This window comes from Chanodichthys erythropterus, chromosome 2 (assembly GCF_024489055.1).
Source record: "Chanodichthys erythropterus isolate Z2021 chromosome 2, ASM2448905v1, whole genome shotgun sequence".
Lineage (NCBI taxonomy): Eukaryota > Metazoa > Chordata > Actinopteri > Cypriniformes > Xenocyprididae > Chanodichthys > Chanodichthys erythropterus.
Window position 1 is genome coordinate 17,607,174 of NC_090222.1, and position 130,327 is coordinate 17,737,500.

The 130,327-nt window shown below is 37.8% G+C and overlaps 2 protein-coding genes across 2 annotated transcripts; one reads left to right on the plus strand and one right to left on the minus strand.

Moving 5' to 3' along the window:
- Positions 1–3,429: 3,429 nt before the first annotated feature.
- On the minus strand, positions 3,430–24,412 carry pitpnc1b (phosphatidylinositol transfer protein cytoplasmic 1b). Its single transcript, XM_067403062.1, has 10 exons — positions 23,957–24,412; positions 21,484–21,632; positions 17,896–17,984; positions 17,712–17,719; positions 17,511–17,582; positions 12,117–12,209; positions 8,567–8,722; positions 8,410–8,473; positions 8,158–8,244; positions 3,430–7,779 (listed from the first exon to the last, which is right to left on the minus strand). The coding sequence occupies exons 1-10, from the start codon at positions 24,002–24,004 to the stop codon at positions 7,619–7,621; spliced, it is 927 nt and encodes a 308-aa protein (XP_067259163.1). The 5' UTR covers positions 24,005–24,412; the 3' UTR covers positions 3,430–7,618.
- A 2,584-nt stretch (positions 24,413–26,996) lies between these two features.
- Positions 26,997–110,781, plus strand: LOC137029197 (glutamate receptor ionotropic, NMDA 2D). The gene is made up of 15 exons (XM_067398750.1): positions 26,997–27,027; positions 72,018–72,350; positions 72,595–72,801; positions 74,492–74,758; positions 77,268–77,596; positions 80,344–80,458; positions 86,817–87,022; positions 89,506–89,674; positions 96,017–96,170; positions 96,655–96,780; positions 97,215–97,444; positions 98,799–98,959; positions 102,021–102,208; positions 107,122–107,363; positions 107,590–110,781. The coding sequence occupies exons 1-15, from the start codon at positions 27,025–27,027 to the stop codon at positions 110,779–110,781; spliced, it is 5,922 nt and encodes a 1,973-aa protein (XP_067254851.1). The 5' UTR covers positions 26,997–27,024.
- The last annotated feature ends 19,546 nt before the right edge of the window (positions 110,782–130,327 follow it).

Sequence of the window (130,327 nt, forward strand, 5' to 3'; positions counted from 1 at the left end):
TTGCCAATTTAAATTTGCAACCAGGTTTACTCAATATTCGATAAAGTGTGTGCTCCATATTTTGAATTTTTTGGAAAATGGAATTTTGTTGTTGTTGTAATTAATGATGTAACTGAATTAATGAACTATAGACTAATTATTGAACAATTATTTAATAATTCATTCAATAATTAAGCTGTTGTAAGCCATTTTTTTATGTAAATGTGTCACTTTTTATGGAAAACTGTCATGCAATATCACACCTCTCTAGGTGTGTAAGGTTCTGTATATGGAGGACCAAACCTACAGGAAAACAAACAAATAAATAAAAATTTATTATTCCCACATGTTTTTATTTCCAGATTTATTTGTTTATACATTTTCTTTTTTCTCTTCGTGTGCAACATGTAAATGAGGTAGGCGGTCCTTTCATAGCTCCAGTGCATCATTGGTTGAGCACTCACGAGGAATCTAATCCATAGAGATCGGAATTTGATTTATTTTCCTATTATTGTATTTATTTATTTAGTTAGTTATCTGTAAACAACAAAATAAAATAAAATAAATATTCATATAATTCGCATGATACCAATGGCCGCGCCACCTGTCAATCATTTTGTACGCCCACGGTCACCCCAGAGCCGTTAAGTATGGGAGCAGAAAGCTAAGAGCGTGTCAGTTCACTCTGACAGTGATTTGCACTGACATGTCAATTGGACATTGTTCATTTTCGATGAGAGTTAACGATTCCCCGCGGCCTCCAGCGGTTTTAATCGGTTTAATCGCTGTCAACGATTTCACAGGTATTTTTTAAGGGCGGGGTCTTGGAAACAGTGGGCGTGTCTAATAATTGATATTGATTGTAGTTATGTCAAACCTCTTAAACACTTCTTCAACAAATCACCCATAAAGGTACGTCCTGGTCATGGAGTAGGAAAAAGCTTCGACAGCATGCCTAAGGCAGGTCCATCTATCTATCTATCTATCTATCATCTATCACAACATTTGCTGGTGGCTATCTGATGTTTTAATAGAAGCTGATTTCATGAAAATTGTGGAGATTCCCTGGTTTCCTGATTAGGATCTCATTACTATTATGGCCATGTTTAGGGTGGAGAGGCTTTTTGGCTGCTTGTTGGTGAAGCTTCATTACGTAATGGCATATGATGACCCTTGTATGTCACGCCCTGTGTGTTTTTGTGTGTGCACTCACATAATGTCCATATAATGACCATACTAACAATTCATTTTCTACCCTTGTTTGTGTCCATGACAACACTCAAGGCTATGTGTGTGCAAGCTTATGTTAATATGTGTGTGTGAGTATATAATTATCGCATTGTATGCTTTTAGGTTCTCTGCTTGTATGGAAAAGTGTAATTCCACCTTTGCGAATCAATAATACATCTCTATTAAGATCCATTGGGCTTTATTAGGCAACATATGCTGCGTTGTAGTGCAGTTCTGGCTATGTAATTAATGGGCTGGGTGGGCCAATTAAATTTGGGTCCTTTATGGTTGTGCTGATTGCTATGTTTAGGGCCTGAATTTCAATGAATGCCTCCCAAACATTCCCACCCTCTTGGGGGAGTATGTGCGTGCATGTGTAACTCTCTACATTTGCTTGCATGAGAGGATGCTTGTGCGTGTACCCGTGTGTGTCGGCTAGGGGTGGCTCCAGCAATATAATTACTGCTCATAAATTACCCTTGAGATCTTTTTAACCCACCTATACTTTTTTATGATGATAATAATGATTAGAGACAGGCAATAAAGGCATCGGTATCTGGGTTAGTTTGCAAGGCTTGGGTCAGTCTGTCTTTTAAGCAGCTGGTACAAGATTAACAGATCTGCTCTATTGATCTAGTTCGCAGTTACAGCGAATTCTATGAGAAAATGAGTGATGTTATCTTTGTCAGTTAAGTCTGACATTTAAAGGATTAGTTCCCTTTTAAATGAAAATTACCCCAAGCTTTACTCACCCTCAAGCCATCCTAGGTGCATATGACTTTCTTCTTTCTGATGAACACAATCAGAGTTATATTAATAAACATCCTGACGCATCCAAGCTTTATAATGGCAGTGAACGACTGGACCAACGAGTTCAAGAAAGTGCATCCATCCATCATAAACGTACTCCACTCCAGGCTATAATAAAGGCCTTCTGTGATGTGTTTGTGTAAGAAAAATATCCATATTTAACAAGTTATAAAGTAAAATATCTAGATTCTGCCAGACCGCCTTTTTTCGTAAGTTGAATACAGAAGTCTGTCAGAGGCTAGATATTTTACTTTATAACTTGTTAAATATGGATATTTTTCAGACAATTTGAATACGGAAGGCGTAGGGCATTGCATAAGCGTTTTGAACTGCAAGATTTTTACACTTTCTCTGTAAGTTGAATATGGAAGGCGGTCTGGCGGAAGCTAGTTATTTTGCTTTATAACTTGTAAATATGGATATTTTTTCCATAAAAAAAACGCTTCACTTCGCTTCGCTTCTGAAGGCCTTTATTAACCCCCCGGATCCGTGTGGAGTACGTTTATGATGGACAGATGCACATTCTTGAGCTTCATACTCGTTGGTCCCGTTCACTGCCAATATAAAACTTAGATGGGTCAGGATATTTATTAATATAATAATCATATATTAATATTAATATAATATACTCGGATTGTGATCGTCAGAAAGAAGAAAGTCATTGGGCCCTATGAAATCCGTTTTATTTTTTCCCAAATTCCGTTTTTTCCCTTTTAATTTTTCTGGATTCCGCTTTTTTCCATTTTATTTATTTTTTGACTCCATTTTAATGGTTAAATTAAATTTTAGTAATCAAAAAGCATGTCTAATTAATTGAAATAATGAATCTTGTCCAATTTACCAACAATTTAATAAAAGTTTAACAAAAAAAAAAAAAAAAATTACATTTTTTTTTAGGGCCCTATGATAAATGTTTTATTCTTTCCCCTCAAATTTTATTTTTACCAAATTCTGTTTTCTGGATTCCATTTTAATGGTTTAATTCCATTTTAATAATCAAAAAGCATGTCTAATTAATTGAATTCTTAAAAACAACAATATTTATTAATTAAAAAAATATATTTTTATGATTTTTTTTTTTTTTCTGAAGTTCTGTTGTGTATTTACATTTTTCTGGCAATCAAATGAACGCATACCATTTAATTGATCTTTTAATCATGAAATTAAACTTTTTTTTGTCAAACAATGTGCTGCACACCAGGGGTCTCATTTATAAAGCTTGCGTACGCACAAAACAAGGCTGGAAACGTGCGTACGCCAGTTCCCACGCAAAGGTTGTGATCTATAAAAACAAACTTGACGGGAGAATGTGCGCACCTTTAAAAAAAAAAAAAAAAACACTTTAAAACCAAACTTTGAGCCGTGCGTACGCACATTCTGGAGACAAAACTGATATGAATTGAGATAACAGATGTGCTACTTTCGATCACTTTTCCAGTGACACTGTTTTAATGACAGCGAGGAGCGCTGGGAGCACAATAATTCCTCTTTAAACTAAACTGCAGATGTTATGACAAAATATTTTTTCGAGAATGACGATCAGTGACGCACACTTAACTTAGATATTATGGAAGACACTGCTGGATTCAGTGGTCAAACGGTCCGTTGTCCAGTTTGAATAGGTCAAATGATAATATCTTACTGTATAACCGCAGCTGCAGGAGGTGTTGATGTCATGTGAAGGATCTTCAAACAGTTACCACTGTATTTGAAGGATATAATTTGAGGAAAATGGTAAGATTTGCATGTTTTCTTTTTAAAATACTCTGTCAGTGACGCGCCGAGTCAGACAATTGTATTTACACTGCAATAAATAAGTAGTCCGATCTGTTTCCACTAAAAATAGCCTATAAACTTCCTAAAAGATATGTTCACCTCATCAGCAAAACTGCATACATTTGATTTGAATGGTTTAAAACTATTACAATACTATCTGGCCAATGGAAATGAATGAATCAACTCTATCCTAAAACCTTTATCTGAAGTATTTTATACAATTTTGATATATTTATTCTAAAACATAAAGAGGATATTGGATGATCTTTATCAATATAATGTGCGGCACAAATGGCATTTATAGTCCATATCTAATATTTTCCAATGTCTTGTACCTTTGACGGTGTTAACCGTGGTGTCACGTGGATGGGAATATGTATGGAAATGATATGCAGATGAGGTTATGCATATTAAAACTAGGCGACATAAGCTCCATATATGGTGATGTCGGGGAGGAGAAAGGGTGGAGATGGACGTACACACAATCTTCCGCTGACTGGGATTTATAAAGGGATTTGTGTGCAGGTTCTGGTGTACACATGGTTTTATAAATCAGATTTTTTTTGTTTGTACGCTGAATCTAGCTTTTGCGTGTACGTACACTTTTAGTAGAGATCCTACGCACAGTTTTATAAATGAGACCCCAGAGCTTTACTGTTAAAATCAAAACATGGAAGAAACAGATAAATTATTAAAATATATTTTTAAACAATTATTGTTAAATTAATTTATCTAAATTCTACTGTACAACAGTAATATGTTTCTGTCAAGTTAAATCAAACTTTTATTTTGACGGTTTGCCTAGAGTTTTGAGTTTCTCTGTGTTTATGACGGTGGTTTTTCTCAAACGAAGCGGTTAAATGCTGATGAAGTGACTTTCAGAGTAGCTCTGGAGATGAATTCCTGCGTTCATATAGTGAGGCGACAGAGGACGAAAACACCGGGAGCGTCGCATGTGCTTCAGCGTGCGTGCGCTCCCGAGCGAGTGTGTGTGAGGTAAATGAAACCGCGCTTCCGCATCATTCATTTCAGAGTCACACAGGCATGCAGGATTCATGTTTAAATAGTCTTTTTGCAGTTTAATATTCACAGACACTAGTCTATATCACAATTTAATTTAAGTGTACTGACCTGCTTTTAATTCATTCATCAAAAATTTGACAAATTCTGTGACATTCTGTGTTATATAGTAAATTCGGTTTTTATGAATGGATTCCGCGATTCTATGATTGTGTAAATTATAGGGCCCTACATATACACCTAGGATGGCTTGAGGGTGAGTAAAGCTTGGGGAAATTTTTATTTTAAAGTGAACTAATCCTTTAATGGTTGTGAAACCGATGCAGATGGATATTCTGTATTTCAACGCAGTTTATCACTTTGAGATAATATGGGCTGTCAGATTCATGCTAGATATGATGTTGATACTTTTACTTTGTGAAATGCAAAATGTAAATTTTTGACATCAAATAGCTACTATTTTCAATATAATGAAATAAAATGAATGAGTATTGGAGGCTATCCGGCTTTAAAATGATGGAAACCCCCCATAATAATATAATAAAAAAGAAGTCCATACAAATCGAATCATGCACAATATTACTAGCATTTACATGACATGATTATTGTGTAGGTTCTATGATTTAAAGCATTTTATTCCATTGTGCTGTTTATTCTATTCTGATAGAGAGAACTGATCTTTTAATCTGTCTGCACTAGTGGTACTGCCTTAGAAGCTTTCTTCTAATGAAATTTATACATCAGAAATGTTCTCCTGAGAGCAGTAGAAATTGGGATGTGAAGGAGGGGCAGTAAGGAAAGGATGAGAGAGAATGCAGATACTGAGAAATTGAAAGAAAGAGAGAGTCAGAGCTGTAGCAGAACAGCCTGGAGTCCTTTGAGCTCTACTAGAGGACTTCAGGAACCATGGATTCAATCTTTGCCTTCCACATCCCTTCGTCAGAGAGATAAAAAGAAGAAGAAAAAAAAGCTAGTAATGAATGAATATGGCAATTGGAGGAAAAGGAGGAAGCAGCAGCAAGGATCTTTGCAATTATATGTGATGAGAAAAGGTGAATGTACTGATGACAGCAAAAATGCAGTTCTTCGAAACGCTTAAAGCTTACAACATGCTTGCTCTCAGACTTTTGTTTATAAAGTCACTTTTTATTGATGCTTTTTTGGGTCTTTTACCTCATACCTCATCAAGATGTGAGGAATTATAAGCAAGTAGAGATGCAGTGTTAAACCTGGCTAATACAAATAAACCTATTTATTTATTTATTTTTAATAAAACAATATACCATTCAAATGTTTGGGGTCAGTATTTTTTTTTTTTTTTCTTTTCAAGAAATTGATAGTGTTATTCCGCAAGAATGTATTAAATTGATCAAAAGTGACAGACTTTTATAATATTACAAAAGATTTCTATTTAAAATAAATGCTGTTCTTTTGAACTTTCTATGTATCAAAGAACCCTGAAAAAATGTATCACGGAAATATTAAGCATGTTTTTAACATTGATAATAATAAGAAATGTGTCTTGAGCAGCAAATCAGCATATTAAAAAGATTTCTGAACGATCGTTTGACACTGAAGACTGGAGCAATGACTGTTTTGCCATTGCATTATTTTTAAAATATAATAAAATAAAAAAAACAGTAATTTTAAATTTTAATAAATATTACTGTTTTACTATATTATTATTATTATTTGAATGGTGGCAGTATGTACAGTATAACAACTGAAATTGTTTTAAATGCTACAAGTGAATTTAGTGATTATGTACAATATTAAAGATGGATATTACTTTTGAGTTTTGCCATAGTTGCTAACTTACATTTAACAGTGTTATTAAATTACTTTATCTTTAAAAGAGCTATAGATGGCAAAGATGATCTGAATGTAAAAATTAATAAAATATATCTGCAGATACTGAGTGATAAGTTAAAAGAAAACTGTAATATTGGCCCTACCCAGTGTGGTATAGATGTATCATGCATCCCTTAGTTTATTATAAAAGTTTAATTAAAAAAATGTATTATAAAAAATGTTACGATGTGACCTTTTCAGCTTTTCTCTGTTAGTTTGAGCTGCTTGACATAGCAACATTGGCTTAAACAATGATGTGAGTTTGGGGTGTGGCTACTTGTTTGTTCAACAAATGCCAAAAATTACAAACACAGAATATCACCAGTGGCATGTATCCAATGACAGGTGTGATATCCGTGTCAAATAATGGATAATGTTGCATTGTAGTCTTTAATCTTCTCACCAAAAGTACTATTGATAATGTTCCATGTGCTGTGCAACTAAAAAATCAATAAGGTTCCTTCAATGTATTGATACAGGGTCAATAACCCATAACCCACTAGAAATTTCGGCTAGTTGCTCACAATCACCAGAATCCATATGATTGGGTTTCACTGAACCGGTCTACTGATTTCATCCATATGTCAATAGAGGCTTTTTATATCCATTGTGTGCTCAGGTTGGTCTGTGGTCCCCTTCATGTTCATTGGCTGTGGAATAGACAGTGTGTTCAATCCATTTTGGTGATGTGGGCTAGTCCGTGAGGAAAAGCGAATTAAGGCACTACAGTTTCACTCCATGGAGTCTTTTACATATAAAATTCTTTAGTAAAATGTTTTTTTTAATGTCAACCTTCACATGAACACAAGCATGCAAGTCCAGTGGGAATGGAGAGCTGAGAGTGACAACGTGGAATGTCTTTCTATCAGTTTTGGAAAGAAGAGGAAGTCCAAGTCGAGAGAATTGTGGCAAATTTTTCAAGAAGTGGTACTGGCAGTGGTCCTTGTGGGTCTTATTCCGGGGTAGAGTTTAATCTCAAGGGACTTTTGAGGGAGGAAGGGCTGGAGGAAGAGTCTGGCATGGCTACAGTCTTTACCCCCATCTTTTTCAGTGACGATTCATCCGTAACAGAGATGGAACGAGTGAAACTGGGTCGCACTGGAGGAGCAGAGTCTGAAAAGCAGACAAAAGAATCAGTTTTTACCACAAATGCTTCTGATTTAGCGTATCATGTTGCAACAGTTTTGTTAGATGAGTCATGATGACTTCCATATTATAGTGAAGTTGCATCACAGTGCTGACTAAACTGTAACAGCTGTTATGCAGTGTAAGACATTCACCAATAGAGGGCAGTGAGAGATGACAGAGTTCACATTGAAAATCTAGAAATCTAGAAATGTTATAATGAAAATTAATTTAAAAAAGTATGGTTCAGCACTATTTGTAGGTCACGATTCAATAAGCAAATTTGTGATTTTGATGGATATTCTCATTCTTATGCTATGCTGATAAATATAATTTCAGCATTTTGCTTCTTCTCTGAGATGTTACCTGTTAAGGTAATGTCACTCTTGAGTTGGCAGTTGGTTTCCTCCTGCTGTTTTCTCTCATACTCTCTCACCTGCTCGATTGTCATTCCTGCAAGCACAAATATTTGTTGTACGTTTGCTGTGTATTTGCGAAGAATTAAGACCGATGACTTACAGCATTCGAGTCTCAAGTGAAGGATCAGGATTCTCATGTGTACTTAACAGAGCATGTGATGAATTATGGTAATGAAGCATAACTATACGTCTCATTTACCATGCCACTCGTCAATCCATGCCACCGCCTGTCTGTGTCCCACCAACAGAATGTCACGAATGTTCTATGATGAATCATAACATGCCGTAATATGACACATGATGGGAATACATGAATAAAAAGCTTGATGTAATGCATGGGATGTTATGGTCAGTACCCTGTGAATGAAGTCCTCTGTTCTTCCCTGGAAGCCGTAGACCTCAAAGCTACAGGTGACTCTCTTGTAGGAGCACATGATGGGTTTAGTGGTGTTCCTCCAGCCATCCACTAGGGGTCCCCGGCCTGTTTTCTCTGACACCCAGTGTCTCAGATCCTGTTTGTTTTTAAGTAGATACACATTACCTGCTGAGTGAGCAGATCATTGCTTGTTCTTGTGTGTATGTATGTGTGTGTGTGTGTTGCATGCTGTGCATGAATCACTGTGCAGGGGTGACATTACTTTTCACAGCTGGTCATGTGGTGTCCCATTTTTAAAGCGTTAGAGGCACAAATTCCATGCTTTTTGTTGTGTGACCTATCAGATGCGCTTGATAAATGATTATCTAACATAAAATTAACCTAGCGTGAAAAGTAGCTAATATTAAACACATACATTTTGGTATCAGCCTTGCGTAAAATGAATGATTTATCTAACAAATCAAATCTTTAATATTTTAACATAATCAGCTTAATCGATGTTCAGTTAATTAAATGAGCAAAAATGTAATATTTAGCTGTGTCCCACATATTTTTTGCTTAAAGGGGTCATGAATTGTGTTGTTTTATTGTTTTATAATGTTTTCTGGGGGCACGTATAATGTTAGTGTTCTTTTTACATCAAAAATTGTCATAATGTAGAAATATAAGGCATTTTTCCTACCATTATTTTAGCCCTCTGATTTAAGGGACGTCTGCTGTGAGACTTCAGTGTAAAGGCCCACTGCTGTGATTGGCTAACATCTTTACATACGAAATAGCCAAGTATTACTCTCTCGAAAACTTTTAGCACGTTTTTACTATTACCGCTCTCAAGGTTAAAGGGATAGTTCACCCAAAAATGAAAATTTGATGTTTATCTGCTTACCCCCAGGGCATCCAAGATGTAGAGGACTTTTTTTCTTCAGTCGAACGCAAATTATGATTTTTAACTGCAACCGCCTGTCAGTCTGTCAGTCAAACAATAGCAGTGATTGGGAACTTGAACAATAAGAGTCAAAAAAACTTCCATAGACAAATCCAAATTAAACCCTGCGGCTCGTGACGACACATTGATGTCCTAAGACACGAAACAATCGGTTTGTGTGGGAAACCGAACAGTATTTATATAATTTTTTACCTCTAATACACCACTATGCCCAACTGCGTTCAGCTTCCGGCTAGTGAGGTCGGATCGCGCTCTGACAGCGGCAGTGATGTCTCGCGCTCATTGAAGTATATGGGCGAGACATCACTTCCGTCATCACAACGCGTTTTTTGACCTCACTAACAGGAAGCTGAACGAAGTTGGACATAGTGGTGTATTAGAGGTAAAAATTATATAAATAATGTTCGGTTTCTCGCACAAACCGATCGTTTCGTGTCAATCAAAGCTTTTATTTGACTAATGAGGAAGTTTTCAGTTTTGAAACTTAAAGGATATTCTTATAGTACAATGACCTCTTATAAATTAAAAGCTCACAGAAAAAATGATTTCTCAATTCATGACCCCTTTAATAATGTTACTGCACCCCAAAAAGTGTAACCTTTTGTTTCAATTGTGATACCCAAGAAGTAACATTATTTGGACCCTTTTTAAAGCGTAAAGTCATCTTATTCCATTTTCAGTTTCCACAAGTTGTATTGTTGATTGCATTTATCAAGCTCAACCAATCAATTCTGTTACTGTTATATTGTAAAAATTATCAAACAAATAATTTACTTTAACGGAAAAACCTAGCTCCTATTTTCCATATTTAGCATTCATTTTCATTTAATGCTAATGGTATGTTAATATAATTTTAATTTCTGAAGATTGTCAGGCCCTATTTTGTACCGTTATTTTAGCACGTTTATTTTAGCACTGTGATTATCAGGCTCTGTTTTTGTTCATTTATTACAGTAATTGACAATTACAGAACATAATTAGTCTTTACTATATTATTTGAAGTATTTATTCACCCGTCTGTTGTTTTGGTCCCTTTTGTCTGTCTGTATGATATAATAGTTTGCCTTATGTCAACAAGTCTGAGTTTGTCTTTGTATCTCAGCTGTTTAGTTTTTTTTATTTCTCATTGAAAGAACTGTAATCCTTGGATTTGTCCTATTCCTAACTCGGCATATGACAGCTATGGATTTGAGGTCGCACATGACTGAATCAGAGTGTAAAACATGCTTTCCTCTGATGTATTATTTGTCCACTGAAAAAGCAGCAGATTCAGATGAACTGTCTCTCTAAGAGGAGCACACAGAGAAATGTGGTTTTTATGTAATGTTTGTCTTGTGGTTTTTGTTTCTGCACTTGTGTGCACACATACTTATGTAGAGCTATGCAAGTCTCTGTTGTGTCATTTAAATGCTAGCTTTGAAGACCTTTGCACTGCTGTAAGGGTGCAAAGACCTAGAGAACACAGTAGACTGGATGGTTATTTATTTGTGAGTCAAATTTGTTCACCGTTCAGAATTGAACTGAGAATTTAATTCCAATTAAATTTGATGAACATGATACATAAGATTCAATTTTAAGGAAGAACAAGCAATTTACTCAATAAATTAAGTGGATTTAAATAGTTTTTTTTTATAAAGTTATCTGAAAACATTGTTGCTTAAAAATTGTGGTGCTGTATTATTTTCAAACAAAAAATAAACTTAAAAAATAAAAAAAATCTGCCTTTTGTTTCTGATTAAATCAGATAAATCATTACCAATTTGTTCTTTTCTGTTAATTTTTAATACACTGACTATATAAATCCACTAAATTAATTTATTTATGAAATCATCTTTAATACTTTGCTCACATAGTATACATATAATTGCTTTATATTTGAGGAAGGGGGTCTCTCTCAAGAGGATTATATTTGGGGGTCCTTTACATCAAAAAAGAAAAAAATGTTTTGAAAATTCTGTCATCATTTACTCACCCTCAAGTTGTTCCAAACCTGTATACATTTCTTTCTTCTGCTGAACACAACAGAAGATATTTTGAAGGATGTCGGTAACCAAAGTGTTGATGGGCCCCGTTGATTTCCATAGTAATTTTTCCCCCATATATAGAAGTCATTGGGGTCTATCGACTGTTTGGTTATTCATATTCTTCAAAATATCTTCTTTTGTGTTCAGCAGAAGAAAGAAATTCACACAGGTTCCCTTGAGGATGAGTAAATTATGACAGAATTTTCATTTTTGGTTGAACTATCCCTTTAACTTGACAGCACTCAGTTTAGTCTAATGAGCTGAGATTTTCTTTTAGCCTACATATCAGTAGATAAATAGGCATAATTAGTCAAAATGAATGATTTATGTTTTGACAAAACTTGTGTTAGAGTAATGAAATTCCTCTTATGTAGACTGCTGTTCCATACATTCCTCTTCCTGACGTTCCCGATTCAAATGCCAATTTAGCATCCGGTGGCGTGTGGCCAATTCAATTCACATTCCAACTCATGAATTGAAAATGAGCCCACTCATAAATTCAGAATTTTACCCACCCCTGATTTAGTTTTGTCATGCATTTATGCCGAATGTATATGTACCTCCGACTTCTTGTAATGCTTATCAGGGATCGGATCGCACAAAATATCCAAAAAGCAGACACTGTCTTTTGGAGTTGGGTCATCGCCGAACATCTGCACAGGAGACATCAGACAGCATGGTCAGACAAATCATATCAAAGAAAACACTGCTTTCTTATTCCAGCTAGTCTATAATGCCCAAGTAAAATATGACACTGTAACTTAAAGTTTTGTAAACATAGAAGAATAAAAATGCACCAACTTCTGCATCTGATTGAAGACAAAGGGAAGCTGTTTCAGTGCTCAGCATAGCTCAGAGCAATCTTAATATAAAATGCCACACAATGCAACCGGTTAAACATTCTGTAGCCCATTACAGAACCTTGACACACTACATAACAGAAAGACCGTAGGGCGTAGGCAGAGACTGTGAATTAATGCAAAAAACATGGAAACAAAGAGTGCAAAATCAAGCCTACTATAGGCAGAAGTACTGAATTATGCAAACTACTGCAGGCCAATGGAGAAAGAAACCAGATAACAAGTCTTAACTTAAAGGAGACTGTGCAGCATTGCAGGTGCTTTTTGCACCCGCTGGAATCTAAGAGAAGAGAATGAATGAAAAATAAGCAATTGAGAAAATAAGTGGTGTTCTGTTCTCTCTTTTGTGGTCTCTCTCTGTTTCAAAAACTTTGCAGTCTTTTTATGTTGTTTATGGGTTAAAAACAATGCAAGTGTTTTAACAAACCCCTGCTCTTTTCCCTCTCCTGTTCTTTCCTCTGTGTTTGTCTTTTTATCTCTGTCTCCTCATGAGAAAAGCTGTTTGCTGCCTCTTGTCTGATGTGTTGACACTTTCACCAGTATTATTTTGATTTGTTTGGCTGTGCTGGAGTTGTGAAACTTGTATGCAGTGCCTGTATGTTGATGTTCATTTGGAGGTTAAGTGCATATGTAATATACACAGTGCTGGATAGATTACTTACAAATTGTACTCTGTTACTGATTCCAAATTACATGACAAAAATTGAAATTAGTAATGTAATCCATTACATTACACATTTTATTTGATTACTTTTAGATTACTTTTGGCAACATGAACTGGATAATATTGTACCATACTGATATTAAAGGTGGCCAAGAATGCTTTTTCACAAGATGTAATATAAGTCTAAGGTGTCCCCTGAATATGTCTGTGAAGTTTCAGCTCAAAATACCCCATTGATTTTTTTTAAATACATTTTTTTAACTGCCTATTTTGGGGCATAATTAACAATGCACTGATTTAGCAACCAAACGAGTTGTCGACTATATTACAGCCTGATTACAGCGCATTTACAAAGTTCACACAGCTAATATAACCCTCAAGTGGATCTTTACAAGATGTTCATCATGCATGCTGTATGCATGCTTCGAATTATGTGAGTAAAGTATTTATTTGGATGTTAACGTTTTATTCTGAGTGAATTTGAGGCTGTCCTCTGTGGCTAACGGCTAATGCTACACTGTTGGAGAGATTTATAAAGAATGAAGTTGTGTTTATGAATTATACAGACTGCAAGTTTTTAAAAATGAAAATAGCGATGGCTTTTGTCTTCGTTAATACAGTAAGAAACAATGGGAACTTTAACCACATTTAACAGTACATTAGCAACATGCTAACGAAACATTTAGAAAGACAATTTACAAATATCAGTAAAAATATCATGCTGTCATGGATCATGTCAGTTATTATTGCTCCATCTGCCATTTTCGCTGTTGTCCTTGCTTGCTTACCTAGTCTGATGCTTCATCTGTGCAGATCCAGATATTAATACTGGCTTGTGTAATCCCTTGAACATGGGCTAGCGTCATGCAAATATTGGGGGCGTACACCCCGACTGTTACGTAACAGTCGGTGTTATGTTGAGATTCGCCTGTTCTTCGGAGATCATTTAAACAAATATTTATAGCCCTAGATAGAAAAATTGAATTTACCTCGGCATAGTTAAATAACAAGAGTTCAGTACATGGAAATGACATACAGTGAGACTCAAACTCCATTGTTTCCTCCTTCTTTTATAAATCTCATTTGTTTAAAAGACCTCCGAAGAACAGGCGAATCTCAACATAACACCGACTGTTACGTAACAGTTGGGATCATTAATATGTACGCCCCCAATATTTGCATATGCCAGCCCATGTTCCCAACATTATGAAAGGCATTAGACAAGGGCAGAATGTCTGGATCTGTGCAGAGCTGAATCAACAGACTAGGTAAAATGTCAGATGGAGCAATAATAACTGACATGATTCATGATATCATGATATTTTTAGTGATATTTGTAAATTGTCTTTCTAAATGTTTCGCTAGCATGTTGCTAATGTACTGTTAAATGTGGTTAAAGTTACCATCGTTTCTTACTGTATTCATGGAGACAAGAGCCGTCGCTATTTTCATTTTTAAACACTTGCAGTCTGTATAATTCATAAACAACTTCATTCTTTATAAATCTCTCCAACAGTATAGAATTAACCGTTAGCCACAGAGCACTATCAAACTCATTCAGAATCAAATGTAAACATCAAAATAAACACTGTACTAATGCGATTAGACATGCTGCATGATGATCACTTTGTAAAGATCCATTTTGAGGGTTATATTAGCTGTTTGAACTTTTTTTATGGGCATGGAGCACGAGAATTAAAGGGCCACACACCCTGAATCGGCTCATTTCTAATTATGCCTCAAAATAGGCAGTTAAAAAAATTAATTAAAAAAATCTATGGGGTATTTTGAGCTGAAACTTCACAGACACATTCAGGGGACACCTTAGACTTATATTACATCTTTTAAAAAAAGTTCTAGGGCACCTTTAAACACCGCATTATGTCAGGGCTTCCCAAACTGGGGTTTGCGAAGGAACTGCACGGGGTTTGTTAGTTTATTGAAAAGCTAATAATTAGATAAAAATTAAAGGTGTCATCTTAAACTACTTTTACAAGATGTAAAATAAGTCTCTGATGTCCCCAGAGTGTGTATGTGAAGTTTTAGCTCAAAATAGCATGTTAAATTTGTCACTTTTTGAGGGTGAGCAAAAACTTTTTGTGTGTGTCCCTTTAAATGCAAATGAGCTGCAGCTCTTATGTAGAGGGCGGAGTTTCAAGAGCTTGTGTTAGCAGCTCCGATTGCCTCATGCAGACTCACTGAAAATGTCTCTGGGGCAGGATTTATGTAAATTTTAGGGTTAGTGATGTCACCAACTTGGGAAGAAGTTCATTGTAGTTCCTACCAGCCGTTTGTTGTAGTCCTTAAACAGAGAGTTCTTTAAAAGAAAATATCTCCCTTTGCATTGAACTTTGAGCGTCGTAACTTTGCAGATACTGTTTATGCTCTAACAGCAACATTACACACTAACTAAAGTTAAAAAAGTGAAATCGCAATGAACCACCCCTTTAAAATAAATAATACAAATTATAATTAAATATGTTTGAAAGAAAAAAGCCTTTCAAAGACATGGCAATGATTAATGACTTATTAATAATTCAAATAATAATTAATGTGTATGTCAGGAGATGATTCAATATGCAATGTTGCAATGTTAAGAAAACACTCCTTAAAAGTGAGATGATTTCTGTAAATCCAGTGATCAAATGCTTTATGGTGTCTCAATATTCCATGCAATTATAGCCACCTGACTAGTGGCTTGTCTCTGTGTGCAATTTCACAGAACTTGAATACTTGAATGTAAGGGATATGCTTTTTTAGAAAGGAAAAAGAAGAATTGGGGAGAATCAATAAAATAATAATTGATTTAGTGCCATTCTGTGAATAATATGTAATCATGTAATCAGTAAAGTAACTGTAGTCCGATTACAAGTTTTTTTTTTTTTTTTTAGATTAAATGTAATATAATCTAATTACAAGTATTTAACTTTTTGAATTTGAATAACCAGGGTAACCAGTTTATGGGCCCCATTGACTTCCATAGTATGGAAAACAATTATTATGGAAATCAATGGGACTGTTCAATTGTTGGAAGTGACGAAAGTGATGTGACATGAAGGCCAAGTATGGTAACATTCTTCTACATTCTTCAAAATATCTTTTAGCAGAAGAAAAAAATTCATACGGGTTTGGAACAACTTGATGTTGAGTAAGTGATGACAGAATTTTCATTTATGTGTGAACTATCCCTTTAAGTCATGTGTATGCGAATGTGGGAGTTTGTCTGCTGGTATGTGGAGAGAAAGTTGGATGAGTTGGAGGAAATTGTATCATTTACAAAGTATCAATAACAAAACTTCCCCTGCCATCTCCCTCGCACTTTCTTTCTCACAGGCAGACTTGCTCATAAATCTCTGAGCTGCTTTGTGGCAGGTTGGATCTTGTTTAAGTCTTATTTTTCATTTCTTAATAACAGAGAGCACTCCGGGGCACAACGGCCCCTCTCTCTCTCGGTCGCTGTATGCAAACAAACACACAGCAAACCAGTAATAACTCAACTCATCTCAATAACTACTAAGTAAAAAGTCTAAATGACAACACAGCTAAATGAATTGTTTGTTTGCAGCTATACTGTCTGTTTGTTCACTTTATTAAGCAGGAGTCTCAAATTACCTGAAGGCCAGTTAAAAAAAAAAAAATGTTTTTACAACCTAAAACTTTAACTGTCTACAGTTATTTGTGCAGTTGTATGGTTATTGATGCATAGAATGACCTCAGAGTGACTCATGATATTGTGTTTTCTGAGAACAGAAATTTTGTCCTTGCAGGTATTATCCCATTAAAGGATTAGTTCACTTTAAAATGAAAATTACCCCATGATTTACTCACCCTCAAGCTATCTTATGTGTGTATGACTTTCTTCTTTCAGACGAATACAGTCTGAGTTATATTAATAATCACCCCGATGCTCCCAAACTTTATAATGGCAATACACGGAAGCTACCTGTTTGAAGCTCAAAAAAGTGCATCAATCCATCATAAACATATTCCACATGGCTCCAGGGGGTTAATAAAGGCCTTCTGAAGTGAAGCGATGCATTTGTGCAAGAAAAATATCCATATTTAACAAGTTATACCAGTAGTACTTTGCGTAAGTTACAAATAAACAGCCCTGTTGATTTGAATAAGAGCATTATCAATTTGCTACACATGTACACAGCTGCTACACTCCACCTCAGGACAACAGTGCCTTTAAAGGTGTCCTGTGTCACAGGAGTGAGGAGGAGTGTTTGGATCTGCTTACCTGACTATTACTACTGCTTCCGAGACAGACACAGGCACAATGGCCTTTACAAGGACGCGGCAGCTACGTGTGCCTCTGATGAATCGTCCTCCTTTAAGAGGATTATCTCCTGTAAGAACACACACTATGCATCTGTGTGTGTGTGTATGTGTGTGTGTATGCATGTGTGTTGCCATCTCTCACTCACATTTTCACTGCAACCGTTGTCATTCTCAAAGTGCGTCTCAATCTTGACATGGAACCTCGGTAGGAAGGAACACTTTTGAAACGAGAGAGAGAGAGAAAAACTATAAGGCGGGAGAGTGAGGTGATTATGTTGTATGCTCAGTGGGGTCAGTGAGCACAGAGCAAACTGCATGAGTTTGAGCTGACATGTGAGAATACTTACAGTGTACTCTGTGGTAAAACACCAATGGACGGAGAAAAAGAAAAGTATGCAGAAGAGAAACAGAGTGTTAGGTTACAGTTGGTTACTAGTGCATTAAAAACACAAGTTGGATGTATGTGCCATGAGACGGCACATTAATATTCAAAAACTGGTGTATTTATTGTAACAAAATCCTTGAACTGACCTGTAATGGTGTAAGGGTAGAAGTTCCAGGCAGTTTCTGTTATATAAAAAGCCATGGGAACAAACTTTCTCATCCAGGTTGGCAGTTTGCTGAACACAGACAAAAAGGGAAATGAGAAGATGTTATGATCAGGGGGTGATGCATTACAAGTAATTTGAGTTATGTAATCAGATTATTTTTTTCAAGTAACTAGTAAAGTAATGAATTACTTTTAATTTACAACAAAATGTCTAAGTTACTTTGTTTTTCCCATTTTTCCCAGGCGTTGTGTGCGGTGTATAAACATGATGGTTATTGTAGTCCAAGACTAAATGTGAGCAGGCATTTACTCATCTCACTTGCACAAGAACAGAGTCAGTAATCCTCAAAATGAATAAAAACAGTGAAATGCAATCTCAGGATACTGCAAAACCTGCAATAATTAAATGAAACAAATATACTTTGTGTATTTAATCTCACTTTATTAACCAATGTTAATGCTGCTGACCTTCGATGATGCAATTAAATCATACTAGTAAGCAAAAATGACTTTAGATAAACTTTAGATTCTTCTTCAATCAGCACATCTGAAAGGTTTGTACGAGTTGCGCTCTCAAATATACAGGCGTGAATTTGCATTTCCTGCAGCCTGAGGCTTGGCTTAGTCATTTCACTTTTGGTGTGAAAGGGCCTTCACAATTGCCAAAAATAGAACTTGTTTGTTTTTTAATAACAACAAAAAAAGCAAGCCCAGACCAGTTGAGAAAAAGTAACGCAGAAGTAATGGAACACATTACTTTTCATAAAAAGTAACTAACGCAATTAGTTACTTTTTAGGAAGTGATGCAATATTGTAATGAATTACGTTTAAAAGTAGCTTTTCTCAACACTGGTTATGATGATGCAACAGACGCATTCTACAAAGATATAAACAACCCTCTGTTTAATCCTGCAAGAAGTTTGGAGTCAGTAAGATTTTAATGCTTTTATTCAGCAAGGATGCAGTAAATTGATCAAAAGCGACAGACATGTAATGTAATGTTATATTTCAAATAAATCTGTTCTTTTAAACTTTACATTCATCAAAGAATCCTGTAAAAATATTAGCAGCACACCATATTAAGCAGCACAACTGTTTTCAACTTTGATAATAATAAAAAATGTTTCTTGATTACCAAATCAGCATATTAGAATGATATCAGAAGGATCATGTGACACTGATGACTGGAAATTCAGCTTTGCCATCAATATAAATTACTAAATAAATTACATTTTAAAATATATTAAAATAGAAACCTTATTTTAAATTGCATAATATTTTACAATATTAGTGTTTTTACTGTATTTTTAATCTTACTGACCCCAGACTTTTGAACGGAAGTGTACATTGTTCAATGGTTGGCTAAAATTATTTGAAAAAAAGATAATTCTGAGAAAATGTCTTGCATTGTTTGTTTACAGTTGCCCTTTGTTTTGATATTTTGTGTCTTATTTAATCATTATTTAAAGGGGACCTATAATGCCCCTTTTCACAAGACGTAATAGAAGTCTCTGGTGTCCCCAGAATGTGTCTGTGAAATTTCAGCTAAAAATACCCCACAGATAATTTATTATAGCTTGTCAAAAACATGCAATATGCAAAGGAGCTGCTGCTTTTTCCAAAAGAGGGTGAAGCTTTAACAGCTCATGCTCTGGTTAATCAACAACAACAAAGCTGGAGAATCTCACGCAGCCAAAATGAGGATTTTCAGTAGCGGTGTTCAGCCTTAAATTGTTCAAACCGTAGTCAGACACTGATGGAGAGACTCAGTAAGAAGTTACAACTTTTAAAATGCAACTGAGCGTTTCTGAATGGTTAGTGGATACTTTTTTGTAGTTGCTGTGGAGTTGATTCAACTAGCATGTACCATCATGTTAATCTTTTGTGCAAAACCCGTATGGTCGCCCACTATCCATAACGTACCTGTTTGCCAAACAGAGCCATACACACCAGGCTAATGTTTATGATTGCTATCAAATGCTGTGAATGGTCTAATATTTTTTCCAAAAGTATCACTCGGACAGAAACGCTAATTTTTTTGGCAGTCGAGCTTGCCAGGGTCAACTTGCAGGCTATCCAAGCTAACGTGACTCTAAATAGTGTTCTTTGCTCAAACTTTCACCTTGGCCTTAGAACTGGTACACTGTTCTAAGTACACTGTTCTCAGTGTACACTGTGTGCACTGAAAACAAAATGGCGGCGCCGTGGGTGGAAACGTGCAGATTAAGGGGCAGTAAGATTATAATAAGATCCCCTTCCTATGTCACAAGGGGAACAAAATCTGAACAGCTCGTTTTTTCACATGCTTGCAGAGAAAGGCTTGCCAAAACAAAGTTACTGGGTTGTCCTTTTTTATGTTTTCTGTGTTGGTAGATGCACTGGGGAACTGATTATACCACTTAAACACGGAAAAAGTCATATTTTCATGATATGTCCCCTTCAATCATGTAAAGTTTGTGCCCAGATACTTTTTAGGGCCGCTGTAGATGTGTATGTGTGCTGGGGTAAGAGGTCAGGCATCTGTCACAATAGCTATAAGTCTCACTTCCAGAGGTGTCTGGTGCCATCTGTCCCTCACAAAAAATGCAGTCAGAGTCCAAGAAACCCCAATACAGAGAGAGAGAGAGAGGGAGAACAGGCGAAAGAGATAATGAACTCAGCACTGTAAGATAAGGCAGCACAGACAGCGGTTGAGATTTACAGCCTGAGGACTGGAGTGATGGATGGATGGACAGAGGATGAGAAAAGAGGGGTGGAGAAGAGATGTAGATCATTCACGGTCAGCCAGCTGTGTCGAGTGCCACGGATGTGGCTGTGCGTTCTCACACTCTCTCTTTCCCATTCCTGAAGTGACAGACATTTCCACAGTGTGTCCTGCGGAACAGCACAATCCCACCAAACAACTACCAATACATTACAATCCTTTGACGCTCGTATCTTGACGATACAAGTTAAATTATTCATAATTACAATGCAGTGCTTCAGCATGATGTACTTGTAAACAGCATATAATGATCTCATCTGCGGTAATATCAGCATTTGAATTAGACTCACATGCTTCACGATAAGATTTATTTGACCATTAGGAACTTAATGCTCTGCCCTTTTGGTCTTTGCTAACACATTAATGGCTTGAAAAATTTGTTTTACTGCTAGAGGTGCAGTAATTCATATTCACCACAGCATCTAATGACTGAGTGTGTGTGTGTGGGGGGGGGGGGGTGTTTTGTCCTTGTAGGGCTAGAGTGTAAAGAATGTAAGAAAACAGGCAATTACAATAAGTGTGTATGCATGTTCACAGCGTGGGATGATATCAGACTGAATGTCTACGTGATCTTCCTCAGGATGGTTATGTTGCTGTGCAATTCTGCTTAAACCCGAAAGGGAGAGAAAAGGTATTTTTGGAGGGAAAGTGAGCGATGGACGGAGCTCTGCTGCATGCATAAAGGTGTTAGCTGCAGTCATCAATAATAGCTGATCGCAGGCACGTTGGCAGGTGGGTGATGTAAACCGTGAACGAAACAGGATCGCTTATGCGTGCGTGCGCGCGTGTGTGTGTGTGCTCTCACCTGTTGAGGTAGATGCGTTTCTCTGTGATCTGACCGTCTCCGTGTTTGTGGTCTGTGCAAGGTTCATTACGGACAACCTCCACCCCTTCGCCTCCCCCGCTCTGCTCTCTGCTGTGCTTGCTGATCATGTATAACTGGCCGATCTTGTACTGAGGAAGAAAGAGAAAAATTGCTGACCTCTGTTTGTGACCTCATATGTTTCATTTCTCTTTTTTTGGCCTTGTTTTTTAGATGTAGGTTGAGCAAAATTCTGGGTTTTAGAAATGGCTCCCTTTCAGCTCATGATTTGGAATGTGAATTTTATTGGCCACGTTCCACATGGATGTTGAATTGGAATTTAAATTGGAATGACAGGAAGTTAATTAAAATAGAGAGGTTTCTTTAGTCTTGCGTAAGACAACATAAATATTTACCTTACTGATCTGGACTATTTCGGCTAATTTAATCTCTGATATGTACGCTTCATCTCAACTGATTTAAGTTTAATAATGCCAAATTACATAGCAATCAAGATTTTAATTTTGCCATGCAGCAATTAAAAAAAGATCACATTGTTTTCAGGAAATATTGGAGTCTATTGAATATATATTACCATTTCTTATTATCATTTTATTTACTTATAATATATTGTGTAAGTTAGGGCATTTTGGAAAAATATGTGTTCTGCCATAATGATGAAACAAAATTTAATTTGTTAAATATAATAAAACATCTATAAATTGAAAATTTAAATTAATTATATTACATTTCTCTAGGTATATTGCAATCAGAAATTGATTTTTAATAATGTATTTTTTTGGAATACATTTTGTGGTATGTGCTATTACGATAAAGTAGCAATTTAAATGTTATTAACAAAATGATAAATTTCATGAGCTTATTTTATTTTTATTTATTTATTTTTTATTTTTTTTGATAATGCCTTGTCCCATAATCTATTAAATAAAATTTGACAAGGCCTAATGAATCACCTATAAATTAAATATTTTTCTTAAATTATATTACATTTCTATAGGTGCCTTTTTGCGATCAAACATTGATTATTAATATTTTTTGATAATATATGTGCTTTTATGATAGCATATAACAGTTTTTATTCTGAGAAATGTAAAGAAGTGTAAACAAAATGAGTTTAAAAAAAAAAATACTAAACACTTACTTAAACATTTTACGTTTCCATAAAATTTACCCTATACACAAAATTGGAATGTCACATAAAACATTTGCAAATAAAGCAGTATTTCCATCCCATGTGTTCAAGAGAACAAAATCATCACTTCCTATTGGGATATTGGGATATTCCGATGCCTGCTGTTTAGGAAGTCAGTCGTGTGAGACACTTCTCGGAGGGAATTAAACCAAATCATTTTAATGACAGACTTTGGCTCGAGCATTTCAGAATGATCAAAACCAATATTTGAGATGCTGTGCAATGAAATTGGTCCACTGGTTAGTCCAGTTATCCAATCACATCCACTTTTGAGACAACATTTTTGTTGCGCATTGGGAGATTTATTCAGTAAATGTGTTTCCATTATTGTGCATGTCTTCTTACCAATTAAAAAAATGATCCTCCTCAATTGAGCTCATACGTTTCTCATGCGCATTTTTAGAATTTATGAGCAGATTGGCGCTTCCATCCAAGGTTTTTTTTTATGTGATATCCCAAATTGCACATAAAAATAGGTGGATGGAAACATAGCTATTGTCTTTGTCATAGTGTGCTTGATCTCTCATCTGACATATGTTTTTTTTTTTTTTTTTTGTCTAAGGTTTGATGTTCTCCGAAGAGCACAAATTTTTTTCAGGATAATTATTTTTCCGTGTCGGCTGCACTGACAATGTTCCTGCTTTTGTCTGAGGACTAATTGTTTTGAAATCTGTTTACGTGAATAATCATTGTCACTGATGATGACGACAAAGACCTTGTGAGGCTTGAAGCATAAAAACGCTGTGTGCACGCACAACAGAGCTTCTCCAGAAAAAGGGGGTGGTGCTCCTGTCTGGAAACTATGCGGTCTAGTGCTGATGTAGTCCATAGACGAATTCTAAGTCAGACATTTAGGCCAGGTGTGCTTGTGTGGGCTTGCCTGAACGAGCACAAGTTGGCTACTTGAAGGTGAAACATAGACAGACTAAATAATCCCTGACCCTCGTGTAGAAAGCCGAAGCTGTTTGTGGGAAAGACCTTTGTGTTTTGTTTCTAGCCTGAAGGTGAATCACTCACTCCTGCCTTCAATTGAAAGCACGTAACTGGTCAGACCCGTTTTTGGTAAAGAAACTGAAATGGGGAGATTATGAAATACAACCCACAGACATACACAGAACTAGATTAAGGATTCATCTGCATAAACAGAGTGGGATAAACATCTCAATAGTGTTTACTTTCATGCACACTAATCATGTGGACAGCTGCAGTACACACAAACATATGGAAGCAAACCCAAACACATGTAAAAAGTTACAAACTTACCTCATCGACAGTGAGCGGCATGCATATCCGGTATTCTTTTATCAACATGGTTTGGTTTAAATGAGGTTTGCTTTATCCTTTTGCCTTTCTTTTTTTCTCTCTCTGTTTCTCTTAAGCGTCTGTTTCCTATACTTTCAAACTGTGTCAGCGCATGAAACTGTCAAGCGGTTTCCGTAAAGCAATGTTGCACCCCTCTTCCTCTCTCACTTCACTGATGTCAGAGCTGCTCCTGTAAACTCTGCCAATGTGTATCCGCCGTGTTTATTTTATTGTTCTCATAGTCTCTCTGTCTTTTGTCTGTCTTTCTCTTTCAGTGTCCCTCTTTCCTGGCTCTCTGTGTCATGAATGTACTCACTCCCTTCGCATTTAGTTCTTCCGTTCTGTTTTTAATTTATGGTTTAGTGAGATATTGCAGAGATAAGAGCAAAACCGAAGCTTCCTCTCTCTACTTCTCTCTTTCTGTGTCTGTCAAAGAAGAAAACAGACTGCAGTTCATGTGTAACCTTGCCATGTTCTTTGCCCCTCCCTCTTCCCTCCCCTTGTCTCCGTTGTGTGTGCATTCTTTTCTTCTGTGCTTATCTTTATTCTCTTTCCTCCTTTACTCATTCCTCCCCTTCCCTCCTCCACCTGGCTTTACTTTCCTCCGCTGATTTCCCACACAATACCAGCTCTCCATCTTATTCATCTCTCATAACTACAGTCCTACTTTCACTTTCTCCCTCTTTCCTGCTTTGTCCCGCTCTCTAATATATCAATATAACTTCACTTTGCCCCAGATCAAACATTCACACTCTGTTTACAATACAAAATGCACTTGCTCAGCCTGTAGAATCCTTTCTGCCAGATTGTGTGTGTGTGTGTGTGAGAGAGGGAGAGAGAGGTTTACACTATTGTTCAAAAGTGTCAGTAAGATTGGGGTCAGTAAGATTTTTTTTTAACAGAAATTAATGCTTTTATTCAGCAAGGACACATTAAATTGATCAAAAGTAGCTGTAAGACATTTAAAATGCAAAAAAGATGATTGCTTTCAATTAAATGCTGTTCGTTTTTACTTTATATTTATCAGAGAATCTTGAAAAAAAATGTATCATGGTTTTCACAAAAAATATCAGGAGCACAACTGTTTTCAACCTTGATAATAATATGAAATGTTTATTGAGCACCATATCAGCATATCAGAATGATTTATGAAGGATAAAATTCAGCTTTGTCATCACATTGAAATAGAAAACATTTACTTTAAACTGTACTATTTCACAATATTAATTGTTAATATTAAGTTTTTAATGTATTTTTGATCAAATAAATGTAGTCGTCTTTTCAAAAACATTAAAAATGTATTTAATAAATACATAAATAAATGTAATAAAATTTAGTAAATACATTTAAAAAAAGTTATTTTGATATTTTTGGGGTGAAAATTCAATAATGTTAGTGTGGTACAACTGTCATGGTATTGTAAAGAAGAAAAAAACTTTATTAAAAGAAAAGAAGAAACTTGCAGGGGGGAAACGATGTTAACAAGTCTCTTAAAATAGCAGATTTGACATTGAAATGACAAGAGAAGGTAGTTCAGGTTGCAATATGTAATTTTACAGATATTCATGAATGAATAATTCATGACATTTGTAAAGATACATTCTTGAAAATATATTTAAAAACATTTTTTTGTGTACAGTGACATATATTGAAGACATACGGGAAAAAGTTGTGCTACTATTTGCTTGATGGTTATCCCACATGAAATTTTTAGATTCATTGTAATTTTTCTTGAAAATGGTATATAAAGTTAAGGATGGGATTTATATATATATAGCTGTGGTTTACAGTGAATTTATAACAGCTAAGGCCCCTTGTTGTTAGGCACAACGTTGAGCAGAGTGCCTAAAACCCCCTTAGCTGTTATATATTCACTGTAAACCACAGCTTCACAGAGCTTATTGCTTTTATAAAACGAATACTACGCAATACAAATATTAAAGCCAAAAAATATCTATGCAACTTTCATGAAGTAAAATCATTAAAAGGCTTCCTTCCTCTGGAAAAAAAATAGTCCCTGACTGTGAACAGCAACAGAAGTTACGTTTATTACGCCAATCTTTGTTGTCTTTATGAGCGAATCACTCAGTCGCAAAGACTTTTATATTGAAACTTGTTGTGAACACGGAACAAGATGCAAATGACGAATGCTTTGACTAGTGCTGTCAGTGTCAGCAGGGCATGGGAAATCCCATTAAATGTTAAAAGGACAAGATCGCAGCTGACATTCAAATGGATTTTTTATTATGAACATGCTAAATCTGAATGCAGGTAGACACTCAGTCACTCGATATATTTCTCACAATACTCTTCTACATAATGCATAATACAGCAGCCACGTGATACACTTGGGAGCTTTCAGAAAACTCCCAGCCTACAAGCTGTAATTACGAGCTCTACGAGGACGAGAACACTTTTTACAAGCTAGAATCTCTTAATTACAGGAATTACGAGGTGGCGTGAACACACCTTTATGTAATGCTGTCAGCTATATGTTTTAAGCTATATATTTTACAATGTCTTTGAATGCGACTCAACCAATCAGAATCAAGGGCCGGAACTATCCGTTTTATATAATATAATTGATATAGGGAATCAAAATATCATTAGCTCAGAATAAAAACAATAGAAGTCTATGGATATTCCCCACTATGATTTGAAAAACAAAGCTGTGTGTGCGTGAATTTGATCAGAGGCGGCTGCAGGGCACTCACGCACCCCCTTAGAGTCCATGGTGCTCATCTGATTAAAGATTACCTCAAGTACAGGAGAGAGGTAATTAAGCATTACAGGAGGAAGTCTATGAAATTTTTCATCTCCTCCACCATACCCTTTCTCAGCAGATCCAGCCCCCATTTGCAATTTGAACGCCCCCAGCAAAGCATAATAGTTTTCTGCTCTGGTGATTTTGGTTTCACTGTAAACTGCCCTGTTTTCTTTACTTAGCATAACTATGTTGTCTTCTCAAAGCACAGTAGTTTTACACCTTCAATCTCCAAACAAAAGAAACCGGCTCAGCTTCTGAGTAAATGGTAATGTCTTTCGGTTTCTGTTGTGTTCAATTGTTTTATCAGCTTAACCGGATCAGGCTAAACTAAACCCTGTCATCTTGCAGGCAGCGACAGACTCAATATCTTATTTTGGCTAGCGATACCAGTTGCCTGTGTGCAGTAGTTTGTATTAGTGTACAGTGGAAACCATGAAAAAGAGGGGGGACGAGGGAGAACTGAACACAAACTAGCCTGCTGTGCTCTGAATGAATCTGTGAGAGCTGGTTGAGCGACTGTGTCCGTGGAGTGTGCAGACATTTTTGATCTTTATTTATAATGTATTTTTTACACCTATGACACTACATCATCTCTACATCTGCTGCTCTCGTTCCTGGGGTTTTGTAGGGCAGAGGATAGATTAATAGTGGATACCAAGATCAGCAGGACAAAGTCAGTATGGGTGTAATGGTCTACTTTTAATTTTATTTATTTATTTATTTATTTTTTACTTGCTGTAAAATATCAAAATTGCAGTGGATGTTATGGTTCATGCTCAGGCATGTGCACACATAGACAAAAAAGGGGCTTGAGCACCTGCCCTTTTTCTTCCTTGAGAGAAAGTGCCCTTTTTTCTGTGGTGCCTTTTATTTTATTTTATTTTATTTTATTTTATTTTATTTTATTTTATTTTATTTTATTTTATTTTATTTTATTTTATTTTATTTTATTTTATTTTATTTTTTAATAAATGAATATATATTCCTGTTTGCGCTCAGCTTCCCTGTCAAACAAATATATTTACTGAATAAAACAAATTAAAAAAAAATACCATATCAGGTCGGCTTTGTCGAGTTCAGATGCCCTCACTCCGTGCGTGTGCGCCCGCCCCGCCCCACCTAACCTCGAGTTTGCTGCTGGCTGAAAACTTCTGACAACCATTCCCGCAAAAATGCCACTGCTGTCTGGCGATAAGAAGCGAAAAAGAAAAAAACCCTAGATGGATATCTACCCATTGCTTTCAGGTAGGCTAGCTTTTTTTCACAAACCTGAAAGATTTGGCTATTTAAGGGTTATTTATACATTTAACGCTGCATTAATAGTTTGTCCAGCATCAATACTTCTCCCTGATTTGATACTTTTGAAATTTATGTCATATTATAATTTAAATTATTTTATTGTGCTATGCATTGCGTTTTAAGCCATGGTAAAGATATCGGTTGGGCTGCCAATACCAGAAGAGGAGCATCCTTGAACCGCATTATTAGACAGTTTTCTAAGGATGCATGGTTTGTTAAAACTATTTAAAAATCATAATACAGCATTACATAATGCTATTCTTAAATCTATGCTTACATAGGATAATACTTAAATAAAAATTTAAACCCTCGCGCTGTTTTTGCATGTTTGATGTCCACATATTCTTGTTGAAGAAATTACAGTGGCTGTAGCATTTTTATCACAAAGAAGTGGCCAAATATTATTATTTAACTAATAATATAGTTTTAATCATGCGTAGTTTTAATCATGGTGGCTTTGATCGTGGATTTGATCGTGCTGTGCTGTGTAACAACAAAAATCAGCAGGCTTTTGGCACCCTCTGCAGGCATTTGTTATAATATATAATGTATTAATAACAGTTCAGGAAAAAAATTATTGATGTGTTTAAATATGCAGATTAGCTTCTTTTGAATTTAATTTAGAAGAAATCTACAGCAGTAGGCTTAAAACAAACATCATCTAAATGTGTAGGGTTAGGGTTAAATGTTTTCTTTCCATTAGAGTAAAAGACATGGCAGAAAAAAATAGACCAAAATCTTAAAATTGTCCACTTCGTGAAAGAAATATTCCAATAACACCCAAAAAATTAAAACGATTTATTGATTTGTGCAAAATAAACAAATTATTAGTGAAACTATGTCCCTCTCCTTGGTTCAGTCATTTATTCTAAATATATAGCTACCTTAAAATAGTTGCTGTTGACTTCTCTTGTGATAAACTTAGTGAATAATAAAGACCATGGTCTCTGTGTGAAATGATTATTTTGTAGAAATCTGTGGAGTATAAAACAATTGCGTGAGTGTAAGGGAAGTCAGAGTTGTCTTAATATATTTAAGGGTTTATTATTATTATTTTAAAATAAATAATTATGAGAAGTGCCCTTTTTTCCACTTGAGCCCCTGCCCCCAAAATGTCTGTGCACGTCCCTGGTCATGCTTGTTTGCATTCCAGCATTACCATTATAATACACAATAATGAAATGAAACCTGTTTGACAATTGACATGAAACCTGTTTACACTTTCTCTGTATTACTTACACCCCTGGAAAAATTCAAGTGACTCTCCCGAACTGTCAGTTCTTGACAATGCTCTCCTTTCCAATATACTGTAACCAAGCAGGTTATATGTGTTTTTTTCTTTTCTTTTCTTTTCTTTTCTTTTCTTTTCTTTTCTTTTCTTTTCTTTTCTTTCTTTCTTTTTTTTTTTTCCAAGATTGCCAATAGTTTAAAACTTTGGTGTGGCACTCAGAGTGGCCTTTTTTTATATTTTATATTTTTACTTTATTTTATAGGCATATTTTGTACAAATTTTGTGTTTTCAGTTTGTACAGCATTTTAGCACCATACGTTTACAAAATTATTTAATTGAAACGATCTAATTTCTTGGTAGATGAACTAGATTACACGTAAGTAGCGACAGATCTTTTCTTTTGTGTTTTGACGTTCATCTGAGTGTAACAGCTTATCAAAGAGGAAAAAATGCATGGCGGAGACTTGGTTCTTGTCTTGGTTCACTTGATGAAGGAATTTTGAGATATGTACATTTGAAAAAAAAATGCATTGATGTAGCTTGTCAATTTTGAGTCTTAAAAGGAATTTTCTGGGTTCAAGGTTAAGTTCTATCAGTCAACTAATCTCTTGTTTTCTTAAAAAAAAAAAAAAAAAAATCAAGGTTACATTGAGGCGCTTACAATAGGAGTAAATGATTTAAAAAACAGAAATGTGAAGTCTATCATTTTATAAAAGCATGTACAATAATTCTTCTGTGATGACATGTGCATTTATTTATTTATTTTTGAGCTGTAAAGGTGTTAAAATAATAATTTTACAGCTGTTTCAGGGTTTTTGAAAAAAACTTCACACAAAAAATGATCACCCCTCCACAAACACAGTAATGTTAACACATATTGTTCTGTTGCTATATTTTTGAAACGGTTAGTATTTTAATGTTTACGGATTGGTCCTGTTCACTTCCATTGTAAGTTTCCCCAACTGGAATTATGCCACAAATGCTGTCGATTGAGCTTTAAGGATAAGTTCAATTTAAAATGAAAATGACTCCAAGCTTTACTTACTTGCAAGCCATCCTAGGTGTATATGACTTTTTTCTTTCTGATGAACACAATCGGAGTTCTATTAATAAATATCCTGACGCATCCAAGCTTTATAATGGCAGTGAACTGGACCAACGAGTATGAAGCTCAACAAAATGCATCCATCCATCATAAACGCACTCCACACGGCTCCGGGGTTAATAAAGGTCTTCTGAAGTGAAGCAATGCGTTTGTATAAGATAAATATCCCTATTTAACAAGTTATAAAGTAAAATATCTAGCTTCTGCCAGACCGCCTTCCGTATTTAAGAAAGTGTAGCGCCTATCGCAGTTTAAAAAGCTTATGCTACGTCCTACGTCTTCCGTATTCAAATTACGAAAAAAGCTTAACTGACGCGACGTCAGGTACGCATTTTCCGTAAGTTGAATACAGAAGGTTGTCTGGTGGAAGCTATATATTTTACTTAACTTGTTAAATATGGGTATTTTTACACAAATGCATTGCTTCGCTTCAGAAGGCCTTAATTAACCTCCGGGAGCCGTGTGGAGTAAGTTTATGATGGATGGATGCACTTTCTTGAGCTTCATACGCATTGGTCCCTTTCACTGCAATTATAAAGCTTGGATGTATCAGGATATTTATTAATATAACTCTGAATGTATTGGTCAGAAACAAGAAAGTCGTATACACCTAGGATGGCTTGAGGGTGAGTAAAGCTTGGGGTGATTTTCATTTTAAAGTGAACTAATCCTTTAACTAGTACTGAACTCAGAATATTCCTTAAACATGAGCGAATAGAACAATGTACACTGGGGTTCTGCATCTTTAGACAGCTTCGAGCACTGATTGGTTGGGGCTTTTAACCGATATATCTGAGAACTTGGCACACACTGGGATAAAGCCCAAACCCCCAGTGCTCTGGATGATGAAGGGCTTTCCAATCTTCTCATCGAATCTCTGTCCGACCCCGTCAAATACCTCTCGAGAAAGAGAAAGAAGGATCTTGAAACATGCGGCATCATGCCATCATTAGCTGTGGATGAAGCTGTTCGTTGAGAGTAATACTGTTTAAATGGAATTATAAGTGATCAGAGAAATAACTTCGGGGACTGAAGGCTCTCGTGGCTTCCATCAACTCCTTCTGAACCCTCCAACTATACCGTACCAACACAAGCAAGGAGTCTTAAAGAATTATTCATACAAAGTCTTTAGATATTCACAAATGTGGATACTTGAAAAACGGAGATGTACATTTGCGCTTGTTGCGATAATTAGCTCGGGATTACAAAGCCTATCATTTACCGCCTGTGAAAATGAATGTGACGTTCTGTAGCTTTTTCTTTCTTTGCTGAAAGCCTAATTTCGAGTCTACGTTTAACACAGGCCCAGTCAAAGACAGGGTTCAGTCTCACTGTGAGGGGGGAAAAAATTATCTTTAAGAAGAAGAAAATTTATTCAAGAAATGAAATGTAGCGGATTTGAACAGAGCCGTTCTGCGAGGGCACCGTAAAGGATTAGCCCTATTCTTCTCAGAAGGTCGCTGACAGCTATTGCGCAAAAGTACTTGGTTATTTTCTATTACAGCTCGGACCGAGAAAAAATTCAATCGTCGTCGAGGTCTCCCAGTGTGAAAGGAAAGTCTGTGTGGCACTGCTGAATAGGGCTCTCACTCTCTCCATCTTCCCTCAGGCAGTCACTCTCTTTAGTTCTCCTATTAGCTTCTTCTGCACTTCTCCCTCACGTCTGGTTGTTTTATCCGACACTAATGCCAGATGCCATGTCGTAGTCCATATTATTATCCCAAGGCCTGTACGAACCTTCAATATGATTCCTATAAGGCCCTGCTTGTGCCTCTGGGACTGCCGCTCAATTCCTCCATCTACTATTTACTTGATTAAATGGGATTTTTCTTTATCAACTCTAATCAGACTCTGCGAGTAGTCAAAGAGAGAATGAAAGAAATGCCAACAGAGAGAGAAAAAGAGGAACTGAGAGCTAGGGCAGGAGGGAGCGTAGCCTTTGCATTCCCCAATCTGATTTGATGGGATTTACTTGTGACTATCAATGTTTACTCATCTGTTGTGCTCTGAGCTGTAACTCAAACAACAGGACACATATACAAAGAGTCCGAGAGAGAGAAAAAGGGTGAAAAGGGTGTGAACATAAATTCCACTGAATGAAACTTGTTAACATGCCCTCACTTCAAAACCACCCTCATTCGCTGTGACAGTTTATGTTGCGAACCATTCAACTGACATCTGTCGCTGGCCAATGGGAATCAAACTGATGATTGATGTATGGGTATGTGCAACCTGACAACTAGAGCACTGGTTCCCTTGTTCTCTCACACAAATCATTGTGATGACCCGGGTAGGTTGAACTAGTCCATTTGTATGGTCTTACTTTAATTAAGGGATAGTTCACCCAAAAATAATTTCTGTCATGATTTACGTGTGTTGTTTCAGCTGAATTTTCAATGATGTCTAATACAACATTGGTCACCTTGACTTTAATTGGCATTTTTCCTCCCTTTAAATTGGGATGTAAAGTTTACACTAGGGGCTTAGTAACTGCTGGTAAGAACTAAGCCTGTACCTTATTTGGTTGCACCATTTAGTCTTACAGTCAGCATGAAATTAAAATTCACCCTATCTATTTTCTAAATACATGTTATAGATCTTAACGTGAACAATTAATTTGTGCATATGTTTAGTTTTGTTTTAACTTTTACTTTGTAATGTTTAATCAAAATGTTATAACCGAAACTTGAAAATGACAGAATTCTCTCTAAAGTGAAAGTGATGTGCCGTGTCTCCAAGTATGTCCTATACTCACAATTCGTGCTCTGCATTTCACCCAAGTGCACTGTTGAGTGTGTGATTATTGAACACACACACACGTGAACACACACCTTCATTATATTAACTCAAATTATATTCAAATTATATTATGTTCATAAATTTAACTTTAATGAACTCAAAATTTTAAGGCAACCAGGTAACTTTTAACTAAGATAAACCAACAATTATTTTTTACAGTGTGCCGGTACCGAGACTCAAACCCACGACCTTCGGGTTACAAGTCCGACTCTCTAGAACTAAGTCCTCTTTTTTTCGATAATCTGTACTCTCAGATGTATCTCATACAGAAGAAAAGATCTGTCACTACTTCCATTTTATCATGACTTTAAAGAGATAAGACAATAAGGTTCATTAGTTAACTACATTAGTTAACATGAACTAATAATGAACTGCACTTATACAGCATTTATTAATCTTTGTTAATGTTAATTTCAACATTTACTAATACATTATTAAAATCTGGTTAACATTAGTTAATGCACTTTGAACTAACATGAACAAACAATGAACAACTATTTTCATTAACTAATGCTAACGAAGATTAGTAAATACAGTAACAAATGTATTGTTCATGGTTAGTTCATGTTAGTTAATACATAATGTTTAACTAATGAACCTCATTGTAAAATGTTTCCGAGATAGTTCTCCCAAAAATGGAAAATTCTGTCATCATCTAAACTCACCAGCTCTCATGTTGTTCCAAACCTGACATTATTTTCATTTTTGGTTGAACTATAACTTTAAAGGAAGGCTTAGCTACTGGGTTGTAAGCTGCCCATGAAGTAACGTTTCATAATATGACATTTACGTTTATTTGTCTAATAGGCACCTTAAGATTTTTGTGTTAAACAATTTATTCGTTTTAATTAATTAATTAATTTTTGCATTGTGATGCAAATAACATAGGGAAATGCACATTGGAAAATTATAGAACTTCAATTTCATGCTGAAGATGAATCAAATTGTTTTTGCTTTAAAAATATATAGTTTAAATATGTACTGTATGTAGTGATGTCTGTCAGGTAATATAATGTGAGCTCTGCCATTTTATTCCAACCATCTTGGTCAGAGGCTTTCATAAATATTTAGATATTATATGGTTAGGTTTCAAATACCTTTAGTGCATTGCTCAAATATTCAGTGTGTAAGTTAAAGTTGTGACCTAGTGCTAATTTATCCTATAACTTACAAGTGGTCCCCGTTCTATTGAGGGCCTGATAATAATAACAACTAATAATATAATTATGGAGCCAATATGAATGAACTTGCATTACATTGCACTCAAGCATTGAATGAGTGAGTGTTTTGACTGTTATATTCAGTACATTTTCTAGCACAGACATGATGCTGATACATTTCCTCAGATGAGGAGATGAGGAAACTGATCAGTATATGTTTTAAAAGGCTGGTTCCCATTCTTGTTCCTGGAGGGCCCCCAACAGTACTCACTTTGGATGTCTCCCAAATCAAACACACCTGATTAAACTCGTCAGCTCATTAGTAGAGTACTCCAAGACTTTAAATGGGTATGTTAAATGAGGGTGACATCCAAAATGTGTAGCTCCTGGAACAGGGTTGGAAACGACTGCGCTTTAAATGGCTGAACGGTATTTCATCAATAGCGCTGCGTCACGCTGGGATTCAGTAAGGAGTGACCTTCTGAAAAAAAACATTGACCATTTATCATTCGAGCTCACTAAATGAAACACAGAGTGTCAGTATTAATCACGGGCTATTGAGTTAGTGGTTTATTAATCGATTGACAAGTGACCACATCCGACCACATATAAAAAGAGAATTAGATTCAGTGAAATAATATAAAAGCGCTTATCGAAAAAATATTTATTATAAAATAAGCATGTATTAACACGTTGATACTCCATTAATAGGCTACTGCAGTTCAAGCTACTTACTCCATCCATTTTCCCGGCATAAGCAACGGTAACTCACTCTCTAGAACACGCGCGCGCGCGCACACGGTCGGTGCGTATTTTTCCCAGTCTTTGCTGTATGGATACACGCGTGTCCAGTGAAACGGATGGACAGCGTGATGGACGCACACCTCTCCGTTTTGCTCGGAGAAGCAGAAGTGGCGATACGGCACCATTGATTCGCAGTACGGGATGATGGGAGGGGAGAGAGAAACGGAGGGGGGCTGCGGGGGGCATGCAACAGAGGACTGAGTGGCTCTAGTAAATATTTATATTGCATGATGATATGCGCGAGCGAAAGGAGGAGGTGTGTGCGCGCGGTAGAATGAGTGTGTGTGTGTGAGTGTGTGTGTGTGTGTGGAGTGGGAGAGAGAGAGGCAGAGGCAGAGGAAGAGACCTCGAGCCACCCAGTTATTAATATTATTCCACACCGCTAAGTTTAGCATTCAACACGTGTCGCTAGTGATGGAGAGAGAGAGGGAGAGAGAGAGGCGGGAGGCGCGCGCGCGCTAGAGAGGGAGGTTGACGGTTGACGGTTGCTAGGTGACGAGGCGCATATACTGAATTTTAACAAAAGAGCGGAGATAGAGGGAGAGGGAGAGAGAGAGTGGGAGAGAGGAGCGAGAGAGAGAGAGAGAGAGAGGAGGGAGCGGGAGATAGGTGGAGAGAGAGAGAGCTCGCGAAAATTGAATACATGTAGAATATATATATTTCTAGGTGTATTTTCCCCGGAGAAGCCGCAAAAAGGATACCTCGAGGGGAATGATGTGAAGAGAATGGAGGGCCGAAAGGAGAGAGGGGGGACAGGCGCGTGAAAACACAGTAAGTAACAGTTTAATGAATACTGCTGTGTTTCTGCACGGACTTGACTGCGTGGAGCGAGGAGACATAGCACTGACAGTGCACCGGTGGCTCCGGGTGAGGGTACTGGAAAAGATGGATGGCACGCGAAAGAGAGATGGATACGGCCGGCGCGCGCGGGGGTTTGACCCTTCTGTCATTGCTGCACGCGCGCACATATGCCAGTGCTTATAAGCCCACTTGTTCCTCAGTGAAACGGCACATACTTAGACTTTTCTTGCACTCTCACTGCACAGATACGCGCAGAGGTTACAGCAACACGCGAAAACGCACGCGCGCACTGTCGCACGCGCCTGGAAACGGCACTGAGACACGCGCAGTCTGCGGGCACAATTAGTGATTTTCATAAAAACAACAACTGTGAAGCAACTGAATATTAAAACGTATTTAAAATGCTGTTTCGGTGCGGCTAATGATCGTGCCGATGTGCCGCGCTGTCAGGCTGCTCGTCTCCAGTTGTGTATGTAAACTGCGGATTTGTCAATTTTACTGAGCAGTTTTCAGTGTCTCATAGTGTATGTGTGTTTGATACTCTTGGTGTTTCAGTGCCATGCGAGCTTATTTACATAGCATAGCCTATTCATTTTCGACTATTTTTTATTTTGGTTTTTTTAATAATCATTTAAATGGGGAGACTGAGAATTAAAATATCTCAATACACCAATTGCTGTCGCTTTTCCAAGTCTGGCCATTTGCTTTTTAATAGTTGGGTAAGAAATCAGTGAGATTTATGAGCAGCGCTCATTATGTTAATTTCATATGAGCCCATCATAGGCCCACAGTTTTCCTCCTGCGATATGAATCAAACCGTTGGCGTTTAGATGAAGTAAAATCATTTATGTGGGGCTTCTGCTTCATATTCTGTAATAAGTTTTACTCCCTCCTTGCGCCAAACTTATTAAAGCTGTTACGATGGAGCCTGGAGTCCTGCAGAGGGAATGTGAGGTCTTAATATACACCAAGACAGGCCTGAGATCAGTGCTGGCATACATCATACACAGAAAACACTTTAGTCCAATTATATGTTTAGTGTACTAGCAGCATGTTGTGCAACGTGACCTTTCGTAAGCTTCACGCTGTACTGATTTGCTGTCTTGAGACTCTTTTCATGTACATACAGTATCTGGTCCTGCAGGTAAAAAAGGGTGAGAAAAGATTATGGCCTATGACAAAAAAAAAGCACATTTATTGAACAAGGCATGTTGTGGATACTGGGCACACAAATCACCAAGGACTGCACACACACACTGCAGTACTGTAATGCGCACAGTAATGTTAATGTGTTGCCTTCAGTGTCAATATAGCTTCACTCCAGCGGTCTGTCTTACAGCTGCTTTCCAGGCTTTACTGTAGAGGGAGGGGGAGTGCACTTATAAAGAAGGAGGGTGAGTGAAAGAATGAAAGAGTATAGAATGAAAGAAGGTGAGAGACTATAATGCATTGAAAAGGAGGATGTAGCTGGGGTGTGGATACAGATGAAGCTGATGGGGAGGAGAAGACTCATAGACATAGAAATACAGTGAAGGATGGGGAAAAGAGAAATACAGTGCAAACAGAACGAGGGAGTGAGAGGAGGAAATGAAGGAGAGGAAGAAAGCGAGAAGAGGAATTGAATATCTGAGACTGAACATGGTTGGAGGGCTCAGACAGAAAGATGAGAGCAGCTTGCCTTGAATCAACGTTTGCATTTCTCTTCCTCTTTCTCCTTTTCTGTTTCAGTGCATTGATTCTTTATCTTCTCCTTTACCTTTGCTCTCTATCCTCTCTATCGTTCCGTCTCTTGGGCTTTCAGGCTCTAGAGTATTGCTGGTTTTTTAACATCTCTTTTTTTTCTGCTGGATCCCTCTCTTCAGCGTTTCTCTATCAGTCTCTCCATCTGATTACTTTTTTTTTTCGCTCGCATAGCTGTGTTGATGAGTCCAGCATGCCCCAAACTGCATCCAACTCCCTCTCAGTATCCCCCGTTCACTTAAATGTGACTAATTAAGGTAAAGCTCGTTAACACAGAACATCAATTAGTCTTTAACGAGATCATAGGCTGGTGTTTGGAAGAGATTACATTGCTCCCCTCTCCCCCGACTCCCCAGAGGTTAGACTGGCTCGCTATTGATAAAGGCCATCCTAATTTACATTAGACCTCAGACACAGTTTGGGTGCTCGGGGTCAGATGGGGAAAGCACGTGGGACCCCACAGTTGCTCAGACTTTGTAGACTCATTTAAAGCAGCCCCCACCATGTCTCACACATACAGAGTTACTGCTGCTTTAGGGGCCGTTCACACTGAATGCATTTGAAACTTCTTTTAACTTATGGAAGTCGTGTGTGTGTATTCGTCACTGGTTTCTTCTAATTTATAAGTTACTAGGTCAAGTTGTTGCTGTTATTTTTTGCATTTTTTTCAATAATAAAAAAAAAAAAACTTATGGAAGCCATTTTCCACCACATAAAAAAAAAAAAAAAATCATGCTTTGATAAATCCTAATTGAGATGAAAAGTCAAAATTGTATACTAAGAGATAAGTCAAATTATGACAAAATCATAATTGACATAAATAGTAAAAAAATGATTACATTGAACAAGTATGAGATAAAAAGTCAAAATGATGAGATGCTAAGAGATGAGTCAAAATTAATGTCAATATTATGAGATATGTCACAATTATGACATAAAAAGTAAAATTATCTGCAATGTCATCATTTTAGATAAATAGTCGAAATTGACACTAAGTTGTAAGTATGAGATACAATTCATAATTATGACATTTAAAGTCAATTATAACAAAAAGACTGACTTTTCTTTTCAGAATGATTTTTTAATTCTATTATAATGTCTTTTTAGGATGTCTTAGGATGAAATAATTCAGGCTTTTTATTTCAGAACTATGATTTTTCATGTCTTAATTATGATTTACTAAAACATTTTTTATGTTGCTGAAATGTGATTCCATATTAAATTAAGTGTCGTTTTTAAAATGACGTGTCATTTGCAAGACGCTGCAAAAGTCATGAGCGCAACAGTCAAACATGTCTGTCTAGCGCATGTTTACATAAAAAAAAAACATTTTTAAAAGCATTTTGTGAAAACAGCGCCTTATAGTGTATACAGCTGAGGCCAAGTGGTAGTAAAGGAGCAATGGAAGGAGGAGGAGGAGGAGGAGAATAAAAAGGAAGAGCGTGTTTCTATGATCCATTGTGGTGATGAAGAAGCTCTGAAAAGGGAAACAGAAACGACTTTTAACAAGGAGCCGGAAATGTTAGCATATTAAGAGGAAACGTTAACACACAAAGTATAGCACTCTGTGGCATCCTGTTCTAATCAGCCATGAGTTTCCACAGGAAGCTGAGTCCTCCCTTTCACCCATCTCCACGGTTACCGTAACCACAGATATTTCGGTCTAACTACAACTGCGGTCCTGTACAGTTACCACGGAAATCCCTGCAAGACTTCCCTCACTTCCATAGGCAGTTCACCTGACAGCTTCCCACGGCATCTCTTGATTCATTCATCTCCGATATCCAATCAAAGACAAGTCCATAAAACGCTATTGACAGATGTAAACTAACAATGGCTGAAAATCAAGCCAGTGAGGCCGTGCTTTTCCCCTTGGGGAGGTCTCTAGTGATAAGACAGGTATTGTGAGGCTGTTTCTGTGAAGTGGAGAGGTGCAGAGATGTGTACAGCAGCTGTTGGATGAAACAAGATGAGATCCAGGGGCAGTGAAATGACACGGATAATGGTGGACCCGACTGAGGAGACATTTTAGGCTGTATGTATTCAAGGTGCTGATTGATCGTACTGACAGTTCAGTATGTTAATGGAGAAAAATGATGACAAGAAAGACGGCATGCTTTTACCTGACACAGATCTAGAAAAGATAAAGCCGAATTATTTTTGTTTAGATCAAAGCAAGAACAGAAATTGTTCATTGATAACTTTTAATATCGCAGATGTTTTTGAAATGGAGTACATAATGTTTTTTTCTCAGTATGCCTAATAGAGTGCACAGTCCAGTTTTTCAGCAGCCCTGGTTCCAGAAGTGTTTTTACTTGAGATTTTTAAAGTCTTCTTTCAAAGAGTTATAAGCCAATAATGTATGTTTCTAATAAGTACTAAAAATGTAAAAAATCACATTCTGGGGAGTAAACTCCACTTCTTTGGCGGTGTTCCACTCCAGGGGCTAAATATCATGTTATTTGGGGTCGCTTCAACCCGCGGACATGAAAAACACCCGCGGCAATGGTGTTAAAGTAGCCCAATTCTGCGAGAAAACTGCGGACTTGGCAACTCTGATTCCAAGGGAATCACTGGCGAATTAGTATTACATTACTCCTGTGCCACTCTATTGTCATAGTTACTTACTAATGCTAGAATAAAATTGTTAACAACAAATTACATTTACACATTTTGTTACAGTGAATTACAGTTGCATAATATCTTGTGCCTATTGGCCATGTACTTGTTTTTATGCCTTGCAGACTGAAACATTTGTATACTGTGATGGTGTTACAAATTCTGCTGATTTTAATATATCAAAATAACTAAAAATGATTAATAGGATAGTAAAAAGGAAAAAAAAAAAGAAAAAGATTCATGTACCCTTCATGCCGTTCCAAACCTGTATAACTTCTGCAGAACCTACACAAAACATATTTTGAAGAAAGCTGGTAACCAAAACAGTTTTGATGACCATTGACTCCCATTTTATGTACAAATAAAAAATGTATGCTCCAAAGAAGAAAAAGTCAAACAGGTTTGGAATGACTGACATGAGGGTGAGTAAATCATGACAGAATATTCTCTTGTTTTGAGTATCCTTTCCGTAGAAAGTATGAACATATTATGTTTTCTGACACATATCAAATACGTTTCTAAAAATAAAATGTATTACTATATGTGATGAAGTAAAAATTTGAAACAGCTGGACCAGCAATAATTACTAATTTTTGAACTCTGCAAAATACATTTTGTTATTGCTACACTCATACATGTTTTAATCCTCCTCACTTCTAGTTTTGTGTTGTTTTTGAAATGTGAAAAATGTAGGTATGAAGTACAAATATCCATGTAGTGTAGATTGTTTGTTCAAATTACTTGTTGTTCAAAGTATTCACCATCAGTCCAGTTGTGTGTGTGTGTGTGTGTGTGTGTGTGTGAGAGAGAGAGAGAGAGAGAAGGAGAGATAGGCAAGGACAGAGAGTGAGATTGTAAGTGTAATCAAGCATGTGATGCACAGGTGTGCATGTTGGTGCGTCTGTAATCTAATGTTGCTGTAGGCCTATATGAGCAGTGCTGTTACATCCGTGCATCGCCGTCTGACTGTAACAACTGTTTGCCATGTAGTTTAAATCTCATAAATTATTAATATCTTTAATATGGTATGTGGCTTTAGGGTCTAGCATTTACTATTTTGAGTTATGTTTACCTATCCCGTTTGTCCTTTGTACATGTGTGTTTAGGACTGCTGACTGCATTTAGTTTTTAAATATCTATAGATACACTGTCTCAATGATTGAAGAGAGGAGGGTGTTCTTGCGTTATTACAGCCATAATTTGCTGGTTAACTCACAGCATGGTGTGCTGAGCATGAGAGAAACTGTCTCATTGGGCAACAACTGTCATCTGTTTCAAAGAAATAGGACAACGCAAGGCTGCATTTATGAAATGATGCATTAATTTAAACTCTGTGCGACTCTGACACAGAGTATTTTTTAATTTTATTTTTGTTTGCTTAGTTGCCTCAGTGAAGCTTTCTTAACAACTTTCATTAAAAGTACAGGAATTATGAGCTCCCCCTCATCGCTTTGTCAGACACCTCTCTCTCTCTCTCTCTCTCTCTCTCTCTCTCTCTCTCTCTCTTTCATCATCTCTTTCTTCCTACCGCACGTGGTAATTAGGGGCAACTGCACAAAAGCTACCTAGAGAGATTACCTTGAGTCTAATATACATACTAATAGCATAGTACTTTACATGCTTAATAAGCTCATCCGAAGAGCTCAATACACAATCTTCAAAAAACTGTAAAATGATGGGTGTGGCCTCACTCTGGATTCTGACCAGTCAGCATTAAACAGGGAATTGAATTTGATTAATGTTCTTTAAGATGCTGTTGCCTTTAAAGGGGTAGCTTAATGAAATAAAATGAATTAAAATGAGAATTCTGTCGTTTCATGTTGTTCCAAACCCTAAAGATTTTCACTCATCTTTGAAATACAAATGAAGGGATTTGTATGATACCAGAGGAATTTCTGTCCCTCACAAACTTTCAAGCTACAAAAAGTTCATAAAGACAGAAATCAGTTTAAGTTGAGTGGCTTAATCCAAGTATCTGAAGAGACACTATCACTTTATATGATGAACATATTTAATTTATGCTTTTATTCACATATAAGCAATGATACTGATTACAGAAAAAAATACACTTTTTAAAGAATATACTTAAGTGCAAACTGATTGTAATGTTTTTGGATGCTTAATTTGTTGCAATTGAATGAAAATGCATTTTAAAATTTATATTAAATGGAATTTGTTAAAATTAAGATGTTTTGATCCACTTAAGTAGGACTGAAGTACATCTTTTGATGTGATTTCATAAATAAAACTTTGAAATATGGATAAAATTCACTACCAAATGTACTGACAAGCATTTATGGTAAAATAGTGTGGGAGTGGCATAGGTTAGTTGTCTAATAAGGTTTACTCGGAGCACATTATACCTCCGGAGAATCACCCATTTGGAAATGGCAAGAACTAGAGCTGCATGATTCTGGATAAATTGAGAATCACAATTTTTTGTTTCAGATAGAGATCATGTTTCTCCCACGATTCTACATTTTGTTTTGTTTAGTTGAAAAGACAACTAAACAAAATAACACATAATTTACTAGAGGTTCTGACAAAATATTAATTGTAGCAGTCTATTTAAAAAAATGTTTAATTAATACAAAATGGATTTTTTTTATGGTTTTGAATGAATAATACAATGACTCACAAATACTTGTTTCATTCCTGGATGATAGGGCTGTGCAATTAATCGTAACTTTAAACAAGATAATCAAGGTAAAATGATTATTGTGCTACTGCCGCATTCAATCCACACACCTTCCTTTCCTTCACTGGACGATATGACCTCAAATCAATGGATGCTTTTTTTGCCCTCAGAGTTCACTGAGAAGGTTTGTACTGTAAATATGCATGACTATTAAAGGTGTGCTAATGAAAGAGTGCTCCGACACAACAGCTCAATCTCAGCAGTTATTTTATCTATGGTTCGTAACATTTCTTACAGATTTCAGTTCTTTGTAAATCAGATACATATAAATTAGCACAGTACCAGTACATTTATTTGAATGCGTTAATGAGAGAGCGATTGCGTGTGTGAATTAGTCATCCCATTTCTCTGTTAATTGTGAAGCTGTGGGTTGTAAGTAGTTACTTAAAAAGTAGAAAAATATATGCTATAACTTTATAAGTTTCTAAGCTACTTTAGTGACAATAAGTTTCTGGACTCCTTTCTGTTTGTGCAATCTTAACGTGATGTGCAGCTACTGTCTGTATGAGTGTTTGTGTGCCACAAAGCATCAGCGCAGTAGCTCAGTATAATAATACACATGCGATAGTCTAAAATCGCTTGGATGTCTAAACTGGCAAGCCTTAAAATACATAGAGTTGACAAAGTTTAGTGAAGACGCAAATGAAAGTGATCTCACTTTGGGGCTCGCTGCTCGCACACTATCTGTGTGTGTGTTGACTTGGCGTTTGAGTTCGCCTTGTTGCTTACATGAGTTTCCCAAAAATCCCAAACTTAGCATCCAAATCAGCCAAGTGAGTTTGTAAAATGCAGTCTATTGTTGCTAAACTGTGGGATGTGTTTGATATTAAACAATGTTATTAAAGGCTTATTTAAGAAGGATCCCCAGGCAGAGTCGGAGTCGAACACGGATAAGCAAATGGGATTCGGATATTCACCTAAACATGTACCCACAAAAATTTCAAAATGCCTTTTTGGAGAATATTCACATAAACACAGTGGGTTTTGTTTTAAATAAACGTACACAGTTGAGAAAAAAAGCGTGTAACAGTATATTGGGTCAGTGCATTAGCTCTTAAAATGATAGCAGCCTAATATACCTGCTGCATTCTGTCATTAATGATAATTAAACAACAAATGTCAAAGGAAAAACACTCACTGATCTTAACTGAATAACTTAAGTAGCTTTAATAAGGATTCATTTATATTCAGTGTGTACAGTAAGACTATGTAGTGTTTACAAATGTAGTTTACATTTGATTATTCAATTACTTATCTGAATACGACTGTTAGTACATCTTCCTGAAAAAACAACCAAAACAATGTTCTTCTGCAAAATGCATGCAGTTTTGTTTTAAAACTTATTTAACTTACATTAACTTAAAGTTAATATTGAATAACACACATAAACTTAACTATAATGAAGTGCTTTACATGCGCTTTAGTATTTTAATCAATACAGTAAAATAAGAACAAACAATAAGGTTTGTTCTCGCATGTCAAGAAAGTATGGTTGCACTTCCATGTTTACTATATTTGATGTGCTCTATGTGCGTTGTTCAATATGTAAATAAAAGCCTAAATTATATCTGTTCATATAGGTTAAAGCAATTCTGTCTCCTCAAAAGACTAGGATTAAAAGATTTGATTCATATGGATTACTTTTGCGATGTCATTATGAACTATTTGAAGTGTCAAATTTTTGGTGTAATGGTCCTTCAGTGGAGGGGCAGAAAGATTTCATTAAAAATATTGGTAACACTTTACAATAAGGTTCATAAAATATTAGTTGATGTATTAACTAACATGAGCTAACCATGAGTAAATTTTCCCTTGTGAAGTTGATTTTTAATTCTGCTCATGTCTCCGTTTCTTCATTAACGATTCATGACACCTCGTAACATGCAAGCAAACAGACATTTCCATAACGCCCAAATGACCCATGAAAGCCACATGGCGGGAGTCGGTGATACCTGTAAAACAATCCAAACCGTGCATGTTTCATAGCAGTCGTGTCAAAGATTGAAAGTCCACAACAGGCTTTTTGTCATGTTAACAACATTCCCATTGACCTTTAATAATGACCATGTCAAACAAAGAGTCACGGCGCTTGCACAGCGGAGGGCAGATGAGGCCAATAACGCGACCATTTCCGATTACATTTACATTTATTTTCTTGGCAGACGCTCTTCTACTAAAGTGATTTGCAAGAGGCTCCGTGCGTTGCATCGGTGCAAACCGCAGCATGCTTGTGTGTCGTCTGTGCAGTGGAGTTCTGGGGTGCACATGAGTGTAAGTGTCATTATGCCATTTGAGCGCATGTGCTCCCTATCACCAATTTTATAGTGTATGTCTGTGTGCGAGCGTGCGTGTGTGTGGTCACCCTGCGCATCTGTGCCTGAAATTACATGTTAGTGGGTAAAGCCAAGTGTCTTCTTGCAAATGTGTGTGTGTGTTTGTGTGTTTTGAGGCGGGCACAGGAGGAAGCTGACAGCTGTGAGAGTGTATCAGTGTCCATGAAGATTGTGTTGATGTGCACAGTGTGTATCCGGCTTCTTTTCTGGCACCCGGTGTGTGTGAGGACTGGCCAGATGTGGTGTGAAAGCATGTGTGTGTGACTGATTGAGAGAGTGTAATTTGATGCGTGTCCTTATTTCCAATCCAAGTTGTCTGTGCGGATATAGACGAAAGTTCACAAACAAATTGGTCTGTTTTAACAGTGAAGGTTAGTTCCAGAAAGTTTCTGTTTGTGGATCAGTCCACACTGAAAAAAGTTAAAAGACTGTTTCATTTATTTAAAGAGTATTTTTATATTGGTCTAATCGAAAATTAGCATTTTTGGTTTAAACTTGTTTTGTTCATTTTGTGTAAAAGCAAATAACACTCCCCATAGAAAAACTATTTTGTTTTTGTTTAGCTATATAAATATAAAATATAATATGTAATCGAAAAATATTATAGCTATATAAATATAAAATATAATAAATACAAATGTTTTTGTCCTTGGGAAAATATATTTTTTTTATTTGTATTGTATTGTATTTAAGATTTGAAACGAAATAATAAGTATAATTTGAGAAAAAAACTAATACATTTTGCTGTAACATATGAGTTTTTTTTTTTTTTTATTTGCTATAAAGTATCATTTTCTCAGTGCACACAATTGTGTTACTATGCCTGTGTTGAGTGTTATTATTCAGCTCTTGTCAGTGAAGCTCCCTCCTCACAGCGGTGTGTGTCTGAGAGGTGTGAGGAGGGATGCTGTAAGACTGCTGGCTTTTCAGCTCTATCTCTCCTCCTCCTTCATCTCCTCTCATCAGCACCTCCCACTCATCCTGTGCCACTCCACTGGCTCCCAATCCATTCTCTCCCCACCGCACTGAACAGATAGGAGCACTACATTCACTTTGGCTCATGTAGAACTGTAACCGCCTTTCATTTTTGGATGCTCATCAGATGCTTCATTAGGTTTTTTGAAAGACTTCATTCGAGATTTGCCAAAAATGTAAAACAATACGCTTGTTTGGGCTGCCCACTAAATAAAACCACATAGCAAAATGTGACAATCATTCCTTCATCCAAAAAAAAAAAAAAAATCAGAGAAAAAAAAAAATGGGTCAATGATATATACTGTAAGAGTGTCTGTGATAAATATAAGAAATAATCTTTTAAAAATGTAGCTTGATGCACGTGCCAAGTTCATATTGTTGTGAAAAACATTTCAATTTTCAAGAAAAGTTTCAATTTATTTACTCTAAAAAAGAGACCACTGTAAAATTAGCAGTGTATGTATGGTTTTATTTTATTTATGTATTTTACAAATATCATGAATTATTCATTCATAGTTTTTGGGAAGTCGCACTTTGTGACATTTTACAACTTGAACTTGCCTACCTTGTCATAAAAAGGTCAAATAATCTGATATTTTAATATACTTATTGACAATCATGAGGGTCTTCAGGGGTCCATATCATTTTTACTGAAATAACGCATTGCCTGCATCAGTGGCAAAGCTACGGGTGGGTATGGGCTAACTTACTTTGAATTGTGGCCCACCCAATAAATAGTTGGTAATTTTCCATAAGATGTCTGAAATAATAATAATAATAAGCAATTAATAAGAAATAATTATCATAATAAACGTCTTATCACACCTATATAGCCTAACAAAAACTAAAATGGCCACCGGCGGCCAAAAAGAAGTAACGTTCTAAAATGTTTTAATAACTTTTGAATCGCTAATCCAATCTGTATGCTTTATGCTGTATGCTAAATGTACCGTAAAGAGGAGATTCTTGGCTATCCAGTGATTTATCTTATTCTGACATTCAGAGGCTCCGTGGTGAGTCATCAAAATCTGCAGCATTGATTCGTTAAGGCAAAGCATGTGGTTTGTTCCTCTAAGCAAAACAGGAACGATTGTTGATGCCTAGTTCCACCTCCTATGCCCAGATTGGTTCAAACCATCATCATCTCAACCAATAAACATAGGTTTTGGTCATCGTGTTTCTTTGGAAGTACGAATAAGTGCAAAGTGAAAGTATTTGCGTGCGCGTGTATGAAAACAAACACAAAAATTGCAGATTTGAATGAGAACAGTCATGTTACAAAGCATGACTTTGACATAATATGAAACAAAAATGAGGATAAAACAGTTTCACATCGGATAAGTTATTGCAATTTATGTTTTTAAATGTGTCTATCTCTACGCAATCAAATGCAACGCGTTCAGTGAGGAGTACAGCCACAGGACTGCTCATTAAAATTAGAAGTTCAGTTCTCTCTCATTTTGTGTGTATTTTGTGAAAAAACCTTTGCATTTGTGCAATTGCATTTTCAGTGCACAAGACAATTTTCATAATTGTTTTTCATTACTTGCAACACTATTTGTTTTTATTCATGTTCAGATTGAAAATATATTTCTCTAATAAGTCACTTTTGCTTTAGTGTTCTGTTGTATAACATTTTTGTTGTATTTATTTTACTCCCTGGTCTTTTTTGGACACACATTATAAGTAAATAAAGTACACCTGTTTATCCGTAAAGATTTTGTGTGAGTTTACAGTGAAAAACACTAGATTTTTGTTGCTGTTTTTTTTTTTTTTTTTTTGGAATTCTGGGAATTTGATCCATTCTCAGACAAAATAAATGTCAAATTGGCACTTTAAATGAGCTAAACTGAAACTTCAAGGTGTCCTGTTTAAAATGATATATGGCATTTGAGGCTGACTGCTAGAATGGGTTAGAAAACCAGAGAAAAGTGCAGGCGAGTCAGGAGCCCCAAAAATGCTCTAGGTCTTTATGGGTTAAAATGTTTAGAATGTTTAAATGCAGGTTTCCATGGTCAATTTTGTTGTCGTCCCTCTTCCTAAAGGTGCATTTCACGCATTTGTTAAAATTAAAAGGTTGATTTGTCATTTTGTATGTCTGTCTGTGGGTTTTGCAAATATTTAACCAATGATAAGTATTAAAAAGAGCCATTGGCTCCTCAAACTGTCATTCAAACCTCCACCTGCCTCTGTCGTGGATTATTACGTACTATCAGAAATTTGATAATTCCCACTTCTGAAGTCGTGATTATGAGCTCATCACGCTCCAGTTTCGAAATAGGAGGGCTTCGTGTGCAATATTTACCTAAGATACTCTTTATTATTCTGAGAGCATGTAAGTATTACATGCATTTTGGAGCTTCTCTGCTTGTTTGCAATATATGGGTAAATGAACTGTTTCTTTGAATAAGTACAGCGTTTTCTTTAAAGGTGCCCTAGAATCAGAATTTGAATTTACCTCGGCATAGTTGAATAACAAGAGGTCAGTACATGGAAAAGACATACATTGAGTTTCAAACCCCATTGTTTCCTCCTCCTAATATAAATCTCATTTGTTTAAAAGACTTCCGGAAAACACTCGGATCTCAACATAACACCGACTGTTATGTAACAGTCGGGATCATTAAGGTATGACCCCAATATTTGCATAATGCCAGCCCATTCGACGCATTCGACAAGGAAAGGCAGTATTAAAGGCTGGATCTGTGCACAGACAAGGTAAGCAAGCAAGAACAACAGCGAAAAATGGCAGATGGAGCGATAAGAACTGACATGATCCATTATATCATGATATTTTTAGTGATATTTGTAAATTGCCTTTCTAAATGTTTCATTAGCATGTTGCTAATATACTGTTAAATGTGGTTAAAGTTACCATCGTTTCTTACTGTATTCACAGAGACGAGAGTCCTTGCTATTTTCATTTTTAAATACGTGCAGTCTGTATAATGCATAAACACAACTTACACAACTTTTTTCACCACATTCTTTATAAATCTCTCCAACAGTGTGTAATGTTAGCTTTAGCCACAGAGCACAGCCTCAAACTCATTCAGAATAAAACGTAAACATCTAAATAAATACTTTACTCACATAATTCGAAGCATGCATACAGCATGCATGACGAACATCTTGTAAAGATCCATTTGAGGGTTATACTAGCTGTGTGAACTTTGTTTATGCGATGTATATATAGTCGAGAGCTCGTGGGGCAGAGGGAGTGCATCTCTTAAAGGGGCCGTGCTGATAAAATCAGTGCATAGTTAATGATGCCCCAAAATAGGCAGCTAAAAAAATTTATAAAAAAAAATCTTTGGGGTATTTTGAGCTGAAACTTCACAGACACATTCAGGGGACACCTAGGACTTATATTACATCTTGTGAAAAAACAATCTAGGGCACCTTTAATCAAGAAACACTATATATAGTGTTTTATGTATTTGAAGTATTTATGTATTTGAGGAGCAGAGAAGAGTGTCTTAGTCTAGCATTCGTTGTCGAGTCATAGCCAGAAAAGTCTTAAATAGCCTGTGCAAAGCACTTCTTCTTTTATGAGATTTTGCCCAAATGACAGAAAAAAATGAGCACCCACATACAGTAAACTTCATAACCTGTAAGCTGATGAAAATATAATACGATGCACTTACTGCCTCAGATGCAGATGTTATATGACTGACAAAAATGCATCTCTTCGTAATTCGCTAGTCAAAAACCTCTTAAATCCAATTTGAGCTTGATTTTGGTAAGATGTTAATATAATGACAAATATCTGACCATATTCTTCAAACATTGACAATATAATGTTTTGTACTGTCGTTACTGTCATATTCTGTCATTCATTCATTCATTCATTCATTTCGGTTGTTTCTTATTTGCTGTTTTGTAAATTTGAGTTATTATATAACTCTGCATTATTATTTTGATTATAAATTGGCTTGCAGTTTTCATACTCTTACGATTTGTCCCACCCTCTTGAACATTTCTGGCTTTGCCCCTGGCTTGCATCATATGTAGCTTGGTTGCACTACAGTGAGGGACTTTGATTTGGGGGACAAAAATTTTTCGAATACAGTACTAAGCACTGAAGAGGCTTTGTTAAAATATTTTTTTCTAAGAAATAACAATAAAAAAAGTACAAAACTACATAAGGTTTTAATATTAAGAATTTTATTGTTTCAGTGAGTGTTTTTTTAAATTTTTATTAAAGCTGTAGTCCGTAACTTTTTTGGGTAAAAATGATCAAAATAAATTTTTGAGCAAGTACATAACCAGCCAGTGTGCTAAACTATCTCCTTACCTTAGCTTGATTCACATCATTAAGCTTGTAATAATGTTTTATGATAAATCAATACTGGTGGATTTCCGTGGGAAATTCGAACATTCAGCAGTTCATCTTTGCGTCATTACGTCACGTCTGTAAACAGAAAGAAAGGAGTCCCAGCTAGACTATGCATATAGGATGCTACTGGTAGTGGATCATTTATAGCCTTTTCTCACAGCAGCTGCAATAATTAAACTTATCATTTTGATGGCAGATTGTAATCCAGAAAGGTTCAAATGACAGTCATCAGTGACAACTGGAGATTCACCCGTAGTCAAAAGCAAAAGTCTTCGGACTGCGGATTGGCTGCAAAAATTGAAATCTACAGGTAAAGCTAATACACACTAAATACGCGGTCACGCAATGCTGATGTTGTTAACATTTAAAGGGGACATCGAATGCCGATTTTCCACAAGTTAGTATGATTCTTTAGGGTCTTCATGAAAAGTCTATAACATACTTTGATTAAAATTTCTGAATGGTTGTGTAAAAAAACACCCTTTTTACCTTGTCAAAAACAGCTCTGTTCACAGCGAGCTGTTTCGATGCATGTCCCTTTAAATGATAATGAGCTACTGTTCACCCCACTCCTATCTTCCGTGTAAACACTATTTGGCAGATATTGCATTGAATTCACCATTCTTATTTATGCAGTTATGCTCAAAAACGATTAAAATACATTTAAAAATTACTTGTAAGTCATTAACTAACACCTTTATAAACCTTACTGTAGTGTTACCATGTTATCTTTACATAAAATGTACTCGGTTTGTAATAAAACAATCACTTTATTGCATTGTTTACTATAAACGGGCAGTTATGAATTACAGTGAGAAGGTTCTAAATAGAAATGACAATGTATGTTTGTTCGACTGTATTATTTTGATTATGAATAAGCTGCAATGTCACATTTGCAGTGCTTTGTTGTGTGTGCGTGAGGCGCCGGCGCGATCAAACAGCAGTCTTTGCAAGGGACTTGCCTCATCGTCATGGCAACGGTTCGTGGCTTCGTCAGTTTACATCAGAGTTTGTTGGAAAATCATACCTCACTGCTCAGACAATCCACGAGCTAACAAACGCCGATTAAACGTGTTCACTCGAGTGATGACAAACTACAGGGGTATCACATGCATATCACACTAGCTCATTTCAGAGGCTGCGTCCTGATCCAACAAACTCCAACAGAGGTGTTGGTGTTTATCTGTGCGGTGTGAACTGCCTTTAACTTTAGCCACATTTGTTGTGGAACTTGCTAACCAACAAGCACATTATTAGTAAAGGCAATTTGCAAAGATTCATAAAAAATCCATAAGGTTACTCACGTCTTCTGGAGGTACTGATCCATCCTTCAGGAACTTTTTAACAAAACAAACTTTTAGTGCAGATATGAACACATATAGGTAGATCCGGGGGCGTTTTCCCTTCAAAAACACAATGAATCCATTGCGTCTTCAGCGGCTCGGATGTCGGGAGTAAATGATGACTGTTATGTTCATTCTTATATCCAACAACAAAACGCCTCAGTCGCTTAGGAGACATTCTTGTCTACACCTTCGCGGCATCGAAACAATGGTGGACTGTCTGTTTACAGCTCACTCAGGGCAGGTCTAAGCTAAAACGGCATTGTCCGTCAAGAGTCATGGGAGGGCTTGTGCAAAATGACATCACTTTGCCGTGAATCTGAGAACGGCTTGATCTGACAAAGTGCTTATGGTTTGAGCACTGGGTGGATTTTTATGATTATAGGGTGGTTGTGTAGCCACACTGCCAACACACATTTATGTCCACACCTTGTAAAAGTGAATTTTGCATCCGATGTCCCCTTTAACAATTTGAGAACAAAGTATAACAACAATAATAATTTAAACGGTTTGATGCGATATGAGCTAAGCGATCGTTAGATTTAATCACCATTGACAGTGTGATGGACCCTTTTCACATATATCAATATTGTAAATCTTGCAAAGTTTTTTATATTTTCATTTTTTTTTTTTATGTAGGTACATATATAACGCTATACTTAGTATTATATTACCTTTGCATCAAATTACAAAAATCTAGTTAATGCTGCTGTGAGGGTGTTTCTAATACAGCAGCTATAGGAGTGACAGTAAAAATGACATCTTTCTCTCTTCTGACTGCCGTCATCAATCGATTTCTTTTTTTTCCTCTTTTTGAAAGTTGTGAAAACACTATTGTGGAGTTTTTCTTTTTCTATTTGAGCAAATGGAAACACAAAAAATATATTTAATGTATTCTCTCATTCACCACTAGAGAATTTTACCCAACTATGATGACTTCCGCTTCTGAGAAACCCGGAAATGTGAAAAGGGTCAATTTATTGTAGGCTAATCCTTTTCCCCTCAGTTGGTCAGAACAAAAGTGGCAGACATGTTACTTACTTGTTCAGATGTCATTTTCCAGTGAAAATTCCTACTTTGGTCATACTTCAAGACTACAATCTGTGATTCCGAAGTACAGTATCCACACCGGTGTGGTGACTGACAGCAAACATTAGATTCATCCACGCTGAGGAGCCGTGCTGATGCACAATGCACGTAAAGATAATAACTGTGCATGTAACTGCAATTGCAGGTTTCAAACAGAGATGGCAACTAAGAGGCAAATCTTACGGACAGCAGCTTTAAGACAGGAGATATATCGCCCTGACATTTTTGACTTTTTGCAGTTATGAAATTGCAAACATGCTTATCATAGACAATGTATATTTTAGTCATTGCAATTGCATTTTTAATGAGTAGTATTTGAGGTAGTTTAAAGATCCAAACAAAAAAAAGTATTGTGTCGTTGACCCGACTATTATGATATCATTTCATCTAAATCTGTGTGTTTTTGCTGGATAATGGTCTTTTTGCACTGTAGCGATCAGCGAAGAGGCCACTCTCCCTGATGGATTGCATCTCCTGGCTTGCTTATTTCCCCTGCTCTCAGGAAGTCGGGTCTCTTTCTCCAGGGCAATTTCCACTTTAAATCTCAATCATATTCAAATGGTAGAGTGGCACAACACAGGGCAACTGTTTTTTTTTTTTTTTTTTTTTTTTTATTAAACCCCAAACCAAGTTGATGAGGTTTTTCAGGTTTTTTAAAATGAAGCTGTGCGATTAATCTAGGCAACCAATGAATACCTAATGCTCATGGTGGGTAGTCAATTATCTGTGGACAGAGGCAGGAGGAGGCCATTCCTGGTCATTTATAATTAAATTTTAGTTAAGAGTCCGTTTGAGCGCTCCTTTGGAGGAGCTTTGATTCAACAGCTGAAGCTTGACTTACATGCTTCATTTACCACTGTTGTTTAGTGCTAACAATCTTTTAAAGCTGCAATAAATTAGCTTCTCTAGTTAAATCCACCTGTACAAGGAAAAAGGAAATTCAACGACCAACACTTGTTAAAGAAATCCATATCCAGCCTTAAGTTGCTCAGATTCTTTGTGGGTTATAAAAAGCTAGGATCTTCTGAGGACTGGTGGTGTTATTAAGGGTGAAGTCGGATCTTAGGGCAGACACTGCCCAAGGGCTCATAGATTTTGGATGGTTTATGATCCAAGTTGACTCACGGCATTTCCCCTGGTATGTCCTTAGAATGACTCTAATCCTTAAAACACTCCATTGTGCTTGACAGAAAGGAAGGATGCAGGATCTCAGTGGGGCTTGGAAGCTTAAGGGATGTGCTGGTTGAGCCAACCCCAGGCAGGGCATCATGTAGAGACCGCCACAGAGGTTTGTGGCGCTGAACTCCTACTCGAGGGTCCTCGGAGCCAGCTGCCGGCTGGTAGCAGTTTCCAGGAGCCCATTCATCAATACAGAGCCTCTGAATAGCAGCCAAATATTCAACCTAGGCTCAGTGGAAAAATGTGCCTCTACCTACATTTTTCAACATACCATCTGAAATGCCCATGAGTGGCAGTAAAACACCAGCAACTTTTATTCCTTTTCACACAAATTATCATTACATGAGCAGATTATAAATTAATAAAGACTTATTTTCACAGTTAATTGTACAATACTATTTTATGACCTCAAAACACTTTTACCACACTGCATGATTTGTAAACTAATACATTTTGACATTGGCATCACATAACCAGTTCCATATGTACGGCTTTTCCGCATACAATGGACACTTTACTATCCCATGAGGCCATGGGAGAGGATTTGTGAATGGAGTTGAAGGGACGTAACTGATGCTGGTAGGTCATGTGACAGTAACAACATGGCGGATGTAGTAGGTCTGAATTCATTAATGCTACATGCATTCATACTATATAGAACATACTTTTTCAACAGTCGTGAAGTAAATTTAAATTCAAATGTAGTACCTTCTCAACAGTACATGATTTTGGACACAGCTTTAGTAAATTGCTGTAGCTTACCTGGTACAGATTTGCACTTGCGACATGGAGCTTTTGGGTATGGGTCCTGTGAAACACGAGTCGCAATAAAAGGTTTGTGGAAGCAAGCTAAAATGGCATGGTTTCTTTAGTTAAGTTTAGGTTAGGGCTTAGCTTTCTCAAACCTGTCCTGGGGACCCCCAGCCACCGCACATATTGTATGTCTTCCTGATGTAACATGTCTGATTCAACTCATCAGCTCATTAGTAGAGACTGTAAGACTTGAATTGGGTGTGTCTGATGAGGGAGACATGCAAAATGTGCATTTGCGAGGGGTCCTCAGGACGCTAAAGGGTTAATGCTTTATTGCAGCACATTAACCCTTTAGTGCTACTCAATAAAATTTAATAGAGGGTATGCATTGACATCACTTTCCTGCCAGAACACACCCCCCCAGCTGGACTGAGTGGCAAAAGAGCCTGCTGCATAATTGGATTTAATAGGAGAAACTGCAAAAATGTGAGTGAAACAAATAATTATCAGAAAACTAAAGGTTGGACTCGACTTCGATGCCGGGGAAATACATAAGGCAAATTTGCCTGCGAACACTTTATATAAATACAATATAAGTAAGTCTAAATCAGGGTGATCAATTATATCAATGTGATATATATATATCGTCATATCATCTAGCCCTAAAACTTGTATAGTGTCTGTGAATTGCAGCGATCAATTAGCTTCCCATTTTCTGTAGCTTTCGGAACACACATTTAGTTTAAACTGATAATCGTTTGATTTACTCTCATTTTCGCAGTTTGCCCTAAAAACATCCAATTATGCAGAATATAAGATGCTGAAATATTTAATTGATGAGTTGTCAGTACAATATATATTTGTATAGATTTATAGATATTATAGATTATATAGATTTTACCTCAAAATTGTTTCTGTGAATTGCAGTGATCCATTTGCTTCTCTCTTCCGTCTGTAAAAAATATACCGCAGATTTTTTTGTCAAATCTATCTGTACAGTCAATTGCACAGCTCATTCCTGTTGTGTTTTGTGTTTTATGTTTTTTGCAGATTCTCGTTCATCTATTTAAAATAAAACTGAACACACTTTTAGTGCCACTCGTCACTTCGAAAGAGTTGCAAAATGTGCAGGAAGCAATGTAATATAATTTTGCAGAAATGTTGCTACAGGCATGTTTTTTCAATGAGCCTGGGCTGGAAAATGTTGGATACCGTAGTTGGTGACAGTAAGCGGATACATGGCATGATGTTGCTTGAGGGGCTGTTTTTAAATCGGGCTCAAGGAAGTCCTATGATTTCATAAGGTAAAGAAAGCAAGATGAATTAGGAGCACCATTCTATTGTAAATGCAGTGAATGAATTGCGAGGGATCTATTTTATTAGAATGGCTTGTGAAATTGTTCTGTCCTTATGGACGGGAAACTTGTTTTCTCAGCATGGATAAATTGGGTGAATTAATGTCTTTGGCTTAGCTTGTTATGTTAATTGAGGCCATGGGGGTTGTTTTTAGTGAATGGAAGTTATTAGGGTGCTGATTTATGAATGGAAGGATTCATAGGTGTTTCTTTGTTTTGTGAATGGGGACAGAGGAGCCTGTTGGATTGAATCGACTCAGCATAACCATGAAAATGTGCACGTTTGAGGCAGAGGCACGGTGTGATCGGCTGGCACGCTACACAAGAACATAGTGTTCTTCAACCTTTAAAGCAGTTCAGGGTCTCCAAACAGAAGGCAATAGGAGAGTGGGAAAAATCTGAGTGAGTATGAGAGAGAAAGTGAGCAAAAATGCTGCATAGAGGGTTGTGTGGAAAGGCCAGCTCTCAAATTTCTCATTTCAGCTCTCAGGTTTTCCAGAATGAATTGAGAAAAATGATTCACACTAAGAGTTTTTTTTTCTGTAATGTTGTTCTTGTTTATTTGTTCAGATGTGGCTGCTATTTCAAACATCTCTGCTTCCTGCCTTCATCAGTGAAATAAATTACGAGATAATGAGAAAGAGGCTGCCATCGAGGACCTGCTATTTCTGACAGTAAATGTTGTGCTGGTTTTAAGTCACAGTGAAGGCAAGTGGAATGGTTATTATTTAAGACCAATATCAACATTCGCAAGATTTCTCGTTTCCAGGACTCAAAAAAAAAAAGGTCTGTGTCAACTGGCTTTTCATTTTTCATCTATTTATATTGAATTTATTTGAATTTATTTGACGTAGACTCAAATGCTGTTCCAAAACCTACTCTGTCCAAAATCGCATACTGAGTAGGTTCATTTGAAGAACTTACTGCATCTATTAAAAACTTTTGATTTATATATTATGAATGTGTGTATGAATGAAATCCAGACCTGTCATGTTGGCTTTGTCATGTACAATACTATTTTATGACCTCAAAACAGAAAGGAAGGATGGAACTATGAACTAAGAACTATGGTGTTGCTTCCCTGCAGTTCTTGACTCTTCTCCGGTGGCCTCATAGGATAGTAAAATGTCTATCAAATGTGCGCTCCAGAATCTTGTTGAAATTAGTAGGTCACCTGGGTACTTTTCACCTACTGTTTTTTGAATACTATATAGTAGGGAATGGGGTTACCGGTACCAGTTGGTGCTAAAAAAAAAAGTTGATGGTAACAACATTTCTGCAGTACTGGGTATATTCGGTACCCGCTGATAGACGCTACTTCGTGTTTGTTTGAATGCTCTCTGTCTGAGTCATAGATTTCTGTTTACAGAGTGTTTTTACCAGTGTTGAGAATTGTAGCTAATCACAATCATATCTGTTGAGCATGTGAATGCAATGGACTATCAGAGATGCTAGTCAGTAAGTTAGAATCTGCTTACATTGCTGTTCAATCAAATTTATAATCGCGATTATGATTATGTATGCCTCGATTTTACAATCAAAGCCGCGATTACAACAAAAAATATCCACTTAGATTATTCTGCATGCTTAAGAGGTGTGTTTAGAGCATGTTACATTGTGAGAGGTGAATCACGACTATTTCAGAGTGTAAAAGATCTAACCCAGCACAAAAGGAACTACCAGTGAGGCAAATGTACGCTGATTGGTTGAAAGAATGTGAAACACCAGCACCTGCCTTTTTTAAAAAGCTATGTACACAGCCTATATATTTACTCCATGAATTAACTCTACAAACATGGAAAAAAGTGATTGATGGACCACTCAACAATACGCTAAGCAGAAAACCCAGCGTGACTTTAAGCGGACCCAGAAAACATGATTATGTATTTCTGCTATTTTTATTTTTACATAAAAATATGGCATGCAGTTGCTTCAAACAATGGTATAAAGCAAGGGTGCCCAACCCAGTTCCTGGAGATCTGGAAAGCTGTTCAAAACATCATTCAATTTTTATTTTGATAATCTTAATTAATAATCGTAATTACAGTTTAAAGGGAATAATCGTCAATTATGATTTTGTCATAATTGTGCAGCCCTACTTCTAGGTGCACTGCAAAGTTTCTGGATTGACAACCGCATTTAAATACGCAAATGAATTGGAAAAATGCGGTGATTAACAGTGACATTTTTTACAAAATTCAACAGTTTTTGCTCTGGTACCGAAATTGGTACATAGAACTGCAAAATTGTATTGGTATTGGTACGGACTACTGACATTTTGGTACTATGACAACCCTAGTAGGGAAATGTTCATTGGCTAGTGAGCTGCCTATGTAGCATTTGATGGCATCATAGGTTGTTGCTGTTTTAAGGCTGTTCCAAAAAGCATTTACATTTCACTGCCTTCTAAGATACCTTCTTTTGGCTAAATTCTATGGCAGCATTTCATGCATTCTTTGTGGAGAAATCAATCCCATAATGCACTGATATGAGCTCAGTGAAATAAATTTAAGATGGCAGAGAAATAAGAGAAATGTTAACTAATTTATACATGTTATAAATTTAAATATTATAATTTAATACTGAACAATATAGGCTGAACATATAGATTGTATGTAATAGTCCATTACATACAATCTAGAAGCTATCTCACCATTACCACATGACACAAGCTGACTGGCCTTTGCTGATTCTGCAACCAACAAGATTGCTTTCTCAGCATATAAATAGTCTGGTTCATTAGTCCTGTAGCTGAAACCCTCCACCTCCCCCACCTCCACCTGCCTAGATCTGCTACAGGATGTATGTGTCTATTCATGCAGCAGCATATCTTAAATGCTCAAAGCAGCATGTCTGTGCATCTAATGGAAGTAGCAAGCAGCATGCGTAGCAAACTAGACCAAATACATCAACATTGCAATATTCATTAACCTGCCAAAACTACTTCAAGAGTTGTCATGATTGAACTATATTTAACCTTATTGAGTGGTTGATGCATAATATGTCAAATGTGAAATTATTATTTTTTTTTTTATCAATATCAAGATTTTAGGTTAAAATTTGTGTTGTTCTAGGAGCTTAGTTATAGGAACTAACCACCAGGGAGCATTCGCACCGCCAGTAGGAACTCTGAAGTGACGTAAACTGTGCTAGTTGTTGTGACTTTTATTTTGCCGGCGCAGCAGATATTTATTTTGATGGCACTGAGAAAAGCTAAGCCAGAGCCTGAGCACACAGTGCTCCCATTATCCATCTTCATTAGTTTACGATCTGTTTATTTTCATTATGAAATACTTGCAGACTGTATAATCATAAACACAACTTCATTCTTTATAAATCTCTCCAACAGTGTAATGTTAACTTTAACCCGTTAGCCACGGAGCATAGCCTCAAACTCATTCAGAATCAAATGTAAACATCCAAATAAATACTATACTCACAGGAATCGATGCATGCATGCAGCAAGAATGAAGAACACTTTGTAAAGATCCATTTTGAGGGTTATATTAGCTGTGTGAACTTTGTTTATGCTGGTTAAGGCAGTCGAGAGCTCGGGGGCGGGGGAGCGTGCGATTTAAAGGGGCCACGCACTGAAACGGTGCATATATAATTATGGTTCAAAATAGGCAGTTAAAAAAATTAATAAAAAAAATTCTATGGGGTATTTTGAGCTGAAACTTCACAGACACGTTCAGGGGACACCTTAGACTTATATTACATCTTGTTAAAACTGGTTATAGGGCACCTTTAAGTGTAAACGCCTACTACTGTGATTGGCTAACATCTTTCCATTTGAAATAGCCTTAAATAGCCTTAAGTATTACTCTCTCTTTTAGCACATTTTTACTACTACAGCTCTCAAGGTTAACTAATCGTGAAAAGTGTTACATTACATTTAAATCTATAGCATTATATTTAGATTGTGGCATGAAAGGATGCATAGATTAACACTGTGTAGCCGATCACAGACATGTTGAGCGCATGAAAGCAGTGATCTCGTCATTGCAACTTAATTTCTGTACACTAACAAATGCTTTCATCTTCACTAACAGTGCAAACGCGATATACAGTAACTAAGAGATTCATTGAATAAAACGGGAGTTTTGTGCGTGTAGTCACAATAAACTCGCGGTTTTATTGATAGCTTCAGCGCATGCTGCTCCAACGATTGCAAAGGGAGCTTTCTTTGATCGCTTTCTTTATACAATTTAATCACCATTAAATTACAGATTATTTTCATCCTACTAAGAGAAACAATGCAAGTTGATGTTTAGTCAAGGGTTTGATTTACTGACACACAAAGAACTGTAGCCTGAATCATTACATATCAGATCAGGCATTATAATTAACACAGTTACTTACTTGTTGCATTACTGTCGAGTCCAGGCACTGCACAATATTTTGTAATCCTCAACAGCATGTTTATTGCTTGGTAGCTTGATCTGGTTTAACACCACGTAGGCCTATGTTACCTAGACTACCTATACTATTGCATGTCATGTGCGAATTGGTGGGCGGGGCTTAACAGGCAGGGATGAAGTAGGCATTGATCTACTTCTGCAGAGGCAGTGCTTGCTGCCCTTTGATGTCATAGATCCCCACTTTGAAAATCCTGTCGTTTGCTGGGTCTGGTGTCAATAAAGCTTTTATTGGACTAACAAGGAAGTTTTCAGCTCTAAAACTTACAGGATATTCTTATAGTATGATGACCTCTTATATGTCAAAAGCTCAAGGAAAATTTGATTTCTCAGTTCATCACCCCTTTAAGGTTTATTGTAATGTTTTTATCACTTAATCACTTTTTTGCTTATACTGCTTCATTTTAAATGGTCTTAATTTTTTTTTAAATACAAACATGTAGCCTTTTAAATAATAAACGTCATTAAAGCTGCACATATAACAATTATAAAATAATTAGCTTGTTCTGTTTTAAATGCTTTCAGATGGAGTACAGCATGTCATATCAAAGGTCAACAGCCCTATTAGATTATTCAATCACTCCACTCGTGCTGCCCGAATCTCCCATGCACTGTGTGTGAGGAATGCTATTTGTATACGGTGCACAGAGGTGCCTATGTAGACAGCAAGGCAGCTCACCAGGTTTGGAACAGCTAATCTATTGTACTATCTTAGAATGAAATAAGAGATGTGAATCAAGCCAAATGATAAATGCATTTAGTATATTGCAGAAATGTGAAGCTTTGGAGATGAGGCCCCAGGAGTACACTTACCTCTCTTTCTCATAGACCTCTGTCAGGGCCTAACAGTGTTGCATTTGGGGAAAAAAAAATGCTGGGAGCACTTTTGCTATTTTATCATTTTGCTGACACTTTTATCCAAAGAGTACACTTATTACAGGGAAGGTCCCCCTGGAGCAACCTTAGGTTAAGTGTCTTGCCCAAGGGCGCAATGATAATAGTTCATAAATTGCTCCTTGTGGGATTCAAACCTACAACCTTTTACTTATTGGCTTATAATAGATCTGCGACTTCTCGGCTACTCAGTTTACCAACCAAGTTGCTGAAGATGTGAAGGTTTAACCACTTTACCAACTGGTGGAGAGGTTTGCACATTGTTTTAGTACTTTTTAGTATTTTCTGTTTATATTTTTATGACATGTGGTACAAACAACTTACAGAATCGAAACATTTGATTTTCTTAAATTTGTCAGGGCATAACAGCCTGCATGTTGTTTAATGCTGATGAGAGAATTAGGGGAGACTGCTTGTTTCCTCTTGTTATCTGCTAAGATTGGGGGAAAATCTGGTAAAGGAGCAAGATGGACAAGACCTCTATTGTCTTGTGAGTAAGATTACCTTGTTACCGCACTCTTGAAGTAGAGGTCTTGGAGTTGAACTAGATTAAACACACTTCTTTATGGTGATACAGCAGCATCTGTTAAACACGTTCAACATACTCATGGTGTCTAAATAGTGTAATAATGTTTTTGTGCAGTGCAGCATGGGCTTTGTTATTGTGACAAGGATCTACTCCTGTGTGGAAGGTTGATGGATGACGTGGTCGTTTGTCAGCTAAAGTGCTTTCGATAGCGTCGGTCATCACGGTGCATGCGAAGCATTTTACGAGCTGTGTTTACAGCCGTGCAGTAAAGGGGAGCATTCTCGCAGCCAGTGCAGCCATGGGTTCAGCCATAATGATCACGAGCTGTCAATGCATATGGCCCCAGATCCAGCCAGTGTTTGTGAATGCAGTCCATCTCATGTCTCGAGCATTCTGTTGTCCATTTGTTGTTTTTGTTTTTTGGGAAAGGAGGGGCAGGGAACTTTTGGCATGGTATTTATAGGGATGTTGCAAAATACCAGTGTTGATGATAAATGTGATATTTAAATAAAAACTCAATTCATTTGGCCACGATAATTGTGTAGTGGAAATGGTGCATATTTTTAGTATTTGAACAATAAAAAATTTACAGATAAAAAAAATCAGTGAGTAAGTTTACATGTGTACCGATACCCTGACAACTCCCAAAATCAAGACTTTAAAGACTTTATTATCAGGTTATTCCCTGTCAGTGACACCAAAGTGTAATCATTTGTGTATTTGACTGCGAGCATTAAAATTTGTTGCGAGTTATGTTAAAAAAAAAAAAAAATGAAAAACCTAATATTCCAAAATGTCAGCTGGAAACTTCATTCTCCTCTTGCAGTTATGGATTTAGTACTTTGACTGTACCACTTCTGCATGAGACGAGTGAGGTGAGAACACGTTTTTATAATTCCTTGGGACAAGAAAGAGTCGGAGTGTGCAATATATTTTCTCCTCCCCTACGGTGAACACTCACTCAGGCTGGATGCGCTTAAATCTTCAGAAGGATGCTTTCCTTTCATAGCTAGACATACGTACTTCAATAAGCAGGTTAAGGTGTTCACATGCCTGACAAATTCGGGTTAATGGGCAGAAATCTATAGGTGTGTCGGCTCGAGCCATTTATGCCTTGCTCTGATAAGGAAAAACAAGTTTACATAACATGACCACATGCAGTGTAGGCTTAAGCGTAATTGGGTTAAGAATGTGTATGTAAACATGCTCAATTAAATACAATACTTTGGACTTGGTGTGAAGAAGTGCATGTTCACCTCCCCACCCCCCAAAAAAGATGGTTTATTTATATATATTATAAATGTCGTTATTCACTGATAATCCCTGAAGTGAGCTTCCCCGATGAACTGCTACAATGGGATCATTGTTCCAGATAATTGAACTAGGGAACTAGGAAATCAGTACATTTTCTGAACAAATAATTTAGACTGCTTTTGTCAACTGGATCAAAAAGATATGAAAAGATATGCCTTAATATAACACCCAAAAATAAAATTTCTGTCATTAATTTCTCACCCTCATGTCTTTCCAAACCCGTAAGACCTTTGTTCATTTTCGGAACACAAATTAAGATATTTTTGATGAAAGAGGTTTTTAAAGAAACAAAATGACCACATCCAAGGTCCAGAAAAGTAGTAAAAACAGTAAAATAGTCAATCTGACTATAGAGCTTCTACCCTAATGTACCCTAAAACAAAAATAATGACTTTATTCAACAAATTCGTCTCTCCCCTGTCATTCTCTTACACTGTTTTCGTTGCAGCACTTCCGGTTTCTACGTCAGAACGCCGACTTAGTATTGGCAGTATTGTTCACTGCGTCGAATGCATATGAGACAGACAGGGTAGAAATTGTTGAATAAAGTCCTTATTTTTGTTTTGTTTTTGTGCACAAAAAGTATTCTCATCAATTCATAACATTAAGGTTGAACCACTGTAGTCACGTTGACTATTTTAACGATGTCTTAACACCTTTCTGGATGTATGTCTTTGGAAGGTGAGTAATTAATGGCAGAATTTTCATTTTTGAGTGAACTAACCCTTTAAAATACTAATTTGTTCATAAATCAAACATTGCTGTTCTTCTCATGACCATGGTAAAAAGCTAGAGAGAATGTCAAGATTTTCAACCTCAAACTTATTTAAATTTAGACTTGGTGTAAATAGGCATTTTATATTTGGAAATACTACAAATATTTATATTCATATATGCTACGTGCATGAATATAATGATATAAGACCCATAAACACACAAGTTCTTTGTAATGTACCTAACTGACATTTTATCTTGTGACATACATTTTATACTGTATGTTCATAAACTTCATTGTAAGCAACTGAACTGGACATGTATTTTAAAATAAAGTGTTCACAGCATATTTAATAAACCAGTCAGGGACAATACAGATTTATGTAAATGTATATGGAGCTGTTATAGTAATGTACTGTAGTATTTTAGAATCGCTCGGGGGTCTGTAAGCAACAGCGAAGCACATGTCCCTTCCTTTGTGGATGATATATCACTGAGTTTCTTGGCTCTCTTTGATGAATTCAGGACTGCATGTGCATTTCCCTCATCTCCTACTGTATAATGCAACCTGTGGAAGCGGAGGTAAATTGCTGCTTTTGCACAGCATTAGCACAGTGGGATCCCAAATGACAAGCACAGGCTATGATTACTTCAGTTTAATTTGAAGCAACTCAAAAACAGTAATATGCTGTTATGGAATGTGGTCAGTTGCTCATTTGTGCGTTTCAACCCCCCACCCCCCAAACTCCTCCCCCCACCAACCTTTTAAACACACACACACACACAAACAAACACACACACATACTGTCCCTTGTCTGTCAAAACTGGAGGATTGCCAGCGTGTTTGTTCAGGCCAAACACGTACACATACCCCAGTAATCAATATTTCTCTCTTTTCCTCTATTCCTCCATATTTCATCCCTCTTTCTTTTTCTCCACTCCCTCCATTTCCCCCTCCTCCCCATCTCTGTCCACATCTTAGTCATTAGGACTATATTTACCTCTTCCAGCCAAACAGAATTCCAATGTCTGCCTGTCTCCCCTTTCTCTCTCTCTGTCTCCATCCCTCCTATATTCTTCTCATTGCTCCGTCGTCTTTGGCCTCTTAATTCTTTCTCTCATTTATCTGAAGGACTCGTCAGGGTCAACAGACCAACAGGCTTAGAGATGGATAAATATAACAGAGGGAGAAAGAGAATACAACAAAAAGAGAGCAAACCCAGAAAGCGGTGACAGAATTGGGAGAGAGGGAATATTATGTCAGAGAGCCTGGTGATTCCAAGCAATTGCATTAGCACCTGAAGTCATGAAACAGAGAGGAGCAGGCAGGAGGAGGCTGCCACAAAAGTAAATTGAAAATGATTTGCTTGTATTGTGTGTGTGTGTGTGTGTGTGTGTGTGTGTGGGTGTGCGCGTGTGTGTGTGTGTGTGTGTGTGTGTGTGTGTGTGTGTGTGTGTGTGTGTGTGTGTGTGTGTGTGTGTGTGTGTGTGTGTGTGTGTGTGTGTGTGTGTGACTGAGATAGAAAGGAGAGTAAGACAGCGTGGAGGCACTTTCTTACATATCAACTGCACTAACCTCTAACTCTCTAAATCATTTTATTGGTGTGCTCGTGTTCGGTGATGTTGGTATGTGAGTGTCGGTATGAAGTATTTATGTGGGTGTTTATATTTTAATGTTTGTTATTTTTCATTCACTTTACAGTAACCACCATTCATTCCTTGACTGTTTTTTATTAGTGCACACACACAGACCTTAGAAGCTATATTATTAATGAGGGCCTCTCATAGAGACTGTGGTTTTGTATTAAAATAATATTTTTGTCGACACTCATTTTTTGTGCATCTAATAATTTATTCAAAAGTACATTAAATGCAAATAACAAAGGGATTTAAATACACCTCTTCTATGATGATTTTTCATCCACATAACCGTTGTATTTATATCTACTGCTTAAATTTAAGGTTTTATACACAGAATCAAAAGCATGTGGTCCGGCCAACATGCTGAAAGAACACTAAAAAAAACAGGAAGTTATATCATAGAGAGGACCCAACCTGATCATATGAGAAACTGTAACTATTCTAATGAGTTGACAAATTTGTATGTATGATTTGATTCATACAAAATGTATTAATTTCAAAACATTTTTGAAAGAGTGTTGTGTGGGAACGGAAGTGAAGAGTAAATAAGATGAATGAAGTTCATTACCCTGTGTTTCTTTGTTTACTAACTTTTTTGTCCACTATCATTGGACACAAAGATGGCTGTTGCTAACGTGTCTCAGGTATCCAGCACTAGTTGCGACAACATTGTCTTGCTTCCTTTGAAGTTGCAGTGGAAAAAAAACTAGGCTTGTTTTTATTCCACTATATTGACTTTACAGTACTATGACGCCTTTACAGTAAGTTGCTTTGCGAGTGTTCAGTGCCAGTACTGTGTTCATTCATTTGCCAGTACTGATGAAATGATTCATGATCAGTTAATAGAGAATGTGCTTAGCCCACAAATGTGTAAGAGACTTTTACTAGAAACTGGTTTTAGACTCGACAGAGCTGTTAGGATAGCAAGCCAGATTGAATCTCCTGCCGATCAGGCTAAATCTATTTCAAATTCCCACCAAGTTACCACCCCCGTAGCGGTGCAGCACACAGTAAAATGCAGAAGGGGGAAACTGTCACATGCACCTCTTAATTCTGCTCGGGTGGGGAAGAGGAAGTCATGCTTTTGCTGTGAATCGGAGGTACACTTAGCTAATGCCGCAAACTGCCCTACTGTAACATGCAGGAAGTGTAAAAAGATTGGACATTACACTTAAACTGTGACTATCAACGAAATTAAAGGTGCCCTAGAACTTTTTTTTTTAAATATGTAATATAAGTCTAAGGTGTCCCCTGAATGTGTTTCAGCTCAAAATACCCCATAGATTTTTTTTTATTCATTTTTTTAACTGCCTATTTTGGGGCATAATTAGAAATGAGTCAATTCAGGGTGTGTGGCCCTTTAATTCTCGTGCTCCACGCCCCCGAGCTCACGACTCTAATACATTGCATAAACAAAGTTCACACGGCTAATATAACCCTCAATATGGATCTTTACAAAGTGTTCGTCATGCAGCATGTCTAATCACGTAAGTAAAGTGTTTATTTTGATGTTTACATTGATTCTGAATGAGTTTGATAGTGCTCCGTGGCTAACGGCTAATGCTACACTGTTGGAGAGATTTAAAAAGAATGAAGTTGTGTTTGTGCATTATATTGTGCAAGTGTTTAAAAATGAAAATAGCGACAACTCTTGTCTCCGTGAATACAGTAAGAAACGATGGTAACTTTAACCACATTTAACAGTACATTAGCAACATGCTAACGAAACATAACGAAACAAATATCACTAAAAATATCATGTTATCATGAATCAGGTCAGTTATTATTGCTCCATCTGCCATTTTTTGTTATTGTCCTTGCTTGCTTACCTAGTCTGTTGATTCAGCTCTGCACATCCAGACGTTAATACTGGCTGCACTTGTGTAATGCCTCGATCATGGGCTGGCATATGCAAATATTGGGGGCGCACACCCCGACTGTTACGTAACAGTCGGTGTTATGTTGAGATTCGCCTGTTCTTCGGAGGTCTTTTAAACAAATGAGATTTATACAAGAAGGAGGAAACAATGGTGTATGAGACTCACTGTATGTCTTTTCCATGTACTGAATTCTTGTTATTTAACTATGCCAAGGTAAATTCAATTTTTGAATCTAGGGCACCTTTAAATACTTGAAATTGAATTAACAGAAGTTACTGTACTGTACACGGAATATTCAGCTTGTACTCCCAGCATTACAAGAGTGGCTACGTTGTGCTGTCGCAAGCCACAGCTGGGCTTGTGTAGTAGTCAAAAGCCCAAATGCTGGTTGGGTGTTTGTCAGTTTCCCTACATGCCCACTCAGTTACTGCTACGTTCTTCATTGTGGACAAAGGGACACCACACATGGGGAGGGACCTAATGTCTGCACTGCATGTGAGGATTGAAAACAATCAAGCCCTGCCTCCTAATGCCCTTCCTGCTTCTCCTATGCCAACTGAGTTTGGATGTACTTAACTTTATCACACATGTGCTCCAAAAACTTCTGCCACTCTCTGTTCGTAGTGCTGTGTCAGAGGAATTAAATTTCTTTCAAGCAGCTGGGTTGATAGAACACATCGATGACTCTGCATGGGTGTCACCAATTGTTGTGGCACAGAAAAAATCAAGTAAAATTTGGATGTACGTTGACCTCAGAGAACCAAATAAAGCAGTGATCATGGACTCTTTTCCATTTGCCGCATATACTCTCTGCTTTTAAAGTTTTCTCTACCTGACCTGACTAATGCTTACTACCAAGGGCCGCTGCATGAGGACAGTTGTGACCTTACAGCATTTATTACTCACAATGAACTGTTCTATTTTTGTCGTGTTCCTTATGGATTGGCTTCAGCACCTCTGGCATTTCAGAAGATGATGACCATCGTCTTGACTGGCTGGTCAGGGGTTGGAAATCACCAGAGGCCTGACTTGACCACCAGGACCTCTGCTTTCATGAAGCCCGCTTATAAAGAATAATGGTCCTCAGATCTGTTTTCTCCTTCACAGGCTTTGGGTGAGAGTGTTGCTTCGACCCCCAAGATCTTTTAGGGGTGAAATCTGAAATCTCCTGACGACCTTAGCTAAAACGTTGCCAAAGAGACCAGGAGACGACAGCAGGGGATCAAGCAAGAAGGCTTTGTCTAGGGAGGAACACGCTTCTTAAACTGTTGCTGCTGCACGCTTGACATTTCTAATAACAAAGCTAATATATTTGAGTGGCCTATGGGGCAAATAAACACCAAATAGGACTTGTTGAAGATGAGAAAGCTGTCACTGTTGTGTTGCCGGCCCCCTTTTGTAGCTTCCCGTTACGCCATCACATGTCATGGGACTAGGCAGCACCAATCAGAATTGGAATAAATTGCACACATGCTTCAGGCGCTGTCATGCTGAAGGCCTTCCCCAAAGTGTCGTCATCCTTCTCAGGGAAGTAGTCTGCAGTTCATAGGTCATACTGTTCCAGCAGAGGGTCTTCTTCTGGATGAATCAAGTGTAATGAATCAATTCAAAATGCCCTTGCTGATTATGTCACGTTTGCCCTTACCTGCTTCTCCTGCAGATTATGCTTTTTCTCCAGCTCCCATTGATGATCTTGATGAGGGATTTGTTGCATTTCTATCTGCTGCCCGTAATTCTTTGTCTGCTGCTGATGTTGATGCTGCATGTGCTTCCTGCACTAACCAGACTTCATGCACAGATTTCTAATGGTTGGCCTCCTTTACACAGCGGACTGGATGTTGAGTTGTTGCCGTACTATAAACTGTGACCGGGACTGTCTGTTAAGGACAACTTCATCTTCCGAAGCTCACGGCTGATTGCACCTGCTGCTCTTCGATATCTGCTGGTCTCTATAGTGCACAAAGGACATTAGGGAGAGGTGAGAACCAAACATCTCTATTGGTGGCCAGGAATGGATGCTCAGGTTCATGAAGCTGTACATTCCTGCCATGTATGTCAGCTCAATGACAAAATTGTCAAGTCAGATCCTATTCCTCTCTAGCTGCTGCCAGAGGGACCATGGCAGAAAGTGGCTGTGGATATAGTTTGGTCATTTGACACTGCTGTATCTGACTGCAGGTTTGATATAACATTAACTATTACAGCAAATGGCCTGAGGTCTCCTTTACTCACACTGTCACTATGGATTCTGTGGTTTCATTTCTGTCATCAGTCTTCAGCTGCCATGGAAATCCATTGAGTATTGTTACTGAAAACAGTGTTCAGTGTACGTCTGCTTGCTTTTGCTGCTGTTCTGGAAGGAAGGAATATTCGTCACCATCATTCCTCTCTCTTCTACCTTGCAGCTAATGGTGCTGTAGAGAGGTTCAACTGTGCGCTCAAACACACTGTCCAAAATCGCCAGGAAGCAACATCTATCATGGAAACCTGTGGTAACTGACTTCTTGCAGGTGTACCATGCCACTCCACATGTTGCAACTGGTACTTCACCCTTTCAGCTTCTCTATAGCAGGCAAATGCACACAAGGCTGTCTATTTTGCCATCTGTCCTGTGTACCCGCCAACTGACATAACTGTTCGCCGAAGGGTTATGCGGCTGCAACACAAAGTGAAAAAGTACACTGATGCTAAGCGGGGTGCTCGGGAGGGGAATAAAGTGAGGGTATGGAAACCCTTGCATGTTCCTTAAGGACACCAAGAGTTTACTGATCCTCTCACGGTTTCCAAAAGACTTGGGGTGGGTACATACGTTCATAATGATGGAAAGACATGGAATGCTTCCCATCTCACTACGTGCACACCAACAACTCCGGCTGAGAACACTGCTCACTACACATTCATACCACTGGACCTAAATGTGATGTTCGGAAGCCTAGTTGGTTGAACGACTATGTTACTTAGATCTGAAGTGCTGTTCTGGATCTTATGTGTGGATGTGTCTGTGTGCTTTGATGTAACTGATGTTCTGTTTTGTTTTTTAAAAAAAGGGGGAAAATGTTGTGTTCGTGGGTGGAATTGGGTTGGGACTACTATTTTGAAAGAGTAAGGAAGTGTTGTGTAATGACATGATGTGTGAGAACAGAAGTGAAGAGTCAACAAGATGGATGAAGTTTGTTACTCCTGTCACATGTGTATCTTTGCTGACTAACTTCTGACAGATACCACACTAACCCTAACACCGTGTCTACACTGGACAAGACCACTGTCGCTCGTGTTGCAACAGCTAAAAGCTGTCCACACTGGACGCAACAAAGCGCCAGTTGCAAAGCATTTGTCCTTTGTGTCAGTATGTCATAAATAGAATGAGGCACCAGTTTGCTGGGCTGAGATTTGTGTAGGCACCATCACTAATTATAATGGGTTCTATTGACTTTCGTTGCATTGCATCATGCCACTCGCGTCTGGTGTAGACACGGTGTCAGTAGGGCGTAAGGAAATCGTGCGAAAACGAGCAAATGTATGAATTCATACAACTCCGCCAAATATGTCACAAATTGCTGTTTCAACTTTTTTAAATTATTGAAAATAATGATTAAGATTTGTACACTCACATGTATTATATATTTGTAAAAAAAAAAAAAAAAAAATGTTACTAGTTTTTTCAATTATGGTTACACCAAATGGGTTTTTCACAATCCATATGAAACTAACATGAATCCAGAGTACATGCACGTGAGTTATAAAGTTGATTTAAAAGACTTTTCTTTTTCTTTATCATGAAAACTTTGGTCATTGACCAATTAAATACAGGCATAACCCTTGTACAAACCTGTTGACATTATTACATTTAAACTAAAACAATATTGTCCACTTCAGATGCTCTCACAAGACGTTTCACTAGGACATTTAGGCCTTCAGAAGCACAGCTAAACCTGTACATGCACAAAATCACATGCAGTTTCTCTCTATCCCTCTATCAATTACCCTCTCTCTCTCTGTGTTTGTTTTCCTCCTGTGTTGCTCCATTTCAGCCTGTGGCCTGAATAAAGTCCATTTAATTCCTTCTTTTGTCAATTCTCTTACTTTCTTGCCATCTTTCTTGTTCTACTTCGCTTTCTTTCTCTTATTCTAATTGTTTACTCTCTCTTTATCTATGTTTTTTTTTTTTTTAATTGTATGCAATATATTGAATTTATGATTTTAATTTAATTGCAGTTTCTCTCTTTCTCCTGGTTTCACTCAGGCTTTCTTTGTGCCCTCTCGTTTGGCCTCCATGTTTGTTGCCATGGTCACAGTACCCACGCTGTCTCTGCTATTGGCCCTGGTAGAATGGGCGGGTCAGACTAGCTCCTCCCCTCATCTCTTGCTCCGGCCCCGAGAGCGTGAACGGGACCCAGTGGCATCAATGCACTTCAACATCGCAGTGATCCACGCGGGCTCAACTGTTCAACAGGGGGAAGCGGGGGCTGCAGCAGCTGCGGGTAGGGTGCCGTACCCAGGTTTCGGACGTGTGCACAGCAGCTTTGGTGAGAGCGTCGTCACCCAGTGGGGATCTGCAAACGTAATCTGGCTTCAGGTTAGTCTGAAAGAGATCATGCAACTAGAACGGAATTGATTGCTTTCAGGGTGGAGACAGATTGTGATTTTACATTTAGAGTAACCTAAAATACCTGAATGCTTTGTTCATTTTGAACTGAAGCATGAACACAAAAGTAGAGTAAAATTATGGGCACTTAAGCATGAGTATTTATTCATAACTATAGAAGTCAATGTGGTGTGAATGTGAACATGAATGTGAAGTGAATGTGAATTGACTACAGGTGAATGACAGCAGTCCCAGGACTCTGCTCTCTCAGCTGTGTGACCTGCTGGCAGCCAGACCCCTTCAGGGACTTGTGTATGAAGATGAGAGACCCCTCCCGCTGGCCTCCGGCCCCCTGGCCCCCATGCTGGAGTTCGTTTCAGCCCAGACCGGTCTCCCCATCGTTGCTGTGGGAGGGGGAGCGGGTCTGGGCAGGGTACCACAGGTATGGCTGTTTACAGAATTAAGATGTGGTCACATTTACCATTGCTCAATGAAATGTTGTGGATGAAATCCTGTCATTTAAATAGGAATCTGCAAGATTAGGAGTACCCCAAGCAGATTTCACCCATGTTCAAGTTGGCCATGGGTAAAATCAAATTCAAATTTGCCACTTTGACCAATAAAAAGCTGCTTGGTTTGCTTCATGCATTGCTACACTATTGACAGTAAACCTTTTTTTTTTCTAAATTTCACCAATGTGACCACATCTTTAAGTTTGATTTTACTCAGTTACTCTATGTACATTCAAATTAGAAACCAACTAGTGATTATTCACAATGATTCCATACTCTGAGTTAAATTAATTTGACTTAAATTGATCAACCTTGGATTTCACAGCAAATCTTCCAATATAGACTGGTACCAACTAAATGAACGATTTTAAATACAGAACTGAAGTGTACAGACTTAAACTTGTCCTTTTTGAAGGATTTCCTGTAACCTTGCTAGTGTCAGCAAATGCAAGTAGTAAAATAAGCAAAAGTAAAATGCTTATTAAAAGCGATTGTACCCAGCCAGTACAATTGATCCTGATTCTCTGAAGTATAGCTGTCTTTAAATGAATAGTGTTTTTCCTGATCAACTGTACTGTCTATGCCATTTAATAGCACAATAAAACTGGGACATTGAGTATTTCTCAGAACAGACCACTTTGAACAGACTCAGATGCACTTTAGCTGCAATGAATTATTTGTCAGTGTTATTTTTTCTTAAAAGAAAAAACAAAACAATATTCCAGTTTCTTTGGACTGTGGAAATTCCTCACAAACATCTCTCTCTGCAAGCTCTTGGTGTTAATGAGCTCTAACACTTGCTAGATAGTGTTTGGCTTGCTGCAGTGCTATAAGGGCATTGTTTGTTAATGGTACCGCCTGAGGAGGAGTGTTAAACGGACAGAGATAGGGCTGCCGTCGTCTCTGTCGGGGCCTGATCGGGGCACACCGATAACTGTAGGAAGGGATGGCATTACTAACATCCATTTGGATAAATAGCAAGGCCAAGGGTCATGCATTACCGCTGCAGGCCATATGGTCTGCTCTTTTTTTTCCCCTCTCATGTTCACTGAAGTGCTTCGGTCTGGGTTTGCAATTTCAGTTGCTCGTCTCGACATTTATAACATGTTCTCTTTAGCACAGTATAAGAACAACAATAGCAAAAAAGACATGATTTTTTCATTAACAAATGTTTCGTTATTATTATTTACTCTAGAGACATGATATTATCCTTTTGAAGATGTTGCATTGAATGCTACATTCTCCCGGACCTACACGTACACATTGCATTGCAAATTTAATTTAAATCTGTGCGACATATTCCGGTGACGATTAGAGTCACTGAAGTACCTCCCTCCTGTTTCTACAGCGGCTGCATATCTCAGAAACTCTTTATAAGAAATTGAATTCCTATGATGCTTTATGGAGGCAATAAATAGTCTTCAATCACAGGAAATGTAGTTATTTTTCCCCCTTAATTGCACTGCAGAAGACTAGCTCTGTCTGCTGTTACGATTAGAGAATGTCACATTAGAAACTGTTCATAAGAAATGTAGTTCCCATGATGCCTTATGCAAGGAATGAATCAACGGTCTTTAGTCTTGGGAAATGTAGTCGTTTACCTTCTTAATTACTCTGCAGGAGACCGGCTCAATCTTCCTGCAGTTCAGCTCTTCCACCGCACTCCAATTGGAGGTGATCTTTGAGGTGCTGGAGGAGTACGATTGGACGGCCTTCTCAGTGGTGTCCACACGTCACCATGGCTACCAGGACTTCCTGTCGGTGGTGGAAGGTTTGACTGACGGGTCATTCATCGGCTGGGAGAAGAAGAGCGTGGTGATGTTGAATTTAACAGATGACCCAGGAGGAGCGCGAGCACGACGGCTGCTGAAAGAGAACGAAGCACAGGTAGAGAGGGAAGGTCATTGCGTTTATGTCTCACTTATTCACTTACTCGCTCATTTGATCATTCACTTACTCTTCCTCCCTCCACCTGACATCACTTCCTGTCCTTAACCATTTATTTGACTTTTTCTTTTGGCTGTTTACTCCACCATCTTTTTGTGACCCCTCACTGTCCTTTCTCCATTCTACTCTCTTTCTCATTCTCTTTCCCATCTCTACCTATATCTGTGTAATGTGTACGTGTGTGTATGTGTGTCACAGGTTGTCCTCTGTCTCCCCCTGGCTCCAGGCTGTTATTGTTCTGTGTATGTGTGTGTTAGAGGGTGTTATTGTGCCTTGTGGGTCCCAGTACACTGATGTCAGTGTTAATATAACACAGAGCCTGTGGCGGTGCAACCCAATGCCGTATGCATTAGATTCAGTCTGCAGTGCTTCTGCTCAATTACACAAACTCACATACACACAACCATGGAAATAAATATTTCACACATACATAAAGTATGCATTTATATACACACAGAGAGTTACATAGTAGAATAAGCAATATGATGGTGGTAGAAATGTTTCAGTCAGTGGTGATTGCTATTATACCGTAGTACTGCAGTGTATCTGCTGTGTGATTTTAAAAATACCCAACATTAAGCAAAAAGTTATTAAAAAGTTATAAATTTATTAGTTATTGGCTATAACATAAACTTATTGATTTATCATTATCAGCCAGAATATTAATACATCCCTAAAAATATATTTGTATAAGAGAGGTGAGAATTATGCACAGCTGTGACTTTATTAACAATGCAGCACAGTATCAAATGTCTTATTGCAACAGTTACTGAATATTAAGAATAATATTTGTCAAAAACATTATTTTTTTTCTAAGCTATTTCATCAAGCGGTATCTTTCTGCTAAAAGATATAGCCCCTGACATATCAGAATGTTGCGATGCAACAAAAATATCTACTATGAGAGCTGTGTAGTGATGTGACATATAAAGACTTTGTGCTTTATATGTGGATTTTAGCATGACTGGAATGCTGTGTTAACCAATCTGAAGCCAGGACCAGACCTGTCCATCTTATAATGTGATATATGCATTACCATGATTGTGATATTACTCATATTGTGATTTTCGAGGTAACGCATACCCCTACTTTAAACACATACTGGATATACTATGTACTTTACATAAAAACACACACACAGAACAAGAACATAATTTCGTCAGTCTGTTTTGTTCAGGGCTGGTGAGTTTACATACGGGTTGGTTATTCTCTCATTCTCTAGTTATTTCCTAGTTCTCTATTGCCCTTTTCCTCTTTTTTTACAGTCTTTCTCTCTTGGGTTTTTTTCTCTCTCATGTATTGTAAAGGTGAAATATTTAGCCCCTCTCTCAGTTTCTGCTCTTTTCTTCCTTTCTCTCTCTCCTTCCCAGATTGTGCTAGTTTCCTTTCTTCCATTTTTCTTTCTCTCCTTCTCTTTCCATCCAGTATCTGTCTTTCTTCATTAAGGAATGTCCCAGCACCATTACTCCAAAGCTGCTCCTCTCCTGTAAAATAATTAGACATTTCTGTCTATTATGTTTCCCTGAAATAAGTCCAAATACATTAGAGCTGCAGCTAATAACTCTTTTGATATTCAATTTAATTGACGATTAGTTCTTTGATTAATCATATCTTGACTAGTATTGTCCTTCAAACGATGTGCACATTGAAACCTGTAATATATTTACTCAGTACAAAGAGGTAAAAATTTAAAGTGATTATACACAACACTCTTTACAGTTTGAAATCAGCAGAATAAATAGCATTTAAATGACAATGTTAAGTGTTAAGAGGTAGAATGTGCGACTCTGGAGAAACATTCTGCCCTCTGAACATGGCACATGCTGTAGTACATCAATCTACTGTAATCAGTTTATTAGTTCCTGTAATGAACCCTTTATTTTTCAGTAATCCCATTAAAGTTACTGTTCATATATCATTAATTGCAGTGCGTATAGGATTTCAAGTTTCAATCTAAATTCACTGATCCAAATGATTGCACTCTCTTTCTGTTGTGCTCCGTTTGATCTGCATGTGCTCTATGAAGTATCTGAAATGTAATGACGGCAGCGACATTTTAATCGCTCTTTTGATATTAGGAGGCTCTCATGGAAATGGAAATACTCTCATTATAATAATTTAACAGTAAAATGTAATTAAATGTTTTTTTCTTTTTTAAGAAAGAAGTTTTTCAAGCACTGAAAGAGGCTCTCCAAGCACATCGCAAAGACGCAACATTTTCATGATCAGTTATTAGTGATTTTACAAATTAGTTCCAGCACTAAAATATATAAACTTAATACCTCTCCTGTCCTCTCTTTCATTTCCTCTTCTCATTCTGCTCATGGTCTGTTCCTCCCTTTTGACCTCTGTGTTCTTGTTTGCACTCTCTTTTGTTTCCTCTCTTGCTCCTGCTCTCTGGTTTTCATCTTGGTCCCCTCTGTCCTCTTTGCCCCCACTCCTACTGTAGGTGCGGTTGTTGTACTGCTCTCAGGAGGAAGCAGAACAGGTGTTCCAGGCTGCTTGGGCAGCTGGTCAGGCCAGCGCCTCCCACATATGGTTCGTGGTGGGTCCGGCTCTGTCCGAGTTGGGCCTGACCGGACTACCCAATCGCCTTTTTGCAGTCAGACCGCAGGGCTGGAGGGACGAGCCTCGCAGACGAATCGCCCGTGGGGTGTCCATCCTTACCCACGGAGCCGTCGCGTTGCGCAAGGACTACGGAGCCACTGGAGGACCGCACTTCGTCACTAACTGCCAGACAGATGGGAACAGAACGCAGAGGATTCGTGGTAGAATAAAGTAAGAGACGGTACTTTCCACCGACACAGGGTTTGACTTGTATGTTTTGCACAGAAACATACAACATGACTCACACCAAGCAGCTCAACACCTTCTTCTCTATTATAGTGACTAGTAACATGAAATTGTATTTGCAGAACATTTAGCTAATGTGAAATCCTGTAGTAAATGAAAATTAATATTCAGTGGGACATGTAGGGCGGGATTCGATTTTATCAAATGAGATTTCTTTGGGTAGTTAAAGAAGGCTGTTCACTAAACTGACATTTTAAGTGTCTGAATTGTTTCATTGTTTTAATTTTTATGAACTTAAATTTAACTGGGCTAGGATTTCTGTTTCCCAGCATGCTTTGCTTTGGCACTTAAAAGGGAGAGTAAGTGCTAAAAGTGTTTTATCATTTTTTTTGTGCAAGATTAATGTTAAGTGGAAAATTTAGTAGTGTTTAATGCTTTGCTATGATAATTTAGAAAAGTTTCTGTTAAGTGTTTTTTTTTTGGGGGGGGGGGGCTATGTTAATGCTAATGTTATCAAAACGTGTTACCGTTTAGCATTTGTTAGATTAGCTAGTTATAACTAGCTAAATTTCCACTACTAATATATTTGTTGATAATTTTAAGTTAAATGTATGAATTAATGTGCTCAAAAATTTCAAGTTAAGAGCAATTAAAATGTATGAGTACAAAATTGAAATCTGCCAGTTCTGCTTACTTTGAATTTCTCAAATTTTTGCCAACTTATTCGGGTTTGCAGTGTACACTTTAATTTTATCTTTTATATATGGAGTAGCCGTAGTTATATCTGCCATATAAGTAAGGAATTTGCCCATAGGCATGAATTCATTAAACACTTAAACCATTTTTGCCCATGGTATTTCAGCGCTAAAAAAAGCTGCTTTTGTGCTTGTGTGCGTGACACTGCCTGTGTAATTCATTTAGTGAATCAAGTACTAAACCAGCATATGCAAATAAATGGTGCTTTCAGCGTAGTTTATGGTGTTATTATACTGTGTGTTCTTGAAAATCTTTTAAAAGCCCTCTATTTATGTTCACCCTGAGAACTGTGTTTAAAGCTCATCTTGTTTGGATTTAACCTTCAACTTTGTTGCAAGCTTTGTTTTCTTTTCTCTTTTTGCTGCTTTGTTGCATTTTTAGCTAGTCAGTTTATCTGTAATGACACACTCTAATGAGAGTGAAAGTGCTACACCTTTAGGGCATGGACGTCCTTTACTCCCCCACCACAGGGACTGTAGGGGAGGCGTTCAACATGCCCCTGCGTTTAAGACGACTAAGTGGGTGGGAGCGGATAAACAATTGCAGCACATTTGACACTGTCTCTACCCTGAAAGCAAGCAGCACAGTAAAACTAGAATAGTCCCATTATAATCAACAAGCATGTGCCAGTTTCATTTATTATAATGGGAACGTTACTCATCTATTTTTACAGTAAGAGCGAAAGGGTCCGATTTTAACTTGAATGTGCACGGCTTCTAGTATCAGCTGCTTTCAGTTGTTTTAGCTGTAAAAAAACAGTCCATTATGCTGCTTGATATTGCAGACTGGTACTTGTCATCATTTTATTTTAACATGTTATCATAATCATAAACATGTGTTATAGTGCAAAAGAATATTACCTTGTACTACACTTTGTTATTCTTGTAGTCATTTAACTAGTGGCTAATGAATCAGAAGGTTTGCAGACTCACAGGAAATAACTTATTTCTGTATTGAAAAATACAGTGGACAATTTTTGCATGACGTTAGACGTTTCTCCTTTTTTCTTAATATTTTGTCATTTGATGTTCTCTATTTTAAGTCAAATTTTAAGTCAATAATTCTAGTAGACGAAAAAAAGTACAAAATGTAATGAAATAATCAAACATTTTATCCCTGAAATTATTGCCAATGGTTAGATTCACTGAAAGAATCAGCATAATTTTTTTTCTCATCTTATTTTTGTCAATAACAAATAAATGTTCGAATAAACATTGTGTAATAATTATAATAATCATTATCGTCAAAATAAAAAAAGCTTCATTAATGAAAAACACTGGCTACCAGTGATGAAACTAGAATTTCCAAACAATTGCCAGAATTAAAAGAAAAAAAAAAGTGTTAATCACGTTTTATAGCATGTTTTGCACATAGTAAGGAGAAATGAAATGGACTCACTGAGCAGAAACTCTCGACGTAACACTCATTACACATCATAAGAAGATTGATGGGGAAAAGAGCCTGTTTAGTGCTGCTGTTGTAATTATGGTTTGCTAAACAGGCTTATACATAATGGTTTTGCATGCATTTATCAAACAGATCTTTGGCGGAATTTTGTGAGGAATATTCACAAAAGGCTTTCAAAAGGCTCATAAGAACAGAGCAGAGGAAACTTTGCTCCTTCAAACTTGTTCACCCAGTCATATTTTTTAAGTGTGCAGTCTTCATTTTGCCAAAAGCATATTGGATTTAAGATAAAAAGATTCATTTGAAGCAGTCACAAAGAATGTCACATTTAGGCACTGTTCTGGGTATTTTACTGGTTTAGATTAAGTGCTCGAAATAGAGTGACTGCCTCCTTTGATTCTATTGCTGAAGGAAATAAAATGGTTACCTTCACCACACTCTTGCAATCTGACCTAATTAGGATGTTTGTGAAGTGTTCTGTGCCTCTTTGACGTGTCCTCTGAGTCTTTTATACTAATTCTTTCTGGATCTCAACTGACTGTTTCTGCTCTGTTCTCTTCGCTTTGCAGGTATTTCAGTAACATCACTCTTGGTGGGCGGGACTATTCGTTCAATAACGAGGGCTACCTGGCCAATCCCTTTCTGGATGTCATCTCCTATACGCCTGGGAGTGGCTGGGAAGACGTAAGAACTAATCAGAATTCTATTTCTGTTCGTTCTTGTGTAACTGCTGTTATGGATTGGTAATGTCCAGGATGAAAAGCAGCATTGCAGTAGCCATGTTGAGCACTGCAGTACCAATGTGCTGGAATGGATTTTGAAAGACCACATATCATGCAAGATGTCTGTTTATAACATGGACTGTTTTTTCTGCACTGTTGTGATTTTGGTACATTTTGGGATTTAAAGGTAACGACTAATAAAATGTGATTTACTTCATCATGACTATCGGAATAATGCACTTGCTGTCTATGAGCTGAAAACCTAATGTTGCAGATTGTAGCAGTAAGACATAGATTGAAAGCAGTTTTAAAATGATATACAACTTGACACTACACTAATTTCGAAAACCATTTCCCATGACAGTCCACGGCAGAAAAAAACCATTACAATTAACTCTGAACAATGCATCACATTGTGCAGTAGAGAGAGTGTTGTGTTGCTGACGGTGCACTTCTGCTGTACTGCAGAGAAACGTTAAAACCTCAATGATATAAACATATAATTAGGGTTTCAAGAGGACGTACATAATGTACAATTAGCTTATGTTTACATTTGTCCCTGTTATCTATGCATGTCCATGATACCCTCGCTATGTTATTAAGATTAGCGACGCTTTCCTACATTATTAGCTTGCGACTTTATTATTATTATTATTTGAATAGCAATAAATGGAAAATAATTAATTGTGGAATGGTTTTAGAGAGTGGATTTGATTTCCTCTTTTCCCTCTTCCCCTTCCTTCACTAGTTATGCTTATCTCTGTGCGGAAAAGGAATAAATAAATAAATGAATAAAAACTCTCTTAAATTTATTGGCTTCTTGTACATCAGCATATCGTAGGTGCCACATGGGACGTTGTGGCTCTACATTTCTCCTGCAGAGCGCTGCTGTCGTGAGACAAAATAACTGATACCAAACCCAACTGAGTAAATATAGCCGGGGAGAATGTCATATACATGAAGGTGCCACTCAAACTGTGCCTTAAAACAGAATTATTAATATTTAGATGCCACAAAGACAAGCGTAGAGACTGAAAATTGTAATCCCTGGCAGCACTTGTGTTCTCCACCTCTACAATCTGTTAACAGAGAAAATGACAGCGGATTATGTACTTGGGAGAAATTCTGATTCCTTCGGGCAATATTCACTGACATTGAGCCATAAGAGCAAAAAAGTTTCGATATAGAGTGGGGGTTAGTTTTCTGCTGATTCCCATAGCTTGTCAGTATCCATATTTATTTGTGTACATTATATACTGTATTCAGCAGCAGCAATGCATTTCAGGAGTATTCTCATGCCTTGGACCACTGATTGCACTTCGAACGGCAGTGTGTTCTGTCGTGTGACAGGTTCATGCTAACGGGCTCCAGTAGGAGAGTGAGAGGATGCATGGGGATTGTGTTGCCCAGGGCGTCTTGAAAGGTCGAGTGTTGATCATTTGTTCCGTCGATGTTCTTGTATAGTCTTTGTTTAGGTGCCAGCCAATGAGCTCCTCCTTGCTGCCTGTTCTACATTTAGTCCATTCTGAATTAGGCCAGTCTTTCATTTCCTTAAAATCTTTTATTTCTCCTGTATGAAACAGATAGTTCAACCAAAAATAGAATTCTGTCATTTACTCTCATGTTGTTCCAAAACCAAATGATTTGCTTTCTTCTGTCAACCATAAGAGGAGATGCTTAGCAGTATGTTAATTATGTTCTTTTCTACACAATGAAAGTGAACGGTGACTATTGGGCCTGTCAAGCTACAAAAATAAAAATACTGTAAAAGAGCTCCATATAAATCTTACAGCTCAACCTGATCTTATTCCAAAATATAACTATTTTACATGGTGGCGATTTCATATGAATTCGTACAATGTGATTTGTATGAAAACATATGATTTTTAGAAGGAAAAAAAGATCCACCCCAAAACATAACCGTCAGTGGGCCACATGATACGAAAAAGTATGAATGAGACTGTACTAATTCAAACGAATTAGACCCCAATTTGCCAAAGAGGAAAATCGTTATTAATTGCCATCAGATTGTGTTTGATAGCTTTGTGTTAGGAACAGGCCAAAATGATTGGTTTTGAAACGACATGAGTAAATCTTGAGAGAAGTTTTATTTTTCTACTCCATTAAAACTTTTGGTCAAGTAATAGCACCCTCTATAGAAAACAGTGGTATTTTGTAGTTTTTGAATCTGTGCACGGAACAACTCTTAAAAAACCCATCAAACAGTGCAACAGTCTGTTAAGGGTTGCATGGTGCTGGTTCTGGCTTTGGCATCTGCGTCTCATTTGCAGATATGTTCTGAAGAAAAGTGCTGTTAGAGGCGTCTGGATGCTTTTATACTTCAGAGTCACAGAGTCTTTGTGATTCACATAAAATATTTAATGGGGTGCCATAATGTACATTTAAAAGGCTTCCACGCTGACTATAGGAGGTTTTCAATTTCCATTTGTTTTAGGAAGGTGCTCTATTAAAATGTGATGCTCGCCGTCTTTGTCTTCGCTCCGTTTTGTCTCTGGTTGTCTTAAATGCGTTCCGTCTAACATGGAGTAGACAATGGATGTGGATGACTCAACTTTGAGAAGCAATCATGCACAAGGCACTTCATGTGACCGCTTCCACATGCAGCATTTACAGTGCTTTAACAAACTAACTGCCACAGCGCTTTTGATCCCATTTGTCCACGCTGTTCTCATAAATCGATACATATCAGGGGGGAGACGTTTAAGAAATGAAATGCCAGGCACATTTCTCCAAACCCTCTTTGTACCTGTCAGGATATGTCCATGTGTGTTTATGCTGTGTAAATCTTCTAGTGGATTTGTAAGGATCGCGCTGGGGTAAAAGCACCTCGTTTCATCCTCCTCTCACAGGGACGGGGGTGTCATGGCAGCGTGTTTGTGTTTCACCCTGTGAAAGTATTATCCGTTCCCAGGGGAGACGGTGTTTGATCAGGCCCCTGCTCTACCTCTGCCTGCGTGAGGCTCTGCCCCCTCAGCTTGGGCCCAGATCTCTGCTACTCCGGCTCTTTGTTATTCACCGCAGGATCTCTGGTTCTCCACACATGCTCCAACACTCCTATTTCGGTCGTTTTGTCGGCCCACATTCCGACGTCGAAAAGAGTTAAGACGTCTGGCTGCCGCTGACATGGATCGGCCCTGAGAACTCGCCTCATTTCGGAGGTGGGAGAGAGTAAGAAAGATTGAGGGGGGAAAAGGAGAAAGATCAGAGAAGAGAGAGGGAGAAGAGAAACCCAACAGCACGTTCAAACACATTAAACAGTATTGTAAGGACATGACACTAAACACTGTGCATGATTAGCATTTCTATCCCTCAAGCAGCAGCAAAAAGCCACTCGGATCCCACACAGTCCTCCTACCTTGCCTGGTTGTGCTACTTTGTGACACGCCATGCATATTTTATGAAGCTGTTCAGACATCCTTAATACAAGACGGTGTCACCTGTTGAGATGTGTGGCTGATTCTCTTTCCGTGGCGGATTCCGGGCTGACGCTGTCTGTCAGATGCAGACACGAGCCAGCAAACTCAACATTCCCTTCCTGTTCTCTTCCCTCCTGTCAGTGGCGCTCAGAGAAAATAGATCTTGGGTTAACACACTGTAAAGGTGGATGTTTAAGAAGGGTGGAGAGAGAGACAGACAAATGGACAGTCAAACTGACCCGAGCAGACAGATTGATGAACAGAGAACGAGACGGGGACCAGGTGAGCCGATGTCGCCGAATTTAGTAATTTCCAATGATCCGCCCTGGATGCGTTTGATTTCGGAGCCTTTGTAGTGGCACAGCCTCAGTTACGGAGCAAGTTAGAAGTGGGGTAACTAGCCCAATGAGACTACTGCTTGCAGGAATCTGCATGCTGACTGCTGCCATTTCCTGCTCTATTCCTTTCAATTAGTTGCCTCTGCACTGATCCTGTGCTAATATGCAAAGTCTTCTAGCTGCCAGCCTCTGGCTGATACGCGTGCACATGCACAGCGGATGAGAAGTATATTGATTCATTTGCCTGCCATGGAGGCTTTGTAACAATTTTTAAGAGCTGAACATCTTTTGCTGAACATCTGAATGGCTCTCGAGGGCTGCTTTGGTGCTGATGGCTGCCAGTCTCTGCCGGTGTGTAGGGGACACTTCTACGGCACAATGCAGCGAACAAAGTTTGAGTGTTGGGATTGGGACTAAACAGTTATACATGAAGTGTGTGCTGCTTACAAACTGCCGAGAGGTTGTTGTGTCCTATAGGAATATTTCTGAAACGGAACATTCTGTCATTATTTACACACCCATGTGTCGTTCCAAAACTGTATTTTTTTTTCTTTCTCACAAACAAATCATATTTTTTCCATGCAGTGACAGTTCATGGATCACAGAATGTCAAGCTTTTGAAATGAAATAAAAGTGTTTTTAAAGTAGACGCACATATGACCTTTTTGCAGGTTTGACATTTGGCTCAGATATTTGATGTCATGACATCATGGTGTTTGGTTATGAGACTTAAATTTCAGTCTGAAGTAAATCATATGGATATGCTTTTGCATTGCTTTTTGGCCATTTTTAAGCTTGGCAAACTGTGGTCACTATAAGCTGTCTGTGAATATTCTTTAAATTTTTTGTGGTTTATGGACATAATTACAGCATACAGGAATGGAGTGGGTGAGGGTGAGTAAATAATGACAGATTTATTTTTTTTTTTAACTGATTTTTTTTATTTTTATTGAAGTGATGATTTGTATCGCAGCTAATCTATTGTTGCTGTCTTCTTAAGATGAATTACTTGTGTTGTAGCTTTTCTCGTACGTGTTTTGCTTTGGATAAAAGTTTTCCAAATTAGTTTTTCATCAACTATTTTCTGACCCGTGAAACACTTTAAGCTGCATTTTGTGTATAAGAGGAATAAAAAAATGTTTATTAGTATTAAGAATAAGAATTGAATTGTATTAATTATTATTAAAGAGTTAGTTCACCCAAAAATGAAAATTCTGTCATTAAATACTCACCCTCATATCATTCCAAATCCATAAGACCTTCGTTCATCTTTGTGAAATCTAAGAGTTTTTATCCCCCATAGAAAGAAACGTAATTACCGTCATTCAAGGCTATATAAATGCATCATTCATTCATTCATTCAACAATCTCTTCTTTTCCCTGTCAGTCTTCTACACAGTTGATGCAGTGAACGCTGTGCCACTGAGCCAGCGTTCGGACGTAAACGCAGAAGTGCTGCACTGCCTGTACTGTGTAGAAGACTGACAGGGAAGAAAAGAGATTTTTGAAAAAAAGTCGTTATTTTTGTTTTGTTTTTGCGCACAAAATGTATTCGGTTCATAACATTAATGTTGAACCACTGTAGTCACGTTGGCTGTTTGTACACGATGTCTTTAGTACTTTTCTGGACCTTTGGGGATAAAAAAAACCTCTTGTGTTTCATCAAAAATATCTTAATTTCTTTTCTAAAGATGGTTTTACGGATTTGGAACAACATGAGGATGAGTACTTAATTTAATTTTTGGGTGAACTAACCCTTTAATAATAAGCTTTTATACAAAGTATAATCTATATTAATAATAGTAATAATAATAAATGATAATCTATTATTATTTGATAAAATAAAAATAAATAAAAATAATAATAAATCCTAAATAATACTTCAGTGCATAAAGCACACTTTTAATTGCCAACTTTGTTTTGGTTTATTTTCTCCCAAGCACTGTGTGCGTACAACTGTCTCTGAAACAATTCTGTCTTCTGTATATGGATTATGAGCTCAGTTATACTGTCATAGCCCATCTTGACACATTTTACCCCTTCTCTGTTTTTTCTCAGGCTCGTAACCTTTTCCTCTGTGGCCCGTCACTTAGCTAAAAATCTGTCTTTTTTTCCTCTGAAAAGAAAAATCCACTCATTCCCCAGTGAGTAAAAAGGGCACAGGACTGTTTTTAGAGAGCCCACAGCTATAAGCTCACAGATGAACATAGAGGCGATAGTCTTTCATTTTTCACTATCCTTCCCCACTTTACAGGCTTAACCTGAGTAAGGGAAGCCATTCCTGCCTGTAATCCGGCCTCAGTGACTTCTTTAGAATAGACCATTTTAAATAGCTGAAATGGCTGAAAAGACCTTTTGATTTTCATGTATTATTGACTTATGAATTGTTTTCATAATGAGAAGTGGTCATGTTTAAACATAATTGCCATGGTCATTATATTATTAATGGCCACAATAATTATTTTATATTATTGGCCACATTTCTGCAACTGCAAGTCGCAAGGGATCTCTGATCCTCGACCATGTACTGTCTGTTTGGTCTTAGGTAGGATGGTGGGAGAATGGGGTGTTACGTCTGAGATACCCTGCTTGGTCTCGCTATGGCCCCTTCCTGCAGCCGCCTGATGATGCCCAGCACCTGAGGGTTGTGACCCTGGAGGAGCGCCCCTTCGTTATCGTGGAGCTTGCAGACCCTGCCTCTGGAACCTGCATTAGGGACTCTGTGCCATGCCGACGGCCTCTCAATGCCAGGTTAGTACTCATCAGACCTCCTCTTCTGCCATTTATCATGGCTTTTCTATGGGGGAAAAGGAACATTGTTGTTTATTGTTCCCAGGAAACCAAAAAATTGTACGTTTCAGTGGACAGGGTAAGGAATTTCTTCGCTGTACGAATCTCTGACCTTTCAGTGAGACAGGCATTCCAATGTTATTCCGATTTTTACCTAATCTGTCTGAAAGCCATGCATCTGTTACAATCAAGCACACCCTCAGATTTAAAAGCTATAATCTTCATATTAAAGGGTTAGTTCACCCAAAAATGAAAATTCTGTCATTAATTACTCACCTTCATGTTGTTCCAAACGCAACGCAATTACCACTTTCAAGGCCCAGAAAGGTAGCAAAACATCATAAAAAAAGTCCATATGACTACAGTGGTTCAACCTTAATTTTATAAAGTGATGAGAATATTTTTTGTGGGAAAAAACAAAACAAAAATAATGACTTTTTTCAACAATTTCTTCTCTTCTGTGTCAGTCCCTGACGCTGTTCATGTTGTAGACACAGTGCAAAGCTTCCAGGTTCTACGTCAGAACTACAGCAGCTCCTGCCTCTGCATCAGCATCACATGCATGCATCGTGGTGCTCACATGAACAGCATCGGAGATTGACACTAAAGAGAAGAAATTGTTGAATAAAGCTGTTTTGCTTTTGTGCACAAAAAGTGTTCTTGTCGCTTCGTGAAATTAATGTTGAACCACAGTAGTCACGTGGACCATTTTAATGATGTCTTTACTACCTTTGAAAGTGGTAATTGCATTGCTGTCTCTGGGGGATCACCAAACTCTCAGATTTGATCAAAAATATCTTAAGTTGTGTTCTGAAGATGAACAAAGTTCTTACGGTGGGAACGACATGAGGGTGAGTAAATAATGACAGAATTTTCATTTTTGGGTGAACTAACCCTTTAACTCAGAGTAGTCTTAATGTCTTAATTTTATGCAAAATTTTAATAATTTAGTTTTATTTTATTGTATTTTATCATTTTTATCATGTCTTTTATTGTCGTATTTTACTGCTATTGTATTCTATACAATGTATTGCTAGCATTATTTGTATTATTTATTTATTTTTGTATTACTGGCAAAATATTCATTCATTCATCTCAAATTCTGATTCTTCACCAACATTTCAACCATAAACCTTTCTCAAAAAATGTAAAAAAATTATCACCTGAGAAAGGCAAAACATTGGTTTAATAATAAAGATTTCTTTATAACGTGTACTTCAATATTTAGATGTGCATGTATGTATGTATGTATGTATGTATGTGTGTGTGTGTGTGTGTGTGTAAGCATGGCATGTTTTTTTATGTTGTTGTTGTTTTTTTATATCTTGTTCCAGAGATTTTACTTTGGAAGCTTCGGTCATCTTTCACCAGTCATTTGTCACATTATTTCAATCTCTGTGTCTCTCACTTTTTTTCCCCCAAGATATCACTATGAAGTTCCAGGGGCTATACTCACCTATCTTAGCTTTGCAATCGATCACACATTTCCTCTCTCACTCCCCCTCTCATTTTGAATTGCCTTGTGGCGATCTCTACTCATACTTAGCCATCATGTTGCTTGTCAATCTGCTTGAGCTCTTGCTGTGTATGTGTCTCTGCGGATGCTGTTTTACTACTCCCACACCAGTCATGTGGGCGTCCATGTTTCATCTCATTATATCATTTATGGTTATATCACAGGAAATGTACCAAGACAACTTACTACTGAAAATCTTTCCCTTCTCATTCTTCTATCTTTCCTTAATTCACATTCCCACTGTAACTCTCTGTCACTCTGGTAACAGTTTTTCTTTTGTTTTTCTCTTGCTGAGGAGAGGGGGAATGTTAATAACATCAATATTATTAGTTAATAATATTATAAAAAGTAAAAATAGTATTACCTTTTAAAATAAATGTTTTCTATTTTAATATATTTAAAAATTTAATTTATTCCTGTGATGGTAAAGCTGAATTTTCAGCATCATTACTCCAGACTTCAGTGTGACATGATCCTTCAGAAATCATTCTAATATGCTGATTTGCTGAAGCAACATTTCTTATTATTCTTATTGCTTATTGCTTATTTTTTAGCTGTGATGTTTTTTTCCAGGATTCTTTGATGAAAGTAAAGCCTTTCCTGTCACTTTTGATTAATTTAATGCATCCTTGCTGAATAAAAATATTAATTACTGATCGCAAATAATTATATTATATTATATTATATTATATTATATTATATTATATTATATTATATTATATTATATTATATTATATTATATTATATTATATTATATTATATTATATTATATTATATTATATTATATTATATTATTACTAAAAAGGAATTATAAAACATTTGGTACCAAATGCAAACAAATGTTAACAAATTGAATCTTATTGGAAATGTGATGGATTTTCCTGACACGTGCATTACAGCTAAGTAAGCACTTTCTCTCTGATTACAGTGCAATTCAGGAAGGGGTGGCACCTATGAAACAGTGCTGCAAGGGATTCTGCATTGACATTCTTAAGCGATTGGCCAGGATTGTCGGCTTCACCTATGACCTCTACTTGGTGACCAATGGGAAACACGGGAAAAAGATTGATGGTGTTTGGAACGGGATGGTGGGAGAGGTGAGAGAGGCTTTTTGCATTTTTCACCTACTTTAAACTGGCCAAGCTTGTTGTATTCCCATCAGCACCTCTCCTTATTCTCCTGATGAGCAAGTGCCCTGGATGCACTGTCAGCGATATCTCTAAGAAGACTTCACTTGCATATGTAAATACAGGCATTAGGTGGAGAGAGGACTACAGATTAAAGGCAAGGCTGCTATTCCCTTTAGTATTAGTACTCATGATGATCAAACACTAGGATTATGGGATAGATGAGGTCATGGTGCAGTGTGTTTGCAGTATGAAAGCAATGTGAGCCTATGACATGTGTCAGTGTTCTTTGTATGAGGATGAATGTGAGGGTGTGATGAGAGAGTGACAGAGTATCCAACTCTAAGGCAGCGATTTGCAAACCTTTTCTTGCCAAGGACCTTCAAATATGATGATCCCCTTGAGAGGGACTTGCTTCCTAAAATGTAAAAGCAGCTATATATTTTCATGCATAAAGATCCATTTATAGGGTCTGAGAAAAATAGCATAAAATAGCGTGATATTATATAAATATGTTGTTTCCAAAATTAAATAATTGGCTTTTATATTGTCATTGCTGTAAAGCCAAATCAAATTATTAAAAAATCTGGAAAATATTTCAAAAGCGATAATTATGTTTATTTTAATTGCATTTAAAATTAAAGTAATTAAAAATAAAAATGTGTATTTTTTTATTTTTTTTTGCTTTCAATCACAATTCATTATCGATTAGTGAAGGCGGGATAGGCGGAATCGTGCTGAATGACACAGACCAGAAACGCTCTCTCTTGTGCGCTCTCTCTCTTTCTTGTGCGCGATCCCAGTTCTCTCAGACAGTGCGCGCATTGTTGCCAATTCACACATAGTTGTCAAAATGTCCATCGCCTGGATTATCTCACGTAAGTACAATCAGTTATGGCTTAAATGGACGTAAAGAGAGAAATTAATAAATGTATAGGTATCCGTATCGGCGAGTACTAGAAAAAGTATCGGTACTCGTACTCGGTCCTTAAAAATTTTTATCGTGCATCCCTAGTTAACTATTAGTAATAGTTAAAACTGCAGTCTGTAAGTTTTGCCTCTTTGTCGCCATCTCTGTTTGAAACCGGAATTACCATCTTTACATGGGTTGTGCATCAGCACGGCTCTTCAACATGGATGAATCTATGTTTGTTGTTAGTCACTGCACCCATGTGGATCCTGTACTTCGGAATCACAGATTCTATATCCAGGAAGTATGACCAAAATAAGAATTTTCACTGGAAAATGTCATTAAAATGTCATCACTTTTGTTCTGACCAACTGAGAAAAAAAGCATTACAATAAATCGTGTTACCAATGGTGATTAAATCTAATGATCGCTTATTATTGTTATACTTTGTTCTCAAATTGTTAATGTTAACAACATCAGCATTGCATGACGATGTGTATTTAGTGTGTATTAGCGTTACCTGAAGATTTCCATTTCTGTAGCAACTCCGCAGTCTGAAGTCTTTTGCTTTTGACTACGGGTGAATCTCCAGTTGTTTCTGATGATTGTCATTTGGACCTTTCTGGATTACAATCTGCCATCAAAATGATGTTTAATTATTCCAGCTGCTGTGAGAAAAGGCTATAAATGATCTGCTACCAGCAGCATCCTCACATGTCATATACAGCCTACTAGCTGGGACTCATTCTTCATGTAAACAGACGTGACGTAAAGACGCAAAGGCATGCTTGAGCAACCTACCAGTACCACTCTAATTAGAAAACATTATTACAAGCTTACCGTTGTGAATCAGGCTAAGGTAAGGAGATAGTTTTGAACACTGGCAAAAGTTACAAAAGTTACAGTTACAAAAGAAAATGTTATTTTCTTATATTTTATATTATCATTACATTCCAATCTCTAATCTAATTTTTAAAGGAAATCATTTTATAATGTGCTAATGTTAATATTCTTAATGAAAGTTACGATAAAGGGTCACTGAAGAAATCAAGGCGTTTTTTTTTTTTTTTTTTAACCTGGGGTCCTTGAGAGTGCTGGGTCTCTAGGACTGTAGGTCTGAGTGCTGCTCTTTGTAAAGAGTTTAAACATGTAATTCCAGTACAGTGCGTGATGTAACAGACAAGTCACTTGTTGGCCTGTTTGATGACTGAATTCCCACCCGTATCTGCCGGCCTCCAGGACTGCAGAAACACTCTGAACCCTTTTAACACAGCACCGAGGGATTTGACTAATGGGTCACACGCGCATACACAAAGGTATCCAAGACAGAGGCCTGAAGCTAGCCAAAAACGACTTGCCAATGCATGTGAGTGCGAATGACAGACAGGAGGTTGTTGTTTTGAGAGCGAGACCCCGCTGTGGCGCTCACACCCTGGAGTGACGCCTGTTCGAGACAGTTGCTAGGGAATGGAAACGGCTCTTTTCTCTGTCTCATTCCTCCTTCATTTCCATCCTTCTGCTCTTAATATTTCTCACGGTATCTTATGTGTTCTCTTTTTTTCTCCCCTTGCTCCTTGGTTTTCAGCATATCTCTTTTTCTGTGACCACGTCTTTTTTTTTCTCAGTCTTTTCCTTTCCCCTTCTCTCTCCCTCTCTCGCTCGCTTTTGGTCTCTTCACTGCATATTTTGATGCTCAGCCAATCAGCTGTCAGCACGGCCCCTGTAGGCGCAGTGCTAAGGGTTATTTTCTCAGGCTGCGAGAGTGTGTGTGTGTGTGAGCGGCTTTGATCTTCTATCTACGACAGGTCCACATTTCCCCTGTGCGTTGTGCCGGCCTGCAGCAGGACCGGGACTGCGGCGCGCTCACGAGGAAACAACTTCATCTATGTTCTTTCCACAGTCTCTGCAGACTAACAAACATGCAGGCTCACTTTCCGCAAGAATGCAAAAGCTCTCGCTACACACTGGAAATTATACTACCTAAACAATCCCACGCACACATTTATAGGTGCGGGCAGGTGCGTGTCTTTTCGGAATCGATGCAGCGTTCAAGCTGTCAGAGGAGATTTGGGAAAGCATGTAACCTGCATGACTTTAGGCAGTGACTCAACTCTGCACTCGTCGCCATAAATCCCATTCCTCTGCATCATGAGCTTTTCACACCATTCAGGAATATAAAACAGAATGCGAAGTGAGAAAAGAGCTGCACTGGAAAGTAAAGATGTTAATGTTGTCCCTCCTTTTTGGTATTCCCGTACATGCTTTCTCTCTGTATGGGGTATACTGTCTCGAGATGGATAACCTGCCTCCTGTAGCGTCTATGTGTGCAGGCTTCTTACTTCACTATCTGCCTGACCAATTTATGGATACTGGAATGCAGCCAGTACGTGGATTGAATATTAATTAGAGATGGAGGTTCTCTGAATTTGCAGATAGACCACCTGTTACACTCCACATATGGCCCCTGTGTTCTGGCAAAATGCTGATTCCTTGCCGAGGACTCACCTCTGTTGTACATCACTGGTTTTTGATAGTTCTTTGAATGTCTAGTTTTTAGTGCACAGTGAGTGCTTTGATCAGTAAAGTGTAGAGAAATTCTGTTAAGGCCGTAGACTAGCAGTTGGGCCGTGGTGCTCATGCGGGCATCACAAGTTTGATTCATCTTCATGTCAATTCCCCAGCTCGTTCCACTCTTCTCTCCCTAACATTTTACATCCTCTTTATACCGGGGGCATTGCTGGTGCTTCTCCCCATCGAGTAAAGAAAAGTGCACCCTTATTTTCTTGGGGGGCCCAGGCGTAAGGTTCAAAGAACCAAAGCTTTCAATTCTGGTGACTTTTGGAGCAACAGTTTTACATTTTGTAACTATATGGGTTTACATTAATGTAACTATATGGGTTACAGATTATTTCAGTAGTTCTGTTTATTACTTACCTAAACATATTTTTAAAAGTTAACCTTTACCTTCTCTTTAACAAAGAAAATAGAAACTAAATGAAGTTGACGGAACAGAACATATATATCCCTCTACATTTATTCACAGCATGTTTAGTGACCTTTATAATAATTAATTCATCTGTTGATTTGTTTAGTCAGGGTAAAAAAAAAAAAAAACCCTATTTTAATTTAAGGTTGTAAAAAGTTAAAGTTAAATGGCTATATTTAATGTGCTAAAAAGTTACGATCAATAAGGCTTCTTTTATTTGATCAAAAATACAGTAAAAATACTATTTAACCTGTTAACTGTCACCCCCACTTTTTTATAGACATGAAAATGCACTATCCAAACTCAAATGGTTGTAATTCAAGAATACTTGGGAATATAGACACAAGGCTGGTCTTGTTTTAAAGATGAAATTTGGCAGATTAGAAGTGAAATATATTATGTAAGTGAAATGTTATAAGAAGTTATAGAAGTTGTTCAAAATCTGAACAAGTTGTGTTCTAAATTTAGGTTGATATCTCAAAAAATTAGCTTTCAGTAAGATTTTGTTTGGGCGCAGTACCAAACTTTTTCACTACAAGATAACCAAGCTCTATTGTGATCTGAACCATATATTTCCATAATTTTCATATAATTTATGAAGTAGACATCCTAGATAGAAGTAGTATGGGAAGTTTGGCAGAATTGATATGAATTCAACCATCTAATAAACACATGAAAACAATGTGTATGTGGGTTATAGCTCGCTGCCACAATCATACATTTATTTATATTTTTCTATTAAAAACATTTTCAGACTTTTTTTTTTTCTTTTTTTGAAAAATTGAATGGGTGTTATCTTTTGAACTCTTGGAATGAAAACAAACAGGTTTCAATCAGTCTTTCATGATTTTTCATGTTCATTGCTATTTCAAATGGAAGGTCTGAACATGCCTTATGAGTATGAACATATTCTTGTTGCAAATTGATAAATTACTTCACCTCTGTAATTTATTAATTAATGAAAATCAAATAAGAAAACTAGAGATTATAAGCTTTCAAATGATACATAGTTTGTCAAGATTAGTTTAGGTTTAGTATAGGATATTACTGTTTTAATAAAGTTTTAATTAAACTATATTTATGTATTCCTGTATTTGAAAAGCTGCATTTCAGCAGCTATATACTCCAGTCTTCAATTATCAATGTTGAAAACATTAATATTGTTGTAGAAACATTGATACAACATTTCCAGAATTCTTTAATTGAAAGTTCAGGAAAAACAGCATTTATTTGAATTTTTAGAAAGAATTTAAAAAGAATTTAAAAGAAAAATTCTTACTGACCCCAATCTTTTGAACAGTATAGTGTAAATGTTATATACTGTATGATGTTATATATTATTATATATTGTTATATAATGTTATATACTGCTGTTTAAAAAACTAAATTATATTATAAACATTTATGCAAAGCGTGTGTTATTACCATCAATTAAAATCTTCTGAATTAAAGAACATTCTCTTCCCTGGACATAACGTGTTAAAGAAATGTAAAGGGAAATAAATATAAGGGATTCTTCATTTTAAAATCATTAGTTCTTGTTGAAAAATAATTACTTTTCAACATGTACATTTTTTTTATTAAATTTAATGAATTTTACATTAATTCATATCTAAATGCATTGTCTACCAAACAATATTTACTTACATAACTGTTTTACTCATAAGAGCAAAGCCACTCTAGCACATTAAATGGCACAAGCACTTTGACCACATGAAACTGTATGCTCAATCATCTTTCAAGTGTTTAATATAAAGTGCTTCATGCTTTGGACTACTTCGGTCATGCACTTTTAATACAGCAGCTTGCTTGGTGGCCTTTCTTGTTCCATAATACATCTTTTTTTATGTCAGAGCTGTGGCACAAAGGGTAGTTGCTCCAGACTTACAGCATGCAGTACTGCTGCGCTCGTGGGGACCTGGGTTTGAGTCACAGTCCTGTTCCACTCTCTCTTCCTGTACTTTACTGTCGCTCCTTTACTGTCCATTTAAATATAGGATTTGCAATAGCTACTCGTTCACACTAGTTAGCGTGGTAGCTAGCTACCTTTCAGTCTCTCGTTCATCTGCAAGTCACCGTGGCCACATGACCTCTGAGCAAATCTGAGGTTCCCAAGAAGATCTAAAATAAGGGAAGAGGTGACCAGAGGAAATGTCCACTTTGACTTAGTCTCTGACATTTTGGAGATGATCAAATCCATTGAATAAGAGAGCCTATTTCTCAGGTCAGTATGCAGTAATTTACCTTGTGGAATAAGGATTAATCATTAAAATTTTCCTGGCCACAGCAGGATTTTACAGGAAATCATGCTCCTGTAAAAAGAGTCCCTATAAATCCTGTAAATAAAACTTTCCTACTACAAATAAAAGTGGCAAAATGGCAAAAATACAATCCTCTACTTCCTCCTTTCGTATAGGTTGTCTACAAGCGGGCAGACATGGCGATCGGCTCCCTCACTATCAACGAGGAGAGGTCAGAGGTCGTGGATTTCTCCGTGCCCTTTGTGGAGACGGGAATCAGTGTCATGGTCTCTCGCAGTAACGGAACTGTCTCTCCCTCTGCTTTTCTTGGTGAGTTTGAGTCTCATGTGAGCCATAATGTTTCATCATATTTGACTTTAATCAGTCTCTGCTGCATGTGATTATGATGTATGACTTTTCAGGTACTGGTGCGTATCTTTTCAGAGCTCATCAATCAGACTTACAGTTCCCTTTCAAAACAAACTATTTATCACACTTCACTGAGAAGCACTAAAAATAAAAACTTTTTTTCCAAATATGCTCAATGCTTTTTTATTTTATTTTTTGTTTTATTTTATTTTATTTTATTTTATTTTATTTTATTTTATTTTATTTTATTTTATTTTATTTTATTTTATTTTATTTTATTTTATTTTGTTTTGTTTTGTTTTGTTTTGTTTTGTTTTTTCAAAAGTATTCTCCAGTTCTCCAGTTCTTTGCTACAACCCTGGTATTGATTTTTGCTCTGTGTTGTGTACAAACCAAGTAGAAAAACTACTACTAATGGTTTTGATTTCTCTGTGCCCTCTCTCAGAGCCGTACAGCCCTGCTGTGTGGGTGATGATGTTTGTTATGTGCCTGACCGTGGTGGCAGTGACGGTTTTCATCTTTGAGTTCTTCAGTCCAGTGGGGTACAACCGCAGCCTTCAGAGTGGCAAGAGTGAGTCCGATTTGCTCTTAGTCCTCCATGTAACCTTTTAATAAGGTCACACTTTAGTAGTCTCAAGCGCTATTTTAACGGAGATAAATGTGCGCAGTTGCTTGTCACTGAGTTTGTTCAGGGGTCCTAAAGACTGAGTTCACCTCTGTTCTTTCTTGGCGTGGACGTGGGTTTGATATTTGTGGTGCAGTCAGTTTCTCAGATACTCATGTATAATAAAGGACTGCAGACATGTGCTCTGTATTCCTCTCCCTCCTCTGTTCTCTTCTTCATCCTCTGGCACTGGCACCCCTCTCTCACCTCATCATCTGCATAGTGCCTTTTTTTTAATCAACTTAGCAGTTTTAATAATTTTAGCTTGTTTAGAGCTTTTAAAATTCAAAGGCCATATTAAAAGTCTTTCTTTCTCTGTTTCACTTGCTCTTCTCTGTCAGAGGCCGGAGGTTCTACATTCACAATAGGGAAGTCAATCTGGCTTCTTTGGGCTCTGGTCTTTAATAACTCTGTTCCAGTGGAGAACCCCAAAGGAACTACTAGCAAGATCATGGTTCTTGTCTGGGCTTTCTTTGCTGTCATCTTCCTGGCTAGCTACACTGCCAACCTGGCTGCCTTCATGATCCAAGAGGAATACATTGACACTGTGTCTGGCCTCAGCGATAAAAAGGTAGGGGAATAGAGATTTCAGAGATACTGTAGATGGAGAGAGAGCTTGTGTTTATTGGTGCGTGTAGATGGGCATATAAAGATTTTATAATTCGTGATGCTGTGTTGACATGGATTTTGGGATCAATATTCTTTAAGACTACAGAGACTAGAGTTGGACTGGAATTTGAGATTGACAGTAGCTGTGTATGAACACCATAAAAAAACATTTTCTCACTATTTGTCTTTTGAAGACCTGATGCTTTCAAAGACTATTACTGAAATGACACACATTTTGGAAGAAAGACTAGTCGTTGATTTTAAAATGTAATAAAATATGTATAACCTTTAGATTTCAGTTTCGGCCAGTTTCAACAAAAAATATTAAGCAGTACTACTGTTTTGAACATTGATAATAATAAGAAATGTTTCTTGAGCACCAAATCAGCATCTTAGAATGATTTCTGAAGGATCATGTGAACCTTAATGTAAACGGGAGTTTGTTTCAAAAACATAAAAATTGACCTCAAAATTTTTAATGGTGTACACTCACACAAACACAAGTATTTGACAGCACTACATTCTTATCTTTGCCGTTTGAGCATTCAGCTCCTATATTGCTTGAAAAGCAGGCTAATTCTACAAAATACCTTTTCATAGCTAACAATAAGGACAATTTATACTCAATCTTCTGCTAGTAAACCAAAGTATATCACATTGATGTGCCTCTACTTGTGCTTGCGTTTTAAGACTGTGGTAGTGCTTGTTCATCGTGGGTCTGTGAGATGTTCAATAATTTGCCATTCTAGCATGGAAATGTTCCTTTGCCCTCACTCTCAGTGTTGACCTTGAAGAATCTACAGGGATTCTTGAGGAAACACACAGACATAAAAAAAAAACACTGTTGTACTTGTGTACACCAAATGAAATGTATTTGAGTCCCATTGTGTTTGTGTCATTTTCAGAAAAGAAGCTACATCAAATCTGAATACTTAAAGTCATTTAACTTGTGGTGGCTTTTGTTGGTTCTTTTTCTAAGTGCCTCATGTTCATTTTGTAATCCCTTTTTAAATGAAAATACTTTCCCCCATCTGCTTCACTATTGTTCTCCTTTGTTAAAAGCAGAATGAACACAATGTGCATGTCAGCACTGCTGCTTTGTATATTGTTCTGTGTTTATGATGTATTATAGTTGGTTTTGACAGCTGCAGTAGCTCTAGTCTGTTTCTAACATGCGTTCACTGTCACATGTCATTCATGTTTAGTCTTGCAGTATTTTTTTCATTGTGCTCTATTGTTAGTCTGCTAATTACTTTGAAAAAAACAATGCAACATCAGTTTCAATCACTGTTTCATACTGTGTTTCCCTCTCTCAGTTTCAGCACCCCACAGAGCAGTACCCCCCTCTGAAATTTGGAACGGTCCCTAACGGAAGCACAGAGAAAAACATCCGCAGTAACTATCCAGATATGCACCAGTACATGATCAAATACAACCAGAAAAGTGTGGAGGACGCCATCTCCCACCTCAAGACTGGGTCTGTGCTGGGTTTCTTACTCTCACTGACTTCCGTTATTCTGTTTCTCATACAGTTTTGAATTTTGTTTTGTATTATGGTTTTCAGATTTAGTTTTAATGGCGCAAAGATGGCTCTTTCTTGTTTGTAATTTTGAAAACAATTACATAGTTTTTCAGTTTCAGTTTATTCATTAAAACCGTGATCGCATAGCCCAAATCATAAGGTCCATGGATCTGATATTTGGTGGTATGGTAGAACTATTGCTCATTACTTTATTATAAAATCCATGGTTGGAGAGAAACCAAATGTATATCCTAAATTTAATTTCTGTTCTTTGTGGGTGTGGCCCATTTTGCTCAAAAGTCTGCTCAAGATTTTCATAAAATGACAGTCGGACAACAGGGGCTTTCACAATGGAGGGACCTTTTCATAGTTCCTAGAACTATTGGCTGAAGTACCCAGATTTTGCCAAGTTCACACTGCAGGAACTAGGAATGCGTTTAGTTCTAGAAACTCCTTTTGGGGGAACTAAATTAGCTCCTACTTTAGAGTAGGGTCTAAACCAGCACTATAGGATCAGTGATACGTTGATTGGTGTACGTTGATTGGTCAAATACATGTCAAACACCGTCACCCAGTATTTTTAAAAAGCCATGTAAACATATTTACTTCACGAACATGGAAAACAGCAATAATGGCATTTACCTGTTGTCTGCAGGGTTGTGTTCTTTTCAATATGTAATACTTGTCATAGGAGATTTCGTCTTTTAGCCCCATTTTTTTGTTCTTTTGGCCTTGTAAATTACGCGTTTACATTCCATTTCCGTTATCACGAAAAGTTCCTATTTCCGGTGCAAATGCAACCAGGAACATGGCCCGGGGGAGAAATTGGTTCTCGGGGAACTATCCTAGTGGCTAGTTCCTATAACTGAGCTCCTAGAACTATTCGGTGCGAAAGCGCCTTATAGATGGGGCTGCAACAGTGATAAATATGAGAATGGTCAGATCTCTACTCTGTCGTGAAATAAAGCCGGGGCACACTGTGCGGTTTATAATAGTCCTTTACGACTGTTGCTTGTCAGACTGTACGGACATGATCCTCATGTCACACTGTGGGATCTCAGCTGTCATTTATGTCAGACTGTAAGACAATCAAGATGTGTTAAAATGGGATGCACGTATGAAACTTTACATCAACCCATACACGTTCGGTGACTGAGCTGCATTACACGTGTGCCTGAAATGGTGATTAACAAAAAAATCCATAGTGTTAATTTTGGTTAAGGCTTGTCTTGAAAAACCAAGACAATTTGACGGCTGTCATAGGAGAAGTCACACTGCAGGACTGTGTGTCAAATCTTCTGACATGGCCGGAATTCCGTTGGAGATAAAATCTGATCGCAGCGGTCATTAATCGGCTGTCGGTGAACATGTCAAACTAACAATCAAAGACTTCATATTTTAGCCTAGGATCAGAGGAATCTTTTAGGATTTGCTAAATTTGTCTCAGACAGCCAAATCGTGGCCAAAATTGCAGAGTGTGAACCTGGCTTAACTGACCATCTGAGAAATGCTTTATATCTTGAAAAAACAAACACTTAAAGGTGCCCTCGAATGAAAATTTGAATTTATCTTGGCATAGTCAAATAACAAGAGTTCAGTACATGGAAAAGACATACACTGAGTTTCAAACTCCATTGTTTCCTCCTTCTTATATAAATCTCATTTGTTTAAAAGACCTCAGAAGAACAGGCAAATCTCAACATAACACTGACTGTTACGTAACAGTCGGGGTGTACGCCCCCAATATTTGCATATGCCAGCTCATGTTCCCAACATTATGAAAGGCATTACACAAGGGCAGAACGTCTGGATCTGTGCACAGGTGAATCAACAGACTAGGTAAGCAAGCAAGAACAATAGCAAAAAATGGCAGATGGAGCAATAATAACTGACATGATCCATGATAACATTTTTAGTGATATTTGTAAATTGTCTTTTTAAATGTTTCGTTAGCATGTTGCTAATGAACTGTTAAATGTGGTTGAAGTTATCATCGTTTCTTACTGTATTCACGGAGACAAGAGCCGTCGCTATTTTCATTTTTAAACACTTGCAGTCTGTATAATTCATAAACACAATTTCATTCTTTATAAATCTCTCCAACAGTGTAGCATTAGCCATTAGCCATGGAGCACAGCCTCAAATTCATTCAGAAATAAGTGTAAACAATATAACAGTATGCAATACTCACATAATCCAACGCATGCATGCCACATACATGACGAACACTTTGTAAAGATCCATTTGAGGGTTATATTAGCTGTGTGAACTTTGTTTATGCACTGTTCAAGGCAAGCTCGAGCTCTGTGGGCGTGGAGCAGGAGAATTAAAGGGCCAGTAGCCCTGAATCGGCTCATTTATAATGATGCCCCAAAATAGGCAGTTAAAAAAATGAATTCAAAAAAATCTATGGGGTATTTTGAGCTGAAACTTCACAGACACATTCAGGGGACACCTTAGACTTCTATTACATTTTTTTTTAAAAGTTCTAGGGCAACTTTAAGTTCCAGCAGTATGTCAACCTTTATAATTGCTGCTTGCTTCTATATTTTCAATTTAGTTTGCATTCCTTTGGAAACTCATTTATATTTCTGTTAACGAAAATACTTCCGCTGTGTTTATTTAGTTTGTCTTTGTAATAGTTTTCTTAAACAATAATAATAACCTTGTTATCTATCATCTCTCGCTTTTCCACTCACTTCCTTACACCTCGCAGCCCTATGTTGCTCTCACAAACAGGAGTTCCTTTACGATGTGTTCGCACTTTTTTCTCCCTCCTCCCACACTTCCTCTGTTAGCCCTGTACACCTCATACACTCTTCCTCTATTTATCATGAGTTGTTAATCCACACCATGGTTTTTCTGAGCCTGTCATTTCCTTATCCATTTTTAGCAAAAGTGATAATATAATGCCGCCACACTACAACTTTCCTCTCTTCTCTCTTTCTGTCTGTCACCCTTCTCCATCTCACGGTCTGTCTCTTCTGACTCCTACTCTTCCTGTCTGTGTCTGCAGTAAGCTGGATGCCTTAATCTATGATGCAGCTGTGTTGAACTACATGGCTCGTAAAGATGAAGGCTGTAAAGTAATGACCATCGGCTCAGGGAAAGTATTCGCCACAACTGGTTACGGCATCGCCCTGATCAAGAACTCCCGCTGGAAACGGCCATTGGACCTGGCCTTACTGCAGCTGGTGGGCGACGGTGAGAGTCTACTGAAGGTTCTGTAGTATCAAAGTGCTAATAAGGGATTGTATATTTGTGCATTTATGCTCTTGGGATGGAGAAGATAAAAGCCTTTGGGAGAACAAAGTCTTTTTTATGCATGTTTAACAAGACTTTATTCATTAGCCTGTACTGCTCTTCCCAGCTATCTTGGTGTAATCCAGTTTCCTTAACATGACGTAATATGTATCTTTGTTGTCTGCCAGGTGACATTTGTCATTGTGCTAGCAGGCTGTTTACTGATTTAAAGGAGATGATAGCAATCTATTGATGCATAAAAGAGATGTATCATATATCAAAGATTTAGTCTTGGGTATGGCAGAAGTGGGGTGTGTGTGTGTGAGAGAGAGAAATAGAGATAGAAAGTCTGTGCTCTGTTCCAAAGCCTATAAGCTGCCTATGATGCAGGATTGTGAGGCATCAAGCTGTGTATTTAACGTAGTCCATCAAATTTTTCACGGGCTAAACCCAGCCTGTTCAATAGGAATATATGCGATCTGGAATTTTGTGTGAGAGTGAAAGGTTTGCCCATGCTGACTTTGCAGGAGGTTAAAGTTGTTCAACTGAATTTGGCGCAGTGGCCAACAGAAAGCCTTGGAATTACACTATTGACAATAGACAAAAAAACTTTTTTTTATTGTATAACAGACAACAAATGTTGGTAACACTTTATTTTACTACATGTACCTACTATAGTAATAACAGTAAATTATGCATAATTACAAGTAACTAAACCAAACCTTAACTGTAACTCTATAGTAAGTACATGTAGTTAATTAATATTACTCAGTACTTATTTGACTAAGTACAATGTAACTATGTCACATTAAAATAAAGTGTAACCCAAATGTTTTGTGTGATTGCACATCCATACGTGTAATCGCGATGTGAAAGATGTTCCAGAAGGTAGGCAGCTTTATTATGTTGCCTTCTTAGATGGGTCATTGATGAATAAGGTTTTTGTAAAAAAAACATAATAGAGAGATAATTAATTTTCATTTTGTTTTAATAAGTCTTAACAATGATATTATGTGGTTTTTATAATCAATTAACACTGCTTTTGTCATTTTACAAGATGGACAAAATTTGTCACCAAAAAAGTCATTCGGTTCAACCAAAAATTTAGGTTTTACCGAATGACACTTTTGGTTATATCGGATGACAATATTTTCAAACAATGCTAACAGGCTGATATCTAGCTTGCTAGCTAGTTAGCTTGCTTGGTCCCTTTATTTTGGTTACTCCAAATTACATAAATGAAATTAATTTTTCCTGACATTTTTTCTCATAACAAAGCAACGACTTCTGCACATAATTTTAATACCATTTTTCACTATGTTGATATATGATGTTATAAAATAAAGCCAGAATAAAAAATATATATACATTTATTACATTTTAAGATATTTTAATCACAAATAAAATGGCTTTATTGGACTTTTGAAAGTTAAACCAAATTGCCTTTTGACACTTCAAATCTTTAAAATACCGTTATATGTAGCAAAATATAATTAAAACATTTTGGAGTCAATAAAAGAGATCTAGTTGTACTACCTTACATACTCTGGATGTCATATCTTTGCCTTTGGACAAAAAAAATGGCCCGTCACGTTATTGACCCAGATACCTAAAAGTGTCAATAAAAAGTTAATATTGATCATATCACCCATTTTTTGTGTGTGTTATGTATTTTATGCTTATGAAAGTATCACATTGTTAGCTTAGCAACATTCTAACTGCAAACTATTGTGAGTTGTTTCTCCTGTGCTGTTGGTATGGTGTGCGCACCACAAAGCATTCCAAATGCCAAACTTCCATGATGGTTAGGAATACTACACAGGCAGTTGCCTGTGTTGGCAGCAGGTAGGTAGTCAGCTCACTAGGTTTTGGAACCAAGCTATTGTGTGAGATGTGTGTTGAGTGAGTGACTGTCCATTCTAACACTCCATAGAGGATTAGCTGTTATGGATTTGCAATGTCAGAGTGGAACGCTTCTGATTCAAATGTGCTTGTCCAAGTACTAATTCTTTAATTGTCATTTATACACCATCCTCCCTGCCTTCTCCCAACACACATATATACACAAACACATAAATGCACTAGCTATCTCACACAGTGTTTTGTTTCAACTGGATGGTTTGTTTGATTGCTGTTTAAATCCTCTTTTGGCTTTTGGTGTGTCAGAGAGAGAGACTGAAAGAATGTGTGTACGCCAGGTTCCCACAGTGCGATTGTCACACTTGTGCCAGGTTCCATTAGCTAACACCACAATTTAACAGCTGAGAAGCTTAACATGTGAAATGAACACTGACTTTTTTTTATTCATCTGGTTGGTGGTTGTTGAGGCGTGGGTTATTTATCTGATTTTTTTTATATTCTGAATTCTGTCCTTGTTTTACCTTTTAAAGTGTAAACCATTGTGGTTTTCTGGGGATAATGAGTCTCTATTATCAAATATTTTAATGTCAATTAACAGATTCCTGCTATTATGGCAGCTCTATATGTAATCACTCTTCTTTTTCAACATGCTTCATTGGACAATTATGAAAGACAATGTCAGTGCCTTTGTTAAATATGAGCGTCTTAAAAGTTAAAAAGTTTGCCTTTTCTGCATATTTATTGAAGGCATATCAACACAACGTAACATATACTATTCATATACATTTACTATATAATTGTGCCAATCCGAGAAACTATCTCTGAAGCTTAAACGTGTGGGAAGTTACTATGGAGGTATTGAATCATTTTTTGTTGTACAACCATTGACTATAATTTGTACTTTTATGTTTCTTTAGAGTCTTTAAAAGCCACAGGAAACCACTTGTCCATCTGCAGCCTTTTCATGTCTTTTAAACGCCGCAGGTAACCTTATTGGTCAGTACCACGCAAAAGCACTTCTTACCTGCTAAAAGCACTAAGTTATTTTATCCCAGGGCCAGCAGCTTTCTTTGCAGCGGTCATCTAGAATAGGAGTCCTTTCACCTACTAACAATTCCGAGGAAATTTTACAGTGGTCAGAGATGCCTCTGCGGTTCCGATCTGTTTATAAAAGTGTTGACCTTTAAGGCTGATCCAAGAGCAATGTTTGCTTTAGCATGATAGTGGTTTGGGTCAGGGCGGGATCAGAGGGGGCTGCACAGGGAACAGTGTTGGAGGTCACACAAATGGCACAGACTGGCTGTCTGCCTGAGCCTAAAGACCTTGCTAAAGCATTAGCTGTTAAAATGTGCCCACTTAATCGTGCCAACCCTGAGTTCCATTGCCAAACAGAAGCTGTGATGGCAAGAGCAAAGGTGTGAAAGTATATCTATGTGTGTTAGAATGTGCTATGCGCACATTTGTACTGTATGTGTGGGTGTGTATTTGTAAATTAGCATGCATTTGTAAAGCAGTGCAAGTGTGTGAATGGTGTTTGTGTTTATAATATAGCTCTGTGTGTGTATGTATGTATGTATGTTCTCAGTATGACACACCTGCTAAGTTTGGCTGTGGTCAGTGCAGTGGTTTGCCAGCGCCACTGGCAGGAGTCAGAAGAAGGTGAATGGACAGTGTCAACAGAGTGAGGCAGCACTCGGATCCAAGCCGGACTCGTGCTGTTATCTGTTCAAGTCCCATGTGGGATTCAGCTTGCGCTTCTTCGTCCTGCTTGACTGCGTTTTCTTTTGTGAAATGTTTTATGTGATATGTCTGCAGCACCTCATCTACATTGTGATTAATGCCTGCAGGTTACGCTTGCTGGATAGTTTGTTTTGATAGCATAAGAGACAGACGCCATAATTCAAACTCTGTGAGAACAACGCAACTGTCATTTACAGTGTGATGGGTGATGATGTACTTTTATTATGTTACACAGCACTATTTTGAGATGGCCCATATTGAGATAATGTGGTGCAGTTGGCCAGTTCTCATCAAAGCAGTTAATGCTGCAGTACATGCCTCAGTCTAGTAAGGATTGCGGTAATTCACAAGCTCGTCTTTCTGTAGATAAAAGGTGAGATTCCGATTTTCTCTTGAGTTTGCAGCAGGCCTGACCATCTTCCAGCACAATTAAATGATTATGATCTCACCCTTTCACCGTTCTGTCTCCTTCTCTGTCCTCTTGTTTTTCTGCCCTCTGCCTATCACTCTGTTGCTCCTTCTTAATTTCATTTTCCCTTTTCTGTTCCATCGTTCACACCCTCATACACACACAGACAAACATAAACAATGAACATATACTGTCTTTCCCCCTTTGCCATCTGTCTTCATCCCTCTTTTTATGTTAACTTCCCCCTCTCTGAATAGGAAAGGTGCTTCTGCTATTTGTCATAATGACAAAGTCACTCTCTTCTTCTTTTCCACATGCCTTTTACTTATTTCTTCACATCCTCTCATTTCCCATGATACAATGCAGCATTGAAAAGACAAAGAACTTTGCTCTCCTTCCTTTTGTGTCTTATCACTTACCCACAGAGGAAAAGAGGATATGGGTAGATCATTAGGCAGGACCTAGCCTTTGCTAGCCTACAGGCCTCTTGCTCTCTCTTCTTCTTCCTTTCACTCTTACAAGATTAACAAAAACTGCTCTCTTTGATCAGCTTCTAAACAGGCCTTCACTGTAATGTTCCCTTTACCCACAGGAACCTATTCACTGGACCTCTGACCTGTAATGTTTTCAGTATAATACTCTAAAGATCTCAAAATATCACCTGACTTAGGTTCACAACAGATTTACACACATTTAGTATTAGCATCTGCTTCCTGCTACAGCAAGCATGTGGGAAAGGCATCTCAGTTCCATATTGCATTCATACATGTTTTATTGATGCATCTGTGCCAAGAAGTTGTATCACTTATCAAATGAGAAAGTGAGTTATGTTAATGCCTTGTATTTCTCTCCCCTCTCCACACAGATGAGATTGAGATGCTTGAACGTCTCTGGCTCTCAGGGATCTGTCATAATGATAAAATTGAAGTGATGAGCTCCAAACTAGACATAGACAACATGGCCGGTGTGTTCTACATGCTGCTGGTGGCCATGGGCCTAAGTCTACTGGTCTTCGCCTGGGAACACCTGGTTTACTGGAGGCTGCGGCACTGCATGAACAAAATGGGCCAGTCTGGCAAACTGGACTTCCTACTGGCCTTCAGCAGGGTGAGGGAGAATGTGAAGTGAGAGTGTGAAGTGAAGGCTGAAGGAGAATGTGAAGTGAGAGTGTGAAGTCACTGGGTGAAAGACATATGGGAGAGTTTGAGTAGAATGAGAAGGATGGTGACATAGACATGCCTGTGGTATTATAGATGCGGTGAGAGTGATGCAATGAAAACTGATTTAAACTTATTATCAGAATATGACTTAACTTATTTTTTTGTACTCTTAGGGAATGTATAGCTGCTGCAGTTTTGAAGATGAAACTGCACAAGGTGGGACTAAAGTCACAGTTTCTGGCCACCATCACACTTCCATGATTCCTGCTGCTTCTTCCTCACATGCGGTCACTTCAGCTGTATCCAATTCAGCCATTGCCATGGTGCAGCAGCAGCAGCAACCACAACAGCCTCAACCTCCTCAGTCCTACAAAACACCTCTTCCTGGTTCCCCTCCCACAATTGTTCATTCTGGAGCAGCCTTGGGTCCCGCAAGTACTCAACTTATAGGAGCTCCACTACCATGCACTACTTTCTTACCCCGGCCAGATCGCCGACTGGCAGTTGTGGACCGCTGGAGACTACCCAAAACCGCTAGTGCCACCACCTCCATGGGTGTGAGAGCAGCCCTAGCAGAAACAGGGCCCTTACCCCAAAAGGTGGCATCTGCCTGGGCAAGTGGTGGAGGTACAGGTAGTGGTCTAGATGGATATAAGCGCTACTATGGACCTATTGATCCAGAGGGACTTGGGCCATGTGTGGACCAACAGACAGGTTCTCAAACTCCAAAAACCATCCCCAGAGCCCACCAACAACCCCCACCAACTAGTGTGGCTTTCTACCAGGAGAAGGGCATGGACCATGGCGTGGGGAAGAAGGTGGGAGTGGGTACTGGTGGAGGGGGTCAGGGTAGAGGGGTTAAATCTCTGGGAACTCCCAGGCTTCCTCCTAAAAGCCAGGCCCCAGCCCCGCTGACACCTAACCCCCCGCTGCAGCACCCCTCTCCCCCTCTCCCTTCATCCTTCTGGAAGAAACGGCGACCAAAAAAGCCCAAAGAACCCAGTGGCCCACTGTACGAAAACATCCTGCCACTGGGCCGGAGAGGTGGAGGCAGGGAAGCGAGTCGAAGACCGAGACCCTCTCCTCCTCTCCCCATCCCTGTGCCAGTCACACTTTCCCCAACCTACACTCCTCCATCTCCCTCTCCCTCACTCCCCTACACCTCCACATCATCCTCCTCATCTACCACTAGCTCCTCAACCACATCTTCAGCTACATCCTCACGTTCCACCTCTCCTTCATCTACTTCCACAGCGTCATCTCGCAGCACCCGAGACAGAGAGGCAGAGGAAGAGGATGAGGAGGATTTGGATGAGCTGACCGAAGAGTCTAGTCTTCTTCAGGGCCACAACAGAACCAGGGACAGAGAACGGTCCATCCTTTCCCCTAGATCTCTCACTCATGGACCTCCTCCTCCTATACCCCCACGTAAACCGTGGGGCACCTTTGGAGACAGGGAGCATAAGAAAGACAGAGAAAGAGAGAGGGGTAGCAGTCAGCTAGCACAGCTCCAGGAATGGTGGGCAGGGTGGGCAGAGAGAGAGAGGGACAGGGAGAGGAGTGGTGGAGCCCAGGGAGATACAGAAAGGAAAAGAGAGAAGAAACGTAGGAAAGAGAGAGAAAAAGAGAAAAAGAAAAAGAGAAAGAAAAACAAAAAACGGAAAAAGAGGGAGGAGCGTGAAAGGGAACGAGAAAGAGAGAGGAAGCGTCGCAAGGTTAAAAAGAAGAAAAAGAAGGCAATGAAAACAAAAAAGAAGAAGAAGGTGTCATCTGGCAAGCGGTCAGAGCCAGAGGAGGGTGATGTTGAGGCGGATAGAGATGGAGAAGGGGATGGGGATAGAGAAGGGGAGTACTCGTCATTTTCCACTCAATACCGCAGCACATTTGTAGACAAAGGCAGTCTTTCAGCTTGGGAGGGAGAGAGAGAGCGAGGGAGAAGAGATGGAGGTGAGGATGAGGGGGATGAAAGAGAGGATGAGAGTGGGGGAGGTAGAGGAAGAGAGAGAAGACCCAAAAGCTCCCATTCACGACATCGACCATCCAGTAAACGCTATCCCAACCTAAACAAACTCCCCTCTTCAGTTAAATTCTGGGTCAGTGGAGGAGAAGCAGGTGGCACAGAGGCCTCCGGACCCTCCCCTCCCTCCTCTTTACATACACTCCTCTCCTCATCCAAAAGACGGAGGAGTAGTGGGGTAGAGAGAGAGGCAGAAGGGAGAGTAGGAGAGCGCAGGCCACTGCTTCTCCACTATGAAAGGGGGCGAGTTAACACAAGAGAAGGCCTTTCCCTCCATGAGTGGGACTCTGAGGATGAGGAGGAGGAAGGGGAAGAAGAAGAGAGAGAACGAGAAAGGGAGAAAATAGAGGAGAGAGTGCGGCGTGCAGGGAGAGGAGCAGTGTCGGAGTCAGAGCGAGACAGGATAAGAGCTGAGGAAAGTTTTTCTGATGAAGGGTCCTCAGGAGAGTTTGGCCGTTTTGAGAGGTACTGGGAAGGAACTGGTGTAGGTGGAGCCAGTGGAATTGGGGGTGGGGGTTGGTTTTTTGGAACATACCCTGCTCGAGAGAAAGGTGGAAGTGTCAACAGTAGAGATGACTCCATTTTGGGTCGGGCTGAAGGGTGGGGTGTGGCAGGTGATTTCTGGGGTTCAGGTCCAGGGATTGGATGGGGTTCTGGAGGAGGCAGTGGAGGGCTAGGTTCACAGTGGCCACCCCCTCCCACTTCCCTGCCACCACCAAGACGCTATTGGTCAGTGGACAAACTACAGATGAAGGGTGAGAAGCGTAGCCGCAGTGGGCCAAAGAGCAAAGGTCAGAGGTCTCGGGATAGAATGCAAGATACAGCATCATGTACATGTACACAGTATGGGCACGGTAGGCCCCATGTACACCACAAACACAGCAGTGCTCAGTCCCACAGTCAGGAGGATCTGCTTCCTCACTGCCACAGCTTCAGTGGAAGCTCTCGGCCCAAAGCACCCCCTAAACCTGACAAATCTAAATCCGGAAGCCAGTCCAACCTAAGCTCCCAGCAAGCCCAGCTCTCAGAACACATACCCCAGCCATCACCCTCCTCACCTCAGCCACTCCTGCCCTCATTACCTGTACCTTCTGCTCCCAACTCCCTACCCATGCCCATTCCTCCACCTCCATCCTCTGCATCCATGTCCCCTCCACCTGTGCTCTCCCCTGGGGCTACTTCTGGCTCCTCCCAGGCAGCCACCGCCAGTGCTAAGCTTCAGTACCAGAGACTTCGGTCTGTGCCCCAGCCAAGGCGATTCTACTCCCCACACCTGCCACTCAAAGCCAAGAGCTTATGTTCACGCCGTGGTTCTGCCCATTTCTCCAGCCTAGAGAGTGAAGTATGACACGGGGCTTCGCTGCTGCGCGTGTGTGTGAGCTCTACTGTGAAGCGCAGCTGGAGTGTGATGCACATACATGCGCCGCACGAAGACGAGGAAAACGTCCACGACAGTGACCCGAGCAGCAAAGAAACGACAGTCAAAGCAGGGAATGGCTCAACAAATTCTGCCGCGGTCACGATGGATACTCCAGCCGTGCTCCATCTTCGGTCTGAGCTGAGTATTATGATGTCCTCTGTGCTTCTCTCCTCCAATGAGAACACTGGATAGCAAATGTCTGGGATTTTTCTGTGAGTAATGATGTCATGTTTACACATATACACTCCCTCAAACAAGGAAAAGACAATTTTGCATCGTCCACATACAACATGTGACGACAGACATCAAATACTGCTGTGGCTTAAACTGGCTATTCAGTTTATTTACAGATGATTCAATTAATCTATATTCAATCTGAATGCAGTCTTGGAGAGGCTCAGATGATCAGCATCAAACCACTGACTGAAAAATTGTCTCCATGGCAACCTGATGCACATAGATACAGAATTGCCCTTTTTTTCTTTTTTTCTTTCTTTCTTTCTTTCTTTCTTTCTTTCTTTCTTTCTTTCTTTCTTTCTTTTTTTGACACTTGCAACAGTGATGTTATGGCATCAGTACCTGTTTGGCTTCCTCTTTTAAGGCCATGCTGGAAAATTATTAATTGAAATTTGACCTCAAAGTAAACAAGAGTAAACTATGTCACTCCTTCTGTATTTCTGATTCCAAGCTAATCAGAATCTACATGGAGCCATTTCACTCATCAGAACTATTGTTGTCCTATCAGAACTCCAATGCCATGGTGTCACTTTGACATCAAATAGGGATGACTTTATGTTCTAAAGAGACAGACTTCAAAAGAAAAACAATAAGAACACAAACAAAACAAAAATGTAGCAATTTTTCCTGTAATTTTTTCCCCTTCAGGTTTCCTTTTCTTTTATGCTAATTATTGCTCTCACTGTGGTTGTATTTTAACAAAAGGGTAAACCAGCTGTGTCTGATGTTAAATAGTGGGATTATAGATGTAATGAAAATTTTTAATGAGCTATTCATTTCTTTTGATAACAGAATTTTCACAACTAGATCCACGGTACTGCCCAATGTGATGGTCCTTTCTTTGCATAAAGCAATACTTGTCTTTCATCAAATGATGATGGGTTGCAATATTTATGATTGGCACTAGATGGCTACATAATATTAAAAACTGTACATTAACAATTATAAATGGTGGACCATGAGTGGATCGTGCTTGTTGTTTTGTTCCTTAATCATCACGCATTAGATCTCGAACAGACAGCTTACTGTTTCTGGAATGGTTAAGGGCAATTTTTAAAAGAGCTGAGGCTGCCGTTGTCACTGATTGTGCATTATCAAGTCAAGCCTACTTCCAGTGCAGAGTTGCATATAATAAAGCACAAGTTGCTGGCTCTTGTCAGTGCAAATGTTAACATATGATAATGAAGAGTCAAGGACAAACATTACTTATCGATTTTTAACCAAAAGCATCCTACACCATTTGTTTTGGCAAGAGTATTGATGTCAATCATACTGAGATTCAGTTTCTGAATACCTATTTGACGTCAGGCACCGCTTATTTGCCCGTGTTGTAGTTGAATGTAGCTTTGAAATGATTTAGCAAAAAGTAGACTTGCGGTAGATTTTGTAGCATTCTGGATGCAGTTACTCATCACAAGAAGTGACAATTACACTTTTATTCTGGGGGGCATAGAGGGCTTGTACATGTCGTCACAGATCAACAGATTTGATTGCCCTTTATTTGATATAAGTGATGTTTGTCTCCCTTTCATATCTTGTTAATTTAAACAAGACCCCCTGGGGAAGGTTCGTCATCAACAACAATAAAATTTAGGGCTTTTCCACATTTTAAAGACCCACCTGTCATCGCATGAGTCAAGAAATAACAAGCTCAGGTATTGAATTGTGTGTTGTGTAAACTGAATCACACACAGCCGCTTAATCCCCTCGGTCAGCGTTTCTTCCAATTCCGGGAATACGGGTGCGTCAGCGGAAAGTCCGACCGCACCCGGCATGGAAGCGTGGCGGGGGGGCAGGAAGATGGATGTAGAATGATTGAATTAATATAGTGTGCCATGAGTACACTTGATCTGTCATTGACCCTTACCGAGTCAGAAGGCGCTAACACAGAATTCTGTGACTGCATGTACAGAACAGACTTATAATTCCCATGTAGCTTTTTCTTGAGAACAAAAAGAAATATTATCTCTATATACTATGTTTTTGAGAATGTATCATGTTATACTGTGAATTGACATAGATATTTTATTGCCCATTGTATTCAGTTTTCATTGCCATCATATAATTTATCTATACAAAATATATATGTACAAATAAATATATACATATATATATATATATACAGACGGGTATATATATATATTTAATGAGTTAAGTTTGATATACTTGGAGGAAGTGGTAGAAATAGTTTTAAATGTTTTAGCTTTGTAGCAATTCTAGACTCTGGAGACATTTTTGAATTTTGATTCCTCCTATATGACTGTGAAAACATTAGTGCCTGTGAAGAAAAAAAAAGCAAGTCTAATATCCTTTCATCCATCCATCAATCCATCCATCCATCCTTCTGTCTGTCTTTTCATCTATTCTTATTTATAGCAGATCTTCACAATTACTCTAATACTACCTAAATAGCTTTCATATCATTTGTGTTTTAGCCCTTTGCACATATTGTGTTGTGTCCACATCGCTGCGTTTGTCCTTTTGATATTCTGCCATTCCAACCGTCCATCTAGCCAGTTAGTATTCCATCCATCCATTCAGCCACCCATCAGTCCATCAGTCTAATAATAACTACTGATTTCCTCTTATTCTGTAGTTTTCTTAGTATCTTTTTTCCACAGCACCATTGATTAGGCAACTTAAACAATGTACCTCTGGCATTTTCCTTTTTTCTTTTTTTTTTTTCTTTTTTTTTTTTTTTTTTAGATATTTTTGTTTATCCCTCTGTATGTTCTCTCAGTTAGCAAAAAAAAAAAAAAAAGAAAAGAAAAAAAAAAAAAAAAAAAAGAGACCAGTAGCTACTGTGTTCCTGCTCCTATCAATTGATTATTGAAGATAATGATCAATTAAAGTTATGATGTAATTGCTAAATGACTGAAAATGTGACTGAAGAGTTGTACCTGATGACCATGACACTGTAGTGAGAGTCTGGGCTGTACTGTACACAACTCACTGTTACTGTGCTGACTAGATGCTTGATGGGTAATGTGTGTAACTATAATGTAATGTTGGTGTACTGACTCATGTTGATTAGGAGGTACATACCATAGGCAATAGATATGTCATCCCATCGCCAAACAAACACTCACCAAAGGCTTCACCCTTCCCCTCATCTGTTTAGACTTGTGACCTGATTGAGAGATAGACAAAGTGCAAGGGTTGGATATTGTTGGTAGAATTGTCAGTGGTGGTCAATATTTGGCTGGGAAATTAAAGTCACATATTGTGTTAAGGGCTGGTCAGCTTAGATTGAGTGTGGCTGTTTGTTTTTATGTTTGCGTATCAGAACAGGAGAGAAAAGCCTAGTGTCCTTTTTTACACTGACACAACCACACTGATGCATTATGATCTTGTGTGTGTGCATCTCATTTGCTATCAGTATTGCTAGGTTCTCTGTCATTTATTTATTTTACTGAGTAGGCCCACACAGAATCTGTGCCCAATAAAAAAAACATGTAGAATTGGAACACCCATCATTCAAAAAGTTATACACATTCAATGTCTCTTGTTCATTCCATTCAAAGGTTTGGAGTTAGGTTTTAATAGCTTACTATTTTTTAGTAAGGATGCATTGAACTGATCCAAAGTAGCAGTAAAGTCATTTATAATGTTACAAAAATATTTCAAATAAATACTGTTCTTTTGATGTTTATGTTTATCAAACAATCTTGAAAGTATCCTGAAAATCCTGAAAATAATTCATAGAAATATTAAGCTGTTTTCAACATTGATAGTAAGAAGAAATGTTTCTTTAGCACCAAATCAGCATATTAGAATGATTTCTGAAGGATCATTTGACACTGAAAACTGGAGTTGACAATTCAGCTTTACTAAAAAAATACATTTTAATATATATTTAAATAGAAAACCGTTTTTAAAAAAATTAAATATTACAGACCCAAACTTTTGAATGGTAGTGTATTAAATGTTTGGGCTTATTTATTAAGCTTTCAGCTTTTTAGAACTCTGTTTAAATTACATTTAACACACTGTATCCCATATAAATCCTTTTTGCAGATTTTCCCCAGATAACATTTAAGTACTCCTCAGATTCCATCTGGACTTGCCAAGTGAGTGACACAATGAATTTAGGCTCTGTACTTAGTGACTTAACGAGAAGAGAGAGAGACAGATTATGTGCAGGTCTGTTCTGCATATACAGTAGCTTTGTAGGCGTTTTATTATTTATGTGGTGATTGTGCGTGAAAGAGAGAGAATGTGTGCACATACAGTATTTATATATACACCAATACAGAGTCTCTATCTGTCTCCTTTTTCCTCTTTTTAAATCAGATTTTTTTTTCCTACTGTTTCCTCACAGATATCAGGCTGCTATAATGCATAATTCACTCACTCAGGACAGACATACATACTCGCGCTCGCTGCAGCTTCATGGATAGCACAAATGCTGCAGGTGTTCTAGAACTTTCTCTGGCTCTCTCTCTCCCTCAGGAGCTTGAGACTCAGAGTTGCTCCAGGTAGCTGTTGGCACCATGATGTGAGGCATTACTTGACAGTCAGCTCGACGGATAAAAGCGCAGCTCTTCCCTCTTGATCACAGCTGAGCAGAGATCAGTGTGTGTATGCGTGTGTGTTTGTGTGAAAGCAGGTCAGCCCCTGTGATAGACCACTACATGTTTTACTTAGCCTTCCCTTATTCCACAAGCTGCAGCTGAACACCAACAATAATGTCTGAGATTCAAGGCTGGAAATTTACTCTAGTTTTGCTTTGTCACGCAATTAATGAGCTCTTACATCATGTTGTGAAACCCATATTTGAACAGGGTACTCCATGTCACATCACAATCACAATCATATAATTCCATCTCCCATTCAAAATGCAGAACGAAAAGAAAGGAATAATTACTGTTTTACTTAGTATTAACAGCTAGAAATTATTCTGTAGGATTTTTTTTTTTTTTTTTTTTTTTTTTAGGAAATATATTTTGAACATATTTTGGAGGGGGTTTTTGTAGCTTTCTCCCTATTTTATTTTAAATGATTGATGTGGCATTTTGTAAACTGCACTGTAACTAAAGGCAATGTGAGTGTGTATGTGTGTGACAAGCATCAGTTGAGGATGTTTATTGCCTTTGTACTGTACAGTCCAGACAGAATTCATCCACCAATCAGAGTTTGTTTGGTTTTGACATCTTGTCCTGGGAAGGGGTTTGAAGGGGTCAGTGCTAAGAATTGCTTCATAAAGAATACTCTTTAAAATACTCATTGCCTTTGCTTTTTTATCCTGTAACTGTATTTGCATGCGAACATGGGAAGGCTTGTTTATGTGTGTGTGTGTGTCTGTGCGGGTGAGAATGAGTGTCTTGCCTTCCACACATGCCTGTGTATCTTGGTAAGAACTTTCTTCACTTCCTCGGTACGTGTGTCTCTAAACCTCCCCCCTCTCTCTTCCTTTGAGCGATGTGATCTGAGCTTTGATCTTTGAAGACCAGACCTGACCTTATATAAGCCACCATCTCTGTACACAGAGTCATAAGCCGTGATGAGCTGTGATCTTCCTCTCCTTGTCAGTTAAAATGACAAATACAAACTGCACACAGTATTGCACTATATCATTATCAATGCTTATACTGTGATACAAAACTTATGAATGAATTATATGTGCAAGCCTGCATGATTATTAGTGTGTTTCTGTCTTAAAACAATTTCCCTTTTCTAAAGCTGAACTTAGTCTATAGATAAATGGGTAGTTAGATTATTAATATAATATTATCTTTGTAATTATTATTATTTAAGGCAGCATTTTGTATTTGTTCAAAAAATCAAAATCATCAATTACAGAGAAATTGGCTTAAAGTAAAAAAGGAAATGGAAATTAGACACAGGTGTCTTTTATGAGCATATTATTAGTCACGTGACTTTTTGAGGCAACATCATATGACTCCCCCAACCCAACCCCCCCGCCCCCCCCCCCCCCCTAAAATTCTAAAATTCACATTAAAACTTGGATAGAAACCTGGCTAGTGATGTTTTTGTTTCTTTTCAGAAACTGAAAACTGATATTTTTATGAAACTTCTGGATGATTAATAAATTGTGAATATTATAAAATTATATAATTATATAAAAATATATAAATTCTATAAATTATTTTATATTTAGAAAACACAAAAGTCAAATCAGTTATGATATAAACAAATTTAAGTGCAGTTGTCTTTAGTGTAGCGATGTATAAAGCACATTTCACACAGAAGTCACTTAACATGTCGAAATTTGTGTGAACAACTTAAAGGCTTAGTTCACCTAACCAAATGAAAATTCTGTCATTAATTACTTGCCCTCATGTCATTCCGAACCTGTAAGACCTTCGTTCATCTTTACAAATTAAGATATTTTCAATGAAATCCAAGAGCTTTCTGTCCCTCCATTGACAGCTACACAACTGACACTTTGAGGCTTCAAAATGTTCATAAAGAGATTGTAAAAATAATCCAGATGAATTGAGTGGTTTAGTTCAAATTTTCTGAAGAGACAAGATCACTTGAAATGATAAACAGATTGAATTTAGGCTTATATTCACATATAAATTCATCAACTCACACATCATTTGTGGTAAACGGAAGCTCAAGCATGTTTGCTTGACGCTTGTGAGAACCAATGAGGTTCGTTCTCGTGTTATGCAGCACGTTTGAGCTTCTGGAAGAGGTTTCTTCTCACGCATCAAAGCAAGTAAGGTTGAACTTCTGTTTATGTTCTCTGATCAATGTTTATATGTGAATAAAAGCCTAAATTAAATCTGTTCATCATATAAAGCGATCCATTCCCTTCAGAAAATTTGGAGTAAACTGCTCAATTCATATGGATTAGTTTTACAACCTGGATTCCTATTGAAATGATAGGTTTCGCCTGTGTAAATTCGACGAACAGCGGTAAATGTGACTAGTGTCATCCTAGTCTTGTGTAGCCAGACCTTTAGACTGACGACAGAAGGTCTGGACTCTATCACAGGTTTCACTGGCCAAGGTCAAGGACTGCCCAAGAGGACGTTTGACTGACATGTAATGCAACCAATCACAGTTCGTTTTGTTCCGCGTCGTGTTTAGGGGCGTGAAAATGTAAAGTCGATGTCCATGCAATAAACCGCCGTGCATCTAATAAGTTTACAGCAACAATTGAGCCGTGAAATTCACGTACTTTTAAAAGTCAAGCATTTAGTTGATCCTGGTAAACGCTCATTGTCACAGTTGTAAACATGACGGCTTTCTTCTTCCATGAGGGGGTTTGGCGTCACAGGACCGTTAAAGAATGCGACACACACGTCTCCCGGACATCCTGTAGAATTCAACAAACCAGATGACGACTTTGAAACTCCAGAAGTGTTACCAGTTAAGTGTGCCATATTCAGACGATCAGCCAACAGTCCGTGGGTGTGGCGTTTGAGGCTGAGACTAGTGTCATCCTAACCAGATTGAAATCAAAGGGATATTTCACACAAAAAATGAAATTTATCATAACATAGGCTACCCTCAAGCCATTCCCAACCTGTATGACTGTTTCTTCTGTGGAACATAAAAGATATTTTGAAAATGTATCAGTGTTCTGCAATTGTAACTAAAACTTTTTGATTATCAACATTTTTCAAAATATCTGTGTTGCGCATAGAAAGTCATACAGGTTTGGGAAAACATGAGGGTGAGTAAACGATGACAGAATTTTATTTTATTTATGGGTGAACTATCCGTAAAAATAAAAATCCTGAAATACAAGCATATGATAACCAAATAATAACCTCTGCTGTTGGAAATCGGCTCTTATTCTCCCCGTCCTCGCTTACCCCGGAGCCGCGTGTGTACGTGTGCCCGCTGGGGCGAGAAAGAGATTGCCGGATATCTTGTGTTTTATGCATATGCTGTGTGAGTGAGATAGCTGAAGTGCACAATATCTAGTGTTATCGGTGTGATGGCGGAGAGCTTTCAGCCTCATCTTGGGAGTGTTTTCAGCGGCTGTAGATGATCCATCTCTGGGGTGTGCTGATGTCTGCACATCGATCAACACTGAGCCGTGTTTATGTCACTCAAAAGCCGCACGAGTATGAAGAGTTCTGCCACGGCACAGCAGAATCTGAGTCCTCACTTATCCTCTCACTATAGCATCAATGCTCAGATTAACACCGCACGTGCGCGCGAGCGAGCGAAGAAACTGTTAGTAGCTGGATTTGAAGCTTGCGCACACACGCTCATATATTCGTACACATCCAGCACATGATAGAAGCAGCAATGCTCTCTCTTTCATCATTAGCCCAGCGTGCCGCAGGCTGCACCAGCGCATCGACTTGATCTCTCAATAAAAAAAAAAAAAATGAAAAAAACGCAAGAACAGGGGAAAGACAGAGAGAGAGATAGAGAGCATCTTTTCATCCACAAAGCAAATCCTGTCAGATCTCCTTTTTTTTCTCGTGCACATTACTGCGCTGGGACCGAGCAACAAATTACCCAGAATTCACGGGGGCATACTCCAACTTCACATGGCATAGCGCTCGTCTCTCATCATTATTGACATTAGCATTAATATCAATTTGTCTTGCAGGACCTTGCTGCTGCTTTTATAGATAAAACCATTGTGAGGGAATGCTGCACATGTTGCAGAGGCGATTAAAGTCGCTTGTTTTTCCCAGTTATTTTTGTCGGTTCAAAGGCCTTTGGATTCTCTGCAGCTGCTTTGTGCCATTCAGTATACACCTGAATAGGCTCTCGGTTCTCAAATTCTTAAAATCCTCTTTTAAAGTAAATAAAAATGAAAAGTTTATAATAACAGACGCATATCTTAATTTCGAATGTGATCATTACGAGATGGCACAGTTGAATGGTTTTCTGTGGGAAAGCAGAAGCAATCTGCCGGTGTCTTTTGGTTTCCAGAAGCGATGTTTCTGAAATGTAATTTGTGTCTAATTTCATTTGAAAGTTGGAAAAGCAAGACCAGACACAAGCACATTTGGATGTTTTCATTTTGGTGTAATAGATTCATGTAATTGGTCAGATTCTGGTTGGCTTGAGAGAGAGAGAGAGAGGGAGGGAGAGAGGGAGGGATGGAGGGGGGAAGCTAGAAAAAAAAAAGAAGTCTGGGGATTGTATAGATGCAGAATTTTTCCTCTTCATTAGTGCAATGTCAGGACTAATAAGCTGATGGCTTGTGGCCAGTATAAACTCTGTCTGCTTTGTACAGTAAAGAGAGAGAGAAAGAGATGCACTTTGATGTTCTAATCTTCTGAATCTACCTTTATCTCTCTGTAAACAAATATTTCATAAGTGTATATCATAAGCTGCTTACAAAGCTCTCAAAGCCATTAACGTGGTATGGTTGAACAGTGGTGTCACAGAAATTATTTATTGGAGAAAAAAGGCTGCTTAATTTGTTTTGCATTTTATGGCTTCTGACCACATAGCTGCCAGTTCAATATAGCTTCCCTTTGAACAATTAATCCCTGTTATTTGGAAGAGATATTTATTCAGATCAGTGTTACCATGATAGATGTGATTTTCCAAATGTTATGACACTACAGAGCAGCTTCTGGTTTAGTACCACGGAAACGGATTGATCTTTACTATTTTGACCTTTATTTATCTGGATTCTTAAGGGGTATTACAGTACATGCTGCAGCTTGTTATACCTGAGTAGCTAATTGAGTAATTAAGCTAATTAGAATGATTAGTTGGCCAGACAGTGCACTCAACTGTCTAGGATGGCCGAATTTCATTAGTGTCAAACCCTGGGTGTATTTTTTTTTTTTATGCGTACCCTACTGTACGTGCACAGTTGAACGCACAGCCTTGGAAAATATACTTCATTTGAGTCGTACACATACACAGGCATTCGATGCCTGCGCAGTTTTGAGCAATCTCTAGCCACAAGTTACAACCCATGTAAACAACTTTGTATTCTTTCATGCTAGAGTTGTACAAATGAGGGTACTTTCTAACCTCTTCGCACAATATATTCGTCGCTGTAACTTGCGTGTGTTGCGTTCTGTTCTGTTTATGCAGTTTTTCTTTTTCTTTGTGAATCGACGCCCCCAGGGCATGGTTGCCACCTTGTGGATAAACAAATTACTGAAAAAAATGTAATGCACATGTGCGACCTGCGTGTACAAGTATGCGCGGTTATAAAAATCCGGCGGTGCGCATACAATACGCACCAGACTGTCCTCCAAAAAAACGACCCTATAGGTTGTTTTTAAGCACCATATTACAACCTATATTTACGTTTCGAGGTCATGCGCCCTCTAGTGGGCGTAAAAATAATGACAGTGTCGTGTTACGTCTGTCGTCATGCGATGACGTTTGACTGTCATTACCAATCAAAATGTGTGTTCATTTAAATGCAGTGTGTGGACTTTTTACACCATTTCTCCTATGTCCATTTACCAAAACTAATTTTTACTAAAGGTGCCAAAGAGGATGTTTTGTTTTATACATTTTTGCAATATTACTTGAAACTGTCTTTACTAACTGATAAAAGACTATTTATTAGGTGCACTGAAAGGAATAATATTAATATACATCATCTGTGCGCGAGGTAGGGCCTTAAAAACATCAGCCAATCGTTTACGCGATCATCACGTAAACGATTGGCCCTCTGGCTTGTCAATCACTGCCGTGACGTTCCTTGTCAGAGACGTGCGTGGCTGCGCGCTCCAGTAACTTTCCACACTCCACAGGCACCGCATGCAGTGTTTTTGTCCGGAGACAGGAGTAACAACTGCAGATTATGAGTTACCTGCGGTGAGTCCGACATAATGAATCCACTAACACGACACAGCAAATGCCGGTGGTAAACACTCGTGTTCCAATACTCGTGCACAAGTTTTGGGAGGCGTTCCCTCGAAAGTAAAGGGGGTTGTCCTTACGCGCTCATTTCAAAAACTCAGTAACAGTCTTTGGTTTCTCAGTCGACGAAAAGATCCTCTTTATCACCTTAAATGACTACACCCACCCCTAAACCTAAACTTAGTGATTTATAGTGCATTTACACTTTATGAGCACATGTGTTCCCTGGGATCGAACCCACAATCGCATGATCACATGATTGCATATTGTTATTGCAATGCTCTACCAGTTGAGCTATGCGAAACCTGAAATATGACGCAGATAAAAGGGAACAATGCATTAAAATGAAAGTGTCCTGTTGTCAATAGGGGCGCAACTTTAGTAAACGCTCCTATGAGTCGTATTTCAGGGAAGTGACAAACGACCTATATGGTCGTATTGGTTGGAGAACATGTTGATACGCACATACTCTTCTGAGGATGAAATTCGCGTCACTGTACACTGACCCTCACGTACGCGTAAAAAGTGAAATAAACTTTGGGCTTCAGAGTTCCAAATGAATCCACCCTGCAGTTAAAGTCAGCATGCTGGAAATAAAGAAATCTACGGGTTTTGCTATGTGTGTTTTTTGCTTCTTGATGGGTGTCTAAGCGATTGTTTGTCTGTCTGTCTGTATTTGGTTAATGTAGTGGCTCACATTGTAGATATGAAATAATCAAGACGGTCTTTAGTTTCAATTGCGGTAGAAGTTTTTGAGCCAGTCACCTGAGCTGTAAATGCCATTTTGACTGATCAGCTGCAAGAAAATGACGTAATGGCAGTGCTGATTGACTGATGCCACAGTCCCAAGCTCTTTACTAATGACTGTCCCCGTCTGTACATGAGCTGTGACGCCAAAGGCAGCAGACAAGGATAAACATAAGCCCATTTCATGCTTTTAAGATCATTTCAAAGAAAATGGGCACTGACAAAATATCTACCATAATATAATTAAATGTTTACATAATACACTGCAAGTTTTGAACGCCAATAGAAAGAGATGCTTTTTGGCAGGAGAATCTACCAACAGGAGCTAACTGGACCTTGCCAAGCAGCCAAACTCTGACCCCTTAGAAAATATGAAATGTATATGATGGAAATATAATGGAAAACAAGGTTCTGTTTACAGTGTACAGTGAATACAGAAAAAGAAAACAATTCAATGAAGTATGTACATATATTCTGATATGTACGGAGCCCCTAAAGGGACATGGTGATGGAAAAAAATATGAGATGGGGGAGGGAAGTTTTGTGTTTCCCCAAGAAACATTGCGTTCGCTCGCAAATCTTTTGTGTTACCCTGAGAAACTTTGCGTTCATTGATAAAGAACACAAAGGTTTTGCGAGCAAGTGCAAAGTGTCTCTATAGGGAATGCAAAACATGTGAGAAAATGCAAGAATATTGACAAAACTACAAAAAATATGAAATACAGCCCGTTTAATCTTTTTTCAGGACAACGTACAGCTGCTCACATCAAATTAAGTGTATAAATGTACTTCTCAGATTTCAATCTGCACATTCATGAAAACCTTCCGGATGAGAGACACTACAGAAACCCTGCAAAAGATTTAAGGAAAAACCTGTAAAAAGGAAGTTATTAATATCCTCCTGCCATTCCTCAGACTCATTTAGACAGCCTCATCATCCTCATATCTGTCAAAAGTCACACAGGAGGTGTCAGTGAATCACTGATGATTTAATGAATGCGGTGCTTTTTCGTTAAATAGGCTGCCATGTTTCAGGTTAGTTTAAGACTGCTTTTGTGCCTGAAGCAAAAGTGCCTCTGTTATCAGTGCTCTCTGGATTTAAACTTTATCAGAAAACTAAGAGGAAGAAATTAGCTGTGAAATGCTGGGGCTTATAGGAGTCTTATGCAGTCATCAAAAAGGTTCAGTCAGCAGAAATGGAAATAATCGCCAAATAAAAATGTGAATATGTGAGGGTTATTTTATAATGAGCTACATTGATTCATTAAATATACTGGTTTTGTGTGTATTATGGTGTTTACACTTGAAACTGTTTCTGCATCTGTATGTAGAATCTTTCTCTGTTTGTAACATAGTCATTTTAACACTATTATGGCCCCAAAGAGGTAATTATGGATTTTTATGGGTTTTCTAAAGGTGTTTGAGTTGTAGATATTTCCAACCATGAAGTAGCTTCCCTCTGTTCTTAACAAGCCTCCAGATAGTCAGTGACTATTGCCTTTGTTCCATTTTATCACAGTCCCTGTCTTTTTTAGCAACTAATCAGCAACAAAACAGTCTCTCTCTCTCTTGTTCTGTGTGAGAGAGGTGTGTTCCCGGAGTACTGCGGGCGTGGTAGAGTGCTTTATGGCGGTAATGTATTTCCACTCAGCATTGCCATAGTTCATTTTTACGAGCAGAAGCGGGGCATTGTAAAGCAGGCAGAGATAGCGCTGTGAAATATTCCTCCCTGTGTCCACAGCATGACCGCTGCTCTTGTAATTTCAGCTGCACTCTATATGAAACAAAGAAATAAAATAAATAAATAAATAGGCCTATGTATATAAGAAAATTGAGTTTATTTATAATTATATACAAATTCAGTTTAAAACAGATTACTTTTATATTGTATTTTTTTAGTAATATTATTATTCTAGTAATAAATTATATATAATCTAGTAGTAATATAGTAATATATGACCTGGTTTCACAGACAGGTCTTAGATTAAGCCAAGACTAGGCCTTAGTTAAATTCGGACAGAAAAACATTACTGGTGTGCATCTTAAGAAAAAAACAATGGCTTTCAGTAAAGACGGCTCAAACATGCATTTAGTCTGGGACAAGGCTTAAGCCTTGTCTGTGAAACCGGGCATATATAGGCATAGCCTAATCATTCAAAAACACGGAGTGATTCATTGAATCTTTCACGCAACCTTTTTGTTCAAAAACACTTGCTCTGTCTAAAATTGCCCCTATACCCTTATAGTGCACTGTTTGAGGCAACATCTATTTGTAGTGGTGTCCAAAACCATACTGGACATTATCGAGTGCACTCATTCAATCCCATAATGCATCTCAATAACAAGCCTAATGATGTACACTCAATGGCTAGTCACTAGAGAATACCCATGCGCTGTGAGGGTTGTATACCTTCTGCAGCCCTTCTGCCATGCTCAGTGTCTGAATTTGTTCACTCATTTTCATTCACTCCTACTAAGTGATATATTAGTGAGTTAAAGTAACGAATAACAAAAGGGGGATTAGGGTTTTTGTTTTCAAATACAGCCATTGTTAACTTCAAAAATGCAGTTAAAAGTAGTTAAACTTCTAAAAAATACAATTTTTTTGTTGTTTTTGTTCTTGTTGTTGTTTGTTTTTCCATTTCACTTTTCCACATCTTGCATTTTTATATGTAAAAATGTCTCAGGGTTAACTGGGTTCCCTGAGAAGGGAACAGGGTTACATATGTACATATATAACCTTGAAAGGTGCGAAAAGCCCCTAATTCTATTCAGGCCTCATTTGGTGGTAAAAGCAAAAAACGATTAATCACATCCAAAATAAAAGTTTGTGTTTACATAGTATATGTGTGTGTACTGTGTATATTTATTAATACTTATATACAAATGCACACACGTGCATGTATAATTTAACAAAAATATATTATATTTATATATAAAATATATTAGTTTTATAGTTAGTTTTTATATATATATATTAGTTTTATAGTTTTATATATATTAGTTTTATAATTAGTTTTAAATATTTCTTTAATATAAGCATGTGTGTGTGTGTGTGTGTGTGTATATATATATATATATTTATATATATATATATAATAAATATACACTACACATATTATGTAAACAAAATTTATTTTGGATGCGATTAATCGTTTGACGAAATATTCTGCTGCTGTGATTACCTACAGTATATGCCCCTTTCACATGAGAGATTTGCGAGAAGTTTTGTTTCATTCCTATTAAGCAGCATTGCTTAGATGTTTGTTCAACCAAGGTGATGATAAAACGCTACTCTTTAAAAAATGACAGGTGTGAAAAGGCTAAACATGATGCATATCTGTGATTTGCCTCATGGCCACGTTTGTAACATGATACTGAAAGCCTGTCATACTGTTGCACTGCACATTATCAGATATGCTGTCTATGAGTTTAGAGGTGAAAATGATTTTGTCCTCTTTTCCATCACCTTTTCATTCTGTCTGCACGAATCATTTGTTCACTACTTTGTCCTCTTATTCTTCATTTTTATTTCTTATTACACAATACAGAATCACAGTGTTGCAATGCATCTTCTATTATTAAAGGGATAGTTCACCCAAAAATAAAATTCTGTCTTCATTTACTTCCCCTCATGTCTTTCTAAACCCATATATCTGTATTTTATTCACCTTATTCTTAAAGGGTTCACACAAAAATGAAAATTCTGTCATTAATTACTCACCCTCATGTCGTTCCCATAACACCCATAAGACCTTTGTTCATCTTCAGAACACAAAAAAGATATTTTTGATAAAATTCGATGGCTCAGTGAGGCCTCCATTGACAGCAAGTTAATTTACACTTTCAATGCCCAGAAAGCTACTAAAGACGTATTTAAATGTGACTACAGTGGTTCAACCTTCATGTTATCAGTGGTTCGGAGTGTGCATCAAACTGCCTAAGTCACGTGAACCATTGAAATTTTCAAGCACTTATGACTTAGCTTAGCCTCGTTTACTGAAATCATGTGACTTTCACGTTCCGGACCACTGATTCGAAACAAAAGATTTGTAAAGCTTCGAAGCTTCACGAAGCAGTGTTTTGATATCACCCATCACTAGATATTGTTGAATAAAGTTATTATGTTTTTTTTTTTTTTGGCACACAAAAGTATTCTTGTCACTTCATAACATTAAGGTTGAACCACTGTAGTCACATGAACTGTTTTAAATATGTCTTTAGTAGCTTTTTGGGCATTGAAAACTCACTGAGCCAACAGATTTTATCAAAAATATCTTAATTTGTGTTCTGAAGATGAACAAATTCGTCTTACAGGTGTGGAATGACATGAAGGTGAGTAAATAATGACAGAATTTTCATTTTTGGGTGAACTAACCCTTTAACGTAAGAGCGGGCACGGCCATTATAACTTGGTTGTGTTAAGGTCTCGGTTCCATTTATTTTAGCTGTATACTAAAACTGCTTGAGATTGCAAACTGTACTTATCATGTTATTATTTTAATTTATTATTGTAATCACAAACACACTGGTTTGTACTGTAGCTCAAATTATTTTACATTTACAGCATTTTGTTATTGTTCCCATTATAGACCTATAGCAGCAAATGAATCAGAAGTCCCCACACAATCACAGAAAATAGCTTAATGTGAATAAAATTGAAGACTTCGCTGGTTGCTCTTTTCTCTGCAGTTACAATGAATAGGGACTAGGGATTTCAAATTTCAAAAAGGGTACCAAGCACCTGAGAAATACCATAAAAGTGGTCCGACTTGTGCACTATATTCATAGGCTTCTGAATTCATATGTATGCATTGTGTGAATAACATACTGTGAGTTATTCACTGCCAATCTCCTCCAGTGAGCTGTTAACTGCAGTGACCCACAAATTAAGTCAGTGAGTTGAACTTGTCTGATTTGTGAATTAATCATTCTGACGGCTTTTGTGACCTGGATCAACTGATTCATTGATAAAATCTAACTCAAAAGACATATTTGCTCATAAAACACACCAAAGAGAGGTAGGAAAATGGAACATGTGTCTCTTTTATGATACTTTTATGGTGCTTTTACCTGTTTTGGATACTTGAAACACTTTTAATGTAATTGCATGGAAAAGAGGGACTAGTACAATTGCTCAAAATCCTCTTTTTCTGTTCCACAGAAGAAGAATTGAGTGTACATCTACAACATGAGGATCAGTAAATAATGACCGAATTTTCATTTTAAGGTGAACTTTCCCTTTACAAGTAAGAGTTATATAATAATACAGCTGACTATATATTCTGCATTATGATGCTATTACTGCATGAACAGAGACATGAAGCTGGCGTTGATTTATCACTGCAGGCATGAGACACTGAAGCTCTGAAATCATTGCTGCAGCTTGTGCCTCTATCTGAAATTAAGATATAAAACATGCTGACCTACACACCCTCACTCTCAATGACAGCAACACACACACACCTAAATCTCCATACACATACCTGTCCAATGACACCGTTTTGCTCTCTAACAATCTTGCTAATTATAATTGTTAATTAATTTTCTCGCAGTGTCCCCATCAGGAGACTAATAACCTACATTTTACATAATTAGACCTTCAACCTTTTACTCACTCTCCCGTTCCCTCCCTCTTCCTCTTATCCTCTCCTTCTCTTCACATCACCTCTTGGACTCTGTCTCACTCCTGTTCTCTGGATGTTAGTGGGTTAGTGTTATGTCCTAACACTGTTTCTTGCACCCTTGTCCTAATATAACAGCACTGTGGCCGGACCCCTCGCTGTCGCCCTTCCCTCCGGTCTTCTTCCCTCTTTTAATGTCAGTGTCTGACGGCCATCTTGTCTGCCTCTTCCCTCTCTCACACGTACTCTGTGACCTGGTTTCAGAAGCAGCTGTGAGTGCCACAGATAGCCACCTGTGTGCAGGAGCCTCATGCACCTATTTGTTTTCAGGGGGCACCGGGGGCTCTTCTGACTCACTTTTGCTCTAGACCAGATAAGACATGTTTTTGTGTTATTGATGTGTTATTCTAGTGGTATAGTTTTTGTTTAGTGTGCAAAGGGACTGGGTTCAAATTCTCACATAATATATCTGTATATTATTTTATAATTATCCAAGAAAATGATAGGGCTAAGTGAACTTTTGAGCCATTGATTGCCATGCTTTTTTGTGTGGATTTTTTTTTCTTCTTTTTTTAATTAAAATAATTGAGATTTAATAAATAATTGAGAGAAATAATTATCTATTTTATTTTATACACTACAATCTTAAAAGCACAAACTTTTGAATGGTAATATTTTAATGTTTTTGAATTTTTTTTTTATGGTTTTTGCTCATCAAGGCTACATTTATTTGATCAAAAATACAGTAAAAACAGTAATATTGTGAAATATTATTACAATTTAAAATAACTGTTTTCTATTTAAAAAAAAAAAAAAGTCAAATATAATTTATTCCTGTTATGGTAAAGCTGAATTTTCAGCATCATTACTCCAGTCTTCAGTGTCACATGACCCTTCAGAAATCATTCTAATGATGCTCAAGAAATATGTTTTATTTTTATAAATGTTGAAAACAGTTTTGCTGCTTAGTATTTTTGTGGAAACAGTGATTTTTTTTTTTTTTTTTTTTTTTTTTTTTTTTTTTTGAAGAGAAACATTTATATTTTTGAATAAACAGCATAATTTATTTATTTATTTATTTTTTTTTTTAATAGTAACTTTTGATCAATTCAATGTATCCTTGTGTATCCTTCAAACCAAATTTTTATTTATTTATTTTTTTTTTTTGGGGGGTACATTTTTACTAGTGGGCGCAGGAAACTATAGTTAATTTATGTAAGTGAGGAAAGCAAAATAAAGTAAATTGTGACATATTATACAGTGGACTACCAGTAAAACTGATAAAAATTTGAGACCAAACATTATTCAGACACTTTGACCAGACCATGTTTTGCTTGCGTGTTATCTGACATAATTAAGATTAATGTTTTCTGACACTGTTTAACTCTGAGATCTTGTAATATTTTATTACCATTTTTTATACTTTTATAGTGAATAAACTGTAATAATGAATGAAATGTTCAAGGTGTCTGAATAAAATTTGGTTTGACTGTATAATATAAAATAACTGTTCAATTCAATTATCAAATAAATATTTAGAAATCTGCTGTATAATGCTTTATGTTTCTCTTTTCAGGAATACTGATTTTCCTGTCTCATTCTCAGCGGTTCACTGGAACAGCCGTGAAGGCCTCAAAGTGCTTATGTATGAACATAATGACTGCCAAGACGCCCATCTGTCAAAACACTTTTATAGAGCGAGACTGGCAGCTTTACAGACTGAAGCTGATTATTGATCACTGATCGGATTTCTTTGCTTTCCATGCCACTGGAGCTACTGTCTGCCCGAGGACGAGCGAGCTGGTGGCCAACATCTCCCTCTCTTTCTCTCTCTCTGTCCTCTTTCCTCACCCTCCCGTCATCTGTCTCTTTTTTACTCTCTAGAGAGGGGTAACCCAGATTTCAAAAATGAATTGCTGCCTATTTCTCTTCATCTACTCCCTCCTTTTTACTCCCTCCTCTCTCTCTGTCTCTCTCTCTCTCTCTCACTTCATCCCCTCTTTCTGTTGGTAAAAACAGAATCAATCTTGGAAAGTGAAAATCGCCTCTTCCTCACCCCCTCTATACTCTCAATTGGATAAAGG

Excerpts from the sequence above, each read along its gene's own strand:
- pitpnc1b (XM_067403062.1), bottom strand. The coding sequence starts at position 24,004 with ATGTTGATAAAAGAATACCGGATATGCATGCCGCTCACTGTCGATGAG. Across the intron at positions 8,474-8,566 it reads CAGAGGACTTCATTCACAGG|AACATTCGTGACATTCTGTT; the intron begins GTACTGACCATA and ends GATTCATCATAG. Across the intron at positions 8,245-8,409 it reads ATGGATTGACGAGTGGCATG|GAATGACAATCGAGCAGGTG; the intron begins GTAAATGAGACG and ends TTGTGCTTGCAG.
- LOC137029197 (XM_067398750.1), top strand. Across the intron at positions 96,781-97,214 it reads CAGCCTTCAGAGTGGCAAGA|AGGCCGGAGGTTCTACATTC; the intron begins GTGAGTCCGATT and ends CTTCTCTGTCAG. Across the intron at positions 98,960-102,020 it reads ATCTCCCACCTCAAGACTGG|TAAGCTGGATGCCTTAATCT; the intron begins GTCTGTGCTGGG and ends CTGTGTCTGCAG.